Genomic DNA, 143,810 nt, shown 5'->3' on the forward strand with positions numbered 1-143,810 from the left:
TCTTAGTTACTTTCTTTGTTGCTAAGACAAAATATCTGGCACATACAAGTTAAAGGAGGAATGGTTTCCTTTGGTTCACAGTTTTTAGAGGTTTCAGTCTGTAGTCAGCTGGTTCTAAGGCAGGGCAGCATGGGAGAGGGGCATGACAGAGAAGAAAAAGTTCATGGCATGGCAGGTAGGAAGCAGCAAACCTTCCTTCTTTCCCTTCTTATTCCACCAGGCTATAAGCCTATTGGTTGGTACCACCCACACACAGAGCGGGTCTTCCTTCTTCAGTAAGTCCATCACCCACACCCAGAACTATGGGAAAGCAGTGGACTAATCTTGTATTAGACACTCATGATCCAGCGTCAGATATTCATGATACAGTCACTCCCTAAAGCCCCATCTTGAGCTCATGAGGCCTTGAGGGAACATTTAGATCAGTGGCGGTGAACCTACAGCACAGGCATGAGTGCTGCAGCAGGCTGTTTGTATCATTGAAAGCTCTGAAAGTTTCACCGTTACTGATCTATCTATAAGCTGTAACAGCATCCCAGAGTTCTGGGATTACAGTTGTGTGACACTCTGCCTGGTTAGATAAATTTATATTTAAGCTACATGGCGGACGCTACAGTTATGCAAAAGAAAGTGAGGCCAATGGTGGCAGGGAATTGGGACAAGTTCAGTGACTTTCCCGGAATCACATGGTTAGCCTTTTTGATAACATTGGGATGAAACCTCCAGTCTTGGGAGCCCTGGCTGTTGCTGTTTCTGGTCTAGTGCCTGGGGACTTTGGGCATTGTAGATATTACATGTTGCTCATTTGGCCAACCCATGAGTTTCCTTCACATATTCAGACTGGCAGATACCAGGAGCCACAGGTAGGAACTTGGACCTAGCCCCGGGGCATGTGGCACAAGGGGACAGTGTTGAGACCAGAGTTCATTCTGTCCTCCCTTAGTGCCCTCCATTTTTGGTTATGAAATTAGTCAAACTTTTAGAAAAGTTGAAAGAATAGCACAACAAGGACTACTCACTAATAACCACTCTGTGTCGCCAAGAGTAACTTCTTGGCTTTATCTACGGGTTTGTGCCCTTTTTTTCTGAGCCACTTGAAAAGTACATAGCAAACAGCAGGACATTTAATGCCTCAAGCGTTGGCACAGATCTCGGAACACAAAAATTTTCCTATAAAACCAAGCTACCCCTATCTTACCTAAGTAAATCAACAGCCTATCTAATATTATCTCATTTCCCACCCATACAAAATGTTCCAATTATCCCCCACACACCATCTTTTATAGGTTTATATTGCTTTTTTTTTTTTTTTGACCCAGAATACAACCAACTTTCCCAGGTTACCTCTCCATTGCATTTGGAAGAACAGGCCAATGACAAATGTGGAAGATTTTTGGGTTAACTTCTCAAACGCAAACCTTAGCAATTTTAAGAGTTTAAGCAAGTTTAAGAGTTCTCATTTCCATTTCTTTAAGAAAACATTATATTCTATGGACCACAAAGTGGTCCTTAATTCTTCCCCTATTTTTTGAAGGCTGTGTGAATTCAGCAAGTGGAATGACAGGTGTGTGAAAGAGGTTAAAAGCATCCTATGCTCCTGATGACACACTTGAACTTGAAGCCTCTGAAACATTGATAGCAACAATATGCTGAACATGAATTATTGGGGTATGTGAAGGAAAAGAAGTGGACTGGCTCCATGATGGGTGGGTAATTGTTCTCTGGAAATAGTAGCATCTGGGGAACTGATGAGTTCTACTCAGAATATCTCAGTTCTATGAAGAACAGATCTCCTAGAAAGAGCCCAGTTACCTGAAACAGATGGGAACCACTTGGCATGGTTGACTTCACCATCTCTGTCTTTTTAGGAAGGACCACCAGGCCACTTAAACCTCACGGAAATCTGGAAACGGGGCAGAGCAGGCATAGTGGTAATTTTAATTCAAATATTCCTCATAGTCTTAAAGAAGCTCTTTGCTATCCTGGAGTGTAGTTCAGTGCTAGAGTGCTTGCCTAGCATGTACAAGATTCTGGGTTCAATTCCTGGCATGACAAACTGATAAAAAACAACCGAATAAACAAATGAAAAAACCCAGCTCTTTCTTGGGGCCAAATGTGTCCTCCAGGGTGTAAAGTGTTTCCCACAAGGCATTGCTCCCTCCCCTACTGCTTGGGAGCAGGTGATACAGACAAGCAGATAATAAGGAGGCCTGGCTTCCCTGGACATCTCACGTAGGTGGGGCTTGGCAGGCTGATCAGCTGGGCTAGGGTGGGGTGGGGTTGGGGCTGTGGTGTCACCAATGATGGCTCCAGCCTGTGTTAACACCAGGTCCACAATAACAACAATATATATCATCATGAATAACATCACAATAATATCACAGCGCTAGTAGGTTCTTTACTGATTCACCCCCACACATGCCCAGGGTCTCAGAAGGTGGAGGTGGGAAAAGTAATGTGCACATGGTAGTAATTCTCACAGAAAACACACAACCTCTCCCAGTGCTGGAGAGATTCTCCAAACCCAGAGCAGAGCACCTGAATCAAAATTCTAAGTGTCTGTTCTCTCCTAACTCATTCATTCTCTTCATGATCCCATGAGATAGATGCTTTGGGGTAGCAACCATGGATATCATCTTTGCAGCTGAGAAAATGGAAGAGCCCAAGAATGCATCCTTGGCTGCAGCTCACACAGCTGTGGAGGGCGGAGACCTGTCTGTAGCCTCTCCAAGCAGCAGGCAGAGCCCACGAACAGGGAGGCCAGCCTTCCAGGCACACAGTCCCCAGGGGAGTCTTGGCTTGGAAACTGAGTCCTGTTCTGAGTCTAGTGTCATGGATGCTATGTGACAGTGGGATCAATGTTCAATTAAAGGCTGAAAGCTCTCTTGAAGATGGGTGGGAGATGCCAGGGATCCATCCCTCCCTCATCCCAGGAGTCATGGCCATAGTCCTCTTCAGGCTGGTCTGTGCCCCTCCTTTTGGGTGCTGATTCTTGCTTTGGACATTATTGCTGTTAGTAGTAGTAACAGTAACACTGGGGATTGAACTCAGGGCCTTTGTACTAAGCTACATCGCCAGGCCTATTTATTGTATTCATTAATTAATTAATTTTTGGAGACAGTCTTTCTCAGTTGCTAAATGGCCCTGGCTGGGCTCAAACTTGCCATCTTCCTCTGGACATTATTGAGGTCTTACTAAACAATGAAATCCAGTTTTGCAGGAAGCTGGGATCCACTCCGGAAGAGCTCATAAGCATCTACTTGTCACGGCTCTTTTGTTTATCTAACTTTCCGGGAGGGTTGGTGAAGGAACAGTCGCTAGTTAGAAAACACATTGTCAAGAGGAAAATGCTTCATCTTGCAGGAAAGAGGCTGCGACGGAAACCCGTCCTCTCTTCCCATTTCCACGGAGCTAAGGACATAATTTGTTTCTGGACATGAACGGGGTGTCCGAATTCTGGTGTCCTCATTTTTCTCCTTTCCAACTGATGTATCATTACTAGAGTGAAAAAAGGAAAGGGATTTGAAAAAGAAGGGTGACTACTCAAGACATTTTGTAAAGGGGAGAAAGTTGAGAAGAAAAGGGCCTCAGCGGGGGTGCGGGGCGGTGAATGTGGCCTTGTCTGGCGCTTCTTTCAGCCGAAACCTGGTGCTGCCGGTCCCGTTCAGTTCAAACTGTCACCTTTAGTTCTTGCGGACTTTTCTGCCCTTGCCCCAGAACCTCAGCAGATTGGAGCTTATGTACCTATTCACACTCGGCTGTGGAAGCTCATTAATAGGCTTATTAGCAACACCATTCACAGGAGGCCATTGACAAAAGCGATTCCAGCTACTTGAAGAGGGAAGAGGGGGAAAAAAAAACTGTAAAGAGATTATTTTCTCATTCAAAAGCTTCTGGTGTGAAAGCTTCCCTGGATTGACTGAGGTCACTTGAAGTCTAAATATGATGCCAGAATTGATTTTTTAAAAAATTCCAAACGTGCTTTTGAGTTTCACAAAACCGAAGAGTTCACTGGTGTGGGCTTGCAGGCTTGGCTCCCTTAAAAAATGAGCTCTCTTAAGGGGGTCAGGGGCTTTTGATGGATTGCTGTCTTTTCATCTGTATAAAGAATAAATTCTACAAATGGTGTCTGTACATTAAAGTAGGTGTTCTTACTTGGCATTTTCAGTGGAAGGCTTCCTTTCCATTCAGCCCACAAAAAGCTGTGGATGAATGCAGACGGGGACTGCTTCCTGAAGCAGTAATTTATGTGAGAATGTGTTAACAGCATTTTCAATGGCTGACAGATCCTTGCAGGATGGGAAGGACCTGTCCTGAGACACTCTTGTCTCCCACTGGTGAGGATATAAAGATGTAAGTGCCAGCTCAGAGCAGGTGGCCCTCAGCCACATCTCTTTTGTGGCCTCAGGTCTGAGAACTTGAAAACACATTGCTATGGTCTGAGCAACTCCAGTAGAGTGGATAGGTGAGTACACTGGACTAAGGTGTCTGTCTGTTAATTAAAAAGGCCTGGGACTGATCCTGGTTAGAAGAACTGACCCAAAGGATCCCCATCCCACTACACATATAGACTGATAATTTTGCTTTCGAATCAGACTACTCTTTTTGTTCTCAAATTTCCAAGTTACAATTTCATGGCCATTTGCCCGAGGCATTTAAATGGGTTTATTATACCTGACTTTTCAGTAATTTGCATAAAAGTTTTCCAGACTGTATGGTGAATAAAAATGATTTGCTAATCAGGTAGTCCCTTGAGAAACTTTCTGTAAATATTAAGAAGTACACATTGTTAGTGACCCAGGAGCAACTGTACCTCCTAGTGCAGGGAAACCTACCTCCCAGGCTGGGTTTGTTCTCCCTGCTTTATCTGTCTTCAGGGATCAGAAGGATTCTTAAATACTTCTGGGTTTAGTGCCCTTTCCTAAAGAAAAATAATTTAGGGTTTTATTTATATCATCTTGAACCGAGGCACAACCGCTCAGGAGTTGGATGAGTGAGGAGGGAAAGAAAGTGTCTTTAAAAATAATTTACCTGAAGACCCAGCCTAGTGAAAAGGGCAATTGGAAAATATGAACTTTAATAGGTTACAGCCTGGTATTTAGTGGAAGCATCATATTTTGCAGTTGAAGAATCTAAGACGCAAAAGAGGAACTGATTTGCTCAAGGTCATATAGCTGTTCATGGCAGATTTGGGTTTTACCCCACCCCCTGCCCCCTACTTCTTTCTTGCATTGCTTGGGTGGAACCCAGGGCTTCACACATGCTAGACAAGCCCCTCTACCCTGAGCTACATGCCCTACCACTCTTTAGAGGTTTTTGTTTTGTTTTGTTTGGTGGTGGTGGTACTGGGGGTTGAACCCAGGGCTTTCACGCTGAGCTACATCCCCCAGCCCTTTTTCATGTTTTATTTTGAGACAGGGTCTCGCTAGGTAGCTACCTTGCCCAGTCTGGGCACAAACTTGCCATCCTTCTGCCTCAGCCTTCCTGAGCGCTGGGATTACAGGTGTGCACCATCACGCCCAGCTGAGCCTTTTCAATTTCGTTTTTAGTTATACTAATATATACTACTAAAAAACACATGTGCTCTTGCAGATTTTAGCTTTTTCTAAGAGCCGCATTCAAAGTCAGACTCAACCAGTAGCCAGGTGTGTAACGCTGGCAAGTTACTTAACTTCTCTGAGCCTCAGCTTCCTTATCAGAACCTGGGAATATTACTCCGTGCGAATTCAGTAGAATCACCTAGGGCCTCTATAAATATTCGTTGTTTCGTCTCGTTTTTATTGTTTAGAAGGACTGAAAATAATTACAACATCATCCTACAAATATTTCCAGGTTTCTTTCTCTCCTCTAAAAGCTTTGGTTGCCTTACATTGCTTCCCCCAGTACCATGGAGACGTATTTCAAGGCCTCTTTGGGGGAAGCGCGTTGTCATTTGTTTCCTAACTTGACCTAAAAGATCGTGGCACCACCACTCCGCAATCGGTTGTGCAGCCTTACTCGCCGGGGAAGGGAGGAGGCGACGGCGCGGGGCGCGCACCAGGCCATATTCGGAGGAGACCGCGGCACCCTTCCGCCTGGACCGTGCCCGGGGCCCTTGCCTCCCGGCTGGTGACTCCAGCAGCTCCGAGGCGTCGGGAGCGGCGCGGGGCTCCCGGCGGCCGGGGCGCGCGGCCCTGATTGGCAGAGCTGGCGCCGCCGTCCAGGAAACGGCTCGGATTTCAGCGGGGGCGTGACCCGCCGGAGGAGGCGGTGGCGGCGGCCGGGAGAGCGCCGCGGAGAACCTAGCGGGCGGGTGGCGGGTGCGGAGCGGCGGGGGAGCGAGCGCGCGGCCGCCACAAAGCTCGGGCGCCGCGGGGCTGGCTGCGCCCTACCTGGCCCGGCGCGGCGACTCCTCTCCGGGCTGGCGGGGGCCGGCCGCGGGCCCCGGGGCCCTGAGGCCGCAGCTCTCCGGCGCTCTCCCGTGAGCGTTCGCAACTTGCGAGCAAAGTTTGGAGGAGGAAGCGCCAAGCCTGAGTTCTTTCTTCCTCTCGCTCCCCAAATCCGAGGGCTGCCGGCGGCGTCATGCCCGCGCTCCCCAGCAGCCTGGGGTGCGTGTGAAGCCTCGGAGCCTTCGCGCCGGCCAGGATCCGAGGACCACTCTCTTTTTGGAGACCCCCCCCCCCCCAGCTCGTCGCTTGTTTCGTCCTGACCCACGCCAGGCTCTGGGACAGCGCCGATCGCGGAGGAGCGTTGCCATTCAAGGTAATCGCCGTGCCGGACGCCTCTGGGAGCTTCGCCAGTCGGGAAGGTGGGCGCCTGGGAGCCCCGCGTGCGGGGCGCACGGTCCCCTGGGCGGAAGGCCCCGGAGATCCGGCATTGTGGGGCGTCCTCCCTGTCATCTTCGGGGTAATAGGTGATGGAGGAGGTGGGTACGTGCTGATGGCCGGCATTTGGGGAGTTCTGCCACTAGCACCCATGCAGAAGCTGACATCTGCCTGCGCCGCGGACACCCTCCCTCCCTGTCAAACTCCAGCTGGCACCATCCTGCCGGCTGGGCGCGTTCCTTCCAGCCCAGAGCGGTGTGTGGGTGGCAAGCCCCGCAGGCCGGGGCTCCGGAGGGGCATCTTCGGGTGCCTCATTCCCAGGCTCAGAGAGCGTCCGCCGGGACCCATCCTGGCCCCGGAGGGCCCCTGTCCCGAGGAGACGCAGGGGTGGGGCCGGCGACTTTCCCCGAGGGGGTGGCACCTTCAGGGAGGCAGCGGCTGCGGTTCTGGATTTCGGTACTGGGTGCCCCTCGACCGCAGCCGCCGTCAGGAGCGCACAGCGCGCCTGGGGCTAGGGGGCGAGCTGGACCGACTTTTTCCTCGTTCGCCTGCCTGTTCTGCTCTTAGCCGCTCCGAGAGAGATGTCGAAAGCGCAGACGAGTTCTAACTTGCGCGCTCATTCTTTCAGCGCTGGGGAATCGGCCGAGGGCTCTGCGTGGCGCTAGCTCCGATGCTCTTGGGCAGGGAGGCAGGAGCAGGAGGCCAGCCTAGGGGCGACGCGTCTCCACCGCTCAGCTCGCAGCCCGGTCCCCTGCAGACTCTTTCCGAAGATCTCCCTTCCTCTCCCCAGTTCAATAAAACCTGTCCTTAAGGACAAACCTGCTTTCAAACTCAGGGCACCCATTATGTGTTTGGTGTGAAACGCTGTCAACATTTAAAACTCCATTGTCCCCTTGGTCCCAAATCCCTGTAAATCTTCCACCAGCCTCGACTCATTTTCATCTGAAAAGCCTGTTTAGTTTGAATAGAAAAGCAATCAGGCCCCCCTTTCCCTCTCGCTGGAATGTCAATTAAAATGCAGATTTCTCTGTGCTCTTTAGCGCCCCAAGAAGGGGGAGAAAACTAGATATTCCAGGCAAGCAAGTGAAAGAAATGCTACAAAGAAACGGGGTGGCTGTGGTGGTGATGAGCAGGCCCAAGCTGCCTGGATTCCAAGCATCTCGGAGGGGTTGTGACCCTGGATCAGTTTGTAAATTTTGAGATTTCAGTATGTTGAGGAATTTGCACTCCCAGACCTGACCTTTTGACAGCTCCCTGCTGTATTCAGCATTGGCGAGAAGCGGGGAGGCTGTGAGCAGTGAGACAGGACTGTGCTTAGGGCCAACATCCCTGACCTTGCTGGGCACTGGTGACTGTCCTGATGCGAAATCTACCTGCGGACTGAACGCCAAGCACGTGGCCTGGTGAGCCAGCACAGGACAGGGACAGGCAACCCTTTAGGTGGACGCTTGGCAAGGTGGTGGTGCGCTGGCCTGCCTCTTAGGGGTTGGGGGTTTGAGACTGCTGTTGAATTGAAGAGCCCGAGATGGGCCTGGTGTGTGGACCACTCTGCCAGGCTCTCATTGTTGGTCATTTTGTCCGTTTTGGGGGGCAGGCTGTGTGGAGGTGAAAATGGACCGGAGGGGCTGGTGGCCGTGAAGAGCCATCCATCAGAGGGAGGGTGACAACTCCTCCCGAGCATAGGCTGAGAAGAAAGTTCCCTTTCAGGGGGAAAAATAAACACGCTGGGGCTTTCACTGGGGCTCAGACTCCAGGAAGGATTATGGTATTGAAGGCAGGAAGCCGGGATTGTGGCCGCCAGCAGCATGCTGGGCCTGTGTTCCCAACACCGAGCCTCGGGACCTAATTATCCTGCCTAGGAGGTCGCACTACACTTTTGTCCACTGTAGTGAGGAACTGTGCAGACCTGCTGCTTTCCATCCCACCTTCCAGAGGTCAGAGGGGAGGGGGCTGCTGTGGGGCCTGGGCCTGCAAGTACTGAAATTCGAGTTTCCAGGGCAGGCTGTTCGGTGAAGGAGCAGTTAGAGATTCAGCTGAGGGTACTATCCATCTTTCTCTGAACTAAGAAGGCTGTGCTGGGCAGGGACAGGTGGGTGAGGTGGCTGGGGAGTCAGCTTGGGCCAGACCTCCTGCTAGGATATAAGTTGTGTGATGTATGAAGTTGTTCCAGAGAGGCAGAAAATTTCCCTGGATTGTGGAAATGCTTAGTAAATTATATTAGAACTTTTTTTAGGTACCGGGGATCAAACTCGGGTCCTTGCGCTTGCGCAGCAGGTGGCGAAACCACTGAGCTAAATCCCCAGCCATTAGAACATTTATGTACCTCCCTCTCACATGTATGTAGAATTATCTGTTGAGGCTCTTGACTTGAAGAGGACAGCAGAGTTAGAGGAGAATGCTGTAAGGAATCTGAAACTCAGGGTGTGCACATGCCTGCTTTTCTGGCTTTTGTTGCTGGCCAGACCGTTTCACCTGTGCTTGCTTTAAAGTAGTTTTCAGAATTTCACCTTTGGAAATAATACATCCTCTTTGCCTGTACTTGTTTTAATTTTTAGTCAAGGCCTAAAGGAACTGTTTTTAGGGTAGAGCCCTGGTAGTGTTGAAGTCCTATGTCAAAATTTAAAACATCAAATCCATGCAGGAAGGGTGGGGTTTAGATATTTTTGTGAGTCTCACCCCACCCCAATCTTCATGTTCATGTGGTTCACGGAATCTGAAGCCCAAAGTTGCTGTACCTTTTCTCTTGAGTGCTTTAATCAAATTTTCTAACATTTGTGCATTTTGACTCAACACTTAGTCAGAGGATGCTGATGAATTTTAAGCTATTTGAACTATTTTAAGCTTTCTTGGAAAAATCTTTTTGCTTTGATCAAATGGGTGAACAGAAGAGTAAGTACAGTGCCTCCTTATTGTAACTGCTACTTTGGAATTTTAGCCAATAGATTAGCATATTGAAAGTTACTGGGCCAATCACATACCACGACAACTACATAATCATCATCATTACTAGTAAACTTCTACATTATTCATCACCATTTGCATCTGCTCTGTTTTTAACCTCCTTGACATAGGTTGAAGACATTTAGTAGGCCCTGCACTGTTATTTAGTTAGTGGAAGGGAATTTAGGCTTTGCGTCCCTTTTTGGATCAGCTGCTTTGAATGTATTGCAGTTGTGTTCATTCTTTGTAAGTGGCTGCTTGGCAAGAGATTGAAATACGTGTTTGCATTGGAAGATGAATCCTGACAAGTGTAAACTGGTGGGAATTTTTTGTAGCTGTCCTGGGATTCTTTTGCTTTTGCTGGTCTCCTTTCTTCCTGAGACTGCAGTGCATAGGGATAGCGTCTCAGCTCCATCCCAGCTGAAACGTATGTTTGACTATAAGCAGCCGCCTTTACCCGAGAGCTTCCAAAAGCCCAGGGAGGGTGAGAGAAGTTACTGAGGCTGGTTATGCCAACCCGAGCATTTTTAACTCGCTTTTGTAGTTGCCCTTGAAACTAAGGTCATGTTGCTTCTGATTTTAGAGAGCAGTAGAGGGATAGTGGCTAGAAGAAGAGCACACTTTGCTTAACTGAAGTGGCTGCACGTTTGGGTCTGGGTTTTGAAGCGATTGTTTTAGGTCTGTTTCTTAAAAGTACGCTTTTGAAAAGAGTAGCCTGACGCTTTTTGTGGACCAAACTAGTGAAAACACCTGGGGCTCCGAGGTGGTGCTGGACGGCCTTTGCTGATAATGAGAAGGAACTCTGTTTGCACGCATTTGAGAGGCTGAGAAACAGTTTTAGCCCATTTGGGCTTAAGGGAGCTGGCGCTGGGGTCAGCTGAAGAAGATTACACTGATTTGCGGAATCGTTTTCTTTCAGTGGTGGCAGCAGTGGCAGCAGCAGCAAGTCCAGCAGCCAGCCCAGCCGCCACAGCAGCGCCCTGGGTCCTGAGCCCCCCGAGGGCTGAAGGCATTGTGGTCAGTCCATGCTCCCAGAGGAAGTGTGCAGATGGGATTAATGTCCACATGGAGATATGGAAGAGGACCGGGGATTGGTACCGTAACCATGGTCAGCTGGGGTCACTTCATCAGCCTGGTTGTGATCACCATGGCAACCTTGTCCCTGGCCCGGCCCTCCTTCAATTTAGTTGAGGATACCACATTAGAGCCGGAAGGTAAGTTATTTAATTTCACTTTCAAGATACCAAGTTTGTTTTGGGGTTTGTGTGGGGGAAGCGGCACTTAATGATAAAGCCTGTTTTAGAGTCAGCTGCCCTTGCGTTATAGCTCAGGAGACAGGGGTCTCACAGCTCCCTGCCAAGAAGGAGATGGTGAGAGAAGGTTTTTGCTGCCAGGTGGCAAGGAGACTGATGTAGTTTGGTGGTTTGAGTGTGTGCTTCTCTGTGCTGGGTGAGGGAGACAGCGGCAGCTCCCTGTTGTTAGCCAATGCCCAGGAGAGCTGTGGAGGGGATGAGTCTTGGGAAACTGCCTGCTATCTGTAGCCCCCTGCAGGAGGTTTTTTGCTGGAAGAGTCTTGCTTACACTGTGAAGAATTACTATTTTATGACAAAAGGAATCACTAAGGGAAATTACCAACATCTGAAATGCTGACATTTTATTTTCATTGTTTAAGGAGAAAAGAAGGTTCTGAGGTTCAGCAGACTCATATTAAGACTTTTGAAAGCCATCATAACCTGTTATACTTCAGCAGTGTACTACAGAGTGGCAGATTGTATTTTCAGGAGACTTGAAAGTGAATATACCAAGGAATATCCCCTATCTGTGAGAATTTCAGATTTCACAGGGCATGCCTGGGTGTTTGGTCGGTGGAGACTTAATTGCAAAGGCAGAAGGCCTGTTGTGAGGACTACATAAGGCTGAAATACTCAGCCTGGCAATTCTGGAACCTCTCTCTCAGGAGACAGTGTTCCTCAGCCAAGCCTCTACTTGGTGCAGCACTGAAATCTGTCATCAGTAGGGAATATAGGTAGCTGAGTTATTTTTCTAGTGGTAATCCGAGAGTAAAACGGCAGATCCCAGCTCTCATCGCCACTTAATGAACCTGTTCGTTGAGAGCCCACCTGGTGCCTGCTGGCTTTGGGAGCCCGATGTGGTCCTGAGTGGTGTCTGGGGTCAGCTGAACTGCTGTGGGAATGCATGGTGCTCACAGGGCAAACGAGCAGCGCAGCGTGCTCACCCACAGGGGTGGGCTGGGAGAGACAGGAGGCCCAGCCTCCTTAGCCCAACCTGGACCGCCCACAGGGAGGACTGTACTCCCATCCAAGATGAGAGAGAGGGACTAGAAAGAACCTGTGTACCCATCACAACAAAGGATAAGGACCGGGGCAGCTGTCACTTGAAGCATGTGAGGGAGACGGGACACTTCTGGTTACAAGGAGGCATGGCGGCTTTGTAATTACCAGCTGTGGTTACATCGAATGGTCTACCAAGTCTCTGGAAAGGGAATCTTGTGGGGCTTCTTGTCGGAGGCTTGTACGGGCTACAGCTCCAGACTCCTGTGAGAGTGCCTCTTTGTGACTTGGGCTATGACAACAGGACTAGTGTAATTTTCAGGGGTGATGCATTTTAAAATGGCTTAATGTGGGGGGAAAAGATTCTGGTTTCTGCACGTCATGCCTGTATTTCTTTAATTTTGCTAATAATTAAAATGGATGTTTCCCTAATTACTAGTTTTCCCCTGAGTCCATGGCTCAGCACGAACTGAGGAAGCTAAGCTGGGATTTCCTACAGTGTGGGCTTTGGGAATGGCCTAAGTTAGGGAAAAGCTGTCATTTTTCATTTGAATGTTTAAGGCAGCTTTAGTGTGAGTTTATATCAACGTAAAGTGTAAAATGGTCCTGGAGGATTTCTTTTCCCGCATTTAATTATTGAAAGAAGTTTAAAATATGTGTGTATGTGCAGGCAGAGACAGGTGGATAGAGAAAGAACAGTGGAAAGGGATGAAGGCCCCCAGTGGTTCTTTGTATAAGAATTTATATCCAACGGCCCAGGGATTTAGCTCAGTGGTTCCGCTGCCTGCCTCGCAAGAGCAAGGTCCCAAGTTCGATCTCCGGTACCAAAAAGAAAAAAAGAATTTATATCCAACAATGTGAGTATTGTTGAAAGTCTTCCTGACTGGGGACCTCTGTATGCACTTAGGGGTCAGGGTGGAGGGCCATGAAGTCCCTGAAATTGTAGATCCTACTCTTATCAGTGTCCTTCTGAGCATTTTCCTGGGTTCATAGTTTCCATCCAGAGTAGTGAGGCATTAAGAAAAACGAAAATGATTAGAGAAATGGACAAAACTCCCAAGAGGAGGTTTGGAAAAGCATAGAAGCCCTGAATCTCAGTTTCCCTTTCTGTCACCCAGGGGTTTGCTATGATGATTTTTAGTCTGTGAATAGTAATATCCTCAGAAGCCTTGTGACTGCTATCTCAAAAGGTCGTTGGATTTCAATTTGAACTGGACATATGGCGCAATCAGCACAGGGCCTGGCATCTCGTGTAAGTGCCTGGTGCGTGTTATCATCATCAGTGTCCACAGTGAACTGGGCACGAGGGTCTTCTCAGGCCCTTGGGCTGGCTGAGCCAGTTGCCAGTGTTGAGAAATAGATGCTTGCTTGAGAAAAAAGTTGCTCTTAGGAGGGGAAGGCAGTAATAGCTGCTCTGTAGGGTCTGGGCTTCCTATCTCTGTCAGCCCAACATCACCATCTGACTTGAGGCATAAGGCTGGTTATTTGTTGAGTTTTGCTTTGGTGTCAGGTAATTAAAATTATAGATGAGGAAGGAGTTTTCAACTGGGAGTGGCTGGAGCAGTTCTGGGTTAGGTTCTTGTGTGTGTGTGTCCATCCATCTCTCTGTCCACTGTAGTTGTGTAACTATAGGTTTGGTTAACAGTAAGTTTAGTTTTGACCTTCTAAGCCTTATCTTAGAGGACTGTTTGGTTTGCTAATTGGGGAGGTAAGTTTAGATAACATCTATTGAGTGAGAGGAAAATGTGATTGTGAAGTTCCTGGGCCCCAACACTAAAAAATGCTTTTCTTTTGGCCCCTTCAGGGAAAGGTTATGTCCAGTTGTTTGGCTTTGCACAATATCGGCTCATACGTAATCGTGCCATATCATATGTCCTCAAATGGTATCATACCCTAGCATAAACTTATCTTCTGTATCCTTTCTCAAATGGTACCAGTGGGGTTGAGGCTACTCAGTTGACCTAAGACAATTTCCAGAAGATTTTAGTTGCTAATATTGCAGATTGAAGGCGATGATTTCCAATTGCCCATTTATTGTTATAGGCAACAGTTGGAGGGTAAAAATGCAGTTATGGATTTGCAGAAGGGAAGTCTGCAGTGCCAAATACTGTTCTGTGGGTTCATATTGTCAATGTTTAGAGTATAGTCAAGCTTGATCGCAGAGAGGAGGGAACTCTTACTTTCAAATTCTTCCTGACATTGTCACCTACTTTGGTTAATTAAGTCATTGTTGACATTAAGGGAATCTTTGTTTATACCATAGCAGTAGGAGCTAAAATAAAAGGGCTTTTTCAACCCCACACCCTTAATTACTTTCCCACCCTCCACAAAGTGTGATTCTGAAAAGCAACAACCTGGGGGGAAGAATTCTTAGTTGGCATGCTATTTTTTAAAACCCTTTTTTTTTTTTTGGCAGTCTTCTGGGTAGGGGGTGAGTGATGCTCACCCAATTTGGACCAATTTGAGTTGGTCCAAAGTTCAATAGCAGCAAAATTGAGCAAGGGATCTGCATGGAGATTTCTCTAAGTCACATTTTTCCAGTGTGGTTTAAGGCCTTTGTCAAAAGTACTGTAAATGCCATAATATCAGCCATACGCATTTAATTGCAAGTTAGAAGAAAAGAAAAGAAAAAAGAATATATCCATATACCAAGAGTGAATGGTTTAAAATAATCTTTTGTTTTGTATTATCTGCATCTTTGTTCTTCAGTATGAGTGTTAATATTTAAGAGTTGACTGTAACTTGATAGTTAGTTGAGGAACAGGGACTTATTCTTGGTCAACTAAACCAAATACAGGCGTATGCAGTTAAATACACAGTGAAGAACACATTCTTTATTAGTATATGAAGTTTTTTCCCAATTCATGGACAAAGAGTTGTGTTTAATATTATTTCTAGAGCAAAAGTCTGGCAAGCCCAGAGAATTGGTATTTGTATAAATTTCTATACCGTCTCCTTCTAATCTAAATTTGGGGTGCCTGTGTTTTGCTTATTTTTTTAATCAGTTAAAACACTGAACACATATGCAAAAAGACCTCCCACCAACCCATGCTTGAAGCTTTTGGGCCCTTCTCCATGTTGATGGTGAGAATTCAACTAACTAGAGCAACCCAATATGAAATGTTTTTAATAGCAGACATAATGAGTAATTGTGTGGTTATGAAGAGGCTGGGAAAGTGTTTCAACAGGAAGAGTTTGTTGAATGTTCACATTCTCAATATGTAGCCTTCCCGCCTGCAGATTGTTGTTTGTTTGGCAGTTTACTTAGCCAGGGTGATTGTTAAAAGCCTACTAGCTCCCTTTCATCAGAGTCTGCCTTACTTTTCCATTTCCGTTTAAGCTAATTTTAGTCTTTAAGGAAAGTGTGGGAAGTGGATTTGGAGGTGCCAGTGTGTTACATGGGGTAGTGAACACAACTGACACAGCTTTCCATGCCACCAGTTTGATTCTTAGCTGGGTACCCTGTCTGGGAGGCAGTCAGAAATTATTTTTTGGGAAGGCGGGTTGCAGGCTGGTGAACATATAATTTGGTTGTTTGTAGCAGTGCTGACATTTCCATTCTGTCTTTATTTCTTTCCTTGAGAGATGACTCCAGCCTGAGGTTTTGTACTCTCACCCTTTTGTTTTATCCCAAGTGAGATTAGGAGAGGGCTCTACCTTTTCACCTCTGCTAGCTCTGAAGTGCTCTTGTTGCTAATTGTGCCACCCCCTCCCTGGCTTGCTTCTCAGTGTAGCTTCCTTTAACTGATATTGATGGTGTTTCATTTGTGAGCTGACTTGTGAGCCTAGCCTGGGCTAATAGCTGGAATTTAACTTAGCTAACAAGGTGGGTTTTGAGCAGTTGTGCTCCAGTGTCATTATGTCCAACATGGCTTTGACTTCAGGAGCTTAGCTTGGGCTTGTCAGGGGCTCTTGAATCTGAGTTCTATTTTGAGGAACAAGATTACCCTTATGGGGAACCTGAAGGGTTTTTGGAAGCCTTAAGTTGTCCATAAACGGTTCACTTCCTCCTGTTGCAAACCAGGTAAATCTGAAGTGACTCAACCAGGTTGCAGCTCTGGCCTTGGATTAGAATGTGAAGAGGAAAGGAGAATGCTTGAGGTCAGGTTCTTTCAAGCAGAACTATGGTTGAATAAGCTGCTGGACCATTGGTGGTGGTCCTTGATGGCGTAAAGATGTCTCCTGAAATTGACAGAAGTCACAGTTTTACATGTTTTTTTCCTCCTTTCCTCTGATTGGTGCATGGTAGAAAATCTAAGATGATGGCCCCATCAGTGGTGGCCATAGGCTCTTAGTGGTCTCCATGTATGTGACTTTAGGCTTTTACCATTTATATATTTCTACAAAAGTGTATTTAATTATCAGGATAAACCATGGTCATCCTTGAAGACTGTCAAGTAAAACAGGTATGTTTGGACTTTCAGTAATTTTGGAAAACTTGTACCATGGTAGAGTTTTAAGATGTTAGATGTGTCACTTATTCCACTTTGGACGAGCGTAAGTAACTGCACTCCCTTGTGATCTTCTGCCACGTCATGAAAATAAAAACATTCTGATTCTTTCTGACTGGACTGAGTTAGGGAGCTAAGCCGTGGCATACTCTTTCCTTTAACCCCTTGCCCAGCTAAAGAATTATAAATTCCAAGTCATTTCTGAATGGAATGCGCACATATAGAATTTCAGGTTATGGTGAACATGTTTTATGAGAAGGTTAAAAATAGCTCATAAGGAAAATGCAGATAGATTTAGGAATGAGAACAAGGGACATATTTATTTGTATGATTTATGTGGTCCCTTTCCTTGAAACAATTCTGAGCTCTAATAAAGTAAGCTCTGTATGAATTGTCATGATTATTTTTTAACCTTGAAACTCCTGTATTAGTACACTAACCTATTTTTATGCATGACAGTTTAGTATTAAGTTGTTTTCCGTATTTAACATATGGTGATTTGTTTTAGGAGCATCCAGACATTGAAAAAGGCTGACTTTGTGTGTTTTGGGGGCTTGCGTGTTTGTGTTTATAAGCTGAAAACAAAGTTCTTTGCAGAGGGCAAGTTTAGAATTTAACTTCTAGTTTGAGCTCCAATTGCCAGTTGAAAACTGGATTAAGTTGAAGTCCTATGGCAGCCTTCAAGATGCCTCCTTCCCATCCTGACCCGCTAAGCCTCAGCATTTCCACCAAGACATGCTTTATTCTTAGGAGGCTATAGCAGGCATACCCTTGAATATATACCCTAGATGCTATAAATGTTTCAAATTGAAAACCACCCAAGTTTTTAAAAGACCAAGAATCCCCTATGCAATGAATCCAAAGTCTGTATCTGACTTTTTAAACAAAAGGGAATAAAATAGTTTGAATGGTGTATGATATGCTTTTTTAGAGACAAACTGGGGGGGGTGGGATTTGTCTTTGAGAGCTAGGTTTGAATATTGCTATTATCTACTGGTCCTGTGACCTTAAACAAGTTAGATAACCTCTCTGAGCCTCAAAGATAGTATCTGTTTTGAAGAGTGAATGTGCAGATTAAATGCAAATGGGATGTAAAGCCGATCTGCAGCTCCTGGCCCTGGGTTGCTGGCTTCTCTACCCCACCCTACCTCCTTGTCAAAGTAAATTCAAAACCAATGTTTCATAGACTGATTAGATGTTTACCTTACAATATGTGATGATAAATCTTCTGTTGAGAGGCATTTACATTAATTGAAATAGAGAGCAAGTTCTAGGCCTTGGATTAGTCCAGCCCTTTTTGTTATCTTGGGCTTTTGCAAGCCCCGTGGAATTTAACAATGTGATCCTCTTGGCTGCTTTTAGTCCAGATGGTTCAGGGTTGACATTTTTCCCTATGTTGAAAAAAGTCAATTGGAGTCATGTAGTAAAAAGTGGGATGTGTATATCACGAGGCACAATGTGTTTTGGCAGAAGTTTTCTGTTTGAGGTTTCCAAAGGGTTGACATAAGGGCCTGTGAAGGATGATACAGAAGAGGTTATGAGGTTGTTTGGGTGGGTGTTGCATGCTCTGTGGCAATCCAGGCCAGTGAGGGCCTGACCCCTTGCTTGTGATCTTTTCCTCTATCAACCTGCTGGTTGTTCCTAGGTGCACTGGTCACTGGTCTTCCAGGCTGCATGGAAGGGAGCTCAAGAAATTGTGATGGACCCATGGTGATGACGGAGCTGAGCAATCATTTGCATTTGATTACTTGATAGGATAGGACAGAAGGTTGAGGTCATGTTCCTTTAGCCTATTCTTTAAGATAATTATGATGAGGATGGTGATGACTGTGATAATTTAATAATCTAGCAGATTCTGGGTATTCTTTTTTTGTTTTGTTTTGTTTTTTGTTTTTTTGAGACAGGGTCTTGCTATGTAGCACAGGCTGGTCTTGAACTCACTGTGTAGCCCAGGCCAGCCTCGAACTCATGGGAGTCATGCATGCTGGGATTATAGGTGTGCGCCTGTCTGATTCTGGGTATTCTTATTCTCATTTTATGGGTAAGATAACAAACTTTTGGAGATGAAATTATTCCTTGAACACTTAACTTAGTGACTATGTATCCAGGCCTTTGAGTGAATTTATTGGTGCAAGGTAGATTGGGCAGCTGATTTCTTCCTGAATGGCAAGATCTTCTGTGGAATACTGCACTGGCTCCTTTATTCTTTTCTAAGTCTATCATTTGACTTTTAAACTTGTAAGAACACTGCTAGTTGACTCTGTTTCTTCCTTGCATAGCCACACTGATTCCCCTAAAGTCATTTGATGAAAAATCTCAGGCAATAAAAATATTCCAATAATTACCACTTTGTAGTTCTTCTAGAATGGCCTCTGGGGATATGTAGTTTATTGGTAAGAAGCTAATCCTCTTTACTCCCAGGAAGACCAATAGGAGACTGCATTGGGCCCCAGTTGCTGGACCAGGCTAAGTCACACGGCAGGAGTTCAGAGCAAGAAGGGCTGGTCTGCTATTGCCATTTGCTCATAACTGAGCCTGCTACTGAGCAGGCGACCCTGACGTCTTCCTTGTCCCAGATGCCTGTGGTGGTTTTTCCTGGATCCTACAATTTTGGTTGCCGCTTTGGTACACCAAGTTTTTCATCTCACTACTTCTGATTTGTGTGGGAAGTGAAGGCCTACCTATACAGCCTCTTTACCTGGGACTCTACAACATATAATTAAGGAAATAAGTACCAAGGCTTGCTTGGCCCTTTTAATGTCACTTCCCTGCAGACATTAGCGGCAGATACTTGGACTCTATTCCCCACTCCCCACCCCCCCAAAATCCAAGAATGAAAGGGCAGAAGTAGAGACACCTACTCCTCCACCCTTGTCCAGGAGGGATATCCCTAGAGGGAAAAGAGGCCAGGGAAGTAGAGCCCATTTTTATTTATTTATGTCTTTATTTATTTTTGGTACCGGGGATTGAACGCAGGACCTTGCGCTTGCAAGGCAGGCAGTGGCACCACTGAGCTAAATCCCCGGCTTTAAAGCCCATTTTCAAACCAAGCAAAGTTAGTTAGATGTTAAAAGTGAATTCACCTTGGTTGGAGCTAGACTTGGAGGTAAAGAAAAGTGGCTTAGGAGGTGAACTTTGCAGTGGTCAGTGTACAGTGGATGCTGGTGTCTGAGGTGTTGACGGTGAGGGCGGAGCGACTTTGAGGAGAAATGAAAGCTTAGCGGGGAGGAAGTTATAGAATTCTTACTTGGAAGAAGCCACAGCATAGATTTCCCTTGGAATCTTGCAGCCCTGGTGAGATGCCAGCTTTCAGAACTCAGCAGAGACAAGATGGTATAGATATGTTTTTTTAGGCTGCAGGGTCATAGCTGTGACTTCTTTGAGTTTGTCCATTCATTTGTTTCCCAAATTTTATACACACACACAATATATATATATATTTATTTATTTTTGTTTATTTTTTTGGTACCAGGGATCGAACTTGGAACCTTGTGCTTGTGAGGCAGGTGGCAGCACCACTGAGCTAAATCCCCAGTGCCCAAATTATATTTTTGAGACTCTTCTGTGGGCCAATTTCTGTGGAGATAGAATACCGAGCAGAAGATTGTTTCAAGGCTTATCCAGTGGAGGAGACAGGGTTTTCTCAAATAGTGACAAAAATGAGGGGATCATTCAAAGCCAAGAAGAAGATGCTGTGTGGAAAAAGCTGCTGTTTCTCAAAGGCACTTGGGGAACCCTCAGAAATGGTGCGCTAGAGTGTGCTGAGGCTGAATATCTTCTGCTCCAGCTTGAGGATTTTCTGGACGTATGGATATACCACTTCTGAGATGGGTTTTCACCTTAAGTAGGTGGGCATTCTTGGCTGGTTCTCCATGGTCTGGCTCACTACCAGCCATCTTGCTTGCTGGGGTGCCCTGTTCTAGCTAGGTAACTGTCCAGGGCTTGGCCTCTCAGTGGCCCACTCCTGGCTTCATGTGTTGGTGGAGATGGACCAGACGCTTCCTGGTGAAGGTGTGCAGCTGGTCTCAGGCCACTCACTCCCCATTTGTTATGGAAAAGTATCCATCTTTGAAGGTGTGATTCAGGAGGAGGCCAGGCTGACTGGAGCCTGCACTTCCGCCTGTTCCTTTTTGGATCTGCTTCCCTCAAATGGGCAGAGTTTCTTTCCAGGCCATTGTGGAGGCAGGGAGACGTTGAGGGGGGGTGGCCAGGAGAGTTGGACTTGGTCTGGATAGGGCAGCAGACCTGTGGGACACCTTACCCATGGGAAGTGAAGATGCAGCATTTGAGGGTTTTGAAAGGGGCTCTGCAGAGAGGTAGAGACTCTTCAGATGTGTTTCCTCATAGCTTTTACCTCTATGCAAATGTGTGGTATAGGACTAGGGAGAAAGGTTGACTGTGGCGGCACCATCTTAATTTGGAATTTCCTGCATTAATATGGATTTCAGTCCTCTGGGACAGCATCCCCCAGGGGGAGTTTTTCTTTACTCTGTAAAACACCAGAGAAAAGTGATCCCTGTGGCTCTGACCTGCTTTTTCCAAGTCCTGTGGTGCAAAACCAGCTGGGACTGTGTCCCTCCTACCTAGGAGGCAGGGAGGCTCCCTACCCCCTTCAAAGAGCAACTGCAGGAACCCCTGTGCAAGGTCATTCCCATCCAGCAGTTTGCTAAAGACTCTCCGGACCCCTTCAGCTGTGAGTCTCTCTGCCTTCAGCCACCAGGCTCAGCTCGCCTGCCCTGAGCTAGCTGAGCCCAGCAGTGGGATCAAACCCATTCAAATGAGGAGGGCCATCTGTTTCTCAGTCTCCAGCTGCTGCCCCTTCATTTGGAAATAGCGGAGATGCTGCTGGGGGACCAGTCCAGGGACACATCTGCAGTCTCTGAGCTGGTGTTGGAACTGGGGTCCTGCTGAGAGAAGAAAGGCCTAGCCCTCTAAATAAACTTGCTGAACAATACTCCCCAAAAGTCCCAAGTTGAAGAAGCAGGAGGCAGCCCTGCCCTTATGGAGCAACTCTCAACTCTGCTCCTCCTTTCTTTTTTTCCTTCTCTTTTGTCGCTGGGCCACTTTAAAAGTATTCTTTTATTCAGAAAGTACTTAGGGTGTGTGTGCTCTGTGGCAGGGGGAAAATGTCACAGGGGTTTGACATTGATCTGCCCTTTAAGGGACTGAAGAGGGCAAATGTCGCCTCTTGAGTATGTACCGTTTACTGAATGTTTATCTCAGTGTCAGGGAGGTGAGCTTGTCCAGCTGCTGCTTCTGTGAGCCATAGGTAACACTTAAGTGTGCAAAGGCCACTGTCCCTGCAACTTGCTTCTGGAATGTAGTCAGGGTGCAGGCCTGGGGCATGCTTTCTGGAATGCCGGCTGGTCACCCTGGCTCACTGTTACTTGGGCCCTCAGCTCCTGGACTGTGAGAAGCCTGAGTCTTGAGCTTCAGGCCTATGGTTTGGTGTTTGTAGGCTTATTCCCAGCATGCTGAGTGGTTGTGATAAGTTATTCAGCCCCAGAACTCTGCTGGGATTTCATCTCTTAGGGGATTCTGTGGAGTGTTACTGTGCCGTGCAGAGAATTGTCAGGTCCTCTTAGATTTGTTGGATGGGTGAGTAGTAGGTGGAATTTTAGTAAGCACAACCCTTTTCCCTTACTCAGTTAATGTTAGACATGGATGTTAGTAATGGAGCTTTCAGGTGTTTAGTTCCATTTGGGAACTTTGCAGGAATCCCCACTTAGATAACTTTTATCTGGTGTGACAGGTTTGTTCACTTGAAAGAAAACCCTGTTTTGAAGTAAGGGGAATGCAAATTGCAGCTCTCATGGGGCTGCAAAAGGTCATCTGCTGGCCTTTGGTATCGAGCTGTAATCAGTGGGCAGGAACTAAGATGGTGCAGAGTGCAGGCAGGGACTGTCCTGCTGCCCCTGTTAAGGGGTGCTTTCTCCCAGGAATGTGCCTCACTTCAGGGTATACAGAGGCCTAGGCAGCCTTGGGTTTTGTCCTTGTATCTCTGTCTTGGAAACTAGGACTAAGGCTCAGTTGCCCAAGTTTTGATGTCAGTTACCTGAAGAAGTAGGTCTCAGACTGTTATCCTGGGACACCATGGGGCTTGGACCAGCAGCATCAGCCTTGCCCGGTGTCTGTGGGAACTACACAGTCTCAGCTTCCAGGCTAGGCCTGCTGACCCAGGGTCTCTGATGGCAGGGTCCAGGAAGATGGTCGTCATGCACAGTAGTAATGTCTGAGAAGTACTGCACTGATCCCCCCGAGAAGCCCTCTGTATGGCCATTGGGTGAATGGAGTGAGTGTGGGAGACAGCTGTCTTTGGCTGTTGCACATACTACAATAATAAAGAGAATGGGAGCAATCCAGTGTGTCTTACTGCATACTTCATAGAGAAAATTTTCTCAAGGAGGTATTCGGGCCTTGAAGACTGAATAAGAGCCTGCTAGGCAGAGTAACAGGATGCAACATGGGAACAGTAAGTACCCTTTTGTATAGGCACACCACGGATCTGGGGCTTGGGATAATGATGTATGTTCACTTTCCGGAGTGACACATCAGTAAGGCCACTCCTGACCTTAACACATGTCCTTTTCACTCCATTACCTCTTGGGAGCCTCACATGCCCTTCCTGATGTGGTGGGGCAAGGATGGCCAAACCTGGTCCTGCTGATCACGAGCAAGTTTTCTTTGTAGTCTTTGATCTGCAGAGTGGCCTAAAAGCCCTGCAGACCTTAAGCGGAGGCAGGAGGCCCAAGGTCCACACAGATTCCTCTTTGTGCCTCTGAACTGGGAGCATAACCTGTAGCACATGTTTCTGCTTCCTGGATGCTATAGAGATAGAACCTATCTGTCTGGGAAATGCTTTCTGAACAAAGGACCCAAGTTGGAAATTCTCGCTCAAGCAAAGCCATCAATATCTAGTAATTTTATGCAGATGCTACTGAATCCATACTTGGTCTTGGTGGTCTGATATGAGTTTTGCTCCCTTAATCTGTAAGAGTTGAATGTGCTTCTTGTGACCAGCAAGGAAACTATCTCTTTGTGCTGGGAATACTGTCTTTAGCTGCCTAAAACATCAGAATGGGGAGGGGGAGGGATGCTGACAGAAGAGGGAGTGGAGTCTCTACTTTGGTTCCCAGTATTGGATGGTTGGGTGAGTCACACCTCAATGAGATCCTAGGCCCTTTAACTCTCTCTGTATTTTTACTTTCTCATGAGCATCAACATTATTTCTTTCAAATGTGGAGAGCTGTTCACCCTGTTTCTTAAAGACAGACCTAAATTATGAGGGGTGTGGCTAAATATATAATTTTTAATGGTTACCATATTGGGAACAGCCATCTAATCATGTGGCATGTGAGCCAGCCTAGAGCTCTGGAGCTGTCAAGCTACTGCTGCAGAGGTAGCTATTAGTGGTTGTGCGATATCCCTGACCCTTGCATGGGGCGTTTTCAGTCCTGACACGTCTGTAGGATGCCCCGACAGTTGGAAAGAGAAAAGCTTGCAGCCTGTTCCCTTACCTACTTCTCATTGCATTGACTTCTTTTTGTTCCCCATTTTCATGCTGGCAGTATTTCCTATGATCCAGAGCTTGCATCTTCTCACCATGCCGAGCAATTGTTGCCCCCCACCCTAACACGTAGTGCCGATGCCTTTTTAAGGCCTCCTTTTGATGTCAGGATTTTGTCTTCCTACAAGTTAGTTCTTGTAAAGGGGAAGCTTTGACGGCATCTGAGCTGAAGCAGGCAGCTCTGTAGGTGCTGTCTTTGTGTACTGAGCCCTTGAGGTACACAGCCTCCTGAGGCAGTCCTTTCTGACTTCATCCTCAGGATCCTACTGCCTTATTGTTCTGCTAAGTTCCAGTGCCAACTCCATGCAGGCTGTGCCACAGAAAAGGGGGGTTGTGCTCTTCCAAAGCCTTGATCTTGTTAAATATTATGCGTTTCTAATAGGCCAGGCTGGACATGCCAGGTGTCTGTCTGTCTCTCTGTTTACACTCCTTTGATTTGCAGTTGCAAAAAAACATTTCAGGAGTGCAGTGCGAGGCATTCTGCATTCTGTTCCCATGAACATGGAGGGACATTTGAGTACTGGCCAGCTAAAACTTCTCCCCAGGACTGTGGTGTGCCCGCTCCAAGCCATCTTAAAGGCTGGGGGGCAGTGGGGGTGACTGGAACAGAGACACGCTGCCTCTCACCTGCCCCGTGCTTCATGTACGGTGACTTTGCAGTGACATTTGCAGCTTGATCCGTGTTTCTCTGTCAAGACTTTCAGCAGTCCTGCAGCTGTGATGTTTATTTGTCTTGTGTTAGGTGGCAGAATGTCTGGGAGGGCACCGGGAACCTGAGGCCATTTTACTACTCTTGCCCCAAATGCTGCTGGTACAGTTCCCATGAGGCCTGGAGAACTTGGGCACCCCAGTCCCTGTCCCCTAACAAGACTTGGCTACCACAGCTTGCCTCTTCCTTTCCCCCTCCCCATTTCCTCTCCCCCTCCCCATTTCCTCTCCCCCTTTCTCTCCTCCCCTTTTTTCTTCCCCCTCCTTCCTTTCTCTTCCCCTCTTTCTTTCTCCTCTTGTCCCCTCTTCTGTCTTCTACTCCCCACCTCTCCTCCCCCTCTCTTTTTCTTCTTTTTCTCCCTGAGGGATCTGTTTAGAAAATTCTTTTTCTTTCTCTCATCTTCCTTTTTCTGGGGGAATTGTTTAAAGATCGACACCCTGACTTTCTGAGAGGAGGGACCCTCAGTTGGGTGTGTTCCAAGACCACCCCACTGCATCCTTGAAAGTGGGGTTGTATTCTGCACATTTGAAAAGGAGCCCTTCTGGGAATACCCCAGAAATGGCTGTATTTGTGAAATGTAGTTTAGTTTGTTGTCCCGTTTGCCTAAACTGCTTTTTTCTTCCTGAGTGGTTTAAATCTGTCGTGAATTCTCCATGCAATGATTGGACAGGGCAAGACTCGGCTTTCCCATCTGTTCTCTGTTTGCATTTGGGCACCATTTCAGAAACCACACGGGAAAAGTTTATAGGCAAACATTATAAAAAGTGACAGTCTGAAGTGCTGCTATCGCTGGCTTGGCAGCATAAAGTGTTACCTGAAGTAGCTTACCGTTTTCAAACGCTCTCTAGCTGCTTTGGCGTCTCAAGACACCCTTCTTGACAACACTCGTGGTGAATTCAGCTGGATGCGTGCATGGTGAAGCCACATAAGTCGAAGCCTTTTCTGACATTTCACAGGATTCTCCTCCTCTGGTTGCATCTATGATACAGCAGGGATTCTTCCCTTTGTTTGCTTACAGAGAGACAAACTCTTGCAGCCTGGCAATGGGAGCATCAGTGTGATGTTGCACCTAGAGATCAGAACTTCTGCCTGGATCTGCTGAGGGACTTGAAGAATCAAGCGGTCCCTGCCTCAGTTTCCCTTTCTCCCCAGTGGGAGGCCTCGAAGTTCTAAATTTCTGGGGGCTCTTGAGGAATATCAATTTGAGGGATTGCCTAGGAAGGAAGGAGGCTCAGTTTAGGGTAGACGACCATTGCTGCTCCTACCGTTCACTTGCTGGCTAGCTGTAGAAGTACACTTCTCTTGTATTTTTTGAATGTCCGAGTAGTTATTTTTTGGGGAAGCTGCCTGATGTGTAATATGCTATCAATGCTTCTCAAGTATGTGGAATCCTAGGGGAAAACACACATGGATGCAGTCAAATGTCCTAGCAGCACAGCACCTGCTTAGCTCATGGGCTGGCAAGGAGAAGTGAGTGTGTCGAGTCCTCCCAGAAAGTAAACTTGGCACCTTGTTTGTTCAGTAATTTTAGTTAATGTGACGAAGAATGTCTAGCACTAGTCGGGTGTGTCCCAGTTTGCTTGTTTCTTTTTGAATATAAGTTTATATTATGGTAACATATTTTCTGTGTGTGGAAACCTCTGGAGGAGCATTTGGTGCAGAGCAGAGGATGGGCCCGGTGAACAGTGTGCCACAACGTCAGAAACACTGAATCCAGGAAATGTTAGTATCGCCATTAAAAGACGCTGTTTAGAGTCTTTGCCCCGTGTCAGCTGGCATGTTGCACAGAGTAGGCTGGGAAGGTGGGTGGAGGCGGGGAGGGAGAGGCCGCTGCATGGAAGGGGATCCAAGTCCAGGAGGAAGAGAGGGGGCAGTGGGTACAGCATGCCTGGTGTAGTGGGATCAGCAGGAAGTCTTGGCCCCTCCTAGGACAGTGGGAGATGTGACTCAGAGACGCAGTCACAGAATACAGGAGCGATCTTTGCACGGAGCAGTTCTGAGCTCACCTGAGGTGTTCAAACACAGTGGAGAAGCCACAGCCCGTGGGAAACCAAATGGTTTCCAGGGCAGCGAGGGACAGGCAGAGCCAGCTGTGTGGGCTCCATGTTCTTGGCAGTCTGGCCCAAGATGGCTCTGAGATGTGCATCAGGGGCCTGCAGGCCGGATCAGTGGGGGCGCTGGGTGGCCTGAGAGGGGACTGGTTGGCATTCTGCTCTCCCCATTGAGGTCCTGCACCCTCCTTGGGCTCGCCCCCTGCCCTTCAGTTGTTTCTCTTTTCCCTTCTTATTGTTTCAACCTGTCCCTCCCTTGCTTCTCATTCTTTTGCTTTTATTCACCCCTTTCTCCCTTCTCCCTAGCATGTGCTTAAAGACTTCTAGGACAGACAGGGATGTGTGCGGCTTCATTAATTACTACAGACACTGCTCACCCCCAAGCAGGGCCTTTTGTGAAATGGCCGCTTGGAAGAGAGGATTTCCTGTGGTTTGATTTTACCAAGACAGCCTTTGTTGATTGGAGACTTTGAAATTGGGATGCCTTGACTTTTATGAATGAACATCATTATTTTACTGATGTATTTGGGGAAGATATTGTACTTGCCTTGAAGCTCATCATCAGATTGGAAAACTGAATGACAGTTTTGACTTGGTTTCACTGGAAACAAGGTCTGTGTTTAGTTCATCATGTCATCATCACTGTCCATTGAGATGGTAAGGCATCAGTAAAAATGTTTTATATATGGAGAGAAAAACCCAGATGCCCTCTGATTGTCCTTCAAGTGCAGTGGTGCTCAAAATCATGGTGAGCACTTACAGCCTTGGAGAATCACAGGGACAGTGACCATCATCAGCTGAGTGGGTAGTGTTGGAAGATCGAGTTCACATTGTTTGGCTCATTGGAGCCTACAAATAATACCTGGATGTTTGGTTATTCCTGTTCTTCAGCATCTGAGGGACCTGCAGCTGAGAGTTTAGGCAGGATGGAAAGAACCTTTAACTAGGGGTATCACCCTCTTGCCTTCAGGACAGCGCCCCGTTACTAAACATTTGTGTCTAGCCCTGAACATGTCTCAACCCCTGCCCACGATCCCTTACTGTCCTGACTCCTGCTGGTTCAACTGGCAGGTGGTGGTGTATTTTTGGTGGCATTGATTTCAGCAACTCAGATACCCTGTTTCTGCGGACTTTGTTTCATTGATTTCCTATGAAGGAAGGAATTCTCAGTGAACTTTATTTATTTATTTATGTTTTTGGTACCGGGAATTGAACTCGGGTCCTTGCACTTGCATAGCAGGCGGTGAAACCACTGAGCTAAATTCCTGGCCCTCTCAGTGAACTTTAAAACAGAAGTTAGTCTGCCTTTGTCAGGAGAGGGACCTGGCTTCTGTTTATCCGAACGAAGGGCAGGAAAGAAGCAGATGGGCTGGGAGGGTCCCAGTCATGTCCCCTTTCAGGGAAGGGAACTTTGCTGCTTTAGTCCAGCTGCTTCCTTGCTCTGTAATCCTTGATGATCAGTTTGGCAGAGGAAAGCAAATTCCAGAACATTCTTGATGACTTGCTGATCATATGATGTGGTCATAATAAATACTGATTATTTATGACCAAGGATGAGCTGATGTAAATTCCTTCCAACATTGTGGGTGCTGTCTCAGTAATTATTGAAGACATGGGACCCAGATAACATAGGATCTTTGCTTTATGCAGCCGAAAAAGAGTTTGGACGGAATAGCTTTGGGGCTCCATCAGTTCTGATGTTGTATGAATCGGTGACTCTAGGATGCTGGGAGTGCAGTGGTAGATGGTCTGAGATTTGGGGCCAAACTGAATTTCTCTTTCCTCTCTATTTGTATTTCTCTTCCTTTCTCTGTTCATATCCAGAGTTCCAATTCTTTCTGTTAGTCACTCAATTTGGCTTCCTCCTGACTTAAACTGGCTTGGGAGACCTGATCTGAGAGTCTTCAACCAAGTTCTCAATATTTTTCCAAGTTTGTCCTTCACTTCCCAGCCAAATGATTGTCCTTTGGAGAAGAGCCTTCTGTGATTATCTCATACCATGGGGGCGAAGAGGTTTCTTAAAGGCAAGACTGTAAGTGTTTTCATCCTTGCAGGCCATAGGGTCTCTGTTGCAACTACTCAACTCTGCCCTTATAACACAAAAGCAGCCTCAGACAATACATAAATGAATGAGTATGGCAGTGCTCCAAGAAAACTGTGTTTACAAAAGCAAACTGCAGCTGGTTTGGCCCCTGGGCCATGGTTTGCCAGCTCCTGCTATAGACTGAGCCCTTGCCCACCATATCTGTGTAGGGCCCTGTCTTTCTGTGTTCTTCTTCCTCATATTTAAGACCCCACTGGAAGCTGCACAAGGGCAGGGACTTTGTCCTATCTCCTGTTGATTCCTGAGTATCGAGCACAAAGTTTTGCCTGTGGTAGGTGCTCAGTAAACACTTGAAGCATAACCTGCTTGCCAGTTGGGACTTTCTTGCAGTCCTTGTTTTGGGGGTATGTTTGTCCATGTTGTTGGATTCCTATTTTCTTTTGTGTGGTTATCTCTGTGTTTGTGTACTGCTTAACAGCTGAGCTCTTGGCTTGTGTTTCTTTGGAGGGGCCCCTTTTGGGTGTCCTGGGACCCCTGTTTTGGCTGATGGTGAGGGGTGGGATTTCTTGGGCCAGATGCTTCTTAAATAGTGGGACTGGAGCATGAATTGAATTTATTTGAATCATATGGGTGATTTGTCCTTTTGAGTGGGTTCTGGGCAAAACAATTGCCTTGTGATGCTGCCCGATTGGGAGCCGTCCCAGCGCTAGGCAGGAAGCTTTGTGTTTTCTGGGCCTGAGACTCCTCGTACCATTCACAGCTCTCCCTGTAGGGATGAAAGCGTGTTTCACAGACCCTCGTGGACACCCTCGCCAGCAGCTCTGGCTATTCTTCTTAAAGGTCAATGGCCTCCTCCCACCTCTTTTTGGAGCAGTTGTGTGGGTTGGATCTTCTTGGGCCCCATCCTGCCCTGCGTATTTGGCAATTGTTATGATGTTCAATGTGGCCACCTCCCTTGTGTGTGCTGAATAAGCCCTGGGATGGAGGTGGGGGCACAAAGACCCTCAAGACCTAAGCCCTCATTCTGGGAGCTTGATATCTCCTTGGGGAAACAGGACACACTCTTAAAAAGCTGGGGAGGCAGGCAGATGTAGGCTGAGATCAGTTACTTCTGGCCAGGTGACTGATGCAGGGTAGCTTGTCACGCTGGATTTGAACCTCAAAGGATGAGTTAGTTTCAGCAGGAAAGAGAAAAGGGAAGGGTAAAGAAGAGAAAGTCATAGGATGCAGAGGAGGCTGAGAATCCCTGGACGTGTGTGGTGGGCTTGGTGGGCAGAGTGGCATTGGCTTTGTTATGTGGAGTGAGGGGCGAGCAGCATTCAGCATTGTTAGGAGATTTGTTTGTACCCGGTGGAGATTGCTTCTCAGCTGTCATGACATTTTGCTGTTTTTTTGTTTTTTGGGGTTAGGGCCTCTAGGCTTTTATCATTTTGAAGGACAAAACAAAACAAAACGGCATGTTCTAGTTCACCCAGCACAGAACTAAATTTCCCAACCAGCACAATACTGATCTAATCCTGAGTGTGCATGAAAATTGACCGAGAAGCAGTTTGTGGAAGGATCCATTCCATTCCCTTGAATTTGAGGCATTTCATTTTAAACAACTTGGCTTTGTGACAACAGACCAAGTATAGCACAAATAATTAGATAAGTAAGAGTGTATGTGAGGCACACATACATTCATGATGAATGAACACATTTGTAAAACTCAATGTTTTTTAAAAATTATATTGGTACATTGAAGGTATACAATATAATGACATTCATCATTGGAAATTTGCACTTTTACAGAATCCATCTTGGTTCTTATTTTTTTTTGGGAAAGAGGAACCCTGCTCCACTGCTGGTGGGAGTGTAGACTGGTGCAACCACTGTGGAAATCAGTATGGAGATACCTCAAAGAACTAGGACTGGAAGTCCCATTTGACCCCACTATTCTCCTGCTGGGGATCTTCCCCCCAAAATTAAAAGAATCATACCACAGTGATATATGAGCACACATGTTCATAGCAGCGCAATTCGTGATAGCTAAAACTCAGTGTTTTTATGAATAAAAAGTTCCACAGTAATAGGATTTCCCAGGGTTTACAATGTAAGAAAGCTTTGGTTTGGCAGTTGACTTAGACATTTGCTTGCAGAATGTCCTTCCACACTGGGTGTCAGTGTGGACACTGAGGAGGGGCAGCTTTTGAGGGTGCTTCCTGTGGGGACTGTCATGATGCTCACATCTACCCTCTAGGTGAGGGCCGCATCCTGGCATTGTGGAGCGCAGGGAGAGGTAGATGCCTCCGGGGGTCATTTGCGGAACTAGAACAGCTTCTCCCGGGAATGAACGGGCCTCCACTGACCTTTGTTGGACATTCTCTCCTCTCCCTCCTTCCCATCTGTCTCTATCTTCTCTCCCACCTTTCTGCAGAGCCACCAACCAAATACCAAATCTCTCAACCAGAAGTTTACGTGGCTGCGCCAGGGGAGTCGCTAGAATTGCGCTGCCTGTTGAAAGATGCCGCCCTGATCAGTTGGACTAAGGATGGGGTACACTTGGGGCCCAACAATAGGACAGTGCTTATTGGGGAGTACTTGCAGATAAAAGGCGCCACACCTAGAGACTCCGGCCTCTATGCTTGTACTGCCTCTAGGACTGTAGACAGTGAAACTTGGTACTTCATGGTGAATATCACAGGTGAGTTGGTCCGCGAGTGTTACGCTCTCTCTTCTCGGTAGTCATTTTCTGGGTAGAATTTTTTCAGCCAAGTGAAATCATAGTGAGGCGTGTCTCTTGGCCGTGAGACACATAACCTCAGAGTTTGCTATTGATCTTTTTCATTTTTAATTATTTTTAAGACGGGGTCTTACTGTGTTGCTACACAAGTCTCAAACTCCTGGGCTCAAGTGATCTTCCTGCCTCAGCCTTCCAGCTAGCTGGTACTGTAGGTGTGTACTACACACCCAGCTGATCCTGATGATCTACTTTTGAAATTCTTCCCTGGAATCTGATGCACCAGAGAAGCTGATCATTACAAATGGCAGAAATCTCATGTGCAAAGTAACATTCTTTTTGAGACAGAACACTTTTTATATAAAAGCAGAATCTCTTTTTCCTCCGCATCACCAATATCCTTGGCATTGAGAATACAGGATTGAAATTTGAAAGCTCCAGATTTTTGATTTCTTTATTAAAATTTCTCTCCTCGGCTTTCCTTCCACGCAGTGAGAAGTACCAAACAGGCCCCCTTTGTGGGGAGTTTAAAGTTCTGTTTCAGACTACAGGTAACCATCAGAAGGGCCCCAGAGGGGCTAGGTCTTGTTAAGGATTAATTCTATTCTTGATGGGGATCCAAATGCTGAAAAGTTTTGTTGGAATTTTTTTTTTTTTTTTTTTTACTATTACACAGTCAGTAAATTTGTTGGAGACTTGAATCTGTTTGAAGTTTAAAATCCAGTTCCAGAATATCCAATTTTATAGCATGTTTAAATAACGTGAAAGCAGAAAACATTGAGAATCATAACGGAGACCAACTGTCATCACAGAGACTCTAAGCCATTAAAACCTTCTTAACTAAACATGGTCTGAGACTTTCCTTGTGGGCTCCCTGGGTCGTTCGTTGAATTCACTTTAGAGAAAGGCTGGCTTAGTTGTAGATAATCTCACACTTTGACTTTGCAAAAGCACCTCCATGGATATGTTCTTTTGTACACAGATGCCATCTCATCCGGAGATGATGAAGATGACACGGATGGCTCTGAAGATTTTGTCAGTGAGAACAGTAACAACAAGAGTAAGTAACTGCCCACCTCTGAAGGTCCTCAGGAGAGGAGCGGAGGGGAGTCCTGGCTGTCACCTGTCTTCCTGTCAACTCTTCGGCGCCATGTTGTGTCCCGTGGCCCTTGCTGTCCCTGCTGTTTCTACTGTCCCGGCTTTCAAACTGACAAATAAACCAGTGCTGCTGCCCACCCTTTTCTACTGCTCGTCTTTTCTTCTTGTGTCACTCTCTTCAAACCAATTACTTTCTTTCCATGGTTTTCCTTTTCCCTTTGGGTTTTCACTGTTTGGAGATGTAAACCTAGTAGGACCATGTATCATCTTGGTTTCTTATAACCATTGATTGTGGTTGACTTAACCCAGCGGTTCTTGACCATGGCCGATTGCCTACCCCTGCTCCTCTAGAACACTTGGTAATGTCTGGTTGTCACATTTGGGGAGGGTACCAGTGACACCTCACAGGTCAGGACCAAGAATGCTGCTGGTGAATGTGTATCTTACAATGCACAGCTTAGCTCTAGGGACAGAAAATTATCGTGTCCAAAGTGTCAGCTGAGGCTGAGGAACCCTGGCCTTCTAAATGATGTGCCTCTCACATGAGGAAATAAGGAAAGTATTTCTTGCCTTGTAGTCAGGAATGGGAAAGGGGCCTAAGGGTTGTTTGTTTATCTTAAGGCAGTTAACTGTGAGCACTAACACTTGAGACGTTGTTTCCTTAGTGGGTAAGAAAGTGGCTGGCCTGTTGGAGTTGGTTTGAATCATATTTCACCACTTCTCAGTTGCTTGTTTAACTTCTGTGCTTGTTTCTTAAACTGTAAGATGGGTATAATAATAATAATATCTTCTGGGTTGTTATGAGGATTAAATGAGTTAATATTTGTATCTGTGGTCAGAAGGGTGCTTGTGAACGCTTGCTCTATAAGGAAAGTAAAATCCAGCCCCAGCCGCATTCACCATTGATGTGACTGGAATTTTCCCACAGGGATGGCACATTGGTCACTGGGGTTCTGTGCTCATGTGGCATATTCTACATTTTCTCAAAAGGATTTTTGCCAATTAAGTACATGTAGACAAGGCCTAAATAATTAGACAATTATTAAAATAGGCGCAGGGTTTTTAAAAATAGACTTCTAAAGATAAGTTTGAGGTTTATAGGAAAATTAAGGGGAAGCTACAGAGATTTCCCATAAAACCCCTCCCCAGGGATAGCCTCTCCCATTGTCCGCACCCTCTCCTGGCTGTGGTATTTCTGCTACAGTTGATGAATCTACGTTGGCACATTGTAATCACCCAAACTTCATAATTTATGCTGGGTTCATTCCTAGTGTCATACTTTCTGTGGGTTTGGACACATGGAAAATGACCTGTAGCCACCACTGTAGTATTGTACAGAGTAATTTTCACTGCCCTACATATCTGTGCTCCACTTATGTCTCCCTCTCTTCCAAACCTTGGCAACCACTGATCTTTTTATTATCTCCAGAGTGTTGCCTTCTAGAATGTCATACAGTTGGAATCATATGCTATGTAGCTTTTTCAGATTGGCTTCTTCTATTTAGTACTATGTATTTAATTTTTTCTTTGGGTTTCACAATATCTTATTTCTTTTTAGCACTCAGTACTATTCCATTGTCTTTATGTACCACAATTTATTTACCTACTTTAAAGGACTCCTTAGTTGCTTCCAAGTTTTAGTAATTATGAATTTAGTAATTACAAACATCTATGTACAGGTTTTTGTTTAGATGTAAGTTTTCAGCTCTTCTGGGTAAATACCAGTGAGTATGATTTTTTGGTGATAGAGTGTGTTCAGATTTAGAGGGAGTCACCAACCTGCTTTCCAAAGTAGCTGTGCAATTTTGCATTCCCACCGGCAATGAATAAGTACCTATTGGTCCTTATCCTCACCAGTGTTTGGTGGTGTCAGTATTCTGGAGTTTGGCCATTCTAGTAGGTGTGTGATGGTAACTCCTTGTTTTAATTTGCATTTCCCTCATGATGGATGATGTAAAACAGTCTTTTTATCTGCTGTATGTCTTCTTTGGTGAGGTATCTGTTAAGGCTTTTTGCTCATTTTTTAAGTGGTTTGTGTTCTTATTATTGTAAGAGTTCTTTGTATATTTTGGATACAGTCCTTTGGTTTTCGAGAATATTTCCTTTTGTCTGTGGCTTGTCTTTTCATTTTTTTGACAGTGTCTATCACAGAGTAAAATTTTAAATTTATATCAAGTCCAGCTTATCAGTTCTTTCATGGATTATGCCACTGGTATCACATCTGAAAAGACTTCAGCAAATCCAAGATGAACTCTGTGTTGTTGCATAGGAGTTTTATAGTTTTTTGTTTTACATTTAGATCACAGTTGTGATCAATTTTAAGTTAATTTTTGTAGATTCTGTGTCTAGATTTTAAAAAAAATCTGTGGATATCCAGTTGCTTCTGCATCATTTGTGGAAAAAATAATCATTTAGCCCCAGGGCTTTAAAAAAAAGTTAGTACACATTTGCTATACGAAGTTTACATCTTAGGAGGTAGGCACATGCACTTAACACGGCTCGATTCCTTTTTATTCCCTTCCCCTCCCCACCCACCTTCCTACCTCCACTTCTTAGTCACCTGCCCCCATTTTCATTATTGCTGCTAAGAAGAGAAGATAGATGTTATTAGGTACTTGGGATAAATGTGTTAAAGACAGATCTGCCCCTGAGTCTCCTGGTAGCCTGGGCAAAAATGGAACTATTTTGATAGCTTTTACTTTTTTTTTTTTGGTACTGGGGATCGAACTTGGGTCCTTGAGCTTGCGAGGTGGGCAGCGCAACCACTGAGGTAAATCTCCAGCTGCTTTTATTTTTTGGCAAGAAGAACCTTAGAGTAGAGGTCCACAAAGTGCTTTCCCTGGGTGGGCTACATCAGCATCACCTGGCAACTTATTAGAATCTGCAGTTCTCAGACCCACTGAGCAGAAATTGAGAGTAAGTAATGAGTGAGAACCACTGGCTCGGGGGCAGGAACAGGAGGATCCTTCCTGAATGGGAGTTTACCCTTAGTTGTCTTGTCCATAAAACAGGGAATAAGAAGGTGAGTGAACGTGTCTTCTGTGACTGGAACGAGCCTTCTGAAGGGACTATTATTAATCATGAAACACTGGTACAGCAGAGCATGTTGCTTGCATCTTCTTTGGCTCTGGCATGAAGCTGGAGGCAGAGAAGTCGAGGGCCTGTGCTGACAGACTCCATGCTGACTGCTGGCTCTGTCCACACCACCAGTCATCTGAGAAGGTGGGCAGAGCAGTTCCTCTGAAAACTGTGACTCAGTGACCAAGGGCAGAGCTTTGAGTCAGGCTCATTGTTTGTGGGTGTCCCAGGGTCATGCTGGGGGCAGAATGAGAATTGTTTGCATAGTTGTTTACAGCTCTTAAGTGACAGGTGTGGGTGCCATTGCCCTCGGTTTGGCTATCCTGGTGGTCACGTGCCCTGCCTGGGTGTGCATCATGGAGAACCCATGGGAAGTGATGGAATGCACGGCATGGCAGGTGTAGGTTATGTACCTGCTGGCCAAGTGCAGAGCATCGCTCTCTGCTGACTCAGAAGGCTGGTCCACAGTGCACTCTGGGTTTGCCAGGCTGTGCCATGTAGAAGGGTCAGGCTGAAGAGTGCCACGTGTAACGATCGCCAGCCAGTAGTGCATTAGCCATGCTTTTACCTTGCAAGTAGGGCTTTTTGTAATTAGCTCTCGAATGACACCTACCCTGTCCCGAAATGAGTGCTCTGCAGTGATTAAGGGTTAGTGTTAGCTGTACCAGGGAGATACTGCTGTTGGGAGGTGCCTCTGTTTGGTGCCTGTGAAACATTAGATGCTATTTAAAGTGATAGCAGTTCTTAGCTGGCTACTTGGCCTCTGCCATCTGTTAGTGTGATTAGGCTGGTCTGATTCACAGGTGGAGCCTGGGGCTGCTGAGATTAAGCAGCTGTGGCCTGTGTGGACAGAGGAATGCCATGGCTGGGGTAATTGGCAAGGCAGGAAAGGGGATGTTGCCACTAAAACAATTTTTTGCCACCTCATGTGTCAAATGCCTGACCTGATTAATAGGGAAAATTGCAGAAGCACCGAATTCTTTGCATTTTCAACCACCTGGAAATACCCGTGTGTCCACATTGATTCCTTTGGTGCCTTCTGATTGTCTGGAAATGCCTCTGGGGTGTACTTGAATGTTCCTCCTTAGGAAAGTTAACAAGTGATGCACGAGAGACCCTGTGCTGGCAGTGACATTTTGGGGGGGCTTTGTTAGGGAGATTTTTTTCTCATTGCATATAAGGCATTGCTTATTTAGTTCTGTATCTTCCAGCTTGAAAAAAATTGCAGTTTATTCCTTTTGCTGATATGCTAGATTGCTGTCTATCTAAGCATGGTTACAAATAACCTGTCAGGTACAGATCTTTTTAGTTCCGTATAGAGTATAGAAAGCATAGTAGCCAAATACAATGGCAAAGACAACATCAAGAATTAAAATGAGGCTCTGGGTTTAATGCCAGCACTAGGTGGGAAGAAGGAGAACAGGAAAGGTAAAGGAAGGAAAGGAAGAAAGAAAGAATGAAAAATTAAGGTAAGATTGCCAAATTTTGGCCAAGAAAGTGGTTTCTATTAGTATCAAGGTCTTTGATTTTTGTGACAAGATTCTGCAGTAGCTAGGTTGCTCCTGACTCTCAGCTCCTCTTCCCTGACCAGACCTCCTTATTCATATAGGCAGAACAAGTGGCTTGTTTTGAGCATTCACATGTTGTGTTTTATTGTATTATGTGCAACATGACCTAGTTTCGCAGGCCTGGCTTTCTCAGTAGACTGTTCACTTATTGAGAGCAAGAATGAGTCTTTGATGCTGAATGGATATTTTATGAAATTATAGGCCTTACATACATTATTTTTGGATCATATTAAAAATGGGACAGAAGTGTTCAGGTCTGGTCTGTACATGAGGAAAGTAAGCGGGTGTTTCTCAAATAATACTCCTTGGTACTCTATTCCAGAATAATTCACTATCGCAAATGAGTTTTTATTTTAAAATAAATTTGGGAAACACTGCATGCAGTGACCCCTTGGAGATATGCAATATCCAACAGCTTAGTACAACTTCTGAGGAGTTCTACAGAAAAACTATTTAATTTTGCCTTTTCCAAACTTACTGAACATAAGACTCTTTGTAAAATACAGCATCAGCCAAAAAAATTATATACATCAGGGAAAGAAAACATTATACATATTTCAATACTATATTTATCGAGACATTATGAGATTAATACAAGTTACCTTTGGCCTCTACAATTACAAGAGGTGCTCAAATTAGTGGCCATTGGCTTCCAGACATGTATTAGTATAGTGAACTGCTGAAGTGTGTATACATTTTTTGGGGAAATTCTGTATAGCATCTATTAACATCATGTTGCACGCACAGAGAAAACCCTGGAAGGGGCTGATTGGGTGGATCTGGCCACCTCCCCTCACCACCACCCAGATGTGAAGAGCATTCTCTGGTCATATTTCAGCAGCTGACTGGCTGATGACCTCACACTTGCCAGCTCTAGACATTTCCCCAAACAGAGCAATCCTGTGATGTCATTAGAAGCCTGGTTGCCAGGAAATACTGCAGCTATACATGCCCTTCGGTGAAACACATTTTCTCTGGACAGAGAGTTACGATTTCAAAAGCTGATTTTTGAAACACATCCAGGCTGAGGATTTTGGAAGGTTCAGAATTTATGCTTTGACATAGGAAAGTGTAACTTAACTAGTCCTTTCCTTCCCTAGGTACCAGGTATCTTGATGGGTTATGTGGCAGCAAAGTATGTAGACATGCATGCTTACTTATTTCAGGGATTTTTATCACCTTCAGCTGATGTTTAGTGATAATGTTTCCGAAGAGCCTGAGATTTAGTTCTAGAGAAGATCGTGATTAACAAAGTTTAGTTCAGCTGCTTAAGTAGAGGAGGTGATAGAAAGATGGCTGCATCAAGTGCTGGCTGCCAGCCAGGTTGTGTCTTGAGTAAAGAGAGGGAGAGGGAGGAGAGAGAGAGAGATTTTTTATTTTGGTTTCATTCCTGTTGAGACTTGCAGATGTCCTAAACTCCATGTCAGAGAGAAAGGCAAATTATTATTGTTGTTGTTTTTTGTAAATAGGGAAAACAAAGCTACTTAGCCTGAGATTCCGAGAGTCCAAGCTTATTTCATTGATTAACCCACTGATGATAACAAGTCTTAGCTGCCTCTGTTCTGATTGGGCTTTTTACTTGGCAGAGATAGTATCTGAGTTGGTGAATGCAGAATTTTTAGTTGTGTCAACATTTCTAGACATTGAAAAGCACAAAAACAAAACAAAATGCCCAAAGCACTCAGGCCTCCTTAGGTTTTGGAAGTTCTTCATAGTGAAAGCTTCATCAAGAAGTTGGTTAGGGTGTTTTATCACAAATACTGGTGATGGTTTCTATTGAACAGCTTTGCCTTCTCAGTTCCGCACCCCAACTGCAGGCAAGGTGCACAGCCATTGGCTGGAGGGTTTTCCTTTGAAGGCAGATCCTGCCAATTCCCATGGGGCAACGGGCCTGCCAGTGGACTTGAGATATTTCACTGGCTTGCTTGGCTTAAAAAAAAGAATGTGTTTTTGATCGAATGCCATGAGTCGTTGTTTGAATGAGATTTCTTAAATGAAGCCACAGATGTACCTCCTCATAATCACACCCTCACTCTCTTTCCATACTTTGTGAGGTTTGCTTTCTCTTAGTTTATGCCAAACTGAAAACATAAACTGTGGTCCACAGCAAGGATAGTGACGTCTCCCTCTAGCCCCCCCATCAGGGGTCAAAGCATTCAAATGTCCTGATTAGTGATATTTTTAAAAGCCCTAATTATAGATTTAAGACAGAGGCCTTAGTGGGGCTTTAGGGAGTTTGTGAGACTTAATCTAGGAGCTGAAACAGGCTCTTTTTTTATTTTTGCATCAATAAAAATACAGTTGGCAATCATCAGCGTCCATAGCTCACATAAATCTTGAACTTTTGACTTAATTACCATGGGAGAGTTCACAGGGCAGCCTGGAGTGGTTGAAAGAGCAGTGTTCAGGGAGCTGGAAACTTGGAGCTAGCGGCAGCCCGGCCCCTGGCCGTGTGACCTTGATCAAATCGCTTAACCTTGCTGGGTGACATTGATCACATCAGTTATCAGGGCGGATGGTCACCAAGGTCTTTTTTCAGTACAGCATTGTAATATGATTGCATGTTTTTCCTTTAAAACATTGGACTCTACTTTCTTTTTGGTTCCAGAGAGAGAATGTAGACCATGAACCCTAGATGTCAGCATGGGGTATGTAAGGGTTTTTGTGGAGACAAGGCCCACCAGCCTATGGTTTCTCATTAAATTGCAGGACCAGACCCCTCTAGCTGGCTGTGGTGGTACATGCCTGTAATCCCAGCACTTGGAAGGCTGAGGCAGGAGGATTGTCATGATTTCGAGTCCAGGCTGGGCTACACAGTCAGTTCAAGGCTGGCCTGAACTACAAAGCAAAATGCTGTCTCAAACAAAACCAAAACAAACCAAAACCCCTCTAATCCTACCATTTGTTGACAGAACCAATACCTACCTAGCACAAAGATAACTGGAAAAAAATGTTAGAATGGGGAGGGGCCTTTCGGGAACAACTCTCTCACTTTAGAGCCAAGGTGTTGAAGAGTCACAGTCCATCTGTCCATCAACCAGCCCTGGAGTACCTACTCTCTAGGCTGAAGACAGCTCAGGCTGCAGCCTGAAGTTCTGCATCTGTGCTAGTCAGCAGACATCATGGGCAATGCTTTCCAGCACAGACACCCTGATGCGAAAGCCACATCAGTAATGAGGCTGCACCTTCACCATGGGATGACAGGGGTAAAGAAAAGCCAGAGTGCTAGGAAGGAAGTTCCTGTGAAGGTTATAAATCTCTCTTTGATCAACCATGTTTTGAGAGACTTCTGCTGCGTTAAAGTAAAATTCTACTGAACCTTATCACTAATAGGCAATAATGGTTTCAGTGTAACAAAGGTAATGAGTAGGTAGATATCTTACTGTTCCTTTAATTTGCTCATCATTGGTATAATGACTAAGAGTACATTGTTCTTTACTATATATGATGATAGAAGATCTAAGGATGTCAGAGCCTAAAGGACTCTATTTGTGATAGAGGTCAACTTGTTTACAGTGGTTTAGTATAACTTATTTGCATGCCCCCACGGGTTCATGTCACAGTTATCCCTTTATTCATTAAGGGACTTTAAACCCACTCCTATATCCGCCTAAGGTTATACAGAGGGGAGGTATATTAAATAGACACTCATGTATCTGTACTTGATTTCAAACAGTGTGTCCTTGGCTTTCTGATTCATCTTAAAGATGTTGGTGAAACATCTCTTTTGGTCATCTGTCATGTACAAGGGTCACTCCTGCTTTCATAGATCCTTGTTACACCATTTCCTTCTCCAGATGAGAGTGGTTGAAACTCTTCCTGAACCCTGCTATGAAAGAGGTCTTCTTAGCTTCTGGCTTGTCCAAGTGCCCCGGCCTTTCCATGTGGTTAGAAGGCAAAAATGGCAGGAAAGATTGAAGCGAAAAGAGAATACAGAGAACACAGTAAGGGCTGGGGATTCAGCTCAGTGGCACAGCGCCTGCCTCACAAATGCAAGGTCTTGAGTTCAATCCTCAGTACCCCCCCCCCCCCCGCAAATACAGAGAACACAAAGCTGCAGAAGAAGGAAACACAACAGGGTTATTCTTATAATATTGTTATTTTTCTAGACCTTCTGATTCTTTAAAGTAGGAGAAGCTACTATAATATAATAGTTTCATTCTTCCACTATTAAAAAACAATTCTGTGAGCTTGCCATATTAAAGGAAGGCTTAGTGACAAAGGGGTGTCATGCTGTGTGAACTGTGGTGTTCCCCACAGTGAGGCTGCTCAGGCGAACACAAGCCTAGGCAGAGGGTTGGGGTGGTCACCGACAGGCACACAGAGATCCTCAAACGCCTCGGCCAAGTGGCGCTTTCTGTCAGGTCTTGATGAGGGAACGTTGTGAAATTTGATTTCAATCTGCAGCCATGTAGGGGATCTGTTCCTACTTTGGAGATTTGATTTCATGGTGTCCCCAGCCACCTTGGGTCTCAGAGACTGAGCTGAGAAGTTGTGCCTACACTCCGACACATGGTTGGATATCTGTTTTGTGTGAACAGATTTTATAGGTACCCTTTTGATGATTGAAATTTCATCCCAGGGAAGTGGCTACCTGCCAGAAATTCCAGCAAAATTCTTTTACCCCAGTCCTTAAATCATGCCTTAGGTGCTAGGACAAAGGCCCTGGTCACCAGTGTGCTGTTGTCACAGTCCAGGCCTGTGCAGTACATGTGGCCAGGGGCAATCCCTGCGCTAGGTGCAGCTTCGCTGATGGCTTAGCCCAGTGAGAGTAAAAAAGATCAGCATTCCTAGTTCCCTAAGCCAAGTCCCTTTTTTTGATGTTTTGGGGGGACATGAAAATCATGCTTAATAGTATGTAAGCACATATCTGTTGATTTCATTCACGTGAAAAAGAAAAGACATTCCAAAGGACCAGCTTAATGGTAATTGATGCTATCTGAAAGAGTTACTACATTAATATTTAGCTAATTCATGTGAATAGGCTACTGTGTTTACTTAAACAAATGCCATGAGTACAGACACCTGACAGCATGAGGTATGCTTTTCATTTAGGTCAGATTTATAAAAGTCTTTGTGTAGCAACAAAGCTCATTATTTATTTTGTATTCTCAATGGTTTCTTTTCAGTGGATGTGGATGGAGTTTTCTAAGTGGAAGCTTTTATAAAATGAAAGATTATTTGGATTTTTTTTTTTTTGTATATGCCAGGTCCTGAGGGTCTTGTGATAAATGAGAGTCAAGCAGTCTGTGGTAAACTCTCAAAAAAAGAAGTGTTTATGGATATTAGACACTCAAAGCCAAATGGCTACCCAGGTTGCCTGCTTATTGCAAATTCAGCTGGATTCAGAGGAAAGAATGCAACCCCATCTTCTCTCTTCTCTCTTCTCATCTTCTCTCTTTTCCCTCTGTCTCTCTCTCTCTCTCTCTCAAACACACACACACACACACACACACACAGACACATGAACCCTGACTATGGTTTTGCCCTTCTTTGCACTATCTTAGTATCACATGATGCCGTGTAAATTCCACTACCTCGCTACTTGGGTGTTCACAAGGAAAAATAAGACACGGAAAAATCTCAGCCCCATCTTTTATGACAGGTTTCAAGAGCAAGCAGGTGGGTAGGGGTAGGCACTTGGGATGCAATTATTCTAATATGTAATTGTAATGCAAGAATATAGTGACTGCCCACTGGCCTGCTGAGCTCCCTATAGAGGAGAGGACACTTGTAAGCCTGCATCAGAGACCCAAGACCATTTTGTGTCTGGTTTGTGGAGTGTGGGTGCTGCCGCTCAGTCTAACCCTTACCAGAAAGCAGCCAAGTAATGAAGAATCTGTTGATGGATCCTTTGCGGTAAGAGAGTACAGGGATTGTGATTACCGGTTTGCTGGGATAGAAACATAAATGTGAAAAGTTAAGTTACTGCTCAAGATTTCAGTGGAAGTTCTGAACAGTAATAAAGGAAGAAATGTGTACCTTGGGCCCAGGCTAGCTGTCCTGCATTCCAGTATTACATATCATGTAGTTTTTTTGGTACCTGGGATCGAACTTGGGACCTTGCACTTTTGAGGCAGGTGGCGGAACCACTGAGCGAAATCCCCGGCTCCCTATCATGTAGTTGTTGGCATGGGTTCTAGCCCTTCAGAGAAGTTGGATTTTGGTAGTGATGGAAAGTAAGGCCAAAAACTGGGCTCTGGCATTGGACTGATCCAGGTTCAAATCTGGTTGCACTTCTTTTGAGCTTTGTGGCTTCTGTTAGATTACTTCTTAGCTCCTTAGTTCCCTTACCTGTGAACAGGGATAATAATAGCACCTTTTTCACTGGATTGTTGAGATTAATGTGTTAAAAATGTAAAAGCTCTTACTGCAGTGCTTGGCAAGTAAGCAACGTGCAATCAATGGCAGTCATTAGCCATATTAGCAGGCATGAAAAATATATAGCCATACTGTGCCTTGAGGCTGTGGCTCTTATAAAACATACTTCACTTAGTGATTTAAAAACTTACCTCGTTTCTTGAGTTTCAAAATCACTTGTGTTTATGATCGCAAGGGCCATTTAGAGGGCACAACTTTTGATAACATTTAGTTGGTAGCCCCTGTTAAATTATCAGTTTAGGCACAGGAATCGGATTATGGTGTTCACATAACCACCACTGGAGAGGAAAACATTTTCTTTCGCTTAATTAAAATATATTTAGTGATATGGTATTTTATTATTCTGTAGTAAAATATATTTAGTGATGTGGTATTTTGTATTTGCATTGGGAAATTAACGATGCCTCCTTGGATTGTTTAACCATATTAGGATGATAATTTACAGTATTGATTGCCTTTCAAAGGAAAACTGATGGATAAGTTGATGAGGCTCTTGAGGATGGCCTGCTTTTACCAGTGTGTACATGTGATCATTTAATAGTTGTGTTGATCTAAAATGATATATTTTTGGAGGATGGAGCCGTTGTTATTGCATATGTTCTTACTGGGAGTATAAAGTAACATTTTAAAACATGATTTGACATGAAATTATTTTCTGGCACCAACACCGAGAGCAAGACGGTGTCTCCAGTGCTTTTTTCCCTGTTAATAGACATAAACCAATAAGCAGTCCCTTGAGGGACCTTCTGTGAGGCCAGCTGGCCTAGACTTCTGAAAATGTGTTTCTCATGGAAGTATTATCCAAAGATTTAAAAATATCAGATCCTTTTAATACACAATAAAATAAATGAGCTTACCTGTTTTGGAGTTTACTTGTGGAGGTGCAATTTTCCATGTACATAAATTTAAATGTTGTCTTCCAAATCAGGAGCACCATACTGGACCAACACAGAAAAGATGGAAAAGCGGCTACATGCTGTCCCCGCGGCCAACACTGTCAAATTCCGCTGTCCAGCTGGGGGGAATCCAACGCCGACGATGAGGTGGCTGAAAAACGGGAAAGAATTTAAGCAGGAACATCGTATTGGAGGCTATAAGGTAGAATTAAACTTTCAAAATATTGTATTTCTTAAATGTTTGCTTTTTTTTGAAAGTCCTCCAAGGTGAGCAAGAGCTAGAAGAAATGTTTTTGGAAAAAATCAGTAATTATAATTGATCGTGTTAATGTTTGATATTAAGAAAATTACCCTGGACTTGCATGCAGTTTTAAAGTACAGTCCCCATTTGCGTTTTTCTTTATATGAGGAGAGTTTAATAACAAAAAGGTCAAAAGTTGAGAGTCTGTTTTCTATATGCTTTATGGTCTGTAAAACAAAGCGATGTAGAATTTGAAAAGTTTCAGTGTAGTTGCCTTGTGTGAACAAGATTTCAGTAACAGTAGATGGACTTGGACTACAGACAGGAGTGTGAAAAATTATTCATGAACAGAACACTAGAAGATGATAGATAGAGGCAGGCCTCTGTCTTCCATCTTAGAGAAGTATAACGAGCCCCTCATCTTGTCCTGAAATTTAGTTCTTCTCATTTGGGTATTGGAAATTGACAGCATCTCCATGGAGTTATCCGTGAATGTTCCTTCAAATCTTTGCCCGTCCACTCAGCCAACATTGACTCAGCACCTCAGTGCTGGGCAGTGTCCTAGGCTCTGGGAAAACTAAAGAGGTCAGAGTGTAGGTCAGGGGCACAGTTGGCCTTGGTCCAGTGGGAGGCAGACAGTAGAGCTGGCATTCGGGGGACACTGATAAGTGTGTGAAGTCATGAGAACATCCTGTGTTCTGTGGATCTGCAAGGAGACGTAGTGTGAGCTCTCTGGGAGAAGAAGAATGAGAGATCTGGGAGAGATTTTGGGCTGAGTTGGAAGGAAGGGTATCTTGAGAAGAGATACAGCATATGGAATCTTTAAATTGTTGAATAGAGAGAGAGCTTTAAGAATTTAGCATGTGATGACTTCAGGAAGCCTTGTCATGAAATTCTTTGGTGCATTTGGAACTGAGTGGGAATATGGTTACTTCTTGCTGCATTAAAAAATTGCCCCATGCTGTAGAGCATTTAAACAGCAACATCTGTTATCTCCAGTTGCCACTGGAATCCAGGATGGGAATCCAAAGGTGGTTTAGCAGGTGCTTCTGTCTCTAGGTCTCTGCTGGGACTGTAATCAAGGTTCCAGCTAAGGCTGGGATCCTGCCTGAAGGATTAACTGGGGAAGGAACTGCACACATTGTTCTCAGGATTCACTCCCTCTCCAGTTTTTGGCTATTGGCCACCCAAAGTCCCTTGCCACGAGGGCCTCTCCATAGAGAAACTGCAAAATTGTCATCAGGCTTAGGAAGCAAGAGGAGCCAGAGAGAGAGAACAGATAGAGGAACAGAACTCACAGCCTTTTGTGCTGTGATCATGGAAGTGACCTTCTAGTACTTGTGCTGTTTTCCATTACTAAGCAGGGTGCTAGGGGGGAGATGACCCAAGGACATAAATGCCAGCATGATGGTGGTCACGGGGACCCATCTGAGAAACTTGGATCAAGGGTAAAACAGTGTGTGCTTTTGCTTAGATCCACAGTGGAGAGGAGTTCTCCATGACAGCAGAGGGATGTGTGGAAGGCCCCTCTCTCATCTGGCACACAAGCCCCACTCCGTGGTTTCCGTGGTTGCATGAGCCTCCACCCCATCTAAAAGTGCCCTGGAGCCCTTTCTATGAAATCCCACAGCCATCTTTATTTTATTTTTTGGTACCGGGGATCGAACTCAGGTCCTTGCACTTGCACAGCAGGTGGTGAAACCACTGAGCTAAATCCCCAGCCCACCACAGCCATCTCTAAAGGCTTATTCGCTTCTGCAAAATTTTTTGCCTTTGTATTTTAATGTTTAAACATTAACGCCTAAAGGCCAAAACCTGGAAGAAAATGGGGAAAGTCTATGAGTCTGTCCCTAAGATGAGGTAAGGAATGGGCCGGGGATTTAGCTCAGTGGTTTCTCTCCCTGCTGCGCAAGCTCAAGGACCAGAGTTCGATCCCCGGTACCAAAAAAAATTAGATCCCTAAGATCAGGTAAGGGGCAGGTAAGTGTGAAAGGGGTGTAAGGCAAGGCTGGATGGTGAGTGCCTTTGAAACTTGCACGTGGAAATACTTCAGTCATCTGCAACTCCTGCTTGTTGATGAAAGCGGGAGGCAGAGGAGGGATTTGTCCTTTTGATTTTAGTTCAGTCTTTAGATTAAGTATAATGAGATCGGCAGGTTGGCTCTTTTTTAAAAAAGCAAAAAAAAAATTTAAAAAGACGAAAGATTTCATTAGGTGGCACTGGTTGGAAAGGAAGAGTTAAAGCATTAAATTTGTGGCATCTGGGATTATTTTAACCACCCTGTAAACACATTGAAAGCTCCTGTAATGGATGCAGCTTCAATGATTTATTTAAATATAATTTAAGTAGAACAGTGGTCAAAATCCTGGTGGTTAACTGATTCTGTGCATTAAGATAGTCTTGTAAATAAGTACAAAGAGAGCTCATGAACCCACAGGGACTCCCAATCTCAAAATAAATAAGAACAACATCATTATTATGGATAAGGAGCTTTTTGCAAATCTGAATTAGTGATTACAAATATGCTGAAAGACTAGGGGAGCTTGATGAGGAAATGCTGCTTGATTTTGAACAGGTGCAGTTCAGTTTTAATTATTTATACAACATTCTGTTAAGTGAAGAGCACCTACAGTATGTTCTCAAAGCAAGACAAAGAACCCTTTGCAGATGTCTCCAGCCCACAAGGGCACACATGACCAGAATGCTTTTCTTGGTTTAAGTTTGAGCCATTTCTGGAGGGAAAGAGAAATAGAATGTGTGGGGACAAAAATCTTAAGTATATTTTGCTTTACAAAACAAAAAAGGCCAAGGGAGTAGAGTTCTACACCTATGGAATGCAGGAACCTGGCTGGTGGTAACTGGGGGCTGCTTGTTGTCCTTCCAGACTTTCTCTGGTGAGGAGGAGGCTGGGGCAGTGGGGGTGAGGTGGCCTGGGAGGGAGGTGAGCCTGTCGGATGCAGATGGTTGCATAAGGCATTTGCACAACAGTGGTGGTGCTGGACATTCATTTGGGGGAGCCTGGAAACTCAGCAGCCTGGGACTTGAAAAGGAAAAACTGGAGCTCTTATCTCCTGGGAAAATTCAGGTATCTAAAGCACAATCCATCTTAAAGGGGTATGTTCAACCAGCCCCAGCTATCCTGGCAGGAAGCCATGGGAAGTCCCTCAAGCCACACCTACCAATAGTCCGGGCATCCCACTCTGGGCCAGTTTTTTGTCTGGTGTGCTTCAGGCTCACAGCCCTGGGCAGGGCCTCATAGGGCAGCATGTAGGGAGCTCGGGCCCTGGTATGGGTCTTTCCTTCTGATAATTTCTTCACTACCTACATAAACTTTTTTTAGTATATGTGTTGCCGAAGCGAGCACATTAACTTTTAAAGAGGTGTGCCTCTGAGCATTAGAGATGAGGAGCTACATTGTGCAATTTGTAGTTCTCATTCTGCAGCACGTCCTTCAAAGCAGAGACCTAACTGAAGCAGAGGGGCTATCACCTCTGATCTGCTTCTCTGAACCCTTTTTGTCACAAGTGAAGCAGAGTGTCAGGTTTTCCAAGAAATATTTTTCCAGAGCCAAGAGCTGACAATTTCTACAAACAAAGGTTTGTTATTTCTGCGAGTTTTTCCTTTGTTTCATAAATCTGCTCATTTCCTAAACTGTGGTTGTACTTTGATGGCTGAGCTGTCCTTCCAGCTCTTTCTGCGTGTTTAAACAGGGCACCGTGGCTCTTCTCTGCCATATTACAACTTGTTTTGGAGTGGTATGCACATGGGACAAGTGAAGGGAAAACAGAAAACCAAAGCGAAGTCAGAGAGAATTATGAAATGGTACAGAAAGCTCATTTTAATGAAAATGACCTGTGGAACTGTTTGGTATTTTATGGCTCAGTCTTATTTATCACAGAGCTCCTGCTGAGCCCTCCTTAGGTGATTAAGAGTCAGGTTATTATTTTCTTTAGTGTGTGTGCAGAGGCTAGTTGAATGTTGAACTGAGGTGTAATTAATTTACTATAGTAGTGAAGCTTGACTTGAGGCGTGACTCTGTCTTCCTAATGGTGCTTATTCATAGACTTTTACATCGTTTTACCCAGGGACCATTTTGTAAGCTCTTTGTGCCTCAGGTCTCCTACCTTAAAATGAGATGATTGGACAATCTTGAATATCTCGTCCCTTCTCACTCTAAGAACTGTTTTTCCTCTAAGGACCATAATGTAGCGATAGCCATTTTTCATCTTAACGGCACAGATTTTTTTTCTTTTAATAAGAGATTACTTTCATGGCTAGATATTTTATAGGATTTAGAACATTATTACAAAGTAATACAAAAAAGCAAGAAGATAACTGTAATAATAGACCACCTCATTTTTAGATAATGACTCACTTTTAGATAATGATTCTTAAAAACCATTTTTGATGTCACTTCTTGGTGTTCACCAGAGACCAAGAGAGATCACAAGACAGGCTTCCCCACTGTGGCTGTGAAATTGGCAAAAAGCCCACAGCACCAAGTCTCCTAAGGTTGAAAGTCCCATGGAGCCCCTCAGTAGAGAGCAAAGGACTTGTTGAGTGTGGACTGTTCATTTCCAACCATATTTCCCGTATAAGAAGAAACAACTTTCATTATAATCACTACTAAACTGGCTGGTTTGATGCATAGGTTATTCACATTTTCTAGGTTACTTAAATGTCATTTGAAAACATTTTTCAGTGTGTGTGTGCATGTGTGTGTGTGTGTGTGTGTGTGTGTGTGTGTTGCTGGGGATCAAACCCACGGCCTTGCATATGCTAGGCAAGGGCTGTACCACTGACCTACATCCCCAGCTTTGCAAGTGTTTAGGGAGAAAATCACGACTAACATGCTAACGGATTATACATCTCTAATCCTGAGATCCAAAATCTGAGATAGGGCCGGGAATTTAGCTCAGTGGTTTTGCCACCTGCTGCGCAAGCTCAAGGACCCGAGTTCGATCCCTGGTACCAAAAAAAAAAACAAAAAAAACCCCCCAAATCTGGGATACTCTGAAACCTGAATTTTTTTGAGTGCTGACATGATGCTGTAGGTGGAAGATTCCACACATGACCTCATGAGATAGGTCAGAGTCAAAATGGAAGAGCACCAAAAATATTGTATAAAATTACCTTCACGCTACGTGCATAGGTGCATAGGAAGCATGAATAAATTTCATGTTTACACTTGGGCCTCAAGATACCTCACTGAGTATATGCACATATTCCACAATCTTTAAAAAAAAAAAAGCAGCTGAAATCCAAAACACTTCTGATCTTAAGCATTTTGGATAAGAGATACTCAACCTGTATTAATCTATTGTAGTTTACTGAGATTTTTTTCTCAGCCAAGCCACCTTCAGCTTTAATCCCAGATTGAGTGTTCTGTGATAGGGATAAGAGTATGCTGGTATCAGGCGACTTTGCTGTTTTGCCTGTATTGTGACATTGCCAAGTGCCTCCCTTGCATGACACCGAGTTCTTTCACAACCTCAAGAGGTAGGTAGGTGGGCATTGTCATCTTTTGTGATGATAGTTTGTCATATGCCTCATTGGTGGCAGAGCCGTCATCTGACCCAGGTGATTTTACACTAGTTTATGGTCTTGATAAATGGCTTCCTTCAAACGTGGCTCCAGTGTTATATAAAAACACTGTTACTACTAAGTCAGAATCATAATAGAAGTAACATCTCCTCAAGAGCATGCAAATACATTTCAGCCCAAGGAATACTGTTTTTTGAGAACAAAGTTGGGGATATGATCCTGCTGTCCCAACTTCCATGACATCTATGGGTTACTTGTTTTAATTGTGGTAAAATAGCCATAGTATAAAATTTACCATTTAAATCACTTTTTTTTTTTTGGCACCGGGAATTGAACTTGGGTCCTTGCGCTTGTGGGGCAGGCGCCACTGAGCTAAATCCGTGGCCCCATTTAAATCACTTTTAAGTTCAGTAGACATTAATTATATTCAGAATGTTGTGCAACCATTACTACTATTTCCAAAACGTTTTCATCACCTCTAACAGAAGCTCTACATTAAATTCTATGGTTATTCCCTATTTTCTCTCCTGTAGCCCTTGAATCTTCAATGCTACCTTTTGTCTATGAATTTGCTTATTCTAAATAACTTCTTACAATCATAGAAGTAAGTGGAATCATAGGCTGCTTGTCTTTCTGTGCCTAGCTTATTTCCTTAACATAATATGTTCAGGGATCATCTATGGTATAGCGCAAGTCAAAACAATTCACTTTTATGGCTGAATAATATTGCATTGTGTGGCTATACTGTGGCCTATTTTAAGTATTCATCTGTTGACAGACATTGGTTGCTTGGCTGTTGTGAATAATGTTGCATTTGGTATATAAGTATTTGTCTGAGTCCTTACTTTCAATTCATGGGGGTATATACCGAGGAATGGAATTGCTGAATCATACAGCAGTTCTGTTTAGCTTTTTGTTTTATTTTTGGTACCAGGGATTGAACTCGGGACCCTGCACTTGAGAGGCTGGCGCCGGAACCACTAAGCTAAATCCCTGGCCCTCTGTTTAGCTTTTTGAGGAAGATAATGAGATATTCAAAGAGCCAATTCAAAAGGTGGTAGATGTCTTGCTGCCACACACCTTGTGAGCATCTTCAGGCAACAGGCATCTGAGAGATCAGACTTTTGGGATTTATTTTCCATCTCCTCTGGAGAAACCCTGTTTACTGAGAGGAGGGAAGAGTTTCTGCCACAGGTCCTAGATCAGAGGTGGATCCAGTGCACGTGTGTTATTTGTTTTTCTTTTAAGACAAAAGATGTTAATGTAGTTGTTTTTCTAAATTAAACCTCAGTATTCAGGTTTAATTGCAGTGTTGGCACTTCGTGATAAATACGTGGGTTTTGGGTTGCAGTTTGGGCACTCGACTGTAGAAGGTTCACCATCACTGCCCTGGATGATCAGCTGGCTCGGCCCTGTTCTCTGGACACCTCCTGAAAAGCAAACTTCCGTCAGTGTGGAGCTTAAGCATTAACAGGTGTTTACCTTCACATCTGTGTGATAAGCAGCTGCAAGTGCCACAGTCCTTGACACATGCAAGCCCAGCTTGTGGAAGCATGTGCGGAAGGAATAGTTTGGAGTCCCCAGACTCCTGCTGGAAGTGGGGTTTGGGAATGGCATAGTAAAATTTTACGCATTTTAATAACTGGTCTGTGTTGAACTTTAGTCTGTGGGGCAAGAGTTGCAAGGAATTGCTGTCTACCTGAGTGAACTGGGCCCTGGTATTGGTGAAAAAAAGTCATGGGTGGATTTACCTTTGCATAGACACAGTGTTAGACTTAGCACAGAGTATGGCTCCCGGGTGTTTGTTCCACTTACTATTGAACACCTGGGTATTTGGAAATGTCTGAATATTTTTTGCAATGTGAAAACCAAACATCCAGGTGACAGCCTGGGTCTTTGACCTTTGGCTTTTCACCTATGTGTTTTTTGGTGCCACAGAGACTAAATCTACATTTCCAGTTATCACCTGAAGGTAGCTGGGGATTTAACAGGCACGCTGAGAGATTTTGGTAACAGAATTCTGAAAAAACTTGTCTAAGCCACTTTTTGTCTTTGAATTGACAGGGTGTGGAATGTTTGTGGAATTTACTTTTGTACAAGTAAGAGAGTTCAGGCCCTTAGCTTCGATCTGCTTTGTTTCAATATTGAAATGTTATTTTTAAAAGACTTTAATGAACATGTTTTTGAAGCTCCACGCTCTCTAATTCTGTTACTTGGGCGATGGAAAATAATGATGAATGCCACAAAGATTTGGCCGTGGGCAGGAATGCAGACAGAGAATTGTACATGTGTTGGTTGCTGCAGGCTATCTCTTCGCTTTTGCAAGGTTCTGTAACCTAGGATCTAATACTCACCGCAGAGCTGTTGTGTTTTACTTTTCTGTTGCGTATGAGATTTCTGTTTAAGTATGGAAAGTGCAAATGAAAAAAACCAACTAAACAATGTTCATAATCCTTCCATTTAATTATGTAAAGTAAATTGCTGACAAGTTGGCATATTGTCTTCCTGATTTTAGGCTTGTTCATACAGCCATGCTTATAGCTTAGGGTCTATGGGCATGTATTGGGGTGTGCAATGTGTGTATCATTTTACAAAATGGAATCATGAATATACTTGTCTTCAACCTTTTTTTCTTCTATCAGATACTATATAATGATATCTTAGCAGTTCTGAACATAAGAATACCTTTATTCTTCTAGTGACTATATATGGTTTGGTTATAATGAACTATATATTAGGTTACATGGGACAAACTGTACTTTATTAATGATTTTTGTGTGTGTGTATTGAACCCAGGGCCTTGCGCATTCTGGGCAGTGTGCTCTGCCACTGAGCTACATCCCCAGCTGAATGACTCTCTTCTTGATGGATTCCATTATCTTGTTGCAAAGAGTGCTTGAAGCAACAGTTTTGCTCATGTGCCATGAAGGAATTGTGGTATTTTCTGTGGGCTAGATTTCCTAGAAGTGGCATTAACCAGGTCAAAAAATATATGTATTACTAACTTTAATGGTACCATCAAATTATTTTGCCAAAATTTTTGTTCTCAATTTCTGTTCCCATTTTCAACTTAAGTCCATATTTATCTCCATTTTCACCAAGTACTGAATGACATGATCTTTCTAATTTTTGTTAATCAGCTGTTGAATAGCAGTGTCTCATTATTCTTGTTTTCATTTGCATTTCCCTGATTGTTAATGAGGTTGTGCATCTTTTCATATGTTTATTGGGTATTTACAATCCCTGTTCTGTGAAAGCAGAGGTGGCACACAGCATCATTTGACCTAACTGGGAAATAATTGTAGCACGATGATCTGGGAAATTAAAACACACACACACACACACACACACACTCTCTCTCTCTCTCTCACACTCTGGAGGGTGTGTCTTACATTTTTGTTAGAAGGGTTGTCTCTTTAGGGTTACATAAAAGCTTAGTATAGAAACATAGTGATTTAGTAAACCCCAAAACTCTGCACCTTCGTTTCCCATTTTTATAGAGTTACTGTTCCATTCATTTAGCTTGCTGTTAAGTAGCCACTAATTAACAGTAGGATATCCCCTACAAAAGTGTTGAAAGCCCTACTGTTGGCAGCTTCTAAGGATGTCCATTTGGAAAATGCCACAGCTCATAATTTGCAATTGGTGGCATGTCAAAGACTCAAATACTGGAGCAGTGGTATGAGAAAATAAATATTAACATCACATGGGGCAGTATTGAGTACCAAGGCTCTAGAAGGGTGGAAACATCCTGTTTGGTAAATATACTTCTCATCATAGAAGCATTTTATCAGTGTTAACTTATTAATATTTGTAGTGCATCTCCAGTAAGTAAATATTCAGGGAGTATGGTCTCTTGAAGAGGAACCTTACATAGAATGCCATACCCTCAACAAGAGACTGGCTGCCCATATTCCCTTGGGACAAAACAGGCAGCTGCCAGGCTGAGCTGTGTATGCCAATATTTAATGTCTTGGGCCTAGGCAGATGATGTTCCCTCTCCATGTGGTTCAGGTTCAGTTCCATTTGGAATTCGTTGTGTGCCAAATCTGGATCCAAGCGCAAGAAAGACATTGACAGTTTGGATGGGGTCCAGAAATAGGCACTGTGGTGATTAAGGGCTTAGGGGCATGACATTTGAGCGGGGGCTCAAAGAACTTAGTATTTACAGCAGGGCTACATGCTGGATTACATGGTTTGGTGACGTTGGGGCCTGTGGCTGCATCCCTAAGTTACCCTTCATGTGACAGGTTCTTCAGTGACAAGGATAAAGCCACTTCTGATAGCCCTGAGAGCTTGGGTAAGGTACCCACCATGTGGGCCTATCTACCTCCAGTTAAGTCAAGGAGCTAGTGCCTGCTTCTCCCATCCTCTGTGCATTGCAGCTCCAGATAGCACTCAGAGGCCAGCATATAGAAAGTTCTCTTAGTACACTGGAAAATTTGGTATGCACACCTCCTTCAGAGTACCCATCATGTGTGAGAGGGCTTCTCTCCTAAGGGGAGACCCAGTGCCATGTGTTGGTTCTCTTACAAGTTGTGGCCCAGCCAAGAACACAAAGCGAATCTTCTGTGAGTACAGACCTTCTCGGTTGTAGATCAGATGCCCTCAGATCTATTTTACTGCTAGATACACATCTCACTTACAACAGTGAGAATCAGTTTTCCTATCACCAGATCCGTGATGTTGGACTCTGAGACAAGCTCCATAACTGTGCAGGGGCCTGGTAGCACCTGAGAGGGTGACTACCTAGGGTCATGTTTTTGAACCTAGGACTTTTTACTGTACACAACTCTTGTTATTTTTTAATTTTTAAAACGGCCTCACTAAGTTGCTCAGACTGGGCTCTACTGGCCATCCTCCTGCCTCAGCCTCCAAGAGAGTGGCATTACAAGTGTGCACTACCATGCCAGGCCTCAAAACTCATTCTTAACTCATTGCTTGTGCTCTGTTAGAAGAGTCCAGCCTTCACTCAGCGATCCTTCATAAGACTGTCCGTGACGAACAGTGATCTTGTTTTTGAGCTTAACAGCTGTAACTGTACTTTGCAGTCATGGCTTGCATAGAATAGAGTAACTGACTTGAAAACATTGGTGCTGTAGTGGGCTCTTACAATCTCTTATCTCTGTTGGCAGGCCGATCACTGGGCCTGCTTACTCTGCCCTTGGGTTTTTATAATGGACTACTTATTGGATAATTTTCTTCATTCTCCAGTTTAGTTCCTTGAATCACTCATGTGCTTGTGAAAGCTCTGTTTGTATTATTGGTTTTTGTGTGATTAAGGCTGAAGACACTTGCAGTGCTCAGGGTATCATTCAGGTCAGTTGAAATTCCTGAAATGATAGTTGCAATTATTAGGCCTAGGCTTTTTAAAAATTTTTTCTTTGCATTTCTCTGGAGTGCCTTTTTCAATATTCCCAAGAATGATTTGGAAAGAAATATTAAATCTCTGAATTCTAAAAGATACTGAAATTTGCACCTTGTCCTAGTAATGAAAACTTATACTTGTTAAAAATTATGAGGCTACTGAAATATTTTCAAAAGGTGAGGACATTAGAATCTAGTCTGTTTGCATATTGACAGAACTGTGGGTAGGAGTCACACTAGCTTATTTGACATGTGCTGCTGCTTATCTTTGCAAAGTCTCAAGGACTGCAAACAGGTGGATATAGAACTTTTAAATTTTGTAAGGATTCATTGCTCCCATATTTTGGAATTCTGGATATATCAGGAACATGTAACCACTATTCAGCCACTCCCAGGGATGGAAGGGACGGACCTGTGTTTCCGGTTGAGACATCTTGAGACTTCCAGATAGCATCTGAGAGCCATGAAGAAAGAAATGTAGGGCTTTCAAACCAGATAGCTCCAGGAGGAATAGAAGTACTTGCCTCATGGGCTCTGTGGGAGAATTAAATTATTGAAGGCAGGAGGGGAGTGTTCAAGGCAATGCCTGGCACAGGTAGTGCTTACTGGTATTGATACTACGAGGTCCCTGGGTGCTACAAGGGCCAAGGAGAGCCAGTGGATGTGTGACCCGGTAGCTCACCTGCTCTGGGGCATTGATACTGTGTGGACCTCCTGTCACTTGGGTTCTCCCGGATGACCCCTGAAACCCATGACAGTGGCAGACCCACTCTGATATCCCTGAATGCCACTGTATATCCTGATGTGTCAGTGTCTGCCTCACAGGTGTTCATATGGTGAGGATCAGGATTTTCACGTTAATTATGAGGACTATTTAGAATGTAGACAATGCCCAGCTTCTCCTTCTTTTCTTTCTTTTTTTCCTTTTGGTGCTGGGGATTGAACCCAGGGCAGTGCACATATTAAGTATGTACTCTACCACTGAGCTATCTCCCAACCCCAACCAACTGCATTCTAAATTAAGAAAGCAAAGTATCTGGTATTCTGTGCTAAGATGGTTAAATAACCACCTTTACTTTTATCTTTTCAGGTACGAAACCAGCACTGGAGCCTTATTATGGAAAGTGTGGTCCCATCTGACAAAGGCAATTATACCTGTGTGGTGGAGAATGAATACGGCTCCATCAATCACACATATCACCTCGATGTTGTTGGTGAGTTTGCTTCCCCTTGTGCGGCAGCTGTGTACCTTGTATTCTAGATTCAGTTATTTGAAACTGCAAAAGTGCATCTTGTTTCTCCCAAGTGTTTAAGGAGAATTGGTTTGTTTTCCTTCTTTCTGCACACAAGCTGTCACTTGAGAAGGATTCTTCTGTCACTGACAATGTTCTCTTTCCTGATTACCCAGGCTTTATGGATTTTGTGCGATCCTCTTGGTTCCCAAGCATCATCTTTTATAAGGTGGACATGTGCGAAATGTCTGGAAGCTGAGATTACTGTGAAAAATGGTAGTGTGTGCAGGGTGAAGGGGTCAGACAAAATGTACAAGAACGTTGTTTTTAGAAGAGAGGTAAAACTACCTAAAGAAGGGCAACTGTGTCATGTAGAATGAAGAGTAAAGAAAAAGGTATTATGACTGAGCCTATAGCTGTCTATTAAAAGGTCAACACCGAGGGGCTGGCCCTTCACTTCCATCGAAAGAAAGTTGTAAGACACCACCAGTTCAGTGTCTACTCCTGGAAGGTACTTTCTCTGTGAAAAGGGAACCACACATACGTGTTTATAAATAGGTTTTTGTCAGAGTGCACAGATAAATAAGCCACTTCAGTTAAACTTCTTAAAGATCACATAGCCTGTTGTCTTGGAAAGTCAAATTTCTTCCAAGTTTTGCCTGTTATGATGGGTTTTTATTGTAACTGATGAAGAAAAGGTGTTTCTGTCTCAGAGAATTTCCGACCCGTGAATCTGCTCCTGCCACCTGTCACATTGTCACATTGTGCAGGGGTGGTGGGTTAAGATCTCTTCTGTGTTGCAGCTGTTTCTCTGACTCTTCACCTCATATGACTCGCAATCTGCTGCCTGTCCTTAGGCCATTTCTTTGGGTTACCTGATTGATGTGCCCTTCCCTACACGTAGGTTACTGACTTCTGCTAAAGATTTAACTCAAAGCTCACAAGAATTTATTTTACTTTAATGTGACTGTCGGTAATGCCAGAAACACATGCCCACCCACTGTGCTCTATAAACAAGTCTCTCCTGCATCATTTCGCCTGCATGTGCCCCTGGCATTATCTCACTCCTGGGTTTTTCTTTCCCTTTCACAAAATGTAACCTCTTTGAAGAAAGAGATTCCATAGATATTTGGATCGCCCAAAGAGCCACTAACTAAAAACCTTTCCAAAAACTGGATTAACCAAATTATATAGGTTTAGTTTAACTGAAAACTAAGTAGAAAACCATTTTGATTTTCTGTCAGGTTAAATGAAGCTCAGTTCACAAGACCCTCTGCTTAGAAAGCATGGTATGCTCTTTACTTCTATTTGTATACAAGTATTCAGGGGAAAGAGTATTGAACATTTGAGTTATTCAGAAGTCTTGATGTGAAATTTGATAGGGCTTGGTGTAGTGTTTATCCTGTGGACAGTCATAAAATAATGAGTCTTGAAGCCTCTTTTTCTCCTAGAGATATTTATAGTATGTTTCTTAGAATTGCAGTACTTAGGTATTTTCAAAACAAAGACAAAGAGAAGGAACACACTTAAAAATGAGAACAAAATAGGTAACATCTATTTTGGCATCGAGGCACTATAAATCCATTCCTCAAAGAGCACATGACTTGGCATTTACTAATTTACTTTGAGTTTCACATATACTGAATTTAATGTGACATATTTTCATTTAAGGAAAGAAAGTTTAACTTTGGGCTAAAGGTTCTAAATACCTAATTTTGAAATTAAGTAATTTATTGTGGGAAAAAATAATTGTGCTAAAGCAATCTTCTGGGATTATGGGTTTGCATAGGCTTGGAAATTATTCATTGAGTTAGCTGGGACCATTCCAGCCCTGGGCTCTTGCTTACAGCAGGTTTTACGTGGAGTTGTTATGTAAAACATCCAAAAGCCCCTTGCCCCACCTCCTCTCTGAGCTTTCTGGCAGCTCATCCCTGTGAAGCCCTGAAATCTCTCTTAGAGTTTAGGGTTGGGATTTGAATTGGGCTGCTGAATAATGGAATTGTGCTGTCTAATGTTAATCCCCTGGCAATCAGTCTTGTTGAAAAGAGGGTATGATTCAGTAGTGTAATGTAGAGGGAGCGTGGAGTGGATGGAGTAATGCAGAGAGAGGCCTGATTATGTCACAAATTTGGGAGCTCGCCCAGCCAAATGCGGGCCAATAATGACACAATGCTGGTTGGGAATATCCATTAAAGCTCAACTCCAATAATTTTCCAAGCCTTGAACCTTCTTTGTAAATAGTAGCCAAAAGTCAGTGGAGTATAAGACATTTTCAGTAAAGATGGAGGTGTGAAATACTCTCATCTTTGCTCAAAACTCTAGTAATTGCTTTGAGAAGCACTAATAAAATAAGAATTGAGTCAGCTAAAGAGTCTCCTAGAATTACGGGGTTGGCAGTCATTCTGAGCATCTCAGCAAGTGGAAACAAAAAAGATTCAGGCTTAAACAATGAATTTCTTGTGGCCCACAGGTCCAAATTTAATAAATTTCTGGGTGATAACAGCCTCTGAGCTACCTCTCTGCTTCACAGAGAATCAGAACTACTTCGTTCCCAGTGAAAACAAAGTCCTGTTCTTGCTCACACTCTCTGAGGTTTTATTTTTGTTGCTATGCTACCTAGACTTGTGGGTCAGATATTAGGAAGCATCGAAATGGGTGAGATCTTTTTATTGAAATTCTTCTCTGCAAAGGCATTCCCATAAGCACTTTAATGTAAAAGCCATGTAATTTAAGTGACATTCCTGTGTTCTGGAATTAAACAGCAAGCCATTGTTGTGAGCTAGAGAAATGCTTTTGTTTATGGGAGCCCTTTTAGAAGCCTGGCTTGATCCTCATTAAAATTGACACCATTACTTTTCAGCCATTTACTATGAGGGAAAAGTAGTGTGAAGCTCCACATCTCAGTAATTGCGGCAATAATAAAACAGGCTGCCCTAAAGTAGCTGGCTGCGGGAGGTGCTAAGTCTCTGCCATGGTTCATCAGTGAGGCTGCTGATGCCCTGGGTTTTATAGGGCCCTGCCACCAAGAAGTCACACCTAGGATGAGCCATCGACTCTTCGCACTTTCCCTGTGTCTGACACTGAGGGAGTTGAGACTCATGTGCTTGTTGTGACAGCAGCAGCAGGTATGTCAGAGGACACCTCTGGGCACAGGGTGAATTGGGACAAGTTACTTAGCTCTTTTGAACTTCTGTTTTACCATCAGTAATATGGGAATAATGATCCTTACCTCCTTCCTGTGATTGTTGTATTAGTTTCCACCATCTGCTGTAACGAATGACTCCACTCTCTTTGGCTTAAAATGGCACACGTGTATTCGCTTATAGCTCTGGAGCCTAGAAGTTCAAATCAAGGTGTTGCTGGGTGTCGTGTCTTTGTCACAGTTACCAGCTGCTATCAACAGTCCTTGGGGATGCATTGCTCCACTCTCTGTCTCTACCTTCAGGAGGTCTTCAGTGTGTGATTTGAATCTTTCTGTTTTTCTCTTAAGAGGACACCTGTTGTTGGATTTGGGGCCCTCCATAAATCGAGGATGATCTAATCTCTATAGCTTTAACTACATCTGCAAAGATCTTTTTTTCTGAACAAGGTCATGTTCATGGGTTCCAAGGGTTAGGACACAGGCATCTCTTCTTAGAGCCACTGTTCAACTCAGTACACTAGTCCTGAGGCATCAGATGAGTTTGCAGGTGAAAACACCACATTGGTACATACATAGGTGGCTAGCCAAAGGTGCCAGTCTCCTTCTGAAGCTGAATTCTTTTGAGGGTTGGAAGGAATCTTTACTAGCTTTTATTTGTCTCTATCGAAAGTCTTACTCAACAAACCAAGAGCCATTTTGGGACCAACAGAACTGGCTAGTAGCTGATGTCCCTGTATCCTGCTGTAGTTTTCACCTTGGTCATCAAGGCCATCCTGAGATTAATCTGGTTACTGGACTTGTAGAAGAGAATCATAGAGTTCAAATGCTTGAAGTTCATTGAGTTGGCCTCTTTACCCCCCCCCCCCCCATCTTCAGCAGAGCTAATTCAAGTCCAGCAGGCGTAATGATTCATGCAAGGACTTGGAGAAGGCAGTGGAGCTAGGGTCTCACTGTAGGTGTTCTTGGCTCCTAGGTCAGTGCTGCTCCGATTGCAGGCAACTCCTTTATGTTGTGTTCACTTAGGTGTGGACCAGCAATGACTGTAGCCACAGGTCTCTGAGTAGGAGCTGCTGCTGCGCCACACAACGTTTAGTTCTTTTCTGAACCAAAAACGAGAGAGACACAGACAGGCATATAGATAAACACACAGATGCAGTCTGAGATTCAAAAGACTGTTTGCTCTTTCTCACGCATGAAGACCCTGTGAAGGTTTCCTTCTCTTGGACATTCCAGCTCTGGATTCCCAGAGACTATCAGGTAACAGGGTAGCTTTTTCATCAAGCGTTTGCTGTTTGAGGGCAAAGTACAATGAGAATAGAGATGGTACCTCTGGATTTGCCTGGCTAGCCATGTACTTTCCAGAACTTTGTCCCCCACCCTGCAGTGAAAAGTGTAAGCAGCAGACCAGTGTCTCAGTGAATGGTTGGGGTCCACCAGGGGCTGCATTTTACTTCTGGCTGGGCGGAGATCACCCTGGCTTTACCACCAGCTCCAACTTGCTCAGTGGCGGACCAGAATGGCATTATCCACTAGCCCTTGACATAAATCCTTTGTAACTCGGCTCCAGACATGATGGGGCATAGCCTGAAAGCACGAAGAAATCTGTCCTGCGCTGACTCCCCCTCAGGTGTGTGTTCAGGAGGAATGGGGAGTCGCCTGCTCCAAGCACTGACTGATAAGTGATAAGCCCACTGTGACACTGACACCTGGCCCTGAGCTTTTGGCAGGGGGTTCCCAGTGGGAGAAGGAGAAATTGCGCAAATTCTTTTCTGCCAGGGGCAGACTGGGACCTGGGAAGACAAAGGCTTAGTGTAATCCCTGAGCAGAGATGAAGGGACAGAAAAGCCAGAGTCCCTCGCATCACATCTGAAGAGTGAATCTGGGACCCTCTATGGTTTTGGCATAGAGTAGTATTTAAGCCAATGAGAAAATGGTGCTGGCCTTGCTAGTTAATTAAATGGTGAGTTTATTACTGAAGCTTTCAGCATTAGGTCCTTACTGCACATTTTCTCCTGAGGAAGACCACATCTAAGGCCTAGTTTCCATCATTCTGTGGCTTCTGTTCCTCTGTGACGAGGAGTAGCCGTGATAGAAGCACTTAAGCTACATAGCACTAAGGATCTGGAGCTGTCTGAACTTCCCTGGTAGGTTGGAATGCTCATGCTTTTCCTGGTACCTGCTGGGTCTCAGCACTGGAGCCCCATGGCCCTTGACCTTGAGGCCTCCTGATCAGACCTCATTTGATTCTTTTCATAATCATGGTCTTGCCACCAACTAGCGCCCCCTCCCCGTCTGCCCTCCCCCTCCCCCTCTCCCTCTGACAGGGTTTCCCAGGCTGGCTGCAAACTCCTGATCCTCGCACCTCATCCTCCTCCGTGCTGGGATTACAGATGTGTGCCACCATACTTGGCTTTTTTGTTTTTTTTCCCAGCTCTTGCTCTAAGGTTAAGACTTGGTGCTTTATGCTGATGGCCACTCTGTGCTATCTCTGGGGTTGTGAAATCTAGCTGAAGAGAGGCAGAGAGCCTCTCAGCTGGAAACAAATGGAGGTCATCTGCTAGGGAATAGGTCACAGTGAGTACCTCTATGAGTGGGCTGTTTGAGTGAATGTGGACTCATGGCCCGGGAGCAGCAATTGGGTAGGGAGCACATTCCTGTTGCTGCTTTTGTGGCTTTGGCAGCCATTTTTGCCTTTTCTCCAAGCCATGGCTGCCATGGTCAGCCCACAGGGGGTCCCTTGCCAGATAGCCCCTCTGGAGGTCAGGTGGGAATTACATGGTAGTGCTGTTGGTGGGAGCAGGGAGTTCGAATCCTGTTTCCATCTTCTACTAGCGCTATGATCTTGGCAGAGCACAGCACTTGACCCTCAGTTCCATCATCTGCCCAGTGGGGGCGACAATCCGCTTTTCTTGTAGCACTGTGGGGGGATGAGGTGGCACGAGTGGAGTGTGGTGCTATAAATAAGAGCACCAAGTAAGTAAGTAAGTGCACCAGGGACTCTTACTAGGCAGTCCTATGGCACTTCTATTCCCGGGCTGTAACACACAGCTGTTCTTGATTGACAGAGTGGTCAGTCAGCCCTTCCTCCAGGGCAGAGATTTCCAAACTCCCTCTGGTAGCTACTGTTTAATGAGCATTTGATTGCTACAGGGTGGCTCCTCTTTCCTGTTTCACAATGGGGATTCCTGGAGCAAAGGCTGGCCAGTGGGCAGCATGGTCACTACTAGTGCATCGACTACCAAAGAAATACACACTCAGCAAGCAGTTCTTCCTTCCAGGGGTGAGAGCAGGTGGTAGTCAATGTGGGTGGCAGTGCAGATGGGCATATTAGCATTTGGCCATATCAGCATTTTCTCTGTTCTCTGTAAACCATCAAGCACCCTTTGGGCTATAGGTGAGGAGGAAGCTGTGTTGCTTTTGATTCTGCTGGAGGCCTGGCTGAGGTGGCTGGACAGAGGCTAATGTTTGGTCTATTCTCTGATCTTTGGCATTGAATCTATGTTGTGGCAAAGAAGAAGTAGAAGTGTACAATCAGGTTAATGTCTTACAGTTTTCTGTAAGAAGAGGGTCTCTTTGCCATACTTGCAGATGCAGATAGAGATGAGGTAGAGAGAAAACTGTTTTATCAGAGCTTGGGAGCAATCTTGGCGTGAAGATGGCCATTCATCCATGGCAGAGTCGCTGTGTGCAGCACTCTGCTATAATTTACCAAGGTTTCTGTGTGTACATTTGGAATACAAGCATTGGAACATCTCTAATCTGAAAAGCTGAAGTTCAAAACTTTTTGAGTGTAATGTAAATTGCATTGCATCATGGAATGTCACATCGGCACTCAAAAAATTCCAGAGTTTGGAGTATTTGGGATTTTGGATATTTTTTAGATGAGGGATGCTTAGCTGATAAAATCTATGCAACTCTTCCAACATTCAAAAAGTGCTGCAGGGCCAAGGATTTAGCTCAGTGGCACCACACCTGCCTCTCAAGCACAAGGTCCTGAGTTCGATCCCCAGTACCCCCCCCAAAAGCCCCTCAAAATGCTACAATCTGAAACACTTCTAGTTCCAGATACTGTACTTCAGATAGTGCACATTCAACCTGTTACAGAAAAATGATTGAATGAATTATTCTTGGAATTTTGTAGCTCTTAGTGTATTTCCAAGTACGAAGTAGGAAATATGCAGTTTTTCTCTAACTCGTTCATATTTCCTAATCAGTGGCTACCTTTATAAACTGAGAGCCTTCTTGGGAAGTTCTATGGCACTCATCTCTTATGGAGATGTGAGTGTGGGTATGCCATTGTGTGTGTTCTTCCCCTTTTACATGATACATACTTTGGTGTGCTGTCATGGATCCCCCCTCGGTTAGAATGCCCCACTGTAGTATTCACCATCTGCATGCTTCTTTTATATTTACAATCAAGAAGTAAGGATGCGACAGGGATATGCTCCTGACTTAGGCATCAGAGTTGATTTGGAAGGGTAGTTTCAAGAATTACTGTTACACCTTTCACAATAGGAAGTCAAGTGCAGGAGGCTATGAGGAGGAGATGGCTAAGGACATCAGTATTGCTATTGGGAGGTGGCTCTGTTTCTCCAAGAAGAGAGGGATGAGGCAGGAGAATGTCACTGTGTTGGTGTGGGGAGAGAGGATAGAACAGAGCACTGCCCAGACTGTCTGTTTATTGTATTGTAGTGATGAATCCTCTCTGGAGCACATAATGTCCATGTAGTCTATACTTGGGGGTGCCAGTCACTTGAATAAGACACAGATACTGTCCTCTGGGAGTTCTCATTTCACTGTGCAAAAGACCACAGGCTGTCACAATGAGAAGATGATGAGTGAATGTGGAGATTTCTGGATCCTGCTGGAACTCCACTTTTTGTTTCTTTCTCCAGAGCATCTTCATTGTAAGATTCTCTTGCACAAAGCCTGTAGGAATTCTGTTCTTTCCAAATACAGCTCAGCTTGTACCAGGACATACCCACCATCATATCAGAGAGGTAGTGATCTTTTGAAAGATGAGCATTGGCTGTTATTCTGGAAGAACCTTCTGGAAGTTGTACTTTATGTGAAAAGGAAATTCTAGTTTTATTGGTTTGGTGTATTCTTTGGGCAGATACTGAAAAGTGAAGGACTTAGTCCTCTAAATTTTATATTTTTGTTAAAAGAAATAAAACCATCCTGTATATGAAATCAATGCTGAGTGTTCATTAGTGGGTGGTCTAGGGGCTGATGGAAGAATCTTGTCTGGCTTGGACAGTGAAGAAAGAAGCTGAATTTGGTTTTGATCCTTTTGTGATCGGGGTGACAATTTTGCAGGCTCTTTTTAGGTGATGCTTGTACTAAGAAGTATCTAAAGTACAATTATTTTCAGTCTCTTGTGTTTTGTCTCCAAGAAAACAAACGAGGTTCATTGTCAAATTTCTCATGTTGTTTGTACCAAAGGGAGGTATTTCTTGTTTGCTCAGATGGGTTGAAAGCCTTTCGTTCTGCTTGATTTACCCCAGGAGCAAGGCAAGACATCAGAGATTAGCATAGATCTTTCTAGTCTTCCTGTAGAAGAAAAGATTTTTAGATGATGAAACCTATTAATATTTGTAGGATGGGCATCTTTGCATGGCTGTACATATCCATTTGCTTCATTGTTAATTGACTGTGTCCTATTTTGATGTGAATATAGTATAGTTTATTTAATCACATTTAGGTTTACTTAATCATATTTGTTTTCCAGTTACAAATAATGCTACAATAACAAGCTTTGCACACACCTATTTTGCAGCTGTGTGAATATTTTTCTAGGACAGATTCTAAAGGTAGGTAGCTGGACCCTTTTCGATGGATATTTGTGAATTATTGTAAACCTAATGATCTTCATTTTGACTTTTGGGACTCTCTAGTGATTTGGTTTTTAGTTTCTTCGTAATCATTTGAGAGGAGATACTCTTAATTTGGAGTTCAGCCTTTCTAACAAGGGAAATATATTTAATTCTTGAGCAATTAAAAAAAAAAAACTTTTCCAACATGCTTTTCCCAGGACGGAAAGCCAGCTCTGCAGACACCAGCTGATAATCTTGCATTCCTGAAAGACCGCCGCTCCCCCTAGGCAGGTGGCAATGCTGGGGCTCTGGTGTCCTGCGCAGCAGGGTTGCTCTCAGCTGTGTTTACCGCAGCTCCTCAGGAGGGAGCATGTGAATACCTGACGTCTGAATTTACATCAGCATCCACGCCAAAGTCATTACAGGGATGAACCTCATACAGAGTCTTTGTATTGAGAAAAAAAAGCTCTCATTTAATAAAAAGGACAAGATAAATACACTTGGCTGAGTATGTTGCTATCTTATGATCCTAGAATATATCTTACTCCACGATATTGTCACCTTTGCCACTACTCCTTTAATTGTGGTAGGAGATGCGTAATGTGGCCATTTTAATCATTTTAAGTGCACAGCTCTGTGACATTATATTCCAGTTGTGAAACCATCACAACTGTCTATCTCCAGAACTTTTTCACCATGCCAAAGCCACATCTCCTTTCAACAAAAGGAGAGGCACTTTAAGCCTAAATTCGGCATAACTTTGTGGTCAGCAAAGAGCCACCCACTCTGCTTTAACTTTTGAATGGTACAGGGTTCAGAGCATCTTAAACATTTGGGGTGTAAAAATAACACAGAGCCCTTCTCTTGTAATTTGCCCAAGAAGATCCAAACTGGCACCCAGCAGGTAGAAGCCACTCAGCCCCAAGCCAAATCATAGAGTCTGTGACATTAATTAGTGAAGGTACTTTGCCTCCACCTGCTTGGGTCTTCCTAGACTCAACCCCAGCCAGCACTTTACTCTGCTTGTCCACACCATCGAGCAAGCACAAAGGAATTAGTGATGTTTTGCTTCTAGCATTTCACATGGTGCAGCCTCCATAAGTCACTTGTGACTTTAACGCTGGAGGGGAGACGCTTCATCTTTCCCAAAACAAGCTTGTTCCGGAGATGTTGCTGTCTCTGCGAAAAGATGTGTGTATGTTTCAGAGGCAGCTGGATCCCCAGTTCAGTACTACGAGACTTTCCAGAGGCAGATGGCCAAGCAGAAGGTGGGAACATGTGGGTACCCAGACAGCAGAGGGGAAAGAAGGAAATCAGAAGAGTAAAGGGCAGCAAACCAGTCACCTTCACAGAGTGTGAGTTTTGTTTTTCAAAAAGTAATTGAGGGTGCCCCATATTCTAAAGTCTATATCTGTATGGGCACTGGGACCCTTTATGAATGTCCTCCCTATCCCAGCCTTAGCTTTTTCTGCTGATCACTTTTAAAGCTTAGGAAAAACAAAACTCAGAACCCAGCTGCATTTAGCCTGTCTGGTTTGAGAGCATTAGGCAGAGTCTTGACAAGGCAATGAACTCATTCTACTAATTGTAATGAGCGTGAGGCCTTTAGCAGGTTATCGGGCTCCTCAGACTTCAGAAGGCTTTGATCGGCCTCCTCCTCCTAACAACCATGCCTTATGCTAACTGGTTTAGTGCGTTTTTATGCAACAAAAGCAACCACCGCCTATTCTTTAGAAAAAAAGCTAGACTGGGCTTTAGAAAAAAGAATTCTTAGTTGTTTTCCCTCGTCTCCCAAATTGCAGAATGTACTTTCTCTATTCAGTCCTTGCAGTTGCTAAGAAACTGCCATTTTGAAGGAAGGGTAATTAAATTTTGATTTTAATTTAAAGACAGAGCAGGCGAGGCTGTCCATGCTTTTTCAGTGAATGGGTGCCTGAGAGCAGGAGACTGGCGGCTTCCAGATCAGAACTGAGGACTCAGTGTGACTTGAGTGCTCCTGCTAGAGAAAGTGGCTTTGAACTCATTCTTTGTCACAATGGCTGCTTAAGTTTTGGGGAGAAATACTTAGGAGACCAATGTGTGTTGGGAAAGCAGGAGCTCTGGGCTTGATTAATTTATAGGTGTAATTTAAGAGCCTGGTTCTCCTTCTGATCCCTGGGATGCATGTTTACTGAGCCTGTAGACATGAGGCCTCTCTGCTCCCTGGACGTTTTTTATGGCTTTTGCCATGTCAGAGAAAAAGCTGTAGATCTCTTATGAGCAAACATATTATTATGTCCAGAGGACGACTGGCATGTTATAAAGTTTCAATGGTCAATTAACAAAGATTTATTCTTTGTCACTCAGGTATTCCCCCCTCCCCATTACCTCCTGGAATGAAGTTAGGCAGTGTTTTCTTCCTGCAGTCTTCAGTTGGGTTATGGCTCCCAACAACAGGGCAAGACTAGAGAGAGCCAATCTGAATATTTAGCCTCTTAGCAGCTGGGCTTTCTGCTTTAGTGAAGTGGACACTTGAAAAAAGGGGGTGAGAGCAAGAGGGAAGGAGAGAGAAAAAAGGCGGGGAGGGAATTATTTTTTAGAGCACTTCAGTCTGTTTACTACACATTTATTTGGTGAAACCTCATTCCAGCAGTGCAGCCGACTGTCCCATGGGCCACAGCCGCACCCATTGGCTGGCTTTCCATTGTGTCTTAATTTGGAATGCACACAGGGACCTTTGAGTTGCTATTTTAAAGGTTCTCATCCTGTTTCAGGCCCATGTATTGTACATTTGCAACCTGCTGAGCTCAGAATCTTGTCTATTTTTAAATTGCAGTCAAGAAACAGAGGTGAGCTGTTCATCAGCCTTTCGGCTTTCTGTGTATTTATTTCACTCCTCCTGTAAAAAGAAAAATCTGTTTTATATAATATCAGAGAGTTAAACATGCTGTAAAAGAAATTTGTCTAATGCTGTAAATCCTTCCTGTGGGGAAGATGTGATTTCATTATCATATAGAGGAAGAATTGAGCCAGCTCTGAGCTTTCGTCTCTCATCCAGAAATAATTCATGGACTAATCCTTTTTATTTCGACTTGATGTGAAAAGTTGCAAACCTGAAGGGTTCAGTTTGTTCAGGGCCTGTTAAGGTTCCAGGGGAGCAGGTTGGCTATGGGAGGACCGTTGTTTCCATTGCCCTTGCCCTCTTCCCGTGACCCCACTGGGAAGGCCACACAGGGCTGCCTGTGCTGCCCAACCTGCTTCCTCATCAGCCATCTGTACTTGGCTTTTACCCCAACTCTAGAAGTTAGATCAGGAGTCCAGGTGGTGTCATCCACTTCTTGATTGCCACTCTTGAGGGACTGATGGACACGAGGGAAGATTGGTGACGAAGGGGACGGGAAGAACATGGCACTCAGCAGATGCTGGCATCCTGGGACCTTTTCCAAGATGTTTCAGGCTTCATTCTCTGACTTGTTTAAGGGCAGAGAATAAGGTTGCAAAGGAAATCAAAGCCTGATGTGGAGAAACGAAACATGAGGCCTACTGACTTTTAAAAAACATTTTAAATAACATTCTCTGAGGTTTCATTTTATACCAAAAGCAGCTGTAATAAGTTTTGGAAGACGGTATAAGGTTTCTATTACAGAATGATCCTGCTTGCAATTTTTGTACCCAGAGTGAGAAAGGGCTGAGGGACAGAAGGGGTGGTTAAGAGGTTATTTCATATAAGGTGAGAAAATTTGGAAAGATGAATTCAAGACTGCAAGCGGTAACTTTCGGTATGCTGTAATTTGCAAATGCAATAACATTAAACCATTGCAAAGGTTTCTTTTTTCCTTTTGGTGAAAATAGCCTGGATAGCAATGGAATAACTTAATAACTGGAGCCCAGCAGTGCTTTGGCCACAAGTAAAGCAAGACTGCAGCTCTGTAATGGGCCCTGCTAGGGTTGCCTCAGTGACTGATTCCCCCCGAAGTCTGGTGCAAGCCAGAGACGTCAGTATTCTAAAAGCTCTCGTTGTTCATGGGGCATCATTATTTGGTATTAAGTGCACAGTATTTGCTTGTGAAACAATTTATTAGAAACACGTATGTTTAAGAAAGAGGGCTTGATTTGATAAACTAGTAGATCTAGTTTATAACATTAAAAATTTTATAGTACTTTTTTTGTGGGTGGGGGTCTAGGGTTTACAACCCAGACCCTCGTGCATGCCAGGCGAGTACTCTACCCCTGAGCAACATCCCCAGACCTTTATAGTACTTTTGCTTCTGAGAAAAGACATTTTAGTCCAGCTATCAGTGTTTATCTTAACACGCATGTATTTGAATGCAAAACTGGAAAGTTGAGCCGAGGAATGAATTGATACCTAAAACACACTTTTCTCTGGGAAGGAATAAACCTTCTTCATATCTGACAGGTACAAAAGAGCATATTTTGTGAAGTTGGCTGGTAATATCCAGCCCGGCGGACAGGTTCCCTCCTACTGTTAAATCTCTTGGTAGGAGGCCTGGTGAGAAGAGAGAAGAGCAGCATGTGTAAGTGGACTTAACTCTGTCCTTCCCACATGAATGGGGCTGTTCAGGAGTACACAGGTTCCTATGACCTATCTCTGAGAAAACCTGTTAGCCAGAGTCTTAGGGTTTCTTGTGGATGTTTGAAGAAACCAAGCTTTGAGCTTTCTGCCTTCAAAAACTAGAAGTCTTGACTTTTGGCTTCTCTGTTCAGCCTACACCAGTGATATTGGAACAGATGAATGACTTCTTTGGGGCTCTGAAATACTTATCTTTGCAGTGTGGAAACATAGGTGTCTGTGAAGTGATGGGAGATTTCAGAATGTAATGTGCAAAGGGTAACTACCAGCAGTTTTTCTTTTCAAAAAGTTTTTAAGGGCCAGCATAAGCTTATGCAGTAAAATCAATTTGCACATGGTTTGGCTCTTATCCAGCAAATTCCACTGGATGATATTTTAATCTGAAAGGCTCCAATAGGCTTAGATATTTATCATTGTAACTTGCTGCTCCCAGTGCAGCACACTGGGGTCCTTAGGTACATCGTGGAGATGTCTTTGATATGTTGGGCTGGCTAAGGGCTCCTCATTTCCTTTGACTAGTTTTTAAACTGGAAGTTAAGGGCAGTGGTAGCAATAGTTGGAAGAGAAAGGGAGGGAGAGGGCTAGTATGTGGAGGTGTTGGGGGTGGAGTTGGGAATGGACTGATTATTTGGTTTTGTGGGGTTTTCACAGAGCTGTCATGTAGGAAGATCCCAGTAAGTTTATAATTACAGTGTTTGTGTAGACAAGATCACACAGCAGTCTGGCCTTACTTGATTCTTTTCATTTTATTCTTGTAAGAACATTAAATATGAGATTTATTATCCTAACACATTTTATTTGTTTGTTTTTTGTTTTTTGTTTGGAACCGGGGATTGAACTCGGGTCCTTGTGTTTGCGCAGCAGGCGGCGAAACCACTGAGCTAAATCCCCGGCCCAAATGTATACTTTGTTATTGTTGAGCTTAGGAACCCTGTTGTACTGAAGATTTCTAGAACTTACTCATCTTGCTGGATGGAAAGTTTATGCCCCTTGATTAGTAACTCTCCATTTCCCCTCCTGCCTCAGCCCTGCAACGGCTCTTCTACTCTTTGAATACATAAACAAGACTAAGATGCCTCCTATAAGTGGAATGGTGCAGTATTTGACCTTCTGTGATTATCTTGTTTCCTGTGGCATAATGTCCTCCAGGTACATCCACGTTGGCATACATTGCAAGATTTCCTTCTTGATAAAAGCTGCATTGTATGGAGAAATTATATTTTTTATTTTATTTATCTGTTGATGGACATTTAGGTTGTTAAATCAATATCTTAGCTGTTAGGAACAGTGCTGTGACTGCTAATGTCTCAGATCCTAATTTTAGTTCTTTTGGATAAATACCTACATGTGGGATCGCTGGATCATATGGTCATTCTGTTTTTCCTTTTTGAGCGGGCTCCATATTGTTTTTTGTAGGTGGCCATACCCACTTGTGTTCCCGCCATCAGTGTGTATAAGGGGTTTCTTCACATCCTCATCAATACTTTTTTTTTTTTTGGTAGAAGCTATCTTGACAGATGCAAGGTGGATTATGGTTTTCATTTGTATTTTCCTGATGGTTAATGATGAACATCTTTTCCTGTTCCTGTTGCCCATTTGTATGTCTTTGGAAAAGTATCTGTTAAAGGCCTTGGCCCATTTTTAAATTGGGCAGTACTTAAATCTCGAACAGCCATGTGTCTAGTTGCCAGCACACCTTGATTTGGTTGCTCCTACATGATTTCTGCAGAGAGAAAACTTCCTAGGCATAAGACAAAGGGGCATACCTGATTGAGAACTTTCTCCATAAAGAAAGAGAGGCAAAAGAAATGAGGGCTAGGAGGAAACAGCAAGCATCTGCCTGTGGGGCCTCCTATCAGACAGGCTAACACAGCTTGCACTTGAGAGCTGCATCTCACTCTCTTTCAGTGCCACATCTAACTTAATATTTATCAGATTAGTGGCTGTGAATAAGGAGCCAACAAAGGGAGTGAGATTCATGATAAAGAAAAGAGATAAATCCGTGTGTTAGTATGGTCTCTTCATAACTCTGACCTTTAGTTTCTAGTTTACTTTTCAACAAAAGGAACGCAAGTCTTCTTGGAGCATCTTAGAAATATATCAGGAGACCCTTTTTGGTGCTCAGAATATCCTTAAAGGTAGTTTTGTCACTTGTCCATCATGTTAAGCCTAGGGTTAAGGTGAGTTTTGGAGATCATCCCTAGAGGAATAAGAGTCACCCATCCTGTGCTACCATTTGTCTTTTAGATTGTCAAAATCTTTCCCCTTGTTCATTAGGTGGCCATGCATAACCAGTAATGTGGGATGTAATAAGTTATTTTCTGGGTTTTCTAAATAACTGTGCTTTTTACAAGGGTTACACTCCAGCAGTCTCCTTTGAAGTCGTTTTTGTTGTGGATGGGGCTCTGTTATTCCAAAGGAGTCAGCCAGCAGATGAGAGGCCTTTTGGCTTAAGCCCCCAACAGCCTTCTGGACAACAGCACTTATTTATCGGTTTGTCTTCCTCCCATCCCCGCTCCTCCTTTCTTCCCCTCTCCATCAGAGCGATCGCCACACCGGCCCATCCTCCAAGCTGGACTGCCAGCAAATGCCTCCACAGTCGTCGGAGGGGACGTGGAATTTGTCTGCAAAGTTTATAGCGACGCTCAGCCCCACATCCAGTGGATCAAGCATGTAGAAAAGAATGGTAGCAAATACGGGCCTGATGGGCTGCCCTACCTCAAGGTTCTGAAGGTGAGAACTTTCTGAATCCCAAGGGGCCCACAACTGGGGACTCCTTTGTGGGGTTGGCCCAGTTCTTCCATTTATTGTTGGATTTGAGAAAAGTGGATTCCCTTTTTGGATGGGCCAGTAGAGTATGTTAAGTTACCAGAGCATTAGGCTTACTAATAAGATTTCAGAAGGGAGCTATGAGCTAGGGAAAAGCTACTGAACTTGGAGTCAGATAGTTCAGCTCTTTATCAGCCTGGGCTCTTACATGAGACTGTTAGGCTCAGCTGCACGTCTTGAAAGTGGAGATCATAACACTGTCTCCCCAGTGAAGTAGAGGGGAAAGAACTTGGAAAGCTTTAGACACCATACTAGCGTTCATTGTTATTCTGATGTTGATTTCTATTGATATGACTTTAGGATCAGATTTTAATATCCACATTTTAGAAACAATTTAGATTTCTTTTTTTCAAAATATCCTTTAAACTTTGAAATCCACTTGCCATGTGTTTTAGACAATAAACTTTGGGACATGTTTCTGTGTCCATGAAAAGGTAGACAAGGAAAAATTTTTTCCCCTTGTATTTTTTTGTTTTTGTTTTTACAAGCTCCATTTTCAGAGCATCAGCCTCTCTTTTTTTTGTTTTTTTTTGAGAAGGGGGTCTCACTATGTATTGTAAGCTGACCTTGAACTCACTGTGTAACCCAGGCTGGCCTCAAATTCATAGCAACCCTCCTGCCTCAGCCTCCTGCGTGCTAGCATTGCAGGTGCGTGCCACCATGCCTGGCCAGCTTCTTGAATTTTTAGATCTAGCTTGCTCTTCAGGATGTTATAGCCTGTGGCAGCTGAATCTGTACTGCTACTTATTACCCACTGGCTACCATACCTATCATGCTGAATTCCTCATAGAGAATATCCTCAAAAAGAATAATCTTCCAATAGAACCATCGATGGCTAACCAAGAACTCTCAATGAATGAAGTGTTCTCTCCAGCTAACAATACCCAGGATCCAGAAATCTGGGGAAAGATGACCAACCTGGGGAACTGCTGGCCCATTCCACCAGCTATTTGTCACATCCTTCCGCCCTCCTCCTCCACAGGTCACTTTCACTGTTTACCACTTGACTGACTTTGTTCTTCTTCAACGCACAGCTCTTGAGCCATAATGGAGGTTATTTTCTTGTGGTGTGTTGGTGGTGGGACCATAGACAGCACCGAGTCCTTCCTGGTTGGCCATTATATTGTTCTCCTATGTCTGTTCCAGCACTCGGGGATAAATAGTTCCAATGCAGAAGTGCTGGCTCTATTCAATGTGACTGAGGCGGATGCTGGGGAGTATATATGTAAGGTCTCCAATTATATAGGGCAGGCCAACCAGTCTGCCTGGCTCACTGTCCTGCCCAAAAAGCAAGGTAACAACGTTTTTGTTTTTGTTTTTGTTTGTAAAAGAAAGCTGGATATAGAAGCTGAAAAGACTTGGTGCTTTGGGAGACTGCAGGCAGCTTGTAGGATTACTCTTGTGGCCTTGGAATATTTATAATAATCTTTCTTCGGTGATGCAGCTGGCACAATGCCAGCAGCCATGGAAAAATGCCCACAGCGTTCAAAGTGCTTGCTCTAATTTCTTCTAAAGGTTCCCCTCCACCCTCACCCAGTTTTTTAAGTTGTTCCTTCTGGTTTGTCTTGTTTGGGCTGCACATTACCCATGATGACTGCACATTAGCACCACATTAAACACACACCTGCACATCGAATCTGGACACTTCAGGGTCAGCAGAATTCATATTTTCTTCTACCCCAGGTTTGTAGAGAAGTATTTTCATAATCTAATTGGTCCCACAAAGTATTTCTCTGGTTCCATAGTTCCACATTCGAGGATGGTTCACCTCCCCTGGTTAATACCACTCGATGCTACTGAAAGAAGAAGGTTGGCTTTCTTAGTTTGTCTTGATTCACATTCAAATGTTTATAATTTAAAAAGGAGGGGAAGTCCATTTTTTTCTATTGCCAAGATCATGGTTTCCTTCGATTTTCTTTCAATGCCATGTAAGCAAGATGGTTTTGCAAAAGTAAAATTAACCAGAGCTTGTGACCAAGACACCCTTTCACCCTGGTTCATTCCCACAGAGCCAGAGGGATGTGTGAGATGTCCACCTGGGCTTATCTGTAGTATTTTATCTTATTACAAAACAATTTAAATAGAACTACCCTTTTTTCAATGTGGGAGTCTGCAGCCAACAAGACCCAAACCGAGCTTAGCCTTTGGGCATTATACTTTTGGAAAACGACCCTAAATCCAAACCAAAACAAAGGCCAGGAGAATGGACCTCTGTGGGTTGATTTTTCCATGTGTCTGATTGCATGCATGTCTAGGTGGTGAAGCTGGTGTGGTGATGGGCCTGCAGAGGCGAGCTGGCCAGTGGCTCTCCGTGTTTCTTGGTTGTGGGCTTTGTGGATGGGCTGCAGCCGGAATCTCCCAGTGGCCAGCACCTCCTGGAGCGGCCGGTGCAAGGCCTCATGGTTCCAAGGCCCCCTCCACAATCATTCCTGTGTTGTCTAGCCTTTTTCTTGCTTCCTTTGTTTTCTAGGCTGCCGGTGTTAATACCACGGACAAAGAAATTGAGGTTCTCTATATTCGGAATGTAACTTTTGAGGATGCTGGGGAATATACGTGCTTGGCGGGTAATTCTATTGGGATATCCTTTCACTCTGCATGGTTGACAGTTCTGCCAGGTATATACTGCTCTTTCTCTCCATGGGTTTTTTTCCTTTTCTTGGTTGATTGCTATAAAATTAACACAGCTTCTGTTCTCAGAAATAGCCCCTTTTATCCTTGCATAAAGATTTAAAAAATTCGAAATGATCCCCCAGGGATAAGAAAGTTATCTTAGAAATTCTGTTACAAGGAGGTCCTATACTCCATTTATGATCAAGTGAAATTTCACCCTTAAAACCCAATGGGATCTTAATATTATTAGTGAGTCATTGAGCCAATATATAAATTAGCCTATCCCCTTTTCTCTTAAGGAACAAGTTGAAATTACTTTGTAAAATGCAAAGTAATTTTTTCTTATTGCATATTCCACTTTGCTGAAATCCCACGTGTGGTTTATTCTTCTTGTCCCACTTTGTATTTTCAACAAGATGTAAGCAGATGGATGTATCCTGGGGTGCCTGGGGGAAGCACCTCTGAATGTAGGTGTGCAGAAGCAGTGTGTTACCTACCCTGGGAATCGGTGGCTTCTTGCATGTTTCAATAGGTTGGACTCTTAGTTTGCTTTTACTGCAGCGCATGCTCATGCCATCTTGGGCTTGATGTTATTTCCACCTCGTGGAGAAATAAATATCAGCAAAGCCCTATTGCCTAAACTTTGCTGTTGTCTAAGTCTTTAACTGACATCTCTAGTTTAGTCAAACCTTCTGGATGAACACTGTCCTCTCTGATGCTGTTGCCTCTATTATTTCCTTTGTGAAACTTGCATAGACTGTGGTTTGCTAGCTTATGATGTTCCACTCCAGTTATTAATTCCTTATTTTTAGAATACAGTGGCTACTTGCATGGTTGTTTTATTATATCTAGTAAAAATAGATTGATTATTTCATTTTGTGCTGTGCTGCTGAGAGTTTTGACTATCTTGCAAGTATTTTTCTGATTAAAATGTATAAGCTTTAATACCATTGCATCCATTTTCCCTTTTATTGTAAATCTGCTCTGTGAATATTTGCTTTGAAACAATGAGACTGCTGTTGAGCTTGCTTTTACTTGCAGTGCTGCATTGTGCAAGTGCCTTGCTGGCACTGCTTAACCAATTTGCCTGACAGTACTAGCCCGTTAACTAAGAATCCAGTTTGAGAAAAATGCTACTTGGGAATACACTGCTTATAGATTGTCCGTTGAGGACAAAGGAGGGAGCAGCATTATTGGAAATTGATATAAGAAGGTGCTAAATTAAGGATATATGTATATACTCCCATTTGTATTTTTTCTTAAGGGAAAGGTTGTATGACCTATCAGTATAACCAGTTCCACAAAATTTTAATGGTTAAGGAATACCATAAACTTTATTATGAATATAATGGTTTCATGTAAACAATCCAGTCTTTATATTAAGTTCATTGATTTGTTGAATTAAATAACATGCTGGACTATATTAAATAAATCACTAAAGCTTTTTTGGGCAGCCTACTGCATGAATATTCATTTCATGGGGAACTGTGTTCATCTGGGGTACAGCATCTCATTGAGCCTTCCTCTGGAAAGCCTGCCCCAGGAAGACAGAAACAAAATGGGCATGTTCATTTTCAAGATTTTTCAGCTTGACTTGTTTTCAGAGGCTGTCATGAAAAGCAGTCCTTTGCTGTGGGTGCAGTTGATGGTCTTGCTCTGCCCAGATGCCTAACAGAATGTGGCCTTGTAGCCTGCCCTTTGTGGCTTGGTGTCAGCTGCTCACTGATGGCAGGGAGCCACTGAGGCTGGAGACAGTGACCACCTGCACCCTGGTGGTAAAGTGAAGAGCACTGGTTATCCATTTGCACCTGGAGAGACACTTAGTGGGCCTGTGCCCTCTGCCATCTTGCAGCATTGAGTTTTTGGGAAGCCCACCTTGCCTAAAGACTGGTCATTGCGTTTGATTCCTTTAGAAATGTTGCAGTGCATTACTCCAGTGTCCTAACTCTGTGGCCTGCTTATCTGTTCTTCCCCCCTATAATCTACAATCTAGCGCCCGTAAGAGAAAAGGAGATTCCATCTTCCCCAGATTACCTGGAAATAGCCATTTACTGCATAGGGGTCTTCTTAATCACCTGTATGGTGGTGATAGTCATCGTGTGCCGAATGAAGACTACAACCAAGAAGCCAGACTTCAGCAGCCAGCCGGCTGTGCACAAGCTGACCAAGCGCATCCCCCTGCGGAGACAGGTAACAGAAAGTAGATAAAGAGTTTACAGAAATTTACTCCTCCCCATGACCCAGCCAGCTCTTCATCTTTTCCCCTGCGTTGATGCTGTCTACTTCTGTGAGCTTAGTGTGCGGATGGTTCCCATGTGCCTCCTGGTGGTTGTCCAATTAGTGTTTGGAGCTTTGAGGCTGTGAGTTGTACTGTTTCCCTGGGGTCCGCAGATGGGGTCTGGTTCGAAAGGTAGGAAAAGACCACAGTGTAAGAATCAGAGAGCTGATCTGCAGGACAGAAGATAACACTGGAGGCAGTTCCCTGTGTGTATTCAACGCGATTTAACTACAAAGCTTGGGTCATTTTTGCCTTTTATGATAAAACGCCTTTTTTTTTTTTTTTGGAGATAGGCACAGATATTAGGATGAGGCACATACACTAGTGGGAAAGAGACTAATAAATACTGTTGTTTTTTTTTTTTTTTTTTTGTGGAACCGCAGATTGAACTCAGGGCCTTGCCCTTGTGAAGCAGGCGTAGTACCACTGAGCTAAATCCCCATCCCTGATTTATTTTGTTCAGGTCAAGATCAGAAATCTATGACTTGGGGGTTTATATGAACTACTGCTTGCTTTAAATTGGCCCATGATTTCTTTCTAAACTGAATTTTGGCTGAATCCTCCAATTACTAAAATAACATTGTATACATATACTATTATGTTATTGTCAAAAATTCCCAAGTATGGTTGTTGATTCAGCAGTAGAATGATTTTTATGTACAACTGGAAGAGGATGGCTTTTAACCTTGAGTTTGGTCTTTGTTGGCTACTTTTTTTTATACCTGGTTGGTGTATTTTTGCTTTGAAGGGAATGGGGCAAGATAAAACTTGTACTGTACCATAAACCAAAACCCTGCAAAGATGAATTGGACAGGAAATACTTTGATTCATTTCTTCTTGTTCATGAAGATAGATGAGAAGTCAAGTGTGTATGCAGAGTCTTTGTGAGAGTATTTGAAACTTGGTTCCAATAAAGAGGTTTTTTTTGAGTGAAATGGTCAACTTACTGGCTCTTTCTGTGTGTATTTTAAGCAAAATTTATGCTTTTTATTTATTTTTATTTATTTTTGGTACTGGGGATTGAACTTGGAACCTTGCACTTGGGAGGCAGGTGGTGGCACCACGGAGCTAGATCCCTGGCCCAGAATTTATGCTTTTTAAAATTGTAGATTCCTGTTGGGGATTTAGCTCAGTGGCACCACACCTGCCTCTCCAAGCACAAGGTCCTGAGTTTGATCTCCAGTACCTAGATAGATAGATAGATAGATAGAACTGTAGATTCCTTAGTCTCAGCCTGAGAGATTCTTTTTTGTTGTTGTTTTTTTTTTTTTCTTGAGACAGAATCTCACTGTGTAGCTCAGGCTGGCCTCGAACTTGTAGCAATCCTCCTGCCTCAGCCTCTGGAGTGCAGGCATGCACCCCCACTCCTGGCCCAGAGATTCTTGTTAAGTAGATCTTTGATGGAGCCTAGAATCTTTGTTTTAAACAAATCCTCAGGTGATTCTGAAAAGCCCTTTGAGAAACTCTAGGTTCTTTTCCACCCTTGCCTCTCCTGGGACTTAAGCTAGCAGTGCCCTTTTATGGTGAAGATGTTAGGAAAGATTAGGACCCTTCAGTCAGCAGGAGTTTTGTCAGAGGTCTGGCTGTTCTCAACTCATCTCCCAATACCAGGTTGATGAGTCCTTCTTAGCTTCTTTGGGGCCACATTCCCAATGGGTTCTTGTGGTTGGAGGTTGAAGATAAAATTTGAAGTATATGTCAAGTGCTGAGAATGACCAAACTGTGCTACGAGCATGGGGAAAATAGGCCCATTGGGTGTCTTCTGCTACCAAGAATGCTGTTATTTTGAGTAACATCATTGTCATTCATGGTGCCAGAGACACATTGATTGCACCAGGGCCAGTTCCCTGGCCAGTTATTCTAGAATCCTGTTCTAAGATGACTCATATGGCCTAGTAGTGCTGTGGCTTTGGGCTATATAGCCACACCTCCTTCACCCTCTTTCAGGTACTGTAGTACTAGTAACCTCAGGCCAATTCTTCATAGCTTCCATACTGGGAGTTAGGTTTGGAGAGTTGAAATGGGAGTGGAAATCCCATTTCTACATTTTTTTTTTCTAATAGGGAAAAATAGGAAACCTATAATTTAGTGTAGCTACACATTGTCCAACAGGTATTTCTTGGGGGGGGCAGATTGTAATACACTTCTTTTTAGCTTCATATAAAAGAGATAGATGTGCTGAAAATCCCTTTAATACAATCTTGACCTTTATGTTTTCCATCTCTTTGACCAACTGGTTTTTCTTCATTGTCCATCTCTACCTAGGTTGGCCATTTTTCTCATATTCTCTGTGTGACGTGACCAGAGGAAAATTAGGATTCTTTCCTTATTTTCTTCCCTCCTTTTATTCATCACTTTCTTCCCTCTTTTCTTTTATTCATTATAATTTACTAAGTCCTTGATCTAAACCAGGTTCCATATAAAACATGGCTTGTCACACATTTACCATTGGCTCCAGGGTTATTTGGGGGAGCCTTTCTATGAAATGTAATTGCTTTGTGTTTCAGTAGGGTTAAGTACTCTAGTATAAGAGAATCAGAAGAAAGTGGCCAAATACCAGTCAACCTAGAAAAATCTATCTCTGGGAGATTAATTTATTTGGGGGGATGTTGATACACTTCAGCTCTTTGTATATGCCAAAATGGGGTGCCTTATGAATTGTTCCCAAAGATCATCTTGTCAATAATCATGCCCCTTCACGGGGGAGATGCCTATCTAGTTTCTGGACAAAAGAGGGTTATTGGACTGTAGCTGGAAGGAAAAGCTCCACAAAGGCCTGCAGATATGTTGATGACAGAGTGAATACCACAGAGATGCCAAGCATGCTTTTACCTGGCGACAGGTGAGCCTGTAGATGTCATGAGGACTTGTTGCTCTTAGGCGTTCATAAGGCCACTTTTCCTCCTTTGTTGGCCCAACCTCCTGTACAACAGGTAATACTCAGCATCTTCATGGTGGAATCCACATTCTGTCTTCCTGGCTCTGACCCTCACCCTTCCTTAACATGCATTTATGCAGCTTCTCTCTCTACTTACCCACTCCATCACTGTTGTCTTTATAGAATAAGAAATGTGTGTGTGTATGTGTATTTATCTCATTGTTAGTTTTTTCCTTCTTAACATTTACTAATCCACGCTGGACTTATTTTTATAAGTCAGACATTTTGGTTTATGTTATGTTTATGTTTTGGGCACTAAAAGATTTTTTTTCTAGTACCAAAGAAATTCCCGTGCTCCTTCTCCAGTAACTATGACTTTTTTACACTGGATTTAGAACAATTTATTATTTTTATGTACAGAAAACTCAGGAGTATATTAAGACCAGTTTAGTGGCAAGTTGGTTAGCCTTTACCTTTTTCAGCTGTGACTTCTCTGAGACTTTTTGATGTGCTTTGATGGTGGGGGGAAAAGAGGCAATTTTTTGACCGGGAGAGGCAGATGGATGTGGCATCTCCTGGGTGGGGGGAGGCTCACCCCCCATCAGGTCAGGGCTGGGAGACCGTGTGAGACACCTGTTTGCCTGCCTCCGCTTCTCAGTCTTTGTGTGATAAATTGGACCAGCACCAACCAGCCCAGGGAGGACATCTTTGTGAGCTTCTTGGTTCATGTGCAGGCCTGCTGGGCAGCTAGTGGCCGTTGTAAGGGCACCTGTGCATGTCCCCGAGTTTGAGGGGTGGCTTCACTTTCTGTGAGTCCCACCAGTCACATGAGGGATGGCAATGAGGGTGGGAGCAGGCACAAAAGGGACGATGCAGAGGAAAACAAGGTGACTTGCTCAGGAGATGCAGTAGGTTTGTTGAGTAAATTTTTCTGAGTGTGTCAGTTCTCTTTTCTGCAGCCAGATCTGTAGGTGGGATGTAAGTTTAACAGTGTCAGGCCTGCTCTGTTCAGATGAAGCCTGTGCGGCCTACAGTTCCTCCCATCTTCCTCAGCAACTTACAAGGCTGCAGGGTATTTTACTCAGACTTCAGTTTCACCCTGGCAGCTGCAGGTAGAGGCAGAGTAAAAACCAGAGAAATCAGGGGCACATTTGTAATGACACCTTTGAGGCACATGATGTACCCTAGGGATATCAGGAGTGGAGGAGAGAAAGAGAGAGGAAGGAGCTCATGGCTCGGTAGCCAGTTCTTAGGGCTGTGTGTTAATGGTCAATAAATAGACCAAACTTCATGAAGGGAAGTTCTGCTTCTAGAAGCTTGCTGCCTGGCAGCTGAACTCCACAATCCTGGAATATTCTCGGTAGTGCAGTCAGTCAAGTGGTCTAATGAAACTTCACTGGCTGTAGAAAAATTTGGGTAATTAGCGTGGTCATGGCTGACCTGACTGGGACCTGCCCTTTTGGCTGGTGCCTCCCCTCCCCCACACGGCCAGCTTTCTCTTCTCTCAGCCTTGGAACAGCATGCCAGTCTGACCAAGACCAGACCTGGAATTTGGGTGACAGATCTTCTAAGCAGAATGCAGGACTAGTATGTCATTGCTCTGACAGGTTGCTTAAGAGTCTGGCAGAGGTCTAGGGAGGTGGAGGCTTATTAAGGGAGAAACTTCATTGCCCATTTACTAACTTTTGTTATGGGAGAAAAAAAAATCCAGCCTCATAAAAGCTCTTGAAGCTTCTTCTAGCCCCCAGCTTGATGTGAGGAAAGCATTTTGTTTGGTCATAGGGGGTGGTGAGCAAGGCAGATGATAGAAGGAAGTGCACATTGGGCCTTCTATTCTTGTTCCGGAGGCTGGGCCTCAAGGCTGAGAGGTGGACAGTTTCTTTGGCAGGCTGTGGCCCAAGAGTGTCTGTCAGTTCTTAGGAAAAAACACAAACATCTGAATCACATGTTCCCCATAGCATCTTTGTTTCTCTCAGCTCTGATCTCTGAGGTCCCCTCTAGGTGTTAACTTTAATCTAGTAAAAAGAGATAACACTATTTCTTGGTGGCCCTTTAAAAAGAAAAAAAACCCCAAACCTTACTTCCTCTCTTAATCTCCCATATGTACTGTGGAAATATATGAAAAGCTCATTTAGTTAAAAGCTTGATTTATGGCACATGGTAAAGAGATTCCGGAAAGTAAGGAAGCTGAATTGGAGACTGTGAAAATATATGCTTTAAAAAATGCCTGCCAAGATTTGGGTGGGGGAAACAGTTTACTAGAGTTTTAGCTATTTTTTGTTTATAAGGAATTTACTACTCACTAACAATGGAATATATTTTTTAAGGAGTTGAAAAGGAAAATCCAGAATTGAAGTCTGTAGATAGAATATCTAATAGGGAAAATTATGATTTTATGAACAAGAAAAATGATAATCTAACAGCACTGAGAGAAGACTTCCAAGGTGGGCATCGGGGCCATGATTCAGAGGAAAGGAGCCTCTGAAACATAGTGTCCCTTGGGGGAAACCGCCTGCCAGGGATTATGCCGAGCCGTCTAAACAGGTTTGCTTTCAGCGGAAAAGGGAGTGAAGAGAAAGCCAGTTGTATTTTACAGTCCCGGAGGGGATTTTAAAAGCCTAGTAAAAATGCATGGAGGTAAAATTAAGATATACCTCAGTAGACAGAGTGATCGGATTCTGTGCTTTCTTTTACTTTGGGCATTTTCTTACCTTTTCCCCCCCACTTCGTTTGTACCAAAACATTTTCCACATTTAATCTGATCTGTACACTTTATCTGAACAAAGTTCCCAAAAGTAAACATCATTTTATACAATAAAAGTTTGTAAAGGACTTCCATTTTATTTTAATTGTTGTTGTTGTTGTTGTTGTTGTTGTTGTTGTTGTTGTTATTATTATTTTAGGTTTTCCATTTTAAAAGTTTTCACATTAAAACCTCATGGAGACGCTCTGTTTGGGAGATGGTGTGCGCATGTGCCAACTTGTGCTCCGTTTGTTGCTGCAGATTCCCTTTGGGTCAGAGGTTCACACAGAGCAGTCAGCTTCTGACTGAAGATTATGTTTCTCTGTTCTGAAGTGGCCCCTAAGCCACGCTTGTCACTAGAGTCTTGCTGCCCTCTGGCTTTCCTCCCTTCCATTCTAGGACCGGACTCCTAGATTCTTTATCTCTTGTTTGCTGGAGCGCCAGGAAGGGAGGACTTTGCCTTCCAAATCAGATGTGCCTGTTAAGGAATGTCTGCAGGGAGCCCCTATTGTCACCAGGCTATCTTCCTCTGTGTGCATAGTTTGATAGTATCTAACACCCAGCCTCCAAGTACTCTGAATTATCCAGAGAGGTGCCATTGCTTGTTTTCTGGGACCTGGGCACATAGCTGTCCAAAAATGCTAAGGAAAAATATGATAGGGTAACTGAGCTCTTTCTGAGGGCCCAGCTCAGCAGCAAGCACTTTGGTGCTTTTTGCTTCATTCCATCCTCATGTTAACTCTGAGATGCCTATCTCTTATTTAACAGATGAGGAAACTTGGCCTTAGGAAGATTGTGTGAGTTCCTAAAGCTCACACAGGATGTTTTAGGACTGGGATATGGACCCTGACAGTTGGATGACAGTCACTCAGTGGTGTCGGACTGCAGGCACCCTGGGGCTGGGCAGCAGCTAGAGTTGCTTAACTGTGGACAGTCACTGGGCCACCCACATCAAAGGATGCAGAGATGCCACAAAACATAGCCTCCCCAGAGCTGAAGAAGGGAATAAAAGCCATGGTCTTGCCATTTCTAACCTACTTTAAAAGTTAATACATTCCAAGCATGAGCCCTCCATTTTCTTTTCTCTTTGTTCATGCCTCAGTTCAGATTCTTATTATTTAAAAAAATATTTTTGTTGAAGAAAGTGCTTCTCCTAAAACACAAAAGAAAAACACATACGTGGTAATAAAATCCAAATGGTCTAGAAAGTCCTGAAATGAGACATATTTTCTACCCTCTCCCCCAACCTTTGATCTCTCTCCCCAAAGGTGACCACTGCTAAGTCTCTTAGATATCCTTCCAGAAATGTTTTAAATGTCAGTTCTCACACGCAGTGCAGGAAAGCACTTTCCCCACCTCCTATCCCGTAAGCCTTCCTGAGGGGTGTGGTGATCTTCAGGGACAAGGCACAGAAGCTTGGATGTGCCTGTGATCTGTGGACTTTAACATTGTCCAGCGCTGTGACCTCCAGCGATTGCCCAATCGGTTTCCCTCCTTCCTTGATTGCAGCACACCATGCGCCCAGCGGTGCAGTTCTGGGAACTGGTGTCCAGTGCAGAGGAGCTATGCTGGTGGTCCTGCAGAATATCCTGGTTGCAGAATCTGCTGGACCTTGGCCATGTGAGGCCTGTGTTGTCTCATCACTAGGCTGACTTTTACTAGCTTGGCTGCGACTTCTTGCCTCTGATCTTCGAGCACAAGTTTCCACCACAGTGAGTGGCAGTGTTTTGCCTGTTTATGTAGAAGAACTTCCTGGAATATCTTTTTATTTTTTTGAAAACATGAAGTACCTTTTGCAAACACATGGCACTGATGCAGAACGAGTTAGGTGAATGGAAAGACTTGGGGAAGCATCATTGGCCAAACCCATTTCTGAATCTTCTTGAGCTCCCTTTTCTGTGGATAAAGCTGAAGATGTTTATGTGGTTAATGGAAATTGGAAATTTTGATGTTTTCAGAATGTTCCTGCTTTCTTATGCATCCTGCAGTTGAGGTTGGCTCACTGTCGTGGGGTTGGACACCACGTGGACTGTGGAGGGACTAGAACATCATCATCTTTCAGGCCCAGAGCAGGGCTCCTTCCTAGATGGGGTCGTTAGTGGGGACAGAAATGGGATCTACGGGAGTTCATACATTGACCTTCTTGGTTTTTTTTTTGCTTGCTTGCTTCTGCCATTTGCCTTTACAACCTGGATACTTGGGAATAAGGCTCTCAGCTACAAAATTATCAACTCTTGGCTGGGATTTAGCTCAAAGGCACCACCCCTGCCTTATAAGCAGAAGGTCCTGAGTTTGATCCCCAATACCAAAAAAACTCCAACTCTTCAGTTCCCTCTTTTTTCCCCCAAAGTTTTAAATTTCACTATGCCTCAGTGAATAAACATCTACATAGTCAAATTTAGAAATAGCCCTCACACTGGCCCCCATCAAAAGACTGCTCAGAAATGCAGTCATGTACACTTTTAAACAATAACAGAAGTTCTCTAAGTAGCCTATTTCTTGATTTAAGTGTGGAAAAGAATTTACTACTTGTAAACCAATTTTCTTCTGAACTTATTCTTGAGCATCTTCTTGAGTTTCCAATCTGTGTTCAGGTAGTCTGGATTCACAAAGGAGAGAATCAGGGCTTTCCAAATAGAATGATCCTGGGTGTGTGTGTGTCGGGGAGGGGTGGTGGTGGTACAGGTCTTCTGGTTCTAAGTGAGAAGAGCCTAGGACCACTTTGTGAAAGTTTGTGGAACCAAGAATACCTGGGGATACTGTCATCATCCTAGACAGGAGACAGCCAAAACTAAGAAGGTAGCTTGATATGCCGCTGAATTCTTCATGTTAACCTCACATTCTTCTTTCTTCTCTCTTCTCTTCTTTTTATGCTCCCCTCCTCTCCTCTCTTCCCCCTTCCTTCCTCTCCTTCGTTCATCCCCTTCCCTTTCCCTTCCTTCCCTCCCTCCCTCCCTCCTTTCTTTCTTTCTTACACTGGGGATTGAACCCAGGACCTTGGTACTGAGCTTCATCTCCAGCCATTTTTCTTTTTTAAAATTATGAGACAGGGTCTCACTAAGTTGCCAGGTTGCCCAAGCTGGACTCAAAGTTACAATTCCTCAGCCTCAGCCTCCCAGAGTGCTTCACTTATAGATGTATGCCACCACTTACAGCTAACCTCACATTCTAACTCTCTTGGGCTAATATCTGGTTCCTGTTTAGAGTAAGACAGTATTCAGGCATCCTGTGATCAGACCAAGACTAGGTAGATGTCCTCAGAAGTAGCCTTTAGGTAGGCTCTGCATAAGTTTTCCTTTCACAGAAACCAGCCAAGGGGAGATTGTATTTAAGAACTAATCATTTTGGGCCATGGATTTAGCTCAGTGGTTTCACCGCCTGCTGTGCAAGTGCAAGGACCCTAGTTTGATCCCTGGTACCAAAAAAAAAAAAAAAAAAAAGAATCATTTTGAGGGCTGGGGATTTAGCTCAGTGGCGCTGTGCCTGCCTTGAAAGCTCAAGGTCCTGAGTTCAATCCCTGGTAGCAGAAGGAAAAAAAAAAATATAATCACTTGTCGGACACAAACTGAAATGGAACAGAGTAAATGAAATAACTTGAGGGAGACTTGTGTGCTGCCAGGTGGGAGAGAAGCTCTCCTATGTGATTATGAATAAAGGTGTATTTTTCTTTCCCATGACTTTTTGTCTCACACATTCAGTGCACTGGTATCTGAAGCCGAAGTTGACAGGAGGCAGCCTCATTTCATCGAATGGCTTGGGCATCAACAAGTATCCAGAAGATCTGGGGAGAAACAGAATGCTCCCCAGCGCCTAAGTCTTGGGTTACCTTGAATAAAAGGGCATGGAACTACTAGAATGTCTTTCACATCCAAATCCTAGAGCTCTTTCCTTGAGATAGTCTGCTTTATATTTCCAAAGACAGAGGAAATAGGGAAGAGCTCATTTCCTAAGGGTCCTTGTGAAATTTCCTGAGCACAACATTGGTCCGTGGTCTGAGAGGAGCTTGATTATCCAGGGCCACGGTACAGGCAAAGGCAAGAACGAAGCCAATGAGGTCATATACCTGTCCTCAAGTGTCTGTTGTGAAGAATTAGGATAGAAAGCAGACTTACAGCTTGATCAGACTTACATAAAATTTTTCATTTGAGAACCTACCCTTAGGAACATGCACTTTGGGTAAAATCTGGTACTGCATAGATGGAAGAACAGAGGGCTCGGAGTCCAGTGCTTTTTGTTTTGGTTTATGACTTTGTCCAGCCCCTACCCACTTCTTTTCTAAGAACTGATTCTCTGGCTGGGCTCTGGCTCACTTCCAGCATTCTCAGGTAGAGCCAGGATTACATCTGTGTCTCTGTATTTTGTATCCAGGTTTCTGCTGAGTCCAGCTCCTCCATGAACTCCAACACCCCACTGGTGAGGATCACAACACGTCTCTCCTCAACAGTGGACACCCCAATGCTGGCTGGGGTCTCTGAATATGAACTGCCAGAGGATCCAAAGTGGGAGTTCCCCAGAGATAAGTGAGTACTGCTGGGCATGTCCTCGAATGGAAACTTCGATATAAATGGGAATGTTAGATCGACATTTTCTTTTTATGACCTTTAACTGCAAAGGTATTGCTCTGACAGTGTCAATAAGAGTCAGACTGTGTTTCTAAATAACCAACTGCTGGAAAAGAAAAAAATGGATTTTTTTTTTTTTTTTTTTAATAGTGCCTTTAAAGCAGAACTACAGACTCCTGGCTGGTCTCCAAACAAGATGGCATCTGGTTATCATTTTTTAAATTTCTAGACAATTCAAACCCAGTCAAATGGAATAAAAGTAGAATTATCCAATCTATAAAATAGATCTGACATTCCAACTTCTGGTTACTAGAAAATTGCTGTTCTGTAGTTTATTTCTTTGGAGAAATTAGATACAGAGTATAAACTGTCTTTAGAATCTTTCACCAAGTGCTGCTATTTTTAATGGTTATTAATATACTACTGAGATGAAAAGCTTTGAATATGGACTTGGGTCTGATTTTTGTGGTCCGTAATAATTTCCCTATTGAGTGGTGTAGAGGTGTTCCAATAAGACATTTAGTCAAAGGGCTGCCATTTGGTCTTTGTTGAAGGCATTGTTAGGAGCGGTGCCTCAGTCTGATTTGAATGAGTCCATGTACTTTGGGCTCTGTTGGGCTGCATTTGAGTCTGGCTGTGCCAGCCAGCAGCTGGGCATCCTTGGGTGAGTCCTCAGTTCTCTGAACTTCATTCCTGAGAAATGAGGGTAACAATACACATGGCATATCCCCTACCTCCCAGGACAGCACAGTTCTTGGCCAAAGGAGTTTCTCTTTCATTTCCATTTGTCTTGGTAATCTGGGAGCTCTGAGCTGCAGACCTCAGGAAAATAGTTGTCCTAGGCAAGAGCCAAGGTGCCGATTGTGGGCTGCCAGCCCCTCCTTCCTCTAGGCAGAGGCTGCCCCTAGCCCACCTTCCAAAGTGAATTTCACTGGAGAGACGGCAGCTTACCCTGGCATCCTTTGAGTACTCATTAGAGTTTGAACAGCTTGAGAGTCTTGTAGGGTAGAAATGCTGATTCTTTCTGCATCAAATAAATTGGAATCGCTCTTGCCTTACTAATAAATAGCTATCCCATTTGTCTTGACATTTGCAGTATCTCCCTGAGATTATATAACATGTTTAAGATACACTTCTTGTATATAGATGTACAGATTTGGAAACACAAAGATAAACTCTTCCAGAGACTGCATATGACAAGCTCTGTTTGGAAGGGAGAAATAGCTTACACAGCACTTGTGATTTTGATTCATACCACTTCATATCGCTTTTGTTTCCCAACAGCCATTGTTGATACTAATGTGTACCCTAAGATAGAACTGAATAATTTCCTAGGGATCATTCAGTTAGAGTGTTATGGGAAATAATCCCCAGTTTATCTGTGTGCTATAGTGAAAAAACAGTTTATTCATTCATTCAAGGTATGTTTATGGGACATTTACTGATGAGGCACCACAGAAAATACAAAGAATAGTTTCTTTACGTGCAGAATGTGTGGAGAGAAGAGGAAGGGTGTTCCTCATGAACGCTGCCAGCCCCTAGCTGTGAGTGATTATATAAGTAGTTGGGTTCATATGCACATTCCTCTGTATACAGGACTGAATTGGGCAGTTGTGATTATATGTTAAGAACTTGCGGCCTGTGTTTCTGCCACCTGTGACGCTGCAGTCAACAGTGGGAGTCTGTATGTGTGGAACTGTTAGTTCCCACCTGGGGGTACCCCGAGTGTGGAAAATCTGAGTGCTATGCATTTCCAAACAGTGTTTAGCACAAACGTAGGTGGAGCAGATTTTCAATGAATGAAGGCTATTTAGAAGCAGTTTATTAGATCGGAGGCAGAAGTTATACAAAGAGAGGATTGTTATGCTTGTAGTAGCAGGGCAATGGGACATAAATTAGTCATTTTTCCAATGCAAATGTTTATTTTCTGCCAAGATGTTAAATTTAATTTTAGTTCTGGATAGAAACGGGATGACCTCAGCATAGCATACGCTGACTTCACTGTTTTTGCTGACCTTTTGCAAACCATTGTGTACTTACCGTAAATACTGTTTACTAATGGAAGCTCAGTACTTTGCTGTGTTATGTTTAAGTTTTACAAACCACATTCATAAGTATTCCAGACTTCTCCATTCTGTGGTTTCTGGAATGTCCAAGGACAATATATGGCTACTCATGTGACGTCCATAGAACATCTAAGCTTAGACATAGAATTTGTGGTGTTCACTTCAGATTTTCTTTGTTAATTTTGGGTACTCATAAGGATTTCTAAGTTTATGTAAAAAACATTCTCCCTATTTTCTAGAGTTTTCCTTAGCAAAAAATTAGAGATTCTTTGAAATGCCTTTAAGATTCATATCCTGTAACTTGGCAAGGAATGTAGCCATAAAATCCACTGGTATTTGAATAGTAGTGATTTTAAAGCTGCCACTTTACAGGGAGCAAAAAAAAGAAAAGAAAAGGCTGAATGTTTTTCTCTGAGACATTCTAAATTACAAATATTTAATTGGCTCAACATCAAAAGCTCCTCATTGTTGGCACTCAGGGAGGCTGCCCACCTCGCTAGCAAGGATGCCTTCCATAAAGAAAATAAATCAAGACTACAAATGTGAAATTTAATAGCTGTTCCACCAGTAATTGACATTCTCTAAAACGTCACTAAGAAAATACTCCAGCACATGTGTACCCTAAGTCTCATTAGTTCCATATGATAAATACGCCATGCTTTTGCAAGCCGCTGAAAGATTTTTATATTTAGTTCTGGAATTTCCCTCATTGCACCCCTCCACCAGATGCTGTGTGCTAATCCCCTATTTACACATTTAGGCTGACGCTAGGAAAACCCCTTGGGGAAGGTTGCTTTGGACAAGTGGTCATGGCTGAAGCAGTGGGAATCGACAAAGACAAACCCAAGGAGGCGGTCACTGTGGCAGTGAAGATGTTGAAAGGTAAGCGGGGAAGTGGAGATGGCGAGAGTGGGGAAGCTTATCAGAAATGTTCATTTGTGGCCTGTGCATTCTGTCATGGCAGGGGGTCAGAGAACATGCAGTTGACCTAGAGGCTGAGGAGTTTTCAGGATAAATCAGCACCTTAGGCAGACTATTTATCTTGAGTGGTGTGTATTTATAAAAAGAAAAGCCAGTTTTGTTAGCAAGTGGTAGCCTCCAAATTGAGTTATTCTTTTGAGTCCTTCTAGGGGACCACATTTCTTCACTCCCTCCATATTTCTAGGGGCTTAGAAAGCAGTCACTTGGTTACAAATGATGGATTTAGATGGAGTTGGTGCTCTGGATTCAGGACCCAAACCGTAACGTGCACATAAAGAGAAGTTGGCATTTGGGGTGGGAACAAGAGGCTCAGGAAGCAGAACGGCTTCTTTTTTTGGGCAAGGAGCAGAGCATGAATGATACCAGTCAGTCTGGGGGAGTCACTTAGAAGCTGACAGGGAACTAACATGGTGAGGGCTGGGGCAGAGCCACGGTAACATGTAAATCGTGACCCCAAGATGCAAACATTGAGCTGTGCTCAGGGGAGTCTGAACATTTCTACACAAATCTTCCAATCTGCCTCATGCCTGTGTCTCAGGAGCTTAAAGAACTTTTAACCATTAACTTAGTTTAGTATTTTTTTACAGGAAGGGTACGGGGAACGGTCACATTATAAATCTTGTAGGGATCTCAGAAAGGAGCTCCTAAGCTGAGGGTTCCATAGTTTCCAGGTCACAAAGCCTCTCTTTGGGATGTGGGATGGGTTTCTTTCTTTCTTCTTGGATTCTCATGGGATACTCACCACATCTGTCCCTAAGAAGGAGGAGCAGGCTAGAAAGTTTGTCGTCTCTCAGCTATTGATCTGAGGCTTCCAGGGAAATCCGGTGTTCTGAGATCCTCTTGCTTTGGGGCTTGATGCCAGGTGTGTCTGGGCACCAGCATGGAGGCAGCCCTGGCTACCTACCAGGGACAGTCATGGCTCCCCATGTTTTTCAGCAGGTCTTCTGATTTTTCGTGGGGCACAGAGTGAAGTGGGGATATTACAGAAGAAAGGTTGTTTCTCTTGTAAGGGCAGGGTTGGTTGGCCACCTTCTCTTTCAGGATGTACATGGACCTTAGCCCCAGAACCTTTGTGGCATGTCCTTGATTACAGCCAGTAGATGGATGGCCCAGAGCCTGAGAGACCTAGTTCCTCCTTCCCTCCCTATATGTCAGAGTAGATTTTGCACACAGACAATTGTATTGCTTTGCCTTTTGTGAAGCTAAAATGCTTTTTGCAACATGGTTCCTATCTATGCCTCTAGTTCATTTTCTTTTCAGTCAGCTGAATTTTTCCATACTAAATTAGTTTGATGAGAGTCCATGGGAATAGTCATGCCACTTCCTCGAAGCTCACTGTGAGCCTATGTATGTATAGCCTGGGCTATTCTTTGAAATTACAAAGCACAGGGTTATACTACTTTTTTTTTCTTTTTACCACTTTTTTTTTTTAAGCATGGCAATTGGAACCCCTTTGAGAAGTCAGTCGGAGGCACTGCCCTTTGGCTACTCAAAACACATGCAAGCACTTACTACTGAGTTGCAGGGTACCTCCTGGACCTATCTGTGAATGTGCTAAGGACTGCTCAGGTTGGGTTAGGAATCTTGCACTGGAGAAAGTCTGTAGAGTTTGAAAATGTCCCTTTTGTGTTTTCCTGCCTGTCATCAGAATTGCTTTGGGGCACCGTGAAAATTGGAGTACTTTGTAAGGTACCTTGGATATGGCAGATGATGGGATTATTTCACAATAGAGGAAGAACATTTATGTTTGTAAGGTTTGCTATAAAAGTCTTGGCTTACACATCAGAGGCCTGTGTTCTGGTCCTGAATGTTGACCCCACCGACCCCCAGTAAGCTTTTTCACCCAGAGCAGGGCATTCCTGGGCATTTGACCCTTTGCAGACATTATGAGGGAAGTGATTGGGGAAGTCATTCCTCATTCTAAAATTCAGTTTCATGCATTTTAAACCCATTTGGCCACTAATAACGATAGCCCATGAGTTAGAGGAAACTGATTTGTGATTCACCTAATGTTCACAGACGATGCTACAGAGAAAGATCTTTCTGATCTGGTGTCAGAGATGGAGATGATGAAGATGATTGGAAAACATAAAAATATCATCAATCTTCTCGGAGCCTGCACACAGGATGGTGAGTAGGAGGCAAACACTTCCCAGGCACCCACTATGTGGGTGAGTGCTAGCATCATTTTAGAAGCAGTTGCATTTCTGGATCCTGTTCCCAGGATGCCTCAAGTGCATGCTTAAAGTTTTCTTTAAAATACCTTTAGGGGGCTGAGGATGTAGCTCAATGGTAGAGTGCTTGCCTAACATGTACAAGACTCTGTATTCAGTTCATAGTGCTGCAAAAAATTTAATTAAAAATAAAATAAACTCAGGAAGATGTTCCCAGCTATGAACAGAACTCCATGTCTGTCCCTGAGGCACAGGGGAGAGGAGGGTCCTGGTGTTCTTAGGTCATAACCTAGAGGGCATTTGGAAAGGGTAATTTCTTTGTTTTTGTTTTGTAAGTCCTAAGTAAGATTTCTCAAAAAATAAGACTGTGTTTGAGAAATTCTTCCTTTAACATAAGGATTGGGGAACCTCTGTCTTGCCACAGGTAGCAAGTGGCTGAGCTCTCATGAGTAGCTTCAAGGAGAGAAAGTGGAGTGCAGGAGCTCACTTCCTGCGAGGTGGAAGAGGGATGTAGCCTGTTGCTTTCACTAAACACTTACTGGCACTTTGAGGTCAACTTGGCAGTTAGTAACCTTGAAAATGCCGAAGTCAGCCTTAGCAATTTCTCCTGTAGGTCTATGCAGGAATCGACAACCCCTTTCTGTAAAGGCCAATTGTGAGTATTTTAAGCTTTTGTGAACTGTATGGTTTTTGTTACAACTTTTGGTTGCTGCCTTTGTACTGAGGTAGCAGCTTTAGACAAGACAGACATAAATGGAACTGGCTGTGTGCCAATCACATTTAATGACCCAAACAGGTAGTAGGCAGGATTTGGCCTGTGGGCTCTAGTTCGTCAGCCCAGGCTATACCATGAGGAGATTATGTAGCACACATGCATAAGGAAACATGTACAGCTGTGTTCTTTGCCCAACAGAAACCTGGAAGCAACCTAATTGCCCATGAGTATAGGGGAAATGGATAAATAGTGTGGTAAATTTGTTTTTATCAGCTTACCTGGATTCGACAGGGATAATGTATAAGGGAAAACATTGCAGAGCTCAATCTTTATTTATCTGATTAAAAATAATACACACACACACATATATATATATATGTAGACTAATTAAAATGAATTGGATGGAACAAATTTCTGACAGGAGTTGCTTTCCAGGAGGTCAATGGGAAGAAAGAGTGGGAGTGATAGTGGAAGGTACTGCCTCTGTATCTTTAAAGCCTTTTGAGGCCATCATGACCAAATGTAAATTATCATTTTGGAGAGATTAGTATGCAGGTGTTCATTTTTTATGTCTTTTTCTGGATGATAAAACCAAGAAAAATAATAAGGGTATAGCTGTAGCTCAGAAGGATAGCCTTTGCCTAGTGTGCTTGAGGCCCTGGCTTTGAACTTCAGCACAACAAAAACAACAAAACCCGCACGGTGTTGGAGAAACTAATAACCCTTTGCTGAGTTACCCAGGGGCAGTCCTGGTCTGCTGCCTCAGGGAGCTTCTTTCTTCTCTCTGTCAATAGGGCCCCTCTATGTCATAGTTGAATATGCCTCCAAAGGCAACCTTCGGGAATATCTCCGGGCCCGGAGGCCTCCAGGCATGGAATACTCCTATGACATTAACCGTGTTCCTGAGGAACAAATGACTTTCAAGGACTTGGTGTCATGCACCTACCAGCTGGCCAGAGGCATGGAGTACTTGGCTTCCCAAAAAGTGAGTCCTTCATGTTCTACTTGGTTGGGTGGAAGCCAATTAAAAGTGTCTTTGAAGAAATCAGGCAGTTTGGACATACTCATTTGCTAGATCAAGCCCTTGCCTGTCTTGTACAACCTGGAAAATATTTATGGTGTTATTTATGTTTGAGTTTAATGAACTCTTTAGAGCCCAAAGCAGCCTCATAAACTCATAACAAGACTGCAGAGATGAGCAAGAAAGATGTCTCTTCTTTTGAGATAGGGCTGGTTGGGAATTTGATTGGTTTGGGTGTTTAATTCTGATTTGCTTTGGCTTCATTTATTTTGTGGTTATTGAGGTTGGCAACATGGAATTTGGGCATTGTGTTTAGGATTTTGAGTTTGATAAGGCATTAAATATTCTAAGGAAGATCAAGTGGGGGGGGCAGATTTAGCAACATTGATTCCTGACTATCTGAGTATATTTTGTCTCTTTTGGTGAGGGAGCCCTGTAGTCAGAATGGGCCAGGTCCCCTGAGGTGAATCACCAGCATTCCGAGCCTGCTGCTTACATTGGAACTTAAAATATTCAAGTTACTCTGGAAGCAATTAGGCAGGTGCCCAGAGTCCTTGGGACAATTTGGAGGACCCCAACACCTTTAGGCCTCATGCTCCGAGAGGGGTGCAGAACAGTCCCTGTGGGTAGAAGGGGCTCAGCTCCTACCTGCAGTGGAGCTCAGTGCATCATTAGTAATTCTCCAGGTCCCCAAAAAGGTGACATCCCCTAGTGGGGGTAGACCCTGTCACCTGTGGGCCTAGGTTGCCTGAAAGGTCATAAATCTAGATCTCCCCAGGGGCCTTTCTAGTCATGTGAGTGAGCAAGGTGGTCAGATCTTGCAGGGTAGAGGGAACCCAGAGCTAGCTACACCTTAGCCCTGCTCTCTGTCACGTAGGAATGTGGCCCAAGGCTATCATGTGGTCTGGCTTTTTTTTTTCTTTTTAAAAGAAACATTTCTAGAAAGTCCAGAGCTTAGGACTTTCCTGGTTCCCCCCACCCCCCATAAAAATCTCCTAGCGTATCATAGGTTTTAAGAAAGTAATTAAAACAGTTTAATAGTTTTGAGTTCTATGATTTTGTGCTTGTAGGTGTGCACTGGCGTGGACACAGGTGCAGGGGTGTTTGCCAGTCTGAAAGTTTTTGGCATCAGAAAACAGCCAGATCCAGAATGTGGGACATTTGACAAGACATCACTTCAAAATGTCAGTGTCATGAAAGATAAAGAAATGCTAGGGAGCAAGCACAAGGACGCGAGTTTGATCCCTGGTACCAAAAAAAAAAAAAAGAAATGCTAGGGAGATCCTTTCAGATTCAAGGAGGCTGAAGAGACAGTAGCCAGCTGAGAAAGTGTGGTCCCGGGTGGGCCATGGGAGCCCAGCTTTTACAGAGGACACTGTGTGCAAACAGAAGGTGACAATGGATTCCATCCTGGACGGCATGACTGTGTCAAAGTTAGATTCAGAGGAGGGTATCGGTGGCCTGTGTTAAGGTGGGAGATGTAGGAGTATCCCTTATCCAAAATTCTTGAGGCCAGCAGTGTTTCAGATTTCAGATTTTTTAGAACTGGGAATATCTGCATATACATAATGGGGCATCTTGGGGATAGGATCCAAGTCGGAAACACAGAATTCATCTGTGTTGTATATACGCATAGCCTGAAGATACCTTTATAAACTATTTTTTTATATGGTGTGGGTAAAATTTTTCACTTGTGCCCTAAGGTCAGTGCATAAAATATTTTGGATTTTGGATTTTCAGGTCACAATTGCTCGACTGTCTAAATGTGAATTAGATGGGAAATACCAGTGATAGCTGCAACTCTTAAAGACTTCAGCCATGGAAAGGGGCAGGGTGTGTGTGTGTGTGTGTGCGTGTGTGTGTGTGTGTGTGTGTGTGTGTAAAAGCTGAATATGCAGAAAAAGTGTGAGCAAGTCAGTTTAATAAGCAAACATGGCTAGCTATTGTACTATTTCACCTTTTCTGAAATATCTTGAAGTATTTCTGGTTGTTGCTTTCCTTTTATTATTAAGGCCTATTAATTTTACCAAATATTGGGTTTAATGTGTACCGTGTATTTGTTATACCCATGACTTCCTTTATACCTGCCGCCTTCTACCTCTCATTCCCTTTCTCTTGTCTAAAAGTCTCCCATCTACTTTCTTGTCATCTTTCTTAGATTTCACATATTAGGGAGAATGTGTGATATTTGTCTTTCTGAGTTTGTTTGTTTGTTTTTTGAGGTCCTGGGGATTGAACCCAGGGCCTTCACACTGAGCTACATCCCAGCCCTTTTTATTTCGAGATAGGGTCTCACTAAGTTGCCTGGGTGGAACTAGAACTTAAGATCCTTCTGTCTCAGCCTCACAGAGTGGTGGGATGACAGGTGTATACCACCACACCTGGATCTTTTTAGTTTTCTGAGGAACCTCTACACTAATTTCCATAGTGACTGGACTGTACTAATTTACATTCCGACCAGCAGTGTAGAAGGGTTTCTTTTTCCTGCCTCCTTGGCAGTATTTGTTGTTTCTTGTATTCTTGATGATAACCGTTCTGACTTGGGTGAGATGGAATGATTTACATTTCTCCATTGGCTAAAGATGTTAAATATTTTTTCATGTACTTATTGGCCATTTGTACTCTTTTGAGGAGTGTCTGTTCAATTCATTTACCAATTTACTGAATGGGTGCTTTGATTTTTTGGTGTTGAGTTTTTTCAGCTCTTTTTATATTCTAGATATTAATCCTCCATTGGAAGAATAGATGGCAAAGACTTTCTCCCATTCTCCAGGCTGTCTCCACTCTGTTAGCTGTTTCCCTGGCTGTGCAGAAACCTTTAAATTGATGTAATCTCATTTGCTGATTCCTGCTATTATTTCCTGTGCTATTGGAATCCTATTCAGGAAGTGTTTGCCTGTGCTTTTGGCTTTAAGTGTATCCTCTATGTTTTCTTCTGACAGTTTAAAAGATTCAGGCCTTAACCTAGGTCTTTGAACCATTTTGGATTGATTTTCATACATGGTGAAAGATAGGGATCTAGTTTCAGTCTTCCACAGTGGCTATCCAGTTTTTCCAGCACCATTGTTAAAGAAAAGAAGCTGTTCTCCAATGTGCTATGTTTGGCTCCTTTTTCCAAGATGAGATGACTGTAGATGCCTGGATTAGTTTGTGTTCTCTGTTTTGTTTCATTTGTCTATGTGCATGTTTTTGTGCCAGTGCTGTGCTGTTTTGTTACTGTGGTTGTGTGGTACAGTTTGAAATCAGGTATTGATACCTCCAGACTTGTTTTTCTTGCTTAGGATTGGCTATTCTGGATCTTTGTGTTTCTGTAGGAATTTTAGGATTTTTTGTGTTCTATGAGGAATGTCATTGGTATTTTGATGGGAATTGCATTGCATCTGTAGATCACTTTTGATAGAATGACCATTTAACAATCCATGAATATGAGAGGTCTTTCCACCTTCTGGTATCTTCTTCAATTTCTTTCTTCAGTGTTCTGAGAAATTTTTTTTTTTCTTTTTGGTGCCGGGGATCAAACTTGGGTCCTTGCGCTTGCGCAGCAGGCGGCGAAACCACTGAGCTACATCCCCCTGAGATTTTTATTGTAGAATTCTCTCATCTCCTTGGTTAGACTGATCCCATCTTTTTTTTTTTGGAAGCTATTGTAAATGGAATTGATCTTTTTAATTGTTTTTACATTCTGTATTTGAAGCAATTTTAAATAGGACACAGGAGAGGGCAGTCTGTCTCATAGGTGGCCTGTTTGATTCCTCTGGGCTTGGTCACTCTGAGCCCTAGCAGGGTGCTGCTGCTAATACAAAAGTGGTAGAAGAGCTGGCCTCATCATTTTATTCAGTCCTTCCACAAATATTCCATAGGGCTCCCTAGTTGCCTCATGCGCTGGGCTGGCCAGAACAGATGCAGTCCTTGAGCTCTTGGAGCAGGAACCAAGAGTAACAGTGGAAGAGACTGCTGATACATATTCAAATAAAATGTGAGAATACTTACATATGTAGAAAAAATGAGAAGCAAACAGTATGATCAGGTCCTGTTCTTTCAGGGACTTAAATCTCCAGGCAGAGACCTAGACTTGGCCCTGGGTGCTGTGGGAAGTCCTTGAGGGCAGTAATAGGGTAGGTGTGTGTTTTCAAGTTGCTCTTGCTGCTGCTTGCAGAGCAGATTGGAAGTGCCTGGTCCCCGTGAAAGGCAATGGTGGTTTGCACTAGGGTTTATTGGGTCCCACAACACTGAAAGAAGTTGGTAGTTTGGTTTTGGGCATCTTTTGCAATCAGGATACTTAGTGGGTCAGTTAGGAGAGAAAGAACAATCAAGGAGGACTCCTGATTTCCAGCTTGAGATGTTGGATGGTGGTCCAGTTTCCAAGAGGAGAAGACTTGGGAATCAGGAGGCAGGGCCAGGGGGTAAGTGGGACACATTTTCAATGAGAACTCCAGAGCTCACGGTGAAATATTGAGAGCCATTCAAGGGAAATGCCCACAGGCTGAAGCTCAGCTCCAGGAGCCGATGGACAGCTGAGATGAACAAGAAAAAAGTGTCATTCAAGATACGGGACTGAACAAAGTCACCTGGAGAGAAGCCTAGAAAAGACTGGAGTTGTATCAAATCCTGGGAAAACTCTTAGGTCCCAAGATTGGCAAAAAGTACAGGAAATGGGGTGGAGGCTGAGCAGGACCCAGCTGAGATGGAAGAGGAGGGCTGGATGCAGTTTGCAGAAGCCACAAAGGGGAGTTTCAGGAAGGAGAGGTAGAAACCAGCCGTGTGCCCCTGCTCAGAGTGCGGACAGACATGTGTGTATTGGGTCTGGTCCTGGAGGCAATGGTGCCCTGTCCCACCCCACCCTGCACATTTTGAGACCCTCCTTGGTCTGGAGCTGCTCATAATGGTGGAAAGGAAATTTAAGAGCTGGATGGACTTTACAAATTGGGAGAGTGAATATTTTAGGCTGACAGAATGGGAAGATGGAAGGACCCCCATAGAGGGAGGGCCTTGTCAGAGACTCACTCCCTGGAAGGAGAGGGAGAAGGAGAGCTGGGGCTGGTGTCTATGGTGATGAAGGTGGCCCAGCACGCAGTTTCTAGGCCAGGCTGTGCTCAGTGCTGGGAATGTTGAGGTGTGACGTACAGTGCCCGATCTCAGGCAGCTGTCCGTTTTATGCACAGTTGGAGGGTGGAGTCAGGCAAGAAATACCATGTGCCTAGAGTAATTCAGTTAGTGCTAGGCTCTCGCACTTGAGGAAATTTGTAAAATCCTTGTTAGTTTTAGTTCATAGTGTTAAACCTGAACAGGTTTGTTTTCATTCTTGTTTTGGATGCAAGTCCTTTCATCCCTACCTATAAAGCGAGCATTATCAGACCCATCTCAGAGGTTGCCCTGGGAATTAAATATGATCAGCATGACCCAGTACAGTGTCTGTATCCTGAGGTACTAGCCTTCTTTTCCTTAGCCTATAGAAAAAAGGAATTCCAAAATGTTCCGGCACCCTAATTATTAAATTCAGCTCTCTGGGCCAGAGAACAAATCAACTTTCTGTGCATGCTGAGGATTTGGCTTGCCTTTAATTATTTTCTTTTTCTGGAGCACTGGTTCCAAGGCTTCTGTTCAACCCAGAGGGGGCCTTGGTGTTTCCTAGTTCCCTGGGGGGAAGGCTGTCCCTGCTAAACAATGGCGGTAGGGACCCTCAGCAGCGTCTCTTTCCCAGCTGAGGTCTGAGGTGTGGTCAGAGCCAGATTCTTCTGACCACTCAGCTTGCCAGACACATAGCACAGTCAGCGGGAGCACGCCGCCAGGAGAGTTTGGCCCAGGGCTTGGAAGTTCAATTTGAAGAGGCCTCCAAACCAGGAACATGCTCCAGCCCAGACGGTTCTGCAGGCCGCTCTGGGAGCTCTCACATTTCCTGCTCCTAATCTGGCCTGGGACACAGACTTGGGTGGCTTTTTTTTGCTTCTTCATTTCTGAGCTTAGCCCTCCCACCCAAGTGAGTGAACACTGAGAGGAGTTGGGGTGGGGCAGGGTAAAATAATTCCTTATTTACATTTCAGAGGTAGTTTGGTTTGCTCCTTTTTAATTGATCATTTCATGGAGTATCTAAGATTAACTCCATTACAACTTTGTTGAGTAGATTGATAAGATTCTCTGCTTCATATGATAGTTAACCTTTGCTGGTTTCTTGTGTCAAAGCATATGGTGGTGTTATTTACTTGCTTCTTTATACCTTACCTCTTCCAAAAATAGAGGCTGATGTTTTGCGATCCTAATAACCATGCATCACCTTGCAGTCATGGTATATTAAAGTGCAATGGAAACAGAGCAGCTTACAAAAGCATATCATTTATAGAAAAAAGGGAAATATAGGGGATATAGACAGTATAATAACTAAACCTTTAAGAGCCCAAAGAGTTGCGATCAGCCCTGACCTTCGGCTACCCCATAGCAAGCAGCACAGGATTTAGTGGCAGAAACAGCTCTTGTACCACCTGTGTGGTTTATGTGTTATGATAGTCTGGACTGAGAATATGGCTGTGAGAGAAGCCAGGAAAGAATAGAGTTGGCTCTGTCTAAACAAGTAGAAGAGGGCTGGGGATTTAGCTCAGTGGTGCCGCGCCTGCCTTGCAAGCGCAAGGTCCTGAGTTCAATCCCTGGTACCAAAAAGAAAGAAAAGAAAGGGGTTTTTAAACACAAGTGGAGGGAAATGTAGAAGGGGAATGGCTGAGTTAAGAAGCATGGAGACCTATTGGGCAGGCTGTGTGGCAGTCCATGCGTGGAGTAGACAGTCGCCACAGCCTGAGAAAAGGAATCAGCAGTGGAGTGAAAACTGCAGAGGCATTTTGGAGTAGGAATCAACAGGATTTGAGTGTAAGGAATGTTGATTAAGAGAGATAAAAGGGATAAGAATTAGTGGGGGTAGGAATCTTGAACTTGAGATGTCAAGGGGACTCAATGTAGAATTCTCCCAGAATGAGGTGAAAATGACAATGTGGAACTCAGGAGAGAGGTCGGGTGGTGATGGAATTTGCAACTCTTTTGTTTGTCTGAGAACTGCTGCCAGGATGACAGAGACACACAAGCCCGATGGGAAGGCCTCTGGTTTTGAGGAACAGAGGAAGAAAGGAGCCAACCAAAGAGTCGGGTGGTGATTGAGAGGGACAGCGAGCCTAGAGAAAGCAGATGGGGGGGGACTCAGTGGAGGGAGAGTTTTCAAAAACAAGCAGGAAATCAACAGTGTCTGAAGTGGCAGAGAGGGAAAAATTGAGGAACTGGAAGAGGTCATGTAGGTCTAACAGTGAAAAGGCTCTTTGTAAACTTGAGAAGGTGGGGTGGAAAACACATTATTTATAGGAAGGAAATACCGAGTTTATAACCTCTAGACTTTTCTGAAAGCAAAGATTTAGTTTGCTATCAGGTCAGAATGCTGGAGAAATGACCAGGAGGTGAAGACCATGTGACATTGAGGTTTAACCGGCTCATCTGAAAAACGCTGTTCTGGAGGGAGCAGGAGTTGAAATAAGAGGTTTTTAGGATGACCTAACACTGGTCTTGCGTGCAGCTAACAGGAGAATATTGGTGGTGTAAGACAACTGCAGATGAAAGAGAATGTGGTTATTTAGTCTACCTCTGCTCTCTGAAATGATTTTAAGAAAATAAATTGACAGCTCGTGGTTGAACTTTATCTTACAGCCCCAATATGGCTAGTTTTTGACTTGAGAGGTTTGTTCTGTGTGCATTTTAAGAAATAAATACATTTTCCTTCCCGAAGCATTCTGAAATTAGTTCTTTCTTGATTTCAGTGTATTCATCGAGATTTAGCAGCCAGAAATGTTTTGGTAACAGAAAACAATGTGATGAAAATAGCAGACTTTGGACTGGCCAGAGATATCAACAATATAGATTATTACAAAAAGACAACAAATGTAAGTCTATGGCGATATAACGGGGGTGTTGTAGTCGAAATATTATAATTCTATAAAGTGTTGGCAAGGTATAGAACTTCCAAAATGCAAATTCATAGGTTTAAAGCTGGAAGGATCTGTGAAGTCCTGTCTTCTGTTTTTATTCCTGTTTTTTTGTAAGTGGACCCTTGACATACGAACTCAATTCGTTAGCAAGGGCTGGTTGTAACTCAGGTTGGTCATTTGAAGGCTCAGGCTCCTCTCCACAGCCTTCAAAGTCTCTCTCCTGTATACAGACAGATCTCAGTGTCCTTAGAGAGACATTGGCCCAGGATTTCTCAACTAACTCCACACAGGAAAGGATGTTGCAGTGTTCCTTCTAGAACTCTTTAAGGGTTAAGTCTGTATCAGAGACCATTTGGAAGCACAAACGGCTGCCACATTTGGTTTGTAATTCAAGACTTTGTTCATAAGTTAAAACTAAAATTCCAGTCATAACCCAAGGCATTCGTATGTCAGGCCGGTCGTCATTTGAGGGTCCACTGTATCTTCATAAATTCTCAATAAGCAAATTTAAGATATATTTAAGATAATTTTAGTAAACGTGAAACAATCTTCTATGCAGAATAATCAACAGCCTCCAGGGGTCTGGTTTGAAAATATGGCTCTTGTTAAGAACTTTCATAGCAGAACATACAGCCTGAAAGTTACTGGATTAATTTTTACCCAGAAGTTGGTCAGGATGTATCTGTGTACTAGGGAGATAAGTGATAATGAGAATCCAAGGAGATGACATTTTAATAATGAGCTCAAATCTGTGTATCTCACACTTTATATAGTTCTAGTCGGAGCTTATTTCTGTTCTCATACAGGCTAATGAAAACAGTTAGAATTTCAGCTTTTAAGCAGGGCACACAGCCAGTTGAGTCTGCTGTAGTAACCTTGTTTTAACCCATAAGTTTTTATATTTTGTTGCATATTGGCAGGGGCGACTTCCAGTCAAGTGGATGGCTCCCGAAGCCCTTTTCGATAGAGTGTACACCCATCAGAGTGATGTGTAAGTGACTGCCTTCAGAAAGCACGATTTTATGGTAGGCTGATAGCCAGTGTTCTGTTACCAATCTGCCTGCCTTCAAAGAGCACGGGAGGCAGAACTGCTGACCTCCTCTTGCCAGAGGGGAAGTGCCCCTCTGACACCTCGGTGTGCGTGCACCTGCAATGCTGCTAACTGATTTGCCAAGCTGTTGGCACACCCTTCGCTCACTTAAAAAAGTATTCTCAAAACCCTTCCTATGTAGGTGGTGTGTCATGCTCCCCTGCCTAAATGTGTCCCCAAAGGGTGGTGCTGAGTGAGACTTGGTCAGCCCAGGTGATTTCCACTGCATCTTCTTACAGTGATAATTCTTTAAAGCTATAAGGAAATCTGGTCTTGTCTTAGCCTCCTTGATAATATCCTAGAACTGTAGTAGAAATGTCATCATATTTCTATTATGGCACACTTAAAGATACTGTTAGGGTCAGACTCCAGTTGATGTTTTAGATTTGTCAATTTAGCCAAAAGATGTTAAGATGTTATTATTAGTAGAAACTGGGTGAAAGGTACTATTTTTGTAAGTTCCAGTGAGTCTATAATTATGCCAAAGAAAACAGTTTTAAATCAATGGACTGTTTTTCATTCACGTGAGCAGGAGGATTTCAGGGGCAGATTGTGCCATAGTGTGGTCAGTCCTCAGTTGTCCTGGAAGGAGTGATGGTATCATTTGTGCCAGAAGGAAACTGAGGCCCAAAGCTGTTTCTGCCTCTATTGTGGTCCTCCTTGTGGTCTGCATAAAACTGGAGGGAATTTTATTCCTGAAATTGACCAGCATAGTAGCAAGAAGGATAGTTTCCAGAGCTGCGGTGATGTAGAGAAACAGGGATCCTCTGCTTCATTATTTCAGGGACTGAGTCCCCTGACCTGGGCTCAGCAGGTCCAACTGTGGCTCTCTGAAAATTCCAGTAAGTGGTACTCTCTAAAGTCTCTTCAGTTTGTTTATGAACTTGTCTGGGTCACAGGGTTCCTCCATCATAATCCCAGCCCTTTGTTGAGTTTCTTTCCCATCCCAGTAAGTCACAGAACCTTTGTGCTATGAGTACTCTGCCAGCCACCTAGGGCAGCTGTTTTCTTGCAGAGTTAGTTTGCTGGCCTTACTGTGTCAACTGCTAGTACAGGTAGGTGAGAACCCTTGTGCCAGGTGCACGGGAGATGGAAGAGTTACACAGGAGCAAGAAAGCCTTTTGAAATCCAGAAGTTGAGATCCTCACTTCACTAATACCCAGTATAGGATGAAGAGCTCTTAAAAACAATGGTGGTTTGCTTTTTGTCTGTTGATGGAAAATTCCGTCAGAACATCCACATGTCATCTTTTAGGGAGACTCCTTGGGGTCAGGCAAGGGCCTACAGGATGAATTGCAGGAGGGTTCATTTATCTGTGAGTGAAGGAACTGAGTATGTGTTTATTTTTTTTTGACGGGGCATATTTAGGTTTCTGTGATTCAGATGGGATAGTAATGCTGTATTTTCTCTTTTTACAGCTGGTCCTTTGGGGTGTTAATGTGGGAGATCTTCACTTTAGGGGGCTCACCTTACCCAGGGATTCCTGTGGAGGAACTTTTTAAGCTGCTAAAGGAAGGACACAGGATGGACAAGCCAGCCAACTGTACCAATGAGCTGTAAGGACTGGGTCTCCCTTGCTGGTTCTGTGTTGGACGTACTGCATCAGTCACACTTCTGACTTCTCTGTTTCTTAAGACCCCCATTTTCTAAACATGCTCTAAGAAGAAAAGTTGCTTGAAGCTGTCTGGTATTAACCCTAAGGCTGAGATTGATAGCTACACTGCCAGCCAATACTTGTCCAAAAGAAAGACTATCCCGCCAATGTGTATGGAGTGGGCTTTAAATCACAGAGGGCATCCAGCTGCCTGGGCAAGGAGAAAGCCAGCTGGAGTGATCACCCTTGGCCACTGTGCTATGCCTCAAGAGTGACAGGGAGACACCCAAATCAGACAACAAGCTAGAAAGTCATGGGGCTGCTCTTGCAGAGCACAGCTTGTAGTTCCATCCTTAGGGTACCATGTCTGGCTATACAACTATGAGCTAGTTTCTAGAAAGATCTACCTCACACTGTAAGTGGGATTATGTTGTGTTAGTGACGCGTGCCTTGTGCAATAGAATCACTGCTTTGAAAAGGAACCACTACCCCCTCCCCCTGGGGTGAACTAAGAAGAGCAATTGTCTCCAAGACTGCACTCTATTGTGTGTTGTTTCATGGGGATTTTATACCAGTAATCCCAGAAGTGCTTTTCGGTGTACAGTGGATGTCTGATGAATGGCCACATTTTGTTGTATGTTATATAAAGGCATTTATTGTGCTCCTTGTCATTCCTATTGCTTTTTCTAACATACAGGGTCTGTCAACTCAAAAGCGAGATAAGGCTGGGAAACTTGGTCTACCTAAGAGTTAATCAGGAAGTTAGCGTCCATCCCAGCAGTGGCAGATTAGTTCATAAAATCTTTTACCTTAAAATTGTGGTTTTCAGACTTTTTTTTTTTTTTTTTTTTTTTTAAACTGAGGAACTTTTGTCAACTAGAATCTTAAAACCCAAAGCATGGTTCAGGCAGAAGTAATTGAGAAGGAAAACAGAATAACTGCAAGCACATAGGTCTTGTTCCTGAGCCTCCAAGAATGTCTTACAAGTGTGACAGTGTTGTGATATGTCCACTGTTAAAAGAATACCGGGGACACACATAGACATCTCTTGATGCATAGATGTCTTCCTGAAGGCTGAAGTGAGGTTTTATAAATCAAAGCGTCCTTGAGAAGCTAAGCAGTAGATCTGTTGGGAGAGTGGATAACCACTTCCTCAGCTGCTTGGAAGGTCCTGTTACATCTCCATTATTTAGGGTATATCTCTTTGTTGCCTCCACATTAAAGCTATAGCCCATAGTATTGGATGAGATTAATTCACCCCAGACATCCCTTTCTCCAGGTACATGATGATGAGGGATTGCTGGCATGCAGTGCCCTCACAGAGACCAACGTTCAAGCAGTTGGTAGAAGACTTGGACCGAATTCTTACTCTCACAACCAATGAGGTAAGAGGCTTCTTCCAGAAGCCAGGGTACCTTGCCTAACTGGGGAGAGGAGCTTAGCTTTTTATGTACAAACTCTTCTGTGGGAGTCTGTGGTATAGTTTAAAATTTTTCCACAGGGGTCACACACAGTTAAATTATGTGTTCCTCTCAAGTCTTGATTTTTCTCAGAACTGCAATTTTTGTGAATTCTGACTCAGACCGAAGTCTGAGAGCCATCCCTGGCTGCTCTCATGGTGGCTGGTGGCGGAGGGGCTCGGGGTGTGGAAGGAGAGGAGGGAGGGAAGGAAAGTAGAGCTGTAGCATTTTAGTGTGTGTGGGGAGGAGCATGGGTTTGTGTTATGTGCTAGTTTTCTTCTGTGCCCTGGCAATTAGCCTGACAGCAGCTGATGCTGCACTGGTGATTAGCTTGGTCACAGGCAGTGAGGTTCTATAACCCCAGCTTCATGGCACATCACTGTCCTGTGTGACCCTATCTGGCAGTGGCTGTGGCTTGCATCTCTATCGCATGTCACACAAAGCTCCCTATAACAAGTGAAAACTGGTATCTGTTGCTAAAGTAGTTTCTTTTTATAATCTGTGCCAACTAAAGGAACACTGCGGTCACTCAGAGCTCAGACTTAGCCATATCCGTGGCTGCTTCAGTGTGGAGATGGAGTGAGCTTTTAGGGCTATGGAAAGGATATACTCTGAGCAAGAAAGTTGATAAGCCATGGAGCCCAAGAAAACACAATAATAGAAATGGTTAACAAATGAAATTTGAGATATCTAATGAAGATCAGTGTTTCTTCATACAAAAGAAAAAGAAAAAAAAAGCCAGAGTTACATAGTTGTCTTTACAATAACATCAAAGGTGAAAATCTCCCAATATTCTGGAAGGAAAATAATACAGTTAATTTCTGATGTAGAGAAAGTTTTAAAGTGATTTCTTTAGAAAGCAGTCAAATGAGTGATAGGAAGCCACGACCCAGCAGCTTTATCTTGTGTGTCTGACGGTGGCTTGTGCTGGATAAAGGGAGAAATTGCATTTAAATGAACACAGCTGACCTTCAGAAGTTGAAAGAAAAGGAACAGTTCAAGGCGGGCACACAAAACCCGACTTTCTTCTTCTGCCAAAATTGTTGTTTCTAGTGTAAGTTCCTTTAACCCTAGGCTTGCGATTCACTGATATTCCTGTTTTTTTCCTATCAGATCTGGAGGTATATGGGTTCATTTAGAAACTGGGAAAAGCACTAAAGTTTTCTTTTAAGGATCCCATATCCATGCTCAATGTTATATATTTATACATATATATGTATATTTATTTATACACACATATTTATATAGGTTTAAAGAGGGCCCATTCATACTGAAATTTATATGTACTATCCTAAAATGCAAAAGCAGAATGCCATATTGTCTAACGGATATAAAAATCGAAGTTTCTTTCCTTCTGAAAATCATTACCATATGCTCAAGAAAAATGGTTCCATTTAGGACTAAATTTCATTTTTATCATTGTAAGCAAAAAATTCTTTTTTGATGTGGTGGGTGTGTTCATTTCTAGTTGTGTGGTTAAGGCTGATGTTGTTGGAACTGACACATCCCCTTTCTTGGATGGGGACTCTTTCTCTTGCCAACCCTGGTGATGAATTATAGTGCTTTTTGGTCTTTTAGGATGTATAGTCGCCAACATTCCGTGGGCTCTTTTCTGATAACGCAGAGGCTGTTTGTGCTGTGGTCTGCACTTTCCGCCTCCCTCTCAGCAAAACCACATGTCATACAAGAGTTGTTGGCTTCTGAATGTGTGAGCAGAGCCCCCCCAATGTGCCAGCTCAGTTGAAGCATTGAGATCGAGAAGGTCCCAGCTTAGAAAGGTTTTCATAGCTTCAGAACAGGGTCAGCAAATGCTTTCTGCAAAGGGCCAGAGAGTAAATATTTTCAGCTCCAAGGGCCATATGGTGTCTGTCGAAACTCTGCCATCAGAGCATGAGAGCAGCTACAGACTATATGTAAATAAATGACTGTCTGTGTTCTACTAAAGCTTTATGGACCCTGAAATTGAAATTTTATATCATTTTATGTCATTTGAATGCCATAAGATAATTACACTTCTTTTGAGTTTTTCCACCCGTTTACATTGTTTCAAGCCATCCTTAGCTCATGGACCACAGGAAAACAGGCCATGGGCTCTTGCCCTGTCCTGGTAGGAACTGTTATCCCTGGTGATCCGGGAGGCTTTCTCAGGAACACCCGTGAATCTTGAGGAGCAGAAAAACTTTTGAATTTCAGACTTCAAAACTCTTAAAATCTAACCTTTATTTCCTTTAACAGTCTAGTATGGATTTAACATACATGCGTGTACCCAAGCCTTTTTTGAACCACTTTACATTTTCAGCTCAGAGGGCTTTTGAGAGTAATGAATTACATTTGTTAAATTATGTGCTGAATGAAGAAGTATTCCCCTTAAGCTGTCCTAGAAATTATAATAGTAAAATGTAAATCAGAAAATACATATTCATGGTCTTAGTACTTAAAGGGGTCCTGGGGATCCACAGACTGTTATGTTTCTACTTTGCTGGGCCCCAAACTTGAACCATGCGCTCTAGCAAGGAGGTGTATGTCTAGCTAGGGGTCACTTCTGTAAGTTGAGATGACCACCCATCTCCTAAGTTCAATAGGAATTGTTCTCTGCCTGCCAGGAATTTATTCAAGATAGTTGTAAGAGAAAAGTTAAGGGCAGCCCGGAGTAAATGAAGTTGGGGTCTCGGGATGGGCTAGGCCTCTGCAGACCTTGTGCTCTTGTGCTGTCCCAACTGTGATACCAACATCTCAGGAGCCTGTGTGTGAAATAAGACTTTTCTCTTCCCTTCTTTCAGGAATACTTGGACCTCAGTCAGCCTCTCGAACCATACTCACCTTGTTATCCTGACCTGAGATGAAATAAAACATCTCTCTTCCCTTCTTTCAGGAATACTTGGACCTCAGTCAGCCTCTGGAACAGTACTCACCTAGTTCCCCTGACACAAGGAGCTCTTGTTCTTCAGGAGATGACTCTGTGTTTTCTCCGGACCCCATGCCTTACGAACCCTGCCTGCCTCAGTATCCACATATAAACGGCAGTGTTAAAACCTGAACGAATGTGTCTTCCTGTCACCCAAAAGGACAGTGGCAGGAACCTACCTACACTGAGCTCGGAGGCCATGCCTCCAAGAGCTTGTTGTCTCTGCTTGTATATATGGATCAGAGGAGTAAATAATTGGAAAAGTAATTGGCACATGTGTAAAGATTTATACGTTGGAAACTTGTCATCTTCACCAGGAGAAGACTATTTCTGGAGCAATGGACAGCCACAGGGCAGCATGCCACCCCTCTGACCCCCATGGGTACTGGCTGTGCCACAGTCGGACTCAAGGCAGACACACATTCTGCCTTTCTTGTTAATTTTGTAATAATTGGAGAAAATATATGTCAGCACACACTTACAGAGCACAAATGCAGTATATAGGTGCTGGATGTATGTAAATATATTCAAATTATGTATAAATATATATTATATATTTACAAGGAATTATTTTTTGTATTGATTTTAAATGGATGTCCCAGTGCACCTAAAAAATTGGTCTCTTTTTTAAAATAGTTATTTGCTAAATGTTGTTCTTATACAGAATTTCTTAATTTTCACCGAGCAGAGGTGGGAAAAATACTTTTTGCTTTCAGGGAAAATGGTATAACATTAATTTATTAATGAATTGGTAATATACAAAACAATCATAGGGTGTTTTTTTTTTGTAATTTAAGTGGCATTTCTAGGCAGTCAGCACAGCGGACTACTTGATCTATTGCTTGGACTTAACTAGTTATCAGGTCCTTTGAGAAGAAAAATTTTTACAATATAGGACTAACTTGGAAAAAACAAAGTTTCGATTTATTTGTGTAAAACTCTGCTGTCAGATGATTGTGCTTAGACCACCTGAATGCCCAGATTACAAGAACTCGATACTAGGAAGATGTTTTGTTTTGGTACGAAACTCTGTCATTGGCCTACACAACGTTTAACTGGTCTTCCCAAGGCAAATGGTAGCAACGTCCTTATTCAGAGATGCCTTTATCCATCCCTTGAGACAGACCTAAGGCTGCAGTGGTAGCAGTGGGCTTGCTCTGGCAGCTGGCTTTCTGCCCGAGTCACACATCGTCAGGAAGCCTGTGTTCCATTTGGTGCATTTTCATAATGGTTTCCGGGTTCTTTGGCATCAGAGAAACCTTTTAGGATCTTCAAATCCCATCAGAGAAAATGCAAACACAGAATTGCTCGGTTGAGAGTTCAGGGGATTTTGACTGTTCCTTCTTGTTAAGGGATTGCTTCTGTCTGCTGACAAAGACTTCACCAAAAGATCTGACCTCATACTGACATCAGACAAAATATCACTCTATGGTTTGTTCTGTATTAAGGTATTGTGTTTTGCTTCCAAATCACCCACTCACTTTGCTATAGCCATGCAACATGAAAGCAGATGACACTGATTTTATGTGTTATGAAATTGGAAAAAGTATTTAATAAAACCTGTTAATTTTTATACTGACAATAAAAATGTTTCTACAGATATTAATGTTAACAAGACAAAATAAATGTCATGCAGCTTATTTTTTTAATCCTGGTGTCTTACCAAATGGTTTCCTGTGCTTGGACGTGTGGATGGAGTGCTGTGTCGTGTGAATGCCTAAAAGGCAAAACTGGAAGGCTTTTTGTTTGCTAAATACAGGCGGGGAACTTGGGAGGGGGCGGGCCCAGCAGTACCTGGGACAGGTTGATCCAGTAGAAAATCAGAAATTGGCTCAAGCCCTGGCAGGGTTGCTCATGCGCCACAGGGAGGGAGTCTGTTCTTCCTGGGTCTTGCCTGCTCCCCAGAGGAGCGCAGAAAGGTGAGGGAGAGCTTCCTAAACCAGAAAGTACAAGTATGGGAGGTACTGAAGAGGGGGAGGTACCCCGGAAGCCTGGGTCTCAGGGACTGGGGCTCTTCTAGGCTGATTTCCTGGTGATGTACAATGGAATTCACTATAAATTCTCCAAAAGAACATAGGACTAATTTAAAAATGATTTTCATATCAGCAAGCATCTGAAGAGAAATGGAGTTTTACCTGTTAGTGCAGATCTGTGACCCCCAGGGCTCCCTTACATCTGTTGTCCAGCCTCTTCCACATCAGGAAAGTGAGAGAAAAATGAGCTGCTTCTCCCGAACTCCAGCCATGCTCTTAGGACCTTATAGGGCCACTGGGAATTAAACACTGCTGATCTGTTTGTCTCTTGGGTTGGAGATGTCAGTGGAGTAGCGAGGGCCTCAGCAGGCACTGGGAGAGTGGGCTGTGGTCTTGGTCCTTCATTTGCCCACATCCTGTGGTCTGTTTCTTATTCATAGAACAGTTATAATCCCACCAAAATAATGTGATTAAAAAAAAGACGTGAAAGCCCACGAGCATTGTCACCCGATAAGCACCTGTGCTTAGGATGGTGGTCCTGTAGGATTCTTGGTATTTCTACCCATTGGATGCCCTTGGCCTGGTGAAGGATGGTATCTCAGGGGCATCCACATAACTTTTTTGGAGCCCTGCCCCCAAAACATACATAGGGCTTGGTAAAGGTCTGGCAGCTTATGGTACCCCCTCATCCCCCTGACCTCAGGAAAACTGGGAATTAAATGAGCCACATGTGATTGTAATTGAGTCATGAAATTGGTTCATTTATGAAGCAAAACATGTCAGGCATCTTGGACAGGTGGAGCCCGGGCCCTTGCAGTTTCCAGCTAGGAAGGGTATAGTCAAGAGGCTGCCTTAAAATCTGGCTGATGGTAACCTCTGGAGGGAGGGGAGGATGGAGAGACAGGGCTGAGAGGTGTCACCTTCCGGAGAGTTCTGTGGATTTCCAGGGGAGAGGACCCCTCACCTCTGCTTGGCCTCTCCTCCCTCCTTACATCTCTCCATTGCCTCTTTAGGAAGCTGCAAGTGTGCTTAGGGTGCAGCATCCTGCAGATGTGAACAGATAGGAGCTGAGGACCCCACCACCTTTCTGAAAACCAAGGGCTGGCCTGCTGGCCTTGCCTGGCTCACTAAGATGTTAGAGTGGCCAAGTCCATCCTGGATAGGAACTTGAGACTCAGTGTAAGCTTTCTGAGGGTCCCTGGCTGGGAAACAGTCTAAGAAACAAGACTGCAGCCTCCAGTGCTAAGGTGGTGGGCTTGGCAGAATCGGAGGGGCTATTTCTTACAGCTGATGGGTGATGTTGGGCCACTGTCGGGTCTTGTCTGGACACCGGTTTCCTCGACTGTACACCAAGCTGACACCAGCCTCGTGGTCTTCACCCTGAGGATTATCTGTAGGAGGTTAGCTCTGGGAGATAGTACTCCAAAAATCTGATTTTCCTCCTCCTGAGTTTTTAACATCTCGGTGAGTGATTTTTAGTATATTCACAATATGGTACAACCAGCACTACTATCTAATTCCCCAACATTTTCACCATTCTGAAAAGCAATCCACTTTAAAAAATGGCAAGAATGATGGGATAAGTGTTTAAAGTAAGGGGGAGTGTTTTGAAAGGGAGTAATTGTAGTGTGTCTCTCACTGTAATAAATATTCTCCATATTTTTTATCATACCTCATATACCTAGGAGTAGAATTGCTGGGCCATGTGGTAACTCTTTTGCCTTTTGAAGAACTGTCAGGCTGACTTCCAAAGCAGCCGTACTATTTTATTTTATTTTATTTTTAAATTTTTTTATATCCTTTTATTGATACATTTTAGGTGTACAATATAATGACATTCGTCATTGGAAATTTGCACCTTTACATACTTTCTTGGTTCTTATTTTTTCCCCCTTCCCCTGCTCTCCCTTCAACCTCTCCATCCCTCCCTATTTATGAAGACTTTGTTTCCTTTTTTTCATTTTCTCATATTAATTCCATTCCCTTCTTTCCTTTCCCCTACCCCTCACACTTCCCCTTCCCCTTTGCCCCTTTTCTTCCTATTTCACATTATCTGTTATACCTTTTAGTCCTTATTTACACTTTCAGTTTCTCACACTAGAGAAACTATTCGGTATTTACACATCTGTGTCCTATTTATTTCACCTAAGAGTATCGTCTCAATGTGCATCCATGTAGCTACAAATGTCTCTAATTTCTCATTTTTTATGGCTGAGTAGTACTCCATTTTATTGAAAAACCACATTTTCTTGATCCAGTCTCCAGTTGATGGGCATTTGGGCTGTTTCCAAGTTTTAGCTATTACAAACGGTGCCGCTATGAACATGGGTGCACGTATATCACTGTGGTATGATTCTTTTAATTCTTTGGGGGAAGATACCCAGCAGGGGAATAGCTGGGTCAAATGGGACTTCCAGTCCTAGTTCTTTGAGGTATCTCCATACTGATTTCCACAGTGGTTGCACCAGTCTACACTCCCACCAGCAGTGGAGCAGGGTTCCTCTTTCCCCACAGCCCTGCCAGTATTTGTTATTGGTTGATTTCATGACAGCAGCCACTCTTTCTGGAGTGAGGTGGAATCTCAGGATTGTTTTCATTTGCATCTCTCGAATGACCAGTGATGTTGAACATTTTTTCATATGTTTATTTGCCATTTCTACTTTGTGTGAGAAATGCCTGTTCATTTCAGATGCCCATTTTCAGATTGGGTCTTTAAATTTGGGAGGTCTGATCTTTTTAAGTTCTTTATAGATTCCAGGTAGTAGACCTTTGTCTGAGGAAAAACAGGTGAAGATTTTTTCCCACATTGTGGGTTGTCTCTTCACACTGCTGGTGGTTTCTCTTGCTGTGCAGAAGCTTTTTAATAAGAAGAGATCCCACTTGTTGATTGTTTGTGCTAGTTCACAGGCCACTGAGGTTTTGTTCATAAAGTCTTTTCCTACCTCAATGTCTTCAAGAGTTCTACCTAACCTCTGCTCCAGCTGGTTCAGCATTTCTACTTTAATATTTAGATCTTTAATGCATTTAGATTTTAGTTTAGTGCATGGTGAGAGATATAGGTCTAGTTTTAGTCTTCGGCAAGCTGAAACCCAATTTCTCCAGCACCATTTATTAAAGAGGCTATCTTTCCTCCAGTGAGGGTGTTTGGCTCCTTTGTCAAAGATGAGGTGGCTGAGTGTGTTGGGAGTTGTTTCTGTATCTTCTCATCTATTCCACTGGTCCTCAGGTCTGTTTCTTTGCCAGTACCATGCTGTTTTTATCACAGTAGCTTTGTAGTATAGTTTCAAGTTGGGGGTTGTAATGCCCCCTGCCATGTCTCTGTTACCCAGAATTGCTTTTGCTATTCTGGGTCTCTTCTTGTTCCAAATGAATTTTTGGATTTTTTTCTCAAGTTCCATGAAGTATGCTGCTGGGATCTCAATTGGGATTGCACTGAATCTATATAGCAATTTTGGAAGTATGGCCATTTCACTATGTTGATCCTTCCTACCCAGGAGCAAGGGATGTCTTTCCATTTTCTGATATTATCTTCAATCTCTTTTTTCAAAGTGCTATAGTTTTCAGAGGTCTTTGATTTCTTTTGTTAGGTTGATTCCTAGGTATTTCAATTTTTTGTATGCTATTGTGAAAGGAATTGTTTGCCCTGTTTCTCTCTTAGTGAGTCTGTCGTTCATGTAGAGGAAAGCTATTGATTTTTGTGTGTTGACCTTGTATCCAGCTACTTGACTGAATTTGGTTATTAAGTCTAGAAGACTTTTGGTGGAGTTCTTGGGGTCTTCTATATAGAGTATCATGTCATCTGCAAATAATGACAATTTGACTTCTTCGTTACCTATCTTTATTCCTTTTATTTCTTTCTCTTGTCTAATTGCTGTGGCTAATGTTTCCAAAACTGTATTGAACAGGAGTGGTGATAGTGGACATCCTCGTCTTGTTCCTGATTCTAGTGTGAAGGATTTCAATTTTTGACCATTTAATATGATATTCAGCTGCACTATTTTACATTTTGACTAACAATGTATGAGAGTTTCAATTTTTTCACATCCTTGCAAACACTTACTGTTTTATATATTTCTAATGATAACACTTGGTGGGTGTGAAGTGTCTTCCTAAGGATTTAATAGCTGAGGAGATACCACTCAGATCACAGATCAAAATTATATCATATCTTACTGGATTTTGCAGAAAGAGATTTCATTTTAGTGAATTAGCCTGGCTTCCCCACTTAAAAAGTGGCCAAGATAGCAAAGAAGCTTGTGGATCCTCCTGGAGTGGAGAGGCTGAGAAACTGATCAATTCCATTGCTTTCCTTTTGACTGAGAGAGGAAGGAAGCTGTAGCACATGATGCAAAGGATAGTATTCTTTCTGGATGGAGTCCTTGAGTGCATTTCTACCAAATATCCCCAGTTTTATTCCAAGTACAGTCCAGCAAGCATGAACCATCCACTGAGACTGATTAATGCACCATTACTTATGTATGCACATTGGAGTCTTTCTTATCCCGGCCTGCATTTTGATGTTATTTATTTTTGATGCTTTTAAAGATGAAAGCAAAGTTTATCTTCTCTCATATTTCATCCCCAGGAAACCTAGAAGTTGGCTGTCTGCACTGGGCAGGGACACTAGAAGCCTTCCACATCTGAAGTGACATTCTGGGATGGGGCCCTTCTTGTGCCCTTTTTCCTGGAGTTGCTGGGGGTTTTGAAAGGGCTTCTTAAAATTGTCTTGCAGTCCTGTCTCAGAGGGTTACATAAAGGCAGTGGGCAGGTGGATGGTCAGCATCAATCCCTAGAAAACTCCATCCTCTCAGGACCTTTGAGATAAAAGGCAGTGGATTCCTGCCGCCTGGAACCTCAGGGCGTGAAGCAATTCAGTGACAGAATATAGCTTATAGATGTGGACAAGTGACTTTTCCTAGTATGGCTCAGAACACTACCTCCTTTACCTCTTTTGGACTTTGTCTTTTTAGGTTCTGTGTTGTCTTCTCATTCTTCTGTGGAGGGTCCTGAAGTAAATTTTGCCTGTATCCCTTAGTAGTCAAAATCCATAGCACGATGCACTTGGAAAGAGAGGATATTTGTAGATGGATAAAGTAAGAGTAAAGGAGAAAAGGGTTTCTTGGTCTGTATGATGACAAGTGACCTCTGTGTCAAATGAGTGTTGAGTTAATGAGGTTTTACCCGGGAACCATCAAACAGCACCTGTTATGTGACGTCAAATATTAGCTGCTTGCCATCTATCTATCTATCTATCTATCTATCTATCTATCTATCTATCTATTTACCATCTCTCATGTTTATCATCCATCTCATTTCTTTTATCTCTCTGTCTGGATTGAGACATAAGCATAGATTGTAGGTATTGAGACAAATGTTATGTATATATACATATATATATATGTATACATAAATAAAATTGTCACTAAGTTAGTTTTGAATGCTATCATGTGTTCCCCACCACTCTTTATAAATCAAAAACATTTGATACCTTTTAAATCATTGAAAATGATTTAAAATTTTAAAAATCATGAAGATATATTTACAACATGCAACCTGTTATGTTTCCTTTTTTTTTTTTTTTTTTTTTTTTGGTACCAGGGATTGAACTCAGGTCCTTGCTGCTTGCAGGGCAGGTGGCGGAACCACTGAGCTAAATCCCCGGCCCTGTTTCCATTTTAAAACAAACATTCCCTCCATAAACCTAGAGAGGAAAGAATGCCCTATCTGGTCTTGAAGGGACAATTCAACACTTTGAGGGTAGCACAAGCCAAGCTGGCACCATGGTCCAAAACACAGACCAGAACAAGAGTTCTGGAGGGTTTTGAGGAAGGAAACTCTCTGGCCCCAGGTGTGGTGGCGTGACAGGCAAATACCACACCGAAAAATCAAGAGGCTGGGTACAGTGTTCTCCAAGAGGTATGATTATGCATTGTTCAGGGCCACCCCATGGGGCTGACTCTTAGGGAACTGTGAAACTAGCATAGGTCACCAACAGGGATGGAGAGGCTAAAATAAACTCTACCTTTCCGTCAGGAAGTTCTTCAGGGTTCTGGTTGACTTCAAGGGTATCTCCTTCCTGCAGAAGCTTTAAATGGGAGAAGGTTCATGCAGATTTAGGGCTGCCCTTCACATTGTACTGTGACTCGATGTGCTACCTCTTCTGGAAAAAGACTATGTGTGTCTATGCACACATTATCACCACAAGGAAGGAAATTAGAAACTGGCTCTCCTTCCTGTTGTGGTCTTTACTCTCTAGGAGACCCGCCCTTTGGTTGGAGTGTGCTGGATTTAGGTTTAGCCAAATTTCAGAAATTTTTCATTCATTGCTGGCTGTCACCCAGGAGTAGCCACAACTGTGAATGAAAAGGCAAAGCCAAAATGCTAAACCAGAAAACCGGCAGTGGACAACTGGGCTGGGGGTGTGGGCGGTGGAAGAGTTTGTTCTACTTAGATCAGGGATGGACAAACTATGGCCCATGGACCAAATAGAACCCATGGCCTGCTATTGTGCTGCCATTTTTTAAATGGTGGGAAAAAAAATTTTTAAAGATGTATTTTGTGGCACCCGCACATTCTGCAAAATTCTAATTTCAGTGCCCATCAAATTTTATTTCACTTGGCCACGCCCTTCATTTACATAACGTCTATGGCAGCATTCATACTGTGACGACAGAGTGGAATACTTGCAATCCAGATGGCTGGCAAAGCTGAAAGCACTATCCTTGCTTTTTGCAAAGATTTTGTGACATCCGGTTAAGATAATGGTGTGCCAATTGGGTGCCAGATCCCTGCAGGTGGCTTCTGGCAAGACAGTAGCAAACAAGGAGGTTCTGAAATGGGGCAATGCTTTCCAGAAGGGGGTCCATGTGAAAGAGGGACCTGGAGCTTTGGATGAGAGTCTGGAAAAATGCCCTTGGCTGAGCAGCTTGTGTGCAGGTGCTCTGGAGATCGTGGCCCAAGTGTGTGTCTAACCCAACCTTCCTGGCTCCATTTCTCCCCTAGAGCCCCGAGGAACAACATGCACTGCCCTTCAAAATAAGGTTGCCGCAGAGATGCACAAACCAAAGGGTAAGTAAATACTGTGGCTCTTATAGGAAGGGGGAAGGTGAGAAGTTGACATTCGAATTGGAGTGATGTCTGTTTGTCAGGAAGTAAACCTGATCTCGCCCAGCTAACGAACACTTTTGTGCCACAGCACTGTATTCCTCCGTGGGGCTGGAACACCCAGTGCGGGGGCAGATTGCCCTCTCTTTGGTCCTTCTGGCCTCGCTCTGGTGCTCTGGTGCACATTAAGATTTCCGTGGGTGAGAGGGCCGTTATCAATGCCCTTCTTGGGCCTCCCCTTTGAACAAAGGCAATCCCAGCTCAGACTCTGTGGGAACCACGATCATTCTCCTAGACATGTCACTAGGGGTGGTATTTTGGCCTCCTGTTCACTGCAGTTAAAAGAGTCTTTAACCCTCCAGTTGCTGAAGTCTTGGGATGACCCAAGAGCCACTTGCCCCATAAATCAGCACACAACTCCCCCAGGTAAACAGATCTGGAGCAAATCTACATATGCAATAAATGTGTACAGGTAATGGAGACCGGTAATAAAAATGCTTGGATCTTGTTTCAGCATTTCCCTTGACTTCTGAATGAGGTTGAAAGCAAATCAAGCACGAAGCCCTTATTTTTCTGACCTGAAAGCAGGTGAATTTAGTCAAGTGCAGGAGACATGAGATGAAGGACAGACTCCTAATAAAGGAAACATAGTGTGGATAGCTGCTCTGGGGAAGCTGAGCTCTGGATGGATCCCCAGGGTGAAAGCCTAGACCCTTTTCAAAGACCCAGGCGGGTGCAAGGGAGAAGGCGAAGATGTGTGTGGTGACAGTGAAGGCACACATTGTTGGCCTGCCCTGGTTTACATGGCACCTGGAGACCCAGGGGAACCTGAGAAGGGCTGTTTGTGGTTGTGTGTGTATGTGCAAATGCACGTGCACCATTGTAGACTAGGGTTGTAGAGCTCCTTGGAACAGTAAAAACATTCAGGATTCTTCTGGTAGGGCTGGCTGGTTATTTGAGGTCTCCACCCTGACCCCAGAGATCTCAGAAGGAGACTTAAGTGGGCTCCACGTGTACAGAAGAGCATCCTTCTCCGAGAGTGAGAAAGGACAGTGTGTGCAGAGGCAGCGGAGGCATAGATATCCCAGAGTTTCTTTAGGGGATGACTCAAGGGTCTGAAGTAGGCGTGGAAGGAGGTTTGGAGAATTGGAGATTTCACTTGGAGCTGTTTCTGCACAGCAAATATTCTGCTTTTATGTGAACCAAGTGTATGTGGGGGTTGAATTTGAGGGGCTGGAGATTCAATGGAAAGCATCAAAAGCTCCCTAGGCTACTCACCCTGGCCTGCCACTTCCAGAAGGTCTAATTAGTCTGACGACTTTCATTTCTAAGCCTTTCCCCCAAGCAGTCGGCCCAACCCAAATTCTAAACACTCCTGACCACCTCTTCTTCAGTGTCCTTGCAGTGGGTGAGGAAGTAGAAAGGAACATGGAGTATTTCCCCCAGGCCCCCAATACCCCTTTAAGAAGCTGAGCCTCACTTACGGAAGCACGTGGAGTGCCTGGCTACACCCACTGCCCCTGGAGATGAACCTGCAGCAGCGTCTGTCTTGCAAAGCAGAAATACTACCAGAGTTTGCACAGAGGAAATGCTGGTGGTGTATTTAACTTAGCCCCCAGAACCAGGTGCTCTGACACTCGGCAGAGCCACGTGTTATGGATCATTCTGGAAATGTGTAGTCACCCCATTTCCAGGGGGAGGAAAGACTGTTTGGGTAGAGTTGGCCTTGGGTAAGAAGACAAGGGGGTGATACTTTCAGAAATGTCTCTATAAGTCTGTCCCAAATGAAGTCTGTGAAGTTGCTTTGCCAAGGGAAAGCCCCTAGGCTCATTCTCCCTCTCCTTGGCAAGCATAGATATGAGCTGTGAGCCCAGCCTTGCTCCAGGAATGGGAAGTTATGTTAGTTACTAATCAGTCTTGAAATAAGACTATAGCCCAGTCCCAGCAGTGCGGGGGCTGAGGCAAGAGTATCACCATGAGGCCAGCCTGGGCTAGTGAGTTCAAGGCCAGCCTGAACTACACAGCAAGACCCTGGCTCAAAAAACAAAAACAAAAATCGAAAGAAAAGAAGTAAGACTATAGATTTCTGTATTAGTTTTCTAAGGCTGCCATGAGAAACTGGTGGTAATTTATAGAAATTTATTCTGACATAGTTCTGGAGGCCAGAACACTGAAATCAAGGTGCCAATAGTACTGTCCTTCTTTTGAAGGCTCCAGGGAAAATTCTTCTTTACCTCCTCTAGCTTTTGGTGGGTCCAGAGACTCCCCAACTTGTGTCCATGTCACCCCAATATCTGCTTCTCATCTTCACGTGGCTTTCTCTTATCTCCATTTGTGTTTCTCCTCCTTGTGTCTCTTGGACTCTTATCGTTAGATGTATGGCCCACTCACATAATCCAGAATGATTCCCATCTTGGATCCTTAATGGCATCTGCAAAGATCCTGTTTTCAACCAAGTGCACATTCATAGGTTCCATGGCCTACGACATGGGCTTATCTTTCTGAGTGCCACTATTCAACCCATTAAAGAGGCAGAAAGTGGGACATTTGAGTCTCAGCCTTCTTCAATAATTTCAGAGCTGGAGAAATTTTTTTTCCCACTCTGGGTTGTCTCTTAGCTCTGTTGGGGGTTTCTCTTGCTGTGGAGAAGCTTTTTAATAAGAAGAGGTCTTAGTAGTTGATTCTTTCTACTAGTTCACGTGTGACTGAAGTTTTGTTCATGAACTAGTGACTGGATAGAGAAGATGTGGTTTTAGGGCCCAAGATTTAGCTCAATGGCACTGTGCCTACCTTGCTAGCACAAGGTCCTGAGTTCAATCCCTGGTACCACAAAACAAAAACAAAAAACCAACCAAACAAAAAGGGTGTGGTTCTTAAATAAAATGGAGTACTACTCATCCATAAAGAATGATAAACTAGAGACATTTATAGCTAAATGAATTCACATTGAGGCCATAGCTTAAGAGAAATAAATAGGACACACGTGTGTAAATACTGAAGAGTTTCTCTGGTGTGAGAAACTCAAAGTATGAAGGAGGATCAAAATATATAATAGATAATGTGAAATAGGAAGCAAAGGTCCAAAGGAGAAGGGAAAGGGGAACTGGGAGGGGTAGGGGAAAGGAAAGAAGGGAAAGGAACAAATATGAGAAAAGGAAAAAACGGAAACAAAGTCTTTGTAAATAGGGAGGGGTGGAGGGGTTGAAGGGAGGGCAAGGAAATGGGGAAAAAATAAGAACCAAGATGCATCACATAAAGGTACAAATCCCCAAATGATGATTCTCATCATATTGTATACCTAAAATATACCAATAAACTTAATGAATAAAAAAATTAACAATCAGGTAAGTTGGTAGAGAATAAGACCAGTACTCATGACCTAACTGGGTGGGGAGCTTCCGTTTATCCAAGGGCCTTCTGGAGTACCATGTGCTGTCTAGACTGGAGAGTGAGGCATAGCCTCTGGGTCACCTACTGAGATGGGCGGCACCTGGGGTGGGCCTTCCTAGTGTCTTCTCTCAGCATCTTCACAAAGCGCAGGTCAGTTACCATGTTCATAATTACACACTTGCCACAGGGGAGAGCTGAAATACAAATCCAAGCTGGCCTGATTCTAGACTTGAGAAACTTCTCAGTACCTGTGCTTCTGATAACTGCCCCACAGTCACTTCCTGATAGGTGAGAGTCAGGTGAGGAGAGTAGTCTGAAGAAGGTGAGTGAGGATGACCCAGGCCAGAGGAAGGCTTGAAGGGCATTCTTGGATGGACCACAGTCATAAGAGCAAGTTCCTCATGGGAGGGAATAATGAGAAGAGAAAGTCCGCCCATGTGAAGATTAAGGAAAGACAGTCCCTTGAGCCGATCCAGGCAAACCTCAGGCCAGGCCCCCATGGAATAGGATCGCATATGGCTGCCTGTTATGCTTTATAGCTCCATGTTCCCCCAAGGCCTCAGGTGCTCATAGGTGGGGCTTTTGAAAGGTGATTGGATTATGGGGGCTTATGGGTGACTTGTGATGAGGAGGTGGGACTTGGTCAGAAGAGGTGGGTCATTGTGGAAGTGACCTGGAAGGGTCTGTCTCCCTCCCTGGCTCCTTCCTTGACTCTTTCTGTCTCCGGGCTGCCATGCCGTGAGCAGCTCTCCTCTGCCATGCTGTCCTGCTGTGGAGCCAGAGGACTGTGGACAGAAACCTCTACAAACTGGGAGCCAGAGTAATACTCCTTTAAGTTACAGGTGTTGGGTATTTAGGGACTAAGACACCTCTGAAGGTTGGAAGAGAGTTTGGGAAGAAGGGCTGGCCAGGGAAACCTCTTGGGTGCTGGCTGACCTCTGTAAGGCCTGTTCTTTCTCCCTCACCTTCTGAGTTTGTCTTTGAAACCATCAGCCCTGGCTGCTATAGCAAGATATTACAGACTGGGTGGCTTAGACAATAGAAATTTATTTTCTCACAGTTTTGGAGGCCCCAAGTCTAAGATCATGGAGCCTGTCTGACTGGGGCCTGGTGAGGGATCTTGTCCTGGTTTGCAGATGGTGGCTGCCTTTTTGCTGTCTTCCTACCTGCTACACGGCCTTTCCTCAGTGCTTATAATGGGAAGAGAGTGAGGAAGAGAGTGAAGGAGGGAGAGGGGGAAGAAGGAGAGAGAGAAAAGCGGGGAGAGATATCTCCCTTTTCTTATAAAGTCATCAATCCTATTCGGGGGTTAGGGCTTCAACATATGCATCTGAGGGGACTCAATTCATTCAGTCTATGGCAGCCCCTTTCCCTCTTTTCAATATGGTAATACTCAGCCTTAAACATTATCCACTGGACATGCAAAGGGTGGATTTCTCCACAGACCACAGTCCAGGCTATGAGCACTAAAGCTTTTCTCTCCAGACTAGTGGGGTGGCTTTTGAATAGCCATTAGTTTCCCAGACAATGCCAGCATCTCCTGCCTGCCCAAGCTGTATGGGCCACCCCCTTTCTTCAGGGTAAGAATGGGCAGCAGTGTGGCCAGGTGGCTTGGCCCAGTGGTGTTGAGAAGCTCACCTCTGACCAACCAATGGCCCTGGACAAACACTCATCCCCCTGTTTCTCATGTATGGCATAAAGGCAGGATCATAACCCTTGGCCCCACCTCCCACACATGGCTGTTGTCAGGTAAGTTTGGGAAAGCCCTGGGCAGGGGTAAAACATGGTCCAGGTCTGAAGGGCAACTGCTCATACATACAAATAAGAAACGACCAATCTTGAGCCATGAAAGGGATGCCTCAGCCTAGGTCTAGTTTTCTGGGTCTGGAAGCACACACTGTGGGCAGGCCAGGGCTCGCCAGCTGGTCCGCACTGCCCAGAGTGCATGTACCAGAGAAAGGGAACCCGCATCTCTCAGGGATCAGGGGAATTGCATCTCTCTGTGAACAGAGTCATGTCTTCCATGTCCTTCCTGATGTTAGGAAGCCCCAGGGATAAGGGTGGTCTAGCAGTGCTTCCCACTGCAGATGTCATAGATATCAATGGAGTACCATCTTTCTCACATCCAGAGTTTTGAATGAAAATACTGTGCCATCCAAGGTCTGGCACAAAGTTCAGCAGTAGCGTCCCTGAGTTCCAGCCTAGTACTGCAAAGCAAAAACAAAAACAATACCATCAAAGAAAGAGAATCACCTCCCAGACATTAATTTTTTTTAATAGAGATGAATCTGAGTTGTTCTTAAACTGAGTTGTTGAGGAAGATGGGCTTGTCGAGTCAGGTGGAAGACACAGAGCCTGTGCGTGTCCTTTTGAGCCCCTGGAGGTCAGGAGCAGGGGCAGAGTGTGCGAAGATGATGGGATTGGCCCCTTCTAAACAGAGACTCATGTTTCCCACAGGATTTGGCTTTTATTGCCCAGAATTACAGTCTTTTCTCACAGAGACCAGCCTTAGATTACCACAGCTTCCTCTGAGCCTCCTCCTTGCTGACTGACGTGGGGCTAAGACCCTCAATCCCACTGAGCCTCCATTTCCTCATCTCCAAAGTGCAGGCAAAGGTACTGACAAGGGCCCCTGCCTTCCAGGCCCTGTGTAAGGAGAAGGAGTGATGACAGAGCTGAGGTTTGATACTTGTGCAAACACAGGAGTGGCCACTGTATCTCTAAAATCTTAGTGTGACTTCCGCCTATCAGTTTGCTGTCCTTCCACAGTTGGAGGAGAGGCCTCATGAGAAGTCACCTGTGACCTGTGAGAGCTGCACACAGAGTTTTGATTCTCTGAATTCCCAAACTCACCATGAGCTCAGAGCAGAGTTGCCTGGCTGTTCTAGAAAATACTCTTTCAAATTGAGTGGCTTCTACTGAGCAAAGGCTCAGAATCCTAGGTCACGAACAAGCCCTTAGAGTTCCTCTTGTCTTACCTCCTCTTTTTATAGATGTTGAAACTAAAGCCCCGAGAAAGGGCCAGACAGCTGGGCTAATGATCTACAGAGGAGTTGGTGAGAGACTGAGCCAGGAACCTGGCCTTGGATTTGCAGAGCCCTGCTGCTGCGTGCTCTCCCCTTCTCTGGCTATGTTGACATCCTGCCTTGATAGTGTCGGGAGGCCAAGGAGACGGATCTCACAGGGTGCCAGGGAGCTGTGCTTTGTTTGGCCCATGTTGTGTCTAAAATATTTTGGAATTGGTTCTTGATGTTAAAATTCAGGAGATTTAACAGCAACATGCCTATTTCAAGTGTATCTCTTAGAAATTCAGTAGTTGATGACGTTGGCCCACATTTCCTCATGGCCATAATCCCTAGGGAGGATTAGCACTTGTTCCTTTTAGATGGGCCGCATGAGCTCACCTGGTCAGAAATACCTGGCCAGTACCATTCCTTGGTGTCTCTGCCTTGTTCCCGTGGACATTTGAGCCTGTGACTCCTGAGTAGAGCTTGTTTGTATGGGATCATTCTTTCTCCCAGGTTTGTTAATGGTACATCTGCACAGGCGAAAGTGAGATACTGAAGACATCCCAGTCCCTCATGGAGCTCTTTCCCTGATGGCACTTGAAAATGAAAACTTCCCCAAAGTGACTTTCCCTGGCCTTCCCAGCTGACCTAGTTGCAAGGGAAAGTCTTATTTTCTAAGAGAGCTGAGGTTGTCTGGTGTGGGACGTGGAGAGGCTGCTCAGCATTTCCATGAGGAACACTTTCCTGGGCCTGAAAACCTTGCCATGTAAGATGGGTTTTGGATAAAAATTGGTCCCTCCCTAGCTGAACCTGGGAATCTTTATTTCCAACCCTTTCAAAAGATCTTTTACTCTTGAAGTACAAATATGTGTGGTTTGCGACTTACTAGACTCTGCTTGGGGTTTTGGATTTTGCTGCATGACATGTTTCCAACCTCTAATTTTAAAGCCATCATCTCCTATATTTATTCCATGGTTAAGATTGGTATTTTCTCTCTCTTTCTCTTTTTTTTTTCTGTGAGGAGAGGGTTACATAAAGGAGGACTCTGTACATCATTCCAGTTGGGGTACAGACAGACAGAGGCCTTGGCAGAACCCTAAAGTATATGTCTCTTAAGTGTGTTAATTTATGTTAGTCAACAAAGGTAAGTGGACAAGTTTCAGTTATAAATTAGTAGAGGTCTGGATTTCCAACAGTGTTTTGCTTGTTATTTTCTCTTTGAGCCTGTGTGCCTGTTGCAGATATTTATAATCATTTTGATTGTTTTATTTATCAGAAAATAGAGCTCTGGGCCTGAGATAATTATTCTCCGGGAAATTTAAAAAAATCTACTCATCCTCTATTCATTTTCTTTCTCCAAAAAGTAGGAGGCAGTGTAAGTGTGAAGAGGGAACCTACAGAAAATTCGAATTTACCCAATACACACCCATTGGCTCCACTTACGCCTATGTACTCCAGTCTGCCCTTCTTCCTGTGTTCTTGGACTGTGAAGAATGCCCACTCTGTAGCCCAAGCTAGAAATTCTAAACTTGGAAGTGCTCCCTTCCCGTCCTCCCTAATATTCAGTTGCCACCACTTTCTGTTCACTGTCCTAAGAAAAATAACCGGAATCCATCCTGCTTTGCCATCTCCACTGCAGAGGCCTGGCCCGTGTCCATGTGGTCCCTTTCTGGGGCGCAGCTTCCTGGGGGCCTCATTATCCCAGTGTTTCCCTTCTGGCCCACCTTCCACCCTGCTACCAATTTTAGTGCCCCTACAGTCATATCTCACCCCATTCCGTTCTCTTGCTTAAACCTTTTGTTGCATCCTGTTGCCTCAGGAGAGAGTCCAAACTGAGCATGGTGTACACTCAGCTTTCTAGGGTTTTCACACCCTGTCCTCCATGGGAACCTCATGTTCCTGTTGCTCTGGAACCATCATTCTAGGAACACCAGGTCTTTTCATAATATAAATGTTCTAGTTTGTATAATGAGAATGGGTTCACCCTGACATCTTTCCTGGCAAAATAATCTAGGCCCAGGTCAAATGTCATGCCCCTCACAAGGCTTTCCTTATGTCTTCCAGGGAGAGTTGGTACTTTCAGTAAAGCTCAGCAATGACACTTATCATAAGCTGGGTGTGGTGGAGCATGTCTGTAATCCTAGCACTGGTAGTGGTGGTGGTGGGTTAAGTCAGAAGGACTTCAAGTTCAAGGCCAGCCTGGGCTACATAGTGAGTTCAAGACCAGCCTGGACTACATAGTAAGACCCTGTCTCAACACACACTCACACACTCACACACTCACACACTCACACACACACACTGTGGTTATCTTTGTGTCTTATCTTCTCCTAGACTATAAACAGTGTGAAGATAAGGTTCTAAGTCTTTATTGTTCTGAATTTCTGTCACCTAATACAGTCTGAGCCATAGGAGGTATTTCATTAATGTCTTGCAAATTGAATAATCCCTGTTAATAATTACTAGGCACTTGTCAGACACCAGGCAACATTTGAAATGCTTTACACATCTGAATTTTTACAAATACCTAAGAGGTGAAAACAAAGGCACCTTAGAAAGAAAACAAAGGCAGATAGAGGTAATGTGAGTTACCCAAGTCACACTGGCTGGATTGAATTCAGGCTGTTGGAGCATGGAGTCTGCCTGCTGGCTGCATCCTGGCATTATTCTGTTTTCTAGTAAATGAATTCCAAGTCAAGTGCCCTTATAATTTCTAGATATATCGGAGGTGGAAGTCACGGTAGTGATTTAATCTAGGATCCATTCCTGGCTCTGAGATTTGCATCTTGGGCTGTGGACCAAATGTTAAATCTCTGTAGTCTTTACTTCCTCAGCTAGAAGACCTGGCTGACCCACTGGAGGCTCAGGTAGAACCTGACTTTGGGACCAACTCACCTAAAACCTGAAATACTGATCTGAGTAATTGCCTCAAAGGGAGTGTCAGAGCCCCATGGACAAAGGCACTTATCCCTTCATTACATCACTCACCCTCATTACTCGGGAGGCTCTTTGAGGTCAGAAACAGACTTCATGCTGAGACTGATTTAAAGTTTTCTGTACATTCGCTACAGAGTACAGGTTTGTGCATGAATGACCCAGGATGACTGGGCTGTGCTGCTGAAGTTTCCTCAAGAACATGAGTTAGGAGACCTGAAGTTAGTTACCACCTCCCTGGAAGGATCCAGATGCAATTCATCCATCTGGAATGGTTACATAGTATCCTCCCTGGAGGCAGATCCTCCCCGAAGGAGGGCCTTTCCCAAATCTTTTCTACCTGGCCAGAGGAACCTGGATCTTACCAATACTCTACCACCAAGAGTTGACCTCTTTGATAGAGGGTCCAAGTGGGAACAGCCAGATATGCTAAGGAGAGCATAGACTCAGAAGCTTTATCCAGTTCCACTGCTGACTCTGCCACTGAGATGGGCAATTGTTGTTTCTCTTTCCAGTGGAATTCCCTCCAGTGACTCATCCCAGCAATCCTAGATCCCCATTTTGATGTGGCTTGAAGGAAGCTGATTCACCTTCTGGCTCTGGGGATGGAGCCCAGGACCTCAACCTGGCCAATCAGGCACATGGATCAGGCATGCAGCCAGTGGCCAGGAGTGATCATGTGACCTAAGCTGGTCCAATCAGAGGACTTGCAGCACAATGACACTCTTTTCCCTCTGAATGTACTGGAGAAGGCCTACGGCCCCAGAGGCCTGTAGAAATACAAATTCCTATGCCCTGCCCCAGGACTACTGAGTCTGAATCTCTGAGCTGGGGTCCAGGAAGCATGCCCTCTAGGTGACTGTGAGGAACACTGAGGTTTGAGGACTACTTCATTCATTTCACAGGTAATTAAAAAAATAAATAACCAGATGCCAAACAGTAAGGTGACTTATTCACGGTCACATGAGTAGTGAGGAGCTGATCCAGGCCCAGAACTAGGCTTTGTTCCTGCCCACTTCTTTAAGAGCATCTTTGTGCTTTCATTAAGTTATAAAACTCTTGTAGCAACAGGAGAGCTCACCTTTGGAAGTTCCTTCTTTCCCCAGGCCTTTTTCTCCAGGGTTGAAATTCCCACGTTCTGAGGTTACCTGGGGTGAAACCTCCCTGCTGTTCACTTGGCTTTTGTGACACATCACAGTCTCAGTGTTGACCATATTCAGAGGGTCTTCCAGTCATCCAGGGCCACACGATGTCACATTGGGCCTGAGACGCAGGGCATGCTGGGAAGAGGCTGGGTGCCATCATTTTGGGAGTCAAACTGCTAGTCTGTCAGCTGGCTCCTTCTGATACAATCTGAACCTCAGTTTTGGTTTGCTACCCCAAGGCTTTGCTTCATGTATGTCAAGGGTAGGTGGTGGTGCAGACAGAGTCATGGCTCCAGTCTGAAAGTCCAGGCATACTTCAGTCATCTCTCGTGGCTCCCTAATGCCATATTAGGCTGCCCCCTCTGAAAGGTGGAATCTCTGACTCATCCTCCCCTCCCCCTTACCCCTCCCTCTTGCCAGTTTGGGCCAAGATTAGAATTCACTCAAATCTGTGGGTTCTAAGATTTATGTGCTATTTCAGTTCGGCAACTGGCTCCTTGTTTCAAGTCAAACAAAGAAGCCCTTTGCTGAAAGGGGCTTTGAAAGGCTTTTGTTGGCAACCTAATGTTTCGTATAACCAAAAAGTAATGTGTTGATTTCAGTGTACTTGATCAGCAAAAAGGTGAGTGGGATTCTCAGACAGATTCTGGGCTTAATGGATGGCTATGAAGGAAAATTTCTGACTAGAACACTACCCACTACCACCGACTATCCTCCAATAATCTGCAGGTTTCTAGGGATTCCCTCTGCATTTTATTAACCCACACCCGAGTCCCATGAGAGAGGTAAGCCCCTCTCTCATTTTAGAGATGAGGAAATTGAGGTTCAGAGAAGTGAAGTTCTGAGACAAAGGCTGTGCAGCTAAGAGGCGGTATCAGGTGCAGAGTTCCAGGCTTGCCTGTGGTGGTGCCACAGTGGTGCTCCTATGCTGCGAGATGGGGCAGTGATGTGATCTGTTCCCTCCAAATGACTGGATCTGCATGGTCTCCACATCTTTGCCCTGGGATGTGGAGGGTGAGGCGGTTAAGGATTATTGGTTGTAGGCAACAGAATAGGAATTTGAGAATAAGAGTGCACGTAAAGAACCAGAGAGAAGCCAGAATGGTTAGGGAAAATGCATGACAGACTGCAGGTCCCCTGGCAGAAGCAAGTGAAGGTCTGTTCACGACACTATTGTGGGGAAAAGGGCACTCACCGTTTTGTACCCTGTTGTCTCTGCTCATGAGTCAGGTTCCAGAAAGAGCAAGTATGGTTCTGCTGGGGCGCATCATCCATCTCTTGGTCTGAGGAGGACAGGTATCTTGAATGATGGCCCCATCAGACTGTGTCCAAGCAGGAAAGAGACCATTTCCCAAAAGGAAATGGGGATGCTGTTGCTTAAAGAAAGGGGGTTGGTTTGAGTGACAAGAAAGCCAAAAATGCACAGGGTACTGTGTTGGCTGGGAAACCCAGAAGGTTTCTGACTCTCTGGCTATGGGTAAGTCTTTTTCCTCCTCACTCTAACAGCTGAGAGCCACGGATGCATTTGAAATGTGGTGGACCTGAAAATATTGGTATGTTCAGGGCTGACTGGTCATTCCGAAGGGTAGCTTGGACAGCAGGCCGGTGGTGACAACAAGCCTGGGAAATGAAGATTGAACTGAATTCTGGTTCCTCCTTCAGAAAACTGCCTTCTTGCAGTTCTTAGCCTTGCTAACCTGCGGCCTGCATCTCTGAAGAGGCCAGATGGACTGGCACTGGGGGAGCTGTTTCCATGAGCTATGAGAACTCTCCTGCTTCCCTCAAACTTTGAAGCTCTGGGGCAGGAAAAGCCAGCAGATAATGAGTGGGGACTGGACAAACTCCTCTCTACAGCTGCCAGGGAATACTTCTGAGCTAAAGAGGGATAGTGAAATCTGAGGTCTGAGAGATAGCCCAAGCCAATCAGCTTACTTTATGGAGAGAAGCTGAGGTTGGATAGGGGATCTGGGGAGGGGAAGGAGGCACTGAAGACTGTGCCAACAACTGAAGATCAAATGGAGGTTAACTGCGTCTCCCGACTTCCGGGCCTGCCCAAGGGGGTGCCACCTACTGACTTAGACTCTTCTCCCAGCACTGCTCTACTGCCCACCCTTCCTTTCAGTCTTCCAAACACTCTTTATTAAGCACCTAGTCTGTGTAGCTCTGGGGGCACACAAAAGCTTGTGAAATCTGCCCCTACCCTGAGCAATTTAACAGCTAGCAGGGAAGAAAGTCGTGTTAACCGAATGAAAAGCCGAAGATAAAGGGCTCTACTCAGGGACTTAGGCAGGCACCTCTTTCCCCTTCTGGCCTCAGATGAACCCCAGCTTCCATCTGCATCCTGAGAGCAAGGGGTAGGAGTAGAAAAGGGGAATGATAGAGGATTTGAAAGACAGAAGCTGTGAAAGAGGGCTGAGGGAAGTCCAGGTGTGTACTGTGTAATGTGTGCAGGTGTACCCAGGTGTGTGTGCAGGATTACCCAGGCGTGTGTAAATGTGTGTATATGTGTGTGCAGCAGTGTGCATATGTGCAGAGGTATGTTGTGCATAGCTGGAATCTGTGGTCAGATCCTCCTTTCTTTCTCTTCGGTAGGTGTTGGTAGGAGCTGGGTGGTCAGCAGCGTGTCTGCTGGAGGGAAGGCAGCGGTAGATGTTTATGGTGCTTTCTGGGGTCATGTATATTCTCATGTTCTTGGCTTGGCCAAAATTTTAAGAATGAAGAATTTAATAATCCCTTGGCAGTGGCCTTCCCACGTGGGCCTTGGCTTCAGCGGATCCAGTTCCTCCCTTTATGCCTGTATTTACCCTTGGTAATCTTCCCCAGCTCAAAAGGCCTGCCCCACCCAGCTTTGGAGGCCTTCATCTCGGGCCAGGTCACAGGAGCCCCTTCTGAAGATGGAGAGTCAAGTGCCTGGCGGAGCCAGACCAGGAGCTTGGCTCCTCAGTGGGGCACTTTATATACTAAGGACTCTTGATATGATCCATTTGAAAAAAAGAATGATTCAAGTAGTAGGACCTAGGCCTAATCTTTATGATAAAAAAAAAAAGGAAAAAGAAGGAAATCTAATAACCCATAGTCCCTGAATGTTTTTTCTTAAAAATGCAGTTGCGATCCAAGAGAAAGGCCTGGGAAACTGACCTGATTAGATAAAGCTGGAGTGATCTGCATCCCTTTTGAGCAGGGTTATCACAGGTCTCTCACAAAGCACATGCTGGCTGTGGTGATGAGGGTTCCCCCATCCACCCAGAGAGAAGCCTGGCCTCTGAGCTGCGTGGCTGATGCTATCTTCAGGCCCTGCCTGCTGGAAGGGAAAGAAGTGGAAATGCAGGTACATCCGGACAACAGAGGTAGAACCTGTGCACGCACAGACACGTCGAGGCTGGTGGGCCAGGCCCTTTGAAGAAATTCATGTGCTCCTGGAGCAGGATGGGTCATTGTAAAAACTGTCCTCAGTCTGTCTCTTCTCCAGAAAAGATGACAATACTTGCAGATGGGGACTGCTGTGAGGAAGGGGTTCTTTCAGTTCTCTCTTGCCCCAGTAATGGGGTGAGGGGCTACAGCAAGAGAACATGCTCCACGTTACAAAGAAGTACTGGTAGGCAGATCTGATCTGTCCCCAGAGAGAAATGGGGGTATTAGCATGGCAGCTGCAAGAGGGAGGGGCAAGGCACAGAGAATCCCCATTAAATTGGGCAAAGAGGGTTTAGGGCGGCCTTTAGACATGGTTTCTTACAGTCTTTTCCAGATTCGATATTTGGGATTAAAATCCTAGCTGTGCCTTATAAAGACAAAAATCCACCAGATGCGTTTGCTGTTGCACCATAGAGTCACCAGGGCAGAGACCTGGGCTCTGAGGATCTCCACTGTGTTCTCCATGCCTCCCATATAGGCCCTGCACAATAATATTATTGAAAGTTGAATAAACAAGTGAAGTTTAATGGTTAAGCCTATGGGATCTGTGATTAGGCTGCTTGGATTCAAATCACAAATGCCTAATGACATGAATCATCATGCAAAATAGACCCTACAAATCCCCTGTGCTCCACTCCATTAGCTCCCTCTCTTACCCAAACTGGCAGAGGTAATTTTTCTTTTTTTTTTTTGGTACCAGGGATCCAACTCAGGACCTTGTGCTTGCAAGGCATGTGTGGTTTCGCTGCCTGCTGTGCAAGTGCAAGGACCTGAGTTAGATCCCCCGTACCCCCCAAAAAAAAAAAAAAATCTTAGGTCAGGCAGACTGTAAGGAGAGCATTCTTATAATAGTAAATGGGAGGAATTAAGCTGATAAGGAATTCGTCCCTCCCCAGGTGAATCTTTTCTCTAACTACTGGGTTCTCAAGGAACCAGGATGTCTTCAGCTGATGTAAGTAATCTTGGCCTTGAGTAGCACAGCATCATGGGCCCACTGAGGTCTTAGCTGTGACTGGCGGCAATAAAGGAGTTATGTCTCAACATGCCATAGCCAGGCCCTATGCAGGCATAGAAGCTTTTTTATGTCAGGCCATTGATTTTTGCAACCATCCCATTCTTAGCACCATTTTACAGGTAACAAAGTGAAGATTCTGGGCTGAGAGTTGAGTTGTGGATAGCATGGACAAGGCCCTGGTTTGATCCCCAGCACAGGGAGAGGGAGGCAGATGGGAGGGGGGAAGAGAGAAGGAAGTAAGGTAGGGGAGGAGGGAGGATAGGAGAGGAAGAAGGAGGGGGAGCAGAGGGGGAGGACCTCCAGAAACCTCTGGGGGTTGGGGTGGGGGTGGGGGGATGAGGGTGTTAACTTGCCCACATGGCAGAATTGGGGTTTCACCCCAGGTCTGACTGATTCCAAATTCTTCACTCTAAGTCAGTGGTTTTCAAATTCTTTGTTTCCTGAGCTTCTTTATACTATGAAAGTATTCGCAAAAGCTTTTAGGAGGATTGTATCTATCAGAAATTAAAACTGAGCAAAGCACCGTGGTGCACATCTGTAATCCCAGCACTCTGGGAGCCTGGGGCAGGAGGATCACAAATTCAAGCCTCACCTCAGTAACTTAGTACCTTAGTATGACCCTGCCTCAAAATACACACACACACACCCCCAGCTGAAGATATGGCTCAGTGCAGTGGCCCTGGGTTCAATCTCCAGTACCATAAAAAAAAAAGAGGAGGAGAAGGAGAGGGAGAGAAAGAGGGAGAAACTAAAACTAAGAAAAACTGGAAAGTTCTTATTTCTCATAAAGTAACCATATTAAACCCAGTACACATTATTAATACACATAACTTTAAAATGATAATTAACTATATTTTCCAAAACAACAAAAAGAGGGAAAAGCGGCATTTTTTACATTTTGCATAATTCTTTATTGTCTGCCCTAACAGAAGACAGCTGGCTGCTTGTATTTGCTTATGATTTCAATCTGTTGTGAGACCACATAACGTACAGACTAGAAAATGCAATGTGATGGTACACTTTGGGAGAATGAGACTGGAAGAGGCAAATATGTACTTACTGCTTCTATGAAACTTGTTTTAAACTCATCAGCCCCAGAAAAGGTCTTGGGGACCCTCCACCAGTGCCTGGGTCAGACTTTGAAAACTGCTGCTCTGTGCCACTTAAGACCTCAGTCTTTCTCTTGGTCCTCACAGGTCCCAGCACTTCCTGCCCATCCTCCAGGACCAGCCTAGACCTCACGCATGCCCACTCCAGGGTTCACACGCGTGGGTGAAAACAGGAGGCCTCTGCTCTCTGCCTTCATCCCTTTGACTTAGAAAAGAGCAGCCACTGAGCTTGCCTCCCCTCCAGGATCTGGAGAGAAGCTGCTGGAGGTCACCGCTGGTGCTGTTCCTACACTAGACAGGGACATGGGGTGAGGGGTGGGGGGACCTGGTGTGTCCAGGCTTCATGGGACTCTGTGAGATCAGCTTTATGATTCTCCTGTGACCCAAGTCAATTACTAACACTGGGTAAGAGAGAGGGCTAACCGAGAGGAACATAGGGGATTTGTAGGGTCTATTCTGCACGATGATAAGCTGGTGGATACATGTCATTATGCATTTGTGGAACTCATATAATGTACAAGGACAAGAATGGGTCCTAATGCAAACTCTGGGCTTCACTGAACAATTACGGGTCAATACTGGCAAATCTGCTGTAAAAAGTGCACCAGCCTAATGCAAGATTTAAGAATAGGGGAGCGTGCGGGGGTGGTCTGAGGGAACTTGGTACTTTACAATCATTTTCTGTAAACCAAAAATGCCCTATAAAGCACTACATTAAAAACAAAAATCCTTAGGCTAGCACTCCTTTGTGCTTTAGTGGGGAGCCCTCCGTGGTATGGGTGCCTGTGTGGTCCAACAAACCTCTCAGCCAGTGACCTGATTGGGCCACCACCCTGGGACAGTGCCTCTCACACATCACTCTCCCCGATGAGATAGCATCTCGGGATCTTTTTCCCATGGACTTCCCTCTCTGCAGTCCACAGCATCATAGACTAGGATTTGGAGGATGTGATTCTGGCAGGGAGAGTAGTCATTACGGGACTGTTAGAGACAGCGGGCATCGTGGTAGGGAAGACCTCCCAGCCCCGCATCACAGGGATCACAGGCTCTCTCGCACAATAAAGAGCAAGAACAGTGGGTGCCCCCTTCCATGGCTAGAGAATCAGGTGGCCCAGTGAATCTGGAGGGAGCCCCAGCTCTTCTGTCCAGGCTACCTGGGGCTTCCTGTGGCTAAGAATTCAACAGGAAGGTATCTGGTGATGGAGTCATGGTGAGAAAACATGGCAACTGTCAGTTGATAGCTGGTGGCAGCAGAGAAACTTTGGCTTGCTGGAAACGTTTCCTCGCCCTCAGTCATGTTTTAAACTCAACCAGCCAGCCTTGGGGATTTGGACCACAGGGCTGGGGTGAGAGTGCAGGCAAGAGGCACCTGGGTTGTCTGGCTCGACAGGGGCTGACTCGCAGGACTGCACAGCGCCCAGGGCACCTCTCTCCTCAGCCCCTGTGCCCTAGTCCTGGCCCTGCTGTACAATATGCTTTACCTTGGTAGCTAAATGAGGTGTTACCTGGCTTCACCACACCTGAGTTACCCACACTGTGAATAGTTTTCCATGTGGTCCTCTCCTGGATTTCTCCAACCTCTGTACATCTTTGTCCCTGGCTCCTTCGGGGCTCGCAGGCTCCAGAAATGTACTTGACGCTGGGACGTTCCTTCCACCGCCCACTGAGCACACAGACTCTCAGATAAAAATGAGCTCCGCAGACAATAAGTAGTTGTTCTGAGATTGAAAGTGGAGACCACAGTGACAGGGCATGGGGGAGGTCTCCCCAAGTGCTTTTGCAAGACTTTCCATGTTCCGGATGGGAGTGGCTATATGCTGTGTGGGAGAACAGCATTGTAGTGACCCTCTCAAAGAATTTGTTTCCTTTCTTTCTCTCTTTGCTCAACCTAATTGGTAATATTATAACTTTCAATTTAATCATTGACCTAAATGAGTTGTGTTTTTATCTCAGCAGGAGCCTGGCCTGGCTGCAAGAAGCAGCTGCAGGGCTGAGTGAGAGGGAAACACTTCCTAGAATATTTGCGCTGGCAAATGACACCACTTCTGCTCACAGATAAGATGGAGACTTGCTCGAGCTATGTTTTAAAATCATAAAACAAAACAAAACAAAACCTTAGTCTCCGGCTAGAGATAAGCTAAATGTTGGTCTGCAGCGTCAGGGAGCTGAAGAGAGCACAATCATACCAGCATTGCTGAAACCAAGATCATAAGCCACTCAGGTTTGCAAAAATTCTCCAGGTGCACAATAAACTCCTTAATATCTTAGGTTCTTGAGCTTGGGTGAGGTTAACTATTAAAAGGGGACACAAAGTACTTCTAACACAAGCTGCAATTTATTTAAGACATGCACCTTTCCTGGCGCTTCCTTAGGCAGGTCTCTCCTTAGGCCTTGCACTTTTCCTGGCTCTTGGGAGATCTGTAGATTTGCTCCCTGCTGGGATTAATGGTGTTGGCCTTCATAGTGATGTTAAAGGAGCTGGCTCCTTTCCCACCATGGGATGGATGATGTTCCTCGCTCAGTGTCCACTGTGGTCAGAAAGACTTGCAGCTGTAGAATCTGTGGGGAGAGATCATCAGAGCATTTCTCCTCCAGCTTGTGACTGGAACTTGATGCCAGGCTGCATGGGAGATTCCTGTTTCCTTTCTTCCTCAGACTGAGCAGATTGCATCCTTCATTGTAGACGCACACATGCTATAACTTTTGTGTGCTTGAATCTTCTTTTATAGGCCTCTTGTTTTAGTATCTTTGATCTGGAGCATGCCGTCACATTTTCCTTAAAGATACCAATCATCTAGTGAAGCACAGAGGAGGAGAAAATGCTCTTAAATAACTTCTCAAACCAAATTTAAAGCATACATTAATTATTTTGAATTCTTTCAGGAATCTCCCTCTCCTATCTCCTGTTCTCATCTGGTTTTTGAAAGAGAAATTTCTACAGCCATAAAGGGTATGGGCCTCATCTGAGCTGGCCAGCTACCTTATGTCTTAGATGACACACTGTGTTCACAACGTGAAGTTTTTCATTTGGTCTAATTGGTATGGGATAATATTTCAGGACCAGAGAATTAAAATTTATTTTTAATCTTTTTAAAACCAGGAGGAGTCTCAGCAATCTTTTAATCAAACTTATGCCATTGTCGTTAGGATTCCTTATGCCAACGACCCTGCTCAAAGAAAAGGAGCCACCAGAGTCCCTCTATCTTATTGGGAGGGTGGAGGGGAGACCCCAGAACCAAAGGGTGGGGTCCAGGTGTCAGGAAGCTCGAGGATTTCGGAAGGAAGTGCTGCAACACAGGCTGCCCATGTCTCTTGTGAGCTTATTCACCTTAGGTAATCAATGCTGCTGATCCCTGTAGAGTCACATCTTCGGAGCTCATGTCCAAAAAGAGAAAGGAAGATGTTTCTAGTTTGTAGAGTCAAAAAGAAGAAAGGAAAGAGAAAAAAAGAAAGAAAAGGAAAGAAAGAAGAGAGAAAAAGAAAGAGAGAGAAAAAGAAGGAAGGAAAGGAAATCCAGGGAAGGATCTGATTTGCTCAACTTAGGTCACGTGCTCAACCCAGCACACAGTGCTCCTGGAGAGGTGGGGGCTGGGCACACACCTCTTACGGGTGCAAAAGGGACGCGCCAGAACATTCAAGCCACTGTGCCTCAGGAGGGTGGCAGCATCGCCACACATCTGCTGACGCCCCAGTAGAGGGGATTAGTCTCACAATGCAAGGTCACTCGTCTCTATGTGCCAAAATGCACCTGTTACAGTTTGGGCCTAGATGTTCCCCCAAAGCCTCATGTGGTCATAGGCTTGATCTAGAGTGTGTGAAGCTGGAATTGACTCATGATGCAGTGCTAGGCTCAAGGGCACTAGGATTAAGGGTGTGAGTGCTACCTGCCCTGAGTAGTCTGAATAAGATAAAAGGGGCAGGGAGACGCTGTAAAACTCTGGTTACCTTTGCTGCCTTATGCGCGCCATGTTGTTTCTCCTCTGCGATGCTTGTTTGCCGTCCCAGCTTCTGAGCCAGCTGGTTATGGACTGAAACCTCTATGAACTGTAAGCCAAATAAACCTCTTCCCTTTTAACTCTGGGCATTGGGTATTTTGTCTCAGCAATGACAGAAAAGTAACTAACAGAGCACCCCTCTTCTTGCCGTTAGAGAAAAAGATGAAGACAGGTACAAGCACCCAATGATAAATGTAAACACATTGTATACCTAAAATGTACCAACAAAAGAATAAAATTTAAAAAAAAGAGAAAAAGATGAGGGGGCTGGAGATTTAGGTCAGTGGTTCTGCCGCCTGCCTCGCAAGCACAATGTCCCAAGTTCGATCCCTGGTACCAAAAAAAGAAAAAGAAAAAAGAAAAAAAGATGAGTTGGCATGGTGGCACATGCTTGTAATCCCAGCACTCAGGAGGCGGAGGCAGGAGGATTGCTGTGAGTTCGAGGTCAGCCTGGGCTACAGAGTGAGACTCTGTGTCAAAATGCAAAAAAAAAGAAAGAAAGAAAGAAAGAAAGAAAAAAGATATAAGGATAAAACACTCTAAAGCCTTAACCATCCTGAACCCTCAATTAACTAGAAATCTCTTTTTCATTCAGCTGAGGGGAAAAGTAGCAGGAAGCCTCAGGGCTTTATTTCACAGTCTTGCTCTTGGAGAATGTTCCAGGGAACACATACACATGGCTTCATCTCCCACTAGGTCCACATATTTTTTACGCTTTTTAAAAACTGTGATAAAATATACATAACAAGAGTCCTACAGCCCTGTCTTTCCTGATGGGTTTATGAGTTTCTAGTCTGGGATGCTGGGAAAATTATCTAAGTCGCCTGAGATTTAGTTCCTTCAGTTGACAGATGGCTGACGAAAAAGACTAAGATGACATTTCTGGGCTGCTTTGAAAATCTAAGACTTCTGGCCAGGTGTGTGGCTGCACACCTGTAGTCTCAGCAAGTGCGAAGCTGAAGCAGGAGGATTGCCATGAGCCAAGACCAGCATAGGCTGCATAATGAGTTCAAAGTCAGCATAGAATATGGGTTGACCTGGAATACATGACAAGATATCGTGTCTCAAGAAAAAAACCCCAAAACTAATAATACTTCTCAAATTCACTCATTAATCAAATAAGTACCTGTGGGACTTTAGGAAAATGGATTCCTGAGCCTCACTCCCAAGCTCTGAGTTTAAAGTAGGACTGAGGCCTGGAGGTTGGCATCTTCACTAAAATATTTAGGAGAAGTGGATGAAGCAGGTTTAAAATTCATCACTGAAATCCAACTCAGAAGCTACCCCCACACTCAGACTCTGATTCAAAGAAGGAGCTTGGTAGATGCTGGTCCTTACCATTTCCTCCCTCTCGCTTATCTTTCTTGTCTTTTTTCCCCTGATACTTGGAAGTGAACTACTCAGGGCCTTTGCCCTGATCTACATCCCCAGTAAATTTTTATTTTTCTAAATTTTGAGACAGAGTTTTGCTATGTTGTCCAAGCTGGGCTTGAACTTGTGGTCTTCCTGCCTCAGCCTCCCAGAATACTGGAAATACAGGTGTGTGTCACCTGGTTTTTAGGTTTTTGGGTTTTTTTAGTATGTGTTTGCTGTACATAATGTTTACACTCCTGGTGGGGAGTTGGTATATGTACGTAGCATATATTAATCCCATCTTTTTAATCTCCTTCCTCTCTGCTCCCTCTACCCCTTGATCTCTTTTCTGTTTGAGAAACATCTATCTCCCGACTTCCTATTATCCACTTTTTATTTTGCTCTTTATGTGTAGCCTGAGTTTCTTTTTTTTTTTGTACACAAGAACTTATGTTTATTGCAAACAAACAAACAAACAAAAAAGAGAGGGGGAAAGAAAGAAAATGGTCAGAAAAGCACAACATGTAAGATTAAGAATTTAAAAACGTCTTACATTCTGCCCTAATGGCAGCATAATTAATAGCAACAAATGGACGTCTTGCTGCCTGCCACAATCGAAGGGTATTTTTGCAGACCTGACGAGCAAATTTTGTGAAATACGTTGTGTGGAGGAAGAAAGCTTGGCGCGTCTTCACAGGAGACTTTGGGCTCCCAGTGTTTCGGACTGGCATTCCCTGCATGGCCTGCCGGGACAGGTGACTTCTAACTCGGGCATCCTCTGATGATTGGCTGGGAGATAACTTCTCCTCTCCTGGCTGGGTGGGCATTTTAAGGCCTCTGTACTTTTTCCAGTACAGCCAACAAGTTGCACACAATCTACACTGCATGTTAGGTGGGCCCCAGGAATACCACTGGTGAGATTGTGTAGCCTAGAAGCTCTCACAGGCTCGACCTAAGAGGGGATTCTGGGGCTGGAACGTGCTCCCCACAGCTCCATTCACAGTGCCAGGCTTGCCATTGCTGGTGGATATTTGGTTGGGGTTTGGTTTGTAAGTTGGGATATATACTTGTTTCAGTTTACTCTCAGCTTCTGCAGCTTTTAGACGTTTCTGCTGCACATATCTGTCAGTAGTTTTCCACATGTAATAATATTCAATGATGTTCGTCAATGATTTCCAAGGGAGAAAGTCTTGACGTATATCATTGAAGTCTTTGCCATATTTTCCAATGCCTCTTCAAATAAGCTAGCTTCAGAGGCTGACCATTCTTCCATTTCATCTCTGCATAAAACAGGTCCTCCAAGTGGTACCAAGACACTAATTGCACTGCTCAAGTCATAGCCATGTCTGTACAACGTATCCATAGTGTGAAACAAGGTGATGTCTCGGGAAGCAGCAGCTGCGGTCATGTGCAAGCTCGGCTGCCTCACAGAGCTGCTGCAATCGAGAGCTCAAGCAAATGTCCCAATGGCACGTGCTACAACTAAAAACTGGTCAATCTGTCGGTCCGTAAGTGGGCTATTTGGATCCCAAACTTTCACCTCCAATTTCGACTGTTCCCTCTCATCTGATTCTCCTTCTAGGAGCATTTCTGGAATGTCTGCTTGGTGTCTAGGACCCACTCTGATTTCACCTTTGTCAGCTAATAAGGTCTTCACTGAGGGGTCATAGACCGATGAGTAGAAAAATGTGTCCTCTTTATCAAGATATGACAACACGGACTCTGTCTCATTCAAAAGGGCAACACTGCATTTTCCCCTGATATGTGTTGCGGGTAGAGATTCATACTGGCGTGACAAAAAGAGCTCCCGATGTTTCAATTGGTATTTCTGTTTATCAGTCAAGTCGATCTCCACTATTGTTTCAGATTCTTCCTCAATTTCCTCTTGTTGAGTTCTTCTATTCTTCTAATTAGGTAAGGGTTGCTGGAGGAATTCTCAAAGTAGATATAATCTCCGACCCGGTACGTGTTGGCCGCCGTGTCGGCGCGCCCGCCCGCCGAGCGGAGCAGAGCCGAGCCCCGCCCGCCGCTCCGCCCCTGAGTTTCTTATATAAGACAAACTGGCTTTTAGTTTTTTTGAGACAGGGTCTCATTATGTAGTCCGGGCTGGTCTTGAATTTGCTGAATTGTCCGGGTTGACCCCAAACTTGAGATCTTCCTGTCTCACCCTCCAAGTGCTGGGATTACAGGCATGCGCCACTATGGCCAGCAGTCTCTGTCTTCTTTATTCCCTACTGTGAAGATAAAACAAATGATGATTGCATTCTAAGGGACACTGCCAATGATGACCATGTCATAACAACAGCAGAAATTCTAATAGCTTATTTTCTACTCTAGACAACTAATCAGGCATCTCCAACTATAAGGGTTTGGCAGTTCTGGTTATAAAACCAGTCATTTTATTCATTTGTTTTTGTTATGCATGTGAGTACAATGGCACTGAGTGTGATGCAAATCTGCGGAGGAGAGTGTCAGGTGGGGGAAGGCAGAAGGAACCATGTCATGTTGTGTAGAAGGGAGAACTCCTGGGAGATATTCATGCCGACCTGAGACTTCAATGCAGGGAAGAAATCAGTGACTTTACATCAAACAAACCAGATTAATGTTCTTTTCTTCTTCCTTTTTTGTTCCCGTCAAATTATAAAAGGAGTGGACAGAGAGAATGTTGTACATGTAATTTGTTCCAGGCTTGAATAAAGTGTATTTGTGTCTTATGAAATCCTATGAGAAAAATGTAATTCAAATTGGCTTGGAGATGAGGGCTGTCAAATAGATTGAAAACTGGATTATAAACCAAGACTAATGAGAGCCCACAATGTGCACAAAGTTGGGGATGAAGTCCAGGAGAATCTCTGCAAGGTCTTACAGGGGAGGTAAACAGCCTATTAATTAAGGTAGCAGATGGTAGTAAATTGGGAGATGCTTCAAATTCCAAGGACAGAAAAAGAAATGAAAGCATGGGAGTTGGATTGGGTTGTTAGAAACCCCAGCATGAAATCAATGA

General features: G+C 44.1%; 1 protein-coding gene and 1 pseudogene across 15 annotated transcripts; one reads left to right on the forward strand and one right to left on the reverse strand.

Moving 5' to 3' along the window:
- Nucleotides 1-6,575: 6,575 nt before the first annotated feature.
- Fgfr2 (fibroblast growth factor receptor 2) lies at nucleotides 6,576-112,018 on the forward strand. 15 transcript variants are annotated; one of them, XM_004838805.4, is made up of 18 exons: nucleotides 6,576-6,741; nucleotides 10,663-10,957; nucleotides 31,273-31,539; nucleotides 32,558-32,635; nucleotides 44,629-44,798; nucleotides 56,839-56,962; nucleotides 73,051-73,241; nucleotides 74,484-74,631; nucleotides 77,941-78,143; nucleotides 88,215-88,366; nucleotides 91,235-91,356; nucleotides 93,475-93,585; nucleotides 95,139-95,329; nucleotides 103,153-103,275; nucleotides 104,241-104,311; nucleotides 105,829-105,966; nucleotides 107,284-107,389; nucleotides 110,245-112,018. In XM_004838805.4, the coding sequence occupies exons 2-18, from the start codon at nucleotides 10,792-10,794 to the stop codon at nucleotides 110,305-110,307; spliced, it is 2,424 nt and encodes an 807-aa protein (XP_004838862.1). In that variant the 5' UTR covers nucleotides 6,576-6,741; nucleotides 10,663-10,791; the 3' UTR covers nucleotides 110,308-112,018. The 15 variants fall into 15 exon arrangements, with proteins under 15 accessions (XP_004838862.1, XP_004838858.1, XP_004838860.1 ...); XM_004838801.4 differs by having other exon boundaries at nucleotides 110,337-112,018; XM_004838803.4 differs by having other exon boundaries at nucleotides 77,941-78,137; nucleotides 110,337-112,018.
- Nucleotides 112,019-141,269: 29,251 nt separating this feature from the next.
- LOC101706797 (metastasis-associated protein MTA3 pseudogene) overlaps nucleotides 141,270-143,810 on the reverse strand; it is a 7,962-nt pseudogene continuing 5,421 nt past the window's right edge.

The sequence above is a fragment of the Heterocephalus glaber genome, unplaced genomic scaffold (assembly GCF_053883595.1).
Source record: "Heterocephalus glaber isolate CG9 unplaced genomic scaffold, H.glaber_assembly_v1.0 deba00001497, whole genome shotgun sequence".
Taxonomy (NCBI): Eukaryota; Metazoa; Chordata; class Mammalia; order Rodentia; family Bathyergidae; genus Heterocephalus; species Heterocephalus glaber.

Coding starts and splice junctions, on each gene's coding strand:
- Fgfr2 (XM_004838801.4), top strand. CDS start 10,792: ATGGGATTAATGTCCACATGGAGATATGGAAGAGGACCGGGGATTGGT. Junction 56,963..73,050: donor ATATCACCTCGATGTTGTTG/GTGAGTTTGCTT, acceptor CCTCTCCATCAG/AGCGATCGCCACACCGGCCC. Junction 103,276..104,240: donor ATTACAAAAAGACAACAAAT/GTAAGTCTATGG, acceptor GCATATTGGCAG/GGGCGACTTCCAGTCAAGTG.